The sequence below is a fragment of the Leptodactylus fuscus genome, chromosome 6, assembly GCF_031893055.1.
Source record: "Leptodactylus fuscus isolate aLepFus1 chromosome 6, aLepFus1.hap2, whole genome shotgun sequence".
Classification (NCBI taxonomy): domain Eukaryota; kingdom Metazoa; phylum Chordata; class Amphibia; order Anura; family Leptodactylidae; genus Leptodactylus; species Leptodactylus fuscus.
Genome location: NC_134270.1, coordinates 34,996,359 through 35,140,537, shown reverse-complemented (window position 1 = coordinate 35,140,537; position 144,179 = coordinate 34,996,359). Strand labels below are relative to the sequence as shown.

General features: G+C 42.4%; 3 protein-coding genes across 3 annotated transcripts; all 3 read right to left on the bottom strand.

Annotated features, from left to right (window-relative positions):
• Positions 1-47,733: 47,733 nt before the first annotated feature.
• LOC142209097 (5-hydroxytryptamine receptor 3A-like) lies at positions 47,734-64,901 on the bottom strand. The gene is made up of 8 exons (XM_075278036.1): positions 64,776-64,901; positions 62,294-62,338; positions 60,799-60,908; positions 58,191-58,360; positions 56,308-56,465; positions 55,314-55,518; positions 49,187-49,408; positions 47,734-48,014 (listed from the first exon to the last, which is right to left on the bottom strand). The coding sequence occupies exons 1-8, from the start codon at positions 64,869-64,871 to the stop codon at positions 47,734-47,736; spliced, it is 1,287 nt and encodes a 428-aa protein (XP_075134137.1). The 5' UTR covers positions 64,872-64,901.
• An 18,980-nt stretch (positions 64,902-83,881) lies between these two features.
• Positions 83,882-116,605, bottom strand: LOC142209096 (5-hydroxytryptamine receptor 3A-like). Its single transcript, XM_075278035.1, has 13 exons — positions 116,580-116,605; positions 115,415-115,605; positions 112,389-112,520; positions 103,697-103,854; positions 100,538-100,582; positions 98,689-98,798; positions 94,996-95,165; positions 93,569-93,726; positions 91,211-91,415; positions 89,621-89,827; positions 89,088-89,353; positions 88,754-88,852; positions 83,882-84,019 (listed from the first exon to the last, which is right to left on the bottom strand). The coding sequence occupies exons 1-13, from the start codon at positions 116,603-116,605 to the stop codon at positions 83,882-83,884; spliced, it is 1,905 nt and encodes a 634-aa protein (XP_075134136.1).
• LOC142209095 (5-hydroxytryptamine receptor 3A-like) lies at positions 112,252-139,974 on the bottom strand. Its single transcript, XM_075278034.1, has 8 exons — positions 139,879-139,974; positions 130,164-130,208; positions 127,586-127,695; positions 125,503-125,672; positions 124,129-124,286; positions 119,475-119,679; positions 115,415-115,645; positions 112,252-112,520 (listed from the first exon to the last, which is right to left on the bottom strand). Exons 1-8 carry the CDS (start codon positions 139,972-139,974, stop codon positions 112,252-112,254), a joined length of 1,284 nt encoding a protein of 427 aa, XP_075134135.1.
• Between the last annotated feature and the right edge of the window lie 4,205 nt (positions 139,975-144,179).

Here is a 144,179-nt window from a genome sequence, read left to right as displayed (position 1 = left end):
TTTTGTTTTTTTGTTTTTTTATAATCATAATGTGAAGGTGATGAAAGTATTAACTTTGTTGGCAGATATAAATATATATTTTTCACAATATGTATCAATGCTGACTCGTGTTTCAAATAATAAAAAAAATAAATTTAGCCAGCCAAAATATTCAAGGCAGAAATGTAAAGTTTTACGAATTTCCTCACCACACACAGGAAAAAGGGATTATGAAAAGTTGTTGTTCCACAAAACTAAATACAAACCTTTTTTTTTTTTTTTTTTTTCTTTCTGTCCCCTCCCTAAGCGGTATGCTCTGAATTTTCTCCTCAAACTTCACAAAAACATGGAATATTGTTAGGGGGAAAGGGCAAATATACACAAAGTTGTGATATTTTTGTAATATTTGTTAGTCTTTTTGTCAGTTTTGGGCCTACATATTCTGTATATCTATATATATATATTTTTTTTTGTAATGTGAATCAGACTCTGTGTGTATGTGTGTGCGTATGTGTGTGTACACACGCATGGTCAAGCGCTATCCTGCGTGTTAAATCGTATTGAAAGTCATACAGTATTGTGCTTATTCCGAGACTCTGCTTCTAGCTGGCTTTGGAATGTAAACAGTTTTCCGTACAGAACCCTGACAAACTCTTATTATAGCTGACATTCTAAACTTTTTTTTTTTCCCCCCTCCCCCTCCTTATGACCCAATTCTCACAGTCTGGCTAAGGGGCAGTGTTTTTGCCGTCCCTCTTAACTTTCATATAGAACCAGATATGATGATATATAATTGGAAGCTTTATAGGTCTCTTCCTAGATCCAACTTTTTGAGAAAAACCTTGTTGGAAAAAGAAAAAAATTTGAAAAGTTTTTGAAGTTGACTTGAGAAACTGTTTGCTTCCTTCAGAAACAAATGGCCTCTTTTCATCAAGAAATTATGGTATTTAGTAGAAAAAATAATTGTAATTACAACAAGAATTTGTAAATCGATTGTTTTTTCAATTTTTTTTTTCAAAAATTCTACAATATGATTTTGAATTAAAAAGTTAATACAAATTGAATTTAATCTAATTTTTTCCGAAAATGTATTCTCATTTCTTCTTTTACTTGTATAATAACATTGCACAAAACTACGGAGATGTGTTTTAAGAAAGGGCACTTAGACCTATCGCATTAATACGTGCTTGTCTCCACTTGTATCTCGGAACGCATCATTTGTGCCAAGTTATTAAATAAGTTTTTCCTTTTCTTTCCTTTTTTCTGTAATGCCAGCTGTATTGTCAGAGAAGGCTCCTTTAATTGTTTGTGCCTAAACATTTTTTATGAAAAAGTTGAAAAAAAAAGTTAAAAAATGCAGGAAAACTGTCCAGCTACCAAACATATGTATTAATTAAAAAAAATCTGCTGCAGTTTATCACAATTGTTCTGACTGTAACAGAACAGCATGTTTTGGATGAAAAATCGGGAGTGGCTGTTTCTATTCATATGTAAACTGTTAAGTTTTGCAGGTTCCAGATTTTTTTTTTTTTTCTTAACGGTTCAAAAAGAAAAATTGTTTCCCTTTTGGAAAACAATTCTGAAACCTACAAAAACAACTTTTTGGTATTTCATCCATTATTTCAAGCAATATTCTTTTATAAATGGTTACATTGGCAGAATAAATTCTACTACCAGATTCCAGGATTATGGCTGCTTTTTAGGCTTCACACACATGACTGTAGTGGTTTTTAATACTGATCTGTAATCTGCAACAAAAAAAATTCTGCATTATATCAGTATGTCAACTGCAATCACAGATCTGCAAAAAGTCTTGGCCACCAATGTGGCCAAGAGTAGGACTTCCTTCATAATTTGTTGTCCTTGTATATGGGCCCATAGATATGAACGGGGCTGTACTTTTATCCGCAATTGTGGATAAAAAATTTGGTCATGTGAATGAGGCCTTAGGATGGACAAGGCAAAGAAAAAAAACATAAACCAGTTTTTTTTTTTTTTTTTTTAAGTTAGACTTGTACGGCTGTCTTCTTATGCGAGACCGATGCCGTAGACAGAGAGGAAATTGGTTTATAAACAGGAAGTGTTTCAGAGACTCTCGTGTAACCACAGTGATTGCAAAAGTCATGCTTTTTGTTTTTTTTTCCATCATCACTTGGTTGTGACACAGCCCCTAAGACCCGGTCAGAAGAATATGGGGAACGTCTTGACCTGTGCTTTCATAGACTCCAATGTCCGTGTCCATACAGTCACTCCTGACGCTAATTCCAAAGCAGTCAGTCTGTTCCGTTGTTCTTGTTGTACCTCTCATGTTGTGATTTTTGCATGTGCTTTTGTAAGAGGCCTGGATAAACAGCAAAATTACCTGTTCATATATATGTGTACAAATATTGTAGCATTACGGACCAACAGCCCTAAGGGGACCTAGCAACTTGTGGCTTCCTTTACCTTCCCCAATTTTTTGTAACATTTTATTCTGTTTTTGTTTAGTTTTTACTCCTTTTTGGGTTTTTTGTTTTTGTTTTTTTTCTTCTGCTAGCCTCCATATTGTAACAGCACAAGTGCCAGTTGCAAAGCTGTCAAAAAATTAATAGAAAGAATCAAGAAATTATAAATAATAATAATGCTAATAATATTAAATAAAATGGAATATAGTGTTTATGAATGGATATTAACCATTTTTTTGCCGGTGGGTTTGGCAGTGTGTTGGCAGACCCTCAAGCATCAAAGTGATTAAATGTTAAGTCTACCTCAGCACCCTTTGCCTAAGTTTATTGGGTGCCCACTGGTTACGTTGCCTAAAATACTTTATTTTCTTTCTTTTTCTTTAATTTTTTTTGTTTTTTTTTTGTCTCACTCCCTTTTACGTTTAGTTGATGTATTTTTGTTTTACCAAAACAGAGGCTCATATAAGGTGATAACTATAAATTTAAGGCCTGCTAGTTGCTTTCTAGTAATCTTATATCAAGCTTAGCTGGTGGCGTAGCACAAATGGGACGCGGCTTTCGTTGGACCTAGTCATGCCGGTAACGCTGTACATGTATCATGTTATTGTTGGCTTATATAAGTTTATTAATGTCCTACCCATCTGGTCTTACATGGTGTAAACTTTTGGTTTCTTGTGGCAATCCTTATCCCATGCTTGGCTTTAACGGAAATTTGTAGAAGTGACCTTTACCATAGGAGATGGGTCAGTGGTGACCGTGAGGAACAGAGACGCAACTCTGTCCGATAGATCTTAGCAGTATGGGAATCGCCACAATCTGACAACTGTGTTCCTGCCTTGACAACGACACAGGATTATAACAGTCCTATAGCACTGTGGCCCCACTGTCTACTGTCTTCAGTGGGGTATGTATATATGTTTCACTATAGAGCAACTATGCATGTGTATCAGGTTCTTTTTGGGATTTTTTTTTTTTTTGCGCCCCAAACTATATGCTCTTAGAACTTGGGTTCAGTTTCGATTTTTGTATAATTCCTATGAATGTCCCTTCTTCCCTCTCAGTAGAATATGGTTGCCACTGTGTATAACAAGTAAAAAAAAATGTGTCTTCAGTTTGGCTTGACCGTTCTCGCACTTGTAGATTGGGTCTGAATTTTCGACAAAATGTTTCTGATCCTTCTGATTGTGATCAGGGCAGTCTTGTATGTGTTCTCATGGGGGAGAAGGAAGCTTATGACAAAGGAGGAATAAAGGCTATATCAACTTTTTTTTTTTTTTTTTTTTTTCTTTCCCCCCGGTGTAAATTTTGTAGTGGTTGAGTCTAGCCTTTTTGGCATTATGGTCAACTAAAATTACACTTGGCAAGAATATTCCAAGAAATCTAAGATAACTAGTTGAGAGGAAGCTTTAGTGTCAAAGAGGTCGGAATAGATCACCCAACCTTTGTTGATTTTTTTTTTTTTTTTTTTATTTATTTATTTATTTTTTTTGTGCCAATATAGCCTTTTCGTTTGATACACAAAGTGCATTGACTATGGGAAAATGTGTTTAAGACTTTCTCCATGGGTAATAGATGAGACCTTATTGAGCTTCTGCTTTTGTAAATTTTTGTGTTGCTTTTGTTAACCTATTTGCAAAAGACTTTTTTTCTTTTCTTGTTTTGCTGAGCAGACGCAGTAATCTCCAGAGGGCATAGCTACATTACTGACTCTTTCCCTCTCCGTGCCACTTTCTCTATCCATGCTATGTAGACAAGCATCTCTTCGTAACTACAGTGTTTCTCATTCTATCCTTCGTTTTCTGTTTTATTTTATTTTTTTCCCCTTTGCCGGAGAAAAAAAATTTGAATAAAATGCTGCAGGATTTTTTTTCTCTCTACATTGTCACTAAGTGAAGTTTGTGCCTTGTATAGCAAAGAAAATATTTTTTACATCCTACTAACAGTAAAATAAATTTTTTTGTAGTGAACATTTTTTGTATTTTTATTTATAAGTCTCATAAAAAAAAAACAAAAAATAGCAAATGTTTGGTTGTATACCTTAAATCTGCAGTTAGAATAAAGTTAATTCCATTGTCATATTGATCATTTCAATTGTCTTATTTTTGCGCAAAGTCTGGTTGTCTGATTTGGTTGACGTAATGAATGACTGGTAAAGACTAGAGATAAGCGAATAGTAACATGTTCGAGGTTCGATATAGTTTTTCCCACACTGTCCTGGCTTTTATTCCTACAAGGAAGGAAAATAATTAAATTTCAGTACAATTTATAAAACTTGTAATAATATAAGAGAAGCCTTTTAGGAACCCTAGAGAGATAGTAATTAAAGATGAGCGAACAGTAAAATGTTCAAGGTTCGATATTCGTTTCGAGTAGCCCCTCAATATTCGACTACTCGAATCGAATATCGAACCCTATTATAGTCTATGGGGGGAAAATGCTCGTTTCAGGGGTAGGCAACGACGATCAAATTATACTTACCAAGTCCACAAGTGAGGGTCGGGCTGGATCCTCCGTGCAGTCTTCTCCTTGCAGGGTCCTCGCGGCGTCGTCCGGCTCTTCATTCATTCATACTTGATATAAGTGCAAAAAGACTGACATCCATTAGGTCTTTAGGACACTATAGATATGATATATCCTTTCAGAAAGTATTCTGCGTAGTAGAAGAGACCAAGCCGAATGTGTGAAAGTGTGTTTAAGAGCATGCATGACTATACATATATAGGTCATAAATGCGTGATCGGTATGGATCGGGATCGGCAAAACAAGTGAATGGTGTTGAGATGAACTACCTGGTACTGCTACTTGTATGGATACATCCCACAAACCAAAGGCTACCCTACTGTACCAACAGCAGAGTAGAAAATACCTTCATGATGTTCTTAACATGCATGACCCGAGATCCAGAAGAAGAGAACTCTCCTCTGAGCAAAGACCCCACCTCTCAAGCTATTGGAGACCTGTTTGATACTGACCTTTCCCACCCATATAAATACCTGTTTCTTTAAAACTACATTAGTTCTCATTGAGTGCAGGAAATATTTCACCAACTCTTGTTTTTAGGATCTAATACTCTTTTTGGTGTAAAAATATCAAGTCTTATCATGTTGTCATGATTTGGTTCAAATATGGCCCAATACCGACACAGTGGTGTAACTAGGAATGGCAGGCCCTGTGGTGAACTTTTGACACTGATCCCCCATCCCTGACAGCCCCTTCCAACTCCCCTGAAGACTCCGACTGACCATCCACTCCCCTTCTCCTGCAATCCTGCAAATAGTATTATGCCCCATAGTGGCCCCTGCACACAGTATTATGCCCCATAGTGGCCCCTTAACACAGTGTGATGCCTTATTGTGGACCACCCATGAACCATTATTATACTTCAGAGTCTTTTCAGACCCCAGAGGAGGATATAAACATTAAAAAAAAAAAAAAAAAAGTTATTTAACTCTCCTGGGCTCCGGCGCACTCCTTGCTGATGTTGACAATCTTCAATGATGGAAGAGAGGTCCCTTGAGCTGGGGTTTGCGTTACAAGGCATAAAAATGCAAGCCAGGGCCCACGTGATGTCTAGTAGGCCTGAAGCCTTCGGGAGTCATGAGAAGTAAGGCCAGGGCCCCACGGGATGTAAACGTCGCGTTTTGCGCTGTGGGAAAAATCGCAACGTTGTACAGTGCAAGCAAAGGGGATGGGATTCATGCGATCGCCATGCCCACTTTGTGGAAAAAAAATGCAGTGCGGACACGCTGCGATATGCAAAGCTGTTGCGGCTTTGCAAATCGCAGCATGTCAATTATATCTACGGATACGTCAGTGGCTTTCCCGTAGATATGTTAAGAGAAAGTCCGCAGAGGGAAAACTCTGTGCACTTCTTCTTAAAAGCGCTGCGGAAAGAACCACAATGCGTTCATGCAGCGGTTCTTTCTGCAGGGCTTTAGCGCTGTGATTACGGCTCGTGGGGCCTTAGCCTAATAGTTTTTTTGTTTGTTTTTTTTTTCTTTGTTCCCTCACCTCCCCTGGACCTCCGATCATTATACTCTGGGTCTGAAAAGACTCACCCCCAAGTTCGAGTATAATGATAGCCGTGCTTGTGGGGTTCCTAGGCCCGCGGCTTTACCTGCTGATCCTGGCTCCTGTTCACAGCTGCTTCCACAAAAGGTAGAGTGCAGGCGGCCGTGAGCCAGCCAGGATCGGTAAGTAAATGGGGCCCGTTACCTGCTCAAGTTACTCCAGCAGGTAATGGCCTATTTGAAAAAAAGAAAAAAATCCATAGTGGCTGCCACCGGGCCCCTTAATGTCCCAGGCCCTGTGGCAGCTGCTACCCCGGTAGTTACGCCCCTACAGACAGCAATATATCAAAGCAACATCATTAATATTTTGTACATGTACAGTTCAGTTAAACTTGGTCCCCCATAAGTTCACTAAACTGTGTCCCTGTAGAATAGTGTCGTGTCCAGCATGTCTGACATTTCTGGTTTTCTGGCAGTGATGTCCCATGTGGTTCAGTTGTTCACTTCCCGCAGATATTCTCTAGTTTAGCTATTTTATTTACAGGTGTACTAGAAATACCTTAAGGCAGCGTGTAGTTTAGTATACTGTACTTGCTTGTGCTCGATGTTCTGCAGATCCTACCATTGCTCTTTTCAGCTCACAGATGGACACAGAGCTGAAGGTTTGGGGGTATATCACAGGGCATTGGGTATAATTAGTGAAACCTCTTTTAGAAGACCACCTGAAATTGCTTCATAAAATTGTCTTCTAAGGAAGGATACATTCAAAGATGATGTCCAGTGTATGTAATATATGGTGGACATGCAGAACAATTGAAGGATATCTGAATAAGATGGACCCAATACTAATCTCCACTTATTTGACCAAGCCAAAGCTAGGGCAACCAAATCCCTGCTTCTGAAGTATGCTAGGGTCATGCCAAAGAAATAAATTCCACACCCATGCTCATGTTTTCAGCAGTGTTTACGGAGTTCCATTATGTTCAGCACAACACAGGTTAGTCGATTGCTCAATGAGGAACATCCAGGATCAATAACCGCAATAGAACACTTTGCTCAGTGTAAGAACGATCAACACGGGGACTGCCCAGTTCTCTAGGTTTGCGCTCGACACTCCTGGTAACTGGTTCTCTGGCACAGAACTGATTCACCACACTAGTTTCACAATCAACTTGGCTCTGCAATTTCACCACAAAGACATGTCGGACTGGTAACGACATAGGCATGTTAAATCCTCCATACACAGGTGCTGACTGTATTACATATATGGCAGATACTGGCAGGATCAGTTTCTGAACCAGTCACTGCTGTCAACCCTTCTGCTGCCTTGGTCAGTTATGACTGCTGCATCTAAATATTGGTGGAGCATAGGTGACTCCTTTTGGAATGAAGCTTTATTGGGGGACGAGGGTGTGATCAGTTGGTTTGACAGGCCACTGCCTATTGAAGGTTCCAAGACTTGTCATCAGTAAAGTTAGCGGAGTATGGAATAGAAGAGCAGAAATCTGACAATATACAAGCTAGTGGGGTGAAAAACATCCAACTTGCCCCTTTTTGTGTAAGTATGATGATGACACAAGTAAGAGATTACACTATGTGAAAGCATAAGTTTATTGGATGTAGGCTCTAGTACCTTGTGGAGTTGCCTTCAACCTGGAGAAGATGAGATACTGGTGGGAATGAAGGTTCCATATGGATGTCCCTCCAGACATTTGACTATGGATATTCCAGCTGGGCCTGTACACCCATGACTTGCCATCACAGCTGGTTCCAATAATGCTCAACTGGTGATAAATTTGGTGACCAAGCAGGACAAGGAAGTGTTAGATAAGATAAGATCATCCTTTAATAGTCCCACCATGGAGAAATTCAGTGTGATACAGCATCATGGATAGTACAGTAGTATATAGCAAGACAGAAATACATACAAGCTCATAGCAAATAGAGAGATACTAGGAATCATAGCAACTAAAAAAGGGAAGAAAAAACTTCAGGATCATTTAGTTCTCTGTGCAAAGTGATGTTGATAATACAGCCCGGCCATGGATGGAGGGCATGGGCGGGGGGGGGGGGGGGGGGGCACAGCATACACAGGTGAAGGTATCTTGCTGTCAATGGCAGGACATGTAGTAGTCACCAAGTGGTACACTATCCAAAAGTAGCCTCTGAGAAACTTTTTATAGGGAAGCAGGATATTATATTATGCCCTTTTGTGAAAAGTGGTGAAAGCTGTAGTGAGAAAATATAAAGAGGCTGAAAAAGGCCAATTTCTTTTAGTGTTGCCTCCCTCACAAAAATAAAAATAAAAATCAGTAGTCATATTAATTGTTTCATTATAGCAAGACTAATCCATTTTATAATACATCTGGATATCAAGAAGTGGTTATAAAAAAATAAAGGATGCTCAAAATGTATCTTCCTTATTCGAAGATGTAAGTCATCCTGATTCATTGAGAATCTTCAACATGATCATTAAGATTTTAAGATTATTTACTTATATCTCGCCATTGTATTCCGTAATGCTTTACAAAGATATTGTCAGTCACTGGTCCCAGTAGGGCTCACAATCTAAGTTACCTGTCAGTATGTCTTTGGTGTATGGGAGGAAACCGGAGTACCCGGAGGAAACCTACACAACCACAGGGTGTCCTTGGCTGGATTTGAACCCAGGATCTTAGACTTAAATATTTCCCCTCCAATTATCTGGATTGAGTAAACAATTTTTCTGGAAATAATAAAAAAAAAAAAAACTTTTGTTCCTTGGAAAACTATGTAAACTTATTACAGTCAATCTTAGAACCTACACAGCTATTCAATGTACACTAGGTTCATACTAGTGTTCGGGTTTCCATTCTTCGAGTCTGCTTGTGTACCCAAAAAAATTGAAACCCTATCCACTTAAAAAACAGTTACCAGTGGAGACCCACAGAACCTCTAGACCAAGGATCTCAAACTCAATTTACCCGGGGGACGCTGGAGGTAGAGTCTGGGTGAGGCTTGGCCGCATTAGGATTTCCACAAGCTATGCGCACTGCAGCAAATTTAGCTCTGCCCACTTTTATGTTGACCCGCCCATTCTCACTCATTTTTCATGTGCCCCCACACAGTATAATCCTCCTACAGTCACCCTCACATTGTATGTCCCGACATTATAATGTTCCCTTCCAACTGTCCCACAGTATTAAGTCCCTCTCCTGGTGCTTCAGTTTTAACTGGGGGAAACTAGAGGGGTCATGAAACTGGAGCAGCTGGAGGGGGACATTAACAGTGTGGGGGGGGGCAATAAATTAATGGCAGCTGAAGTGGGACATTAAACTGGGGGCAACTAGAGGGGGGACATTAAACTCGGGCAGCTAGAAGCAGACATTAAACCGTATGGGTAGCTGGAGGGTGACATTAAACTGGGGGCAACTAGAGGCAGACAGGTCCCCCTACAGCTACTCCCATGGTTTAATGCCCCCTCCAGTTGTTCCCAGTTTAAGTGCCCCCCTTCATCTTCCCCCAGTTTCTTCTCACCCCACCATTTCTCCCCCAGTTTCATATCCCCCTTCATCTGCCACATTTTATGTCCCCCCTCCATCTACCCACAGTTTCATGTCCCCCTCCATCTGCCCCCAGTTTCATGTCCCCCTCCATCTGCCCCCAGTTTCATGTACCCCCTTCACCTGCCCCAGTTTCATGTCCCCCCTCCATCTGCCCCCAGTTTCATGCCCCCCATCATCTCTGCCCCCAGTTTCATGTTCCCCTTCCATCTGTGGCCCTAGGATACTGAGAGACATACACACAGACACACACAGAGAGACAGACCCACACTCTCCACCCTGCATCTCATAATCCCTTCCCCTCTCAGTACCTTTAGACGGCACCTCCCTTCATCTTCCGGCCGGCACAGTAAGACACGCCTCACTAGTCATGTGACGTCTGACGTCATACACAGGTCCTTCAGTTACAGTACTACAAGCTTTCCACCGATCACCCATCGCTTTTATCGCTGTTATACGAGCGGGGGGTGATCGGAAGAAAGTTTGTTAAGTAAAACACTAAAGGGACATAGCGGAACATGCAGGGAGCTGCGTGGGGGCCACAAACTATTGTCCTGAGGGCCGCGAGTTTGAGACCCCTGCTCTAGACTATAATGAGAAAAAAGTTCTGTCTATTTTGAGCACAAAGGGGGACAGAGTCCCCAAACGGTCACCCAATGTAGGTGTGACCGCAAGTACATGAGGAGTATCTGATCACTTAGCAGTAGAGCCATTGGGTTAGCTACGTTGTATCTAAATCCAGTACAATGTCTGATTTTTGGCATCTTAATGGTACAAAACTGATAAGATATTACTTGGTCAGTCATTGCTGTTTTGCATTTTATGTATTTTTCCAATTTATTCTCCATTCATGACAAATGAGAGGAAACTATGTCTACTGTAAACGTTAACATCAATTTTGACTTACTGACGGTTCATCATCTTCAATATACCTAAGTGTTTACCCACATCCAACACTTTGCCTCATTTCCTGTTCTTCAATACACTGTATCCCCACAACACGTCGTCATATGGAGCACCAGCACAATACCTTGGGCAGATGCTAAACGGATATCTCAAGCATGAAATATAAGACCCAGGACAGCTCCAACAGATGGGATACTGAAGAGATTTGGTTTAGTGTGTGCTGAAAGGGGCAGCATTTGCTATAGCGGCTGTCCTGCATTGGATGAAATATTGGCCTTCTATTAAAGGGAAGTCACTACACCATGAAATGCAGTCATTTTAATGCATGCCTTACTAGTTAACCCTTTATCAGCCGCATCTCTCTATGCAAGTTACGTAAATAGACCTTAAAAGTAAAGTTTTATTTTCTTAGTTTATTTTGGTCCATTTTGCCTTCAATTCATAAATTGTCACTAATCTGTGATCGGAAATTTTTTTTGCAAGGTACAAAGCGAAAAGTATACTGTAAAATTGTATAAACAAACATTAACAATTGTCTTTTAATACTGATCTGAAACTGGACACCCCCTTTAAATCAAAGGCAATATGTCTGTTTTTACAGGTCCCAGAGATATAAAACATATAGTAATGTATATAAAAAGAATCTAAGGCTTTTGCTGGAGCTTTCTTGTATTATCATGTGTACTGTCTTCAGAACAATAAGCGACCATATTATACATGGTTTCACCAAGGCCACAGGGACAGTCCTCACTCTTAGGACATCTCCTGTATGGCATCTATGTGCCCTAACAGGACTATCTAAAGGGATTTTCCTAATAGTATGGTATAATATAGATCACACACTCCTTTGTTGGTCATCATTGGATTCCCGCAGCACAGGAGATGTAACCTGTTTGTTATGAACCAAATCCGACCCAAATACTCCAAATCGTTCAGTTTTTAATTAAACCAACCAGATACCGATTTGTCTCGCATGAACTAAAAGGGCCACCATCATATGTATTGGGCAGGAAAAATTCAGACGAGACATGTGTCTTTGATTCAGTGTGTTCTTATAGCACTACCTGATATCAGCTGACAGTCTTTGAGCCAATAGACAGTGGTAGATGGACACCTCACATGCTTTTAAATTGTGTAAATGTGTCAGCACAGTGTATGGTTAAACTAGGAGTTTGTATCCACTTCTTACTATCCATTTTTCCATATCCATACATGTCACTTTAACTTTGACGTAACTTTGGCTATGTTTGTCTTGGAGAGCTAGAAATTGGATAGATAGGTTCCTAGAAGCCCTGACAGTGTTCTACACTATGGTGTATAGATAGGTTCCTAGGAGCCCTGACAGTGTTCTACACTATGCTATATAGATAGTGTAGAACACTGTCATGACTCCTAGGAACCTATCTATAAAACATAGTGTATACACTGTCAGGGCTCCTAGGAACCTATCTATAAAACATAGTGTAGAATACTCTCAGGGCTCCTAGGAACCTATCTACAAAACATAGTGTAGAACACTGTCAGGGCTCCTAGGAACCTATCTATAAAACATAATCTAGAACACTGTCAGGGCTCCTAGAAACCTATCTATAAAACATAGTGTAGAACACTGTCATGACTCCTAGGAACCTATCTATAAAACATAGTGTAGAACACTGTCAGGGCTCCTAGGAACCTATCTATAAAACATAGTGTAGAACACTGTCAGGGCTCCTAGGAACCTATCTATAAAACATAGTGTAGAACACTGTCAGGGCTCCTAGGAACCTATCTATAAAACATAGTGTAGAATACTGTCAGGGCTCCTAGGAACCTATCTATAAAACATAGTGTAGAACACTGTCAGGGCTCCTAGGAACCTATCTATAAAACATAGTGTAGAACACTGTCAGGGCCCCTAGGAACCTATCTATAAAACATAGTGTAGAACACTGTCATGACTCCTAGGAACCTATCTATAAAACATAGTGTATACACTGTCAGGGCTCCTAGGAACCTATCTATAAAACATAGTGTAGAATACTCTCAGGGCTCCTAGGAACCTATCTACAAAACATAGTGTAGAACACTGTCAGGGCTCCTAGGAACCTATCTATAAAACATAATCTAGAACACTGTCAGGGCTCCTAGAAACCTATCTATAAAACATAGTGTAGAACACTGTCATGGCTCCTAGGAACCTATCTATAAAACATAGTGTAGAACACTGTCAGGGCTCCTAGGAACCTATCTATAAAACATAGTGTAGAACACTGTCATGGCTCCTAGGTACCTATCTATAAAACATAGTGTAGAACACTGTCAGGGCTCCTAGGACCCTATGTTATATAGATAGGTTCCTAGGAGCCCTGACAGTGTTCTACACTATGTTTTATAGATAGGTTCCTAGAAGCCCTGACAGTATTCTACACTATGTTTTATAGATAGGTTCCTAGGAGCCCTGACAGTATTCTACACTATGTTATATAGATAGGTTCCTAGGAGCCCTGACAGTGTTCTACACTATGTTTTATAGATAGGTTCCTAGGAGCTCTGACAGTGTTCTACACTATGTTTTATAGATAGGTTCCTAGGAGCCCTGACAGTATTCTACACTATGTTTTATAGATAGGTTCCTAGGAGCCCTGACAGTGTTATACACTATGTTTTATAGATAGGTTCCTAGAAGCCCTGACAGTATTCTACACTATGTTTTATAGATAGGTTCCTAGGAGCCCTGACAGTGTTCTACACTATGTTATATAGATAGGTTCCTAGGAGCCCTGACAGTGTTCTACACTATGTTTTATAGATAGGTTCCTAGGAGCCCTGACAGTATTCTACACTATGTTTTATAGATAGGTTCCTAGGAGCCCTGACAGTGTTCTACACTATGTATTATAGATAGGTTCCTAGGAGCCCTGACAGTGTTCTACACTATGTTATATAGATAGGTTCCTAGGAGCCCTGACAGTGTTCTACACTATGTTTTATAGATAGGTTCTCAGGGGCCTTAAGAGTATTCTATATTATGTTTTATGTTAATTTAAGTTGTGTTTCTTATCAAACTTGTTTGACTCAAAACAAAGCAAATTTTAAAAGCTTCGCCCTTCTCTAGTGCTTAGTTACCATTGCTGTGGACATTGGGATAGTAAAATAATTAGAGGCCGATGTGAGCACCTGGTGCAGGGGTTACAAGTGTATTGGAAAAATGTCTCCTGTCCCATTAGGGAAAGAAATGACAGCCGCAGCAAAATGTAAACCAGTCTCCGTCAACCCGATCACTGTGTCAGCAAGGAACCGATCATAGTAATGAAAGGAGTAGTTTGCTATAACAGTATATATTCTCCCTCCTCACTCTGTCCTGTCACATCCATGCCGCTGATACAGCAAGAAAAATAAATAAATACCCCCCTCCCATACACAACAGGAGAATTTCTATTTCCTTCCATTCTGCCTTCAAAAATAAAATCTAATCGATAATGTATATGTACCCCAAAATAATTCCAGTAAGAGAAGAAAACCTTGTGAAAGAGAAGTCTTCATATAGTTAAATCTACAGAAGAAGAAAAAGTTCTGGCTTTTGGAATGCGGTGATACAAAAACAAATGATTTCGATGAATGATGATGAATACGTCCGCATTGCTTCATCATTTGGCCACAATGGTATGTCTTTGATCATGTTAAAGACCCCTACATAACACTATTATTGGTTTGGTAGTAGGTTTGAGTGATCGGGATCCAAAAAGATCAGATCCCGATCGGCGATCGAGCAAATTTCACGATCTGGATCAGCTGGAAAATGAACGGAAATCGGATTTTGAAATCTCAAGATCCGCTCAACCCTAAAAGTGGCTTTTCCCATAGAGAAGCAGTGACTTGGCTTGAGTGATCGGAAAAGATCAGATCCCAATCGTGGATCAAGCAAATTCACGATCGGGATCGGCTGGAAAATGATCGGAAATCGGATTTTAAAATCGATCCTGAAATCTAAAGATTGTCTCAACCCTATTTGGCAGACACTTTGTACCTGATGGACTCCCTTTTCTATGTTATATGTACCCCAACACTGTTACAAAAATCCAATCTATTCCATTAAAAAGGTGCAACACGGTGGCTCAGTGGTTAGCACTGCAGCACTGGAGTCCTGGGTTCAAATCTTGCTAGGAACAACATCTGTAAGGAGTTTGTATGTTCTCCCTGTGTTTTCGTGGATTTCTTCCCATACTACAAATACTGATAGAAAAAAATGTACATTGTGATCCCTATATGGAGCTCACAATCTACATTGAAAAAAAAAAAATCTATTCCACAAAATGTCCTCTAACTGTTAAATTGATGGAAAAATAAAAAGTTATGGTTGTCGAAATGAAGTTATGCGAGGGTTTATTGCGCAAAAGCTGTAAACTGGTAACAAAAATACACAAATTTGTTGTTATTTTAATCGTAGCTACTGTACTTTAATATAAAGGTGACATGTTACAGCATTTATCCAATACTATGTATGGCATAAAATATAAAAATTCTACAAACAATTACGGAATTGTTGTTTTTCCATTCCTCAATAAAGAAAGTTAACAAAAAGTTGATCAATAAGTTATACGAAGCCTAAAATTAAAAAATGTACTGCCTGCAATTTATTCCACTAAACGGTGAACTTCGCCTCCCATTACGACCATATCGATATAAAAATAGACAAAATAATGAGACACAAAAACAAAAAAATGAATGTGGTCCCGAGAGGATTAATGAAGACTAGGCTGGTGTGACCATTGGGCTTGTTTCTTGATGGGAATCCAAATGGGCCACTCCACCTATCCTATATATGTCCTTGCATGTTATTCTTCTTTCTATACTTTTAGCATCTTGTTATTGCACTTCACCCATCTAATCCATACTAAGCTACGCTCCAAGTCTAGCCCCGGATAGTGCATCCAATGTTTTTACAACTGTCTTGGAGTATAAACATAATGTTCACGCCTTTGCAGCTGTTCTCGAATATCTGAGCAGAAAAAGATCTGTCAACAAGCTATCCATGCCATTGGTGTTTATTTTCCATATATGATTCTGTGACACTATTATGTTAACGCCCAAAGAAATAAGAGCAACGTTGACAATACCGGCCATTTATCTTTATATGTATGAGGACCTCCCAACTCTCCCTGATAGATGGTGTGGAGGAAAAGAAGAATTGGGGTTGTTGAATTTCAACGTGTCTAATCCTTTGTCCTCAAAAAAGGTCACCAGGGGCATAGCTATAGGGGGCAGAAGTAGCATTCGCTACTGGGCCCTGGAGCCTCAGGGAGCCCAGAGGCCTCTCTACAACTTTGGTGGCACATGATGAATGGAGGCCCCATTGCATACTTAGTATTGGGGTCCAGAAGCTTTACGTTACACCTCTGGCAGTAACACACCACAATGGGTGCCTGGCATTGGCTTACTACCCACTCCTTATTGAGAATATATGCACGGTCAACTGTACCAAGTGTGCATGTGTATGAGGGAGTTGGGAGCTGTTGGTTCATAGCTATTGAAGGTGTATGGGCTCCTTGATACAATGTTCTTTGCTGATGGATATGAGCTAAAGACCATAACAGTCTTAAACCCATTGCTGACGTTCTCAACATGGAAGTTACATAATCCCCCTGGTCCTTAGTCTTCCTTTTCTTTAGGACATTACTTTTAAGAGACATTCTTTTGTCTTTGTGTAATTTTTTTTTTACCAATGGGGAAATGAATCCCCAGGTCATTGTGTCCTCTTTGGATAGTTATGGTTATGTTAACATTATAACAATGTTAAAGTTCCCTTTGACTAATGAAATTTTTCATCCCAAGAGAAGTCAAGAATCAACAAGACCACCTCATTTTCCTTCTGTGTTGTCCTGATTAGAACCCATTAGCTATTTCAGGTAGAGTGTTCATAGATGTGAGTGAGATCAGAGTCTTTCACCAAGGATGTGTGAGAGGTTTTGCCACTGGATGGCCATGAAAGAAAAATGTTTTGAAGGGCTAAGAAGGTCGTGATGGGGGGATGACCTGCTAATGTTTGAAAAGCTTTTGTCATGGAGTCCAGGGGTTTGTATCTATGCTTGCTCTCTGACCCAGATATAATCTTCTGGATGGGAAGGGCTCTCCTTGCAGAGAAGTTTTCAAAGCAAAACAAAGCCTCAGTGGCCTTCATTATGCTGTATTTAGACAGCATGGAATACAGAGGGGGTTGGGCACAGCCTAGTCTTCCAAACCCAACGTGGAACAGGAAACCTTTTCCATGAAGTGTATTTGCTTTATATTGAACTTATCAAGAATTTTTAGGATTTGCTGTCTAGACCAGCTTATACCATGTATTATACATCTACCATAAAAGATCCCAACCAATCAAATCAACTTTAATTTACTAAGTATGGTTCATCAGCTTGCAAAATATGCTTATGGAGTCATGTACAGAAACATGTATGCAATATTATCATTGTGTAAACCAACGCATGAAGAACCGGTAGCTTCTAGTAGCTGAGGATAAACATGAGCTTTGAAGACAAGTTATTGACTTGCATGAGCGATCGAGGACTGCTGTGAAAAGTAGCTCAAAAAACTGCCAATAGTGGAACAATGGGAGGTTAGAGGAACACATCATCATCATAGGGGTCCAGTCACTGTAGCTAGGGCTCTTGTTTGTTAGTTTTTCCCACACTGTCCTGGCTTTTATTCCTACAAGGAAGGAAAATAATGAAATTTCAGTACAATATATAAAACTTGTAATAATATAAGAGAAGCCTTTGAGGAACCCTAGAGAGATAGTAATGCTTGGGACTTTGCAAGATTTTCATCTTAACTATGCAATTTCAATATTTAATCAACATACTTTGTTTCAATGTTTAGAAGGTCCTTAGTGCTCTCGGAACAACTAGCTGTAGTGGGCCCCACCACTAAATTTTTGGCCACTGCCACTTGAAGACACTGGAAGTGATGTCCACACTCAGGTGAGATGTCGCCTGTTCCGTCAGTGGCAAAACAGCCAATCTCTGGGACACTCTACTATACACCAGGAATAACAAAGTCAACACTGAGACAGCAGCTTCTCACTTTGCTACATGGACTAGTTCCAAGTATTCACCAGGAATAGGTCACATATTCTACTATATCATCTCGATCATAATTTTAACTCTAGCACTGACCCACCGGGAACCATATGCTCTATTTTTCCAAGGAACAACTTTGTCCCAAACAATAACTCTACTATTGACCATCAGGCTCAATATCAAATAAGTCCACAGCTCATCATCTTCATACTACAAAACAAACATGGTATCAAAGGAACATAACACGCATCAAAGCCATAGTGTGTTCCCTATATAAAGACCATGTAAACAAGTGTACTCCTAAACCACAAAGGATAACATCAAAACACAAAGAAAAAAAAAGGGGAGGAGTACTCAAAATATCATTAGGCTAAAAGGATACACATTTTATTGATAAATATAAGATAGCCACATATAAGAGTGAAGGACAAGTACCATCAGACAACGGGTGTCTGAACTCAAGGCAATTACATAGACATAAAACAAGTATGTAAATTTGAAAGGTAAGTGTATCTAGAAAAATTACATAAAGGTAAGTATGGCAAAGGTACCTAGAGTGACTGCAGACAATGTACACAGCACTATGACTGATAGTCCTATATATCTATAAGAGCACATGGGAAGATTGTGATGGTACACATAGTAACTATTAGAGATGAGCGAACAGTAAAATGTATTGATATTTGTGTCGAGTAGCCCCTCAATATTCGACTACTGTAATCGAATATCAAATCCTATTATAGTCTATGGGGGAAAAATGCTCGTTTCAGGGATAGGCAACATTCGATCAAATAGAACTTACCAAGTCCACGAGTGAGGGTCGAGCTGGATTCTCCGAGAAGTCTTCTCCATGCAGCGTCCCCGCGGCGTCTTCCGGCTCTGAATTCACTCTGCCAGGCATCGGGCCTGGGCAGAGCTGACTGCGCATGTCTGCACTACAAGAAAATGGCCGCTTACAGTCAAAGTGGCCATTTTCTTGTAGCACGGGCATGCGCAGTTGGCTCTGCCCAGGCCCGATGCCTGGCAGAGTGAATTCTGAGCCAGAAGACGCCGCAGGGACTCTGTGCGGAGAAGACTTCTAAAGGTAGGAGAATAACCAGCATTGATTGGCCGACTGTATAGCATTCGGCCAATCAACGCTGGTTCTGCATCAAATTTTTCCATTCGAATAGCGAGTAGTACTCGATCGAGTACGAGTATTTCGAATATCGTAGTATTCAATCAAATACCTACTCAATCGAATACTACTCAATCGAATACTACTCGCTCATCTCTAGTAACTATCCAAACACATAGAGGCCCTAGTGGGCATAAACTGCATCACACACCTGATACATTCGTTATATAGTGTTCTAGATGCAGAGTAAATAGACCTCTGGGCTCAGAGTCAGCATATGTGCACACAGCAAAAATGAACAAATACAGATCGCATAGTGCTCAATAAATAAATAACATAGCCATATTGTAAGTGTAGGTATAGTAGCGTTAAGAGACCAGATGTACCCATGTGCTCTTATAGATGTAGAACTTTTGGTCATAGTGCTGTGTATATTGTCTGCAGTCACTCTAGGTATCTTTACCATACTTACCTTTATGTAATTTTTCTAGATACACTTACCTTTCAAATTTACATACCTGTTTTTATGTCTCTGTAATTGCCTTGAGTTCAGGCACCCTTTGTCTGATGGTACTTGTCCTTCACTGTTATATGTCGCTATCTTATATTTATCAATAACATTTGTATCCTTTTAACCTAATGATATTTTGAGTACTCCTCCCCTTTTTTTCTTTGTGTTTTCATCTTCATACCAGTGCAATTGGACATGCAAAACTCCTATCCTGTTTCTCAATGACTGTTTGTTGTAACATCATCCAAATCAGACAATATTCCAAAAATGAGACATGCCAGAAGCCAGAATGGTGATGCTGATGGGTGGGGTGGCTGCAACTGCGAGGGTTGCTCTGATGACGTTATCTTATATATATATATATATATATATATATATATATATATATATATATATACAGTGGGGCAAAAAGTATTTAGTCAGTCACCAATAGTGCAAGTTCCACCACTTAAAAAGATGAGAGGCGTCTGTAATTTACATCATAGGTAGACCTGAACTATGAGAGACAAAATGAGAAAACAAATCCAGAAAATCACATTGTCTGATTTTGTAAGAATTTATTTGCAAATTATGGTGGAAAATAAGTATTTGGTCAGTAACAAAATTTCATCTCAATACTTTGTTATATATCCTTTGTTGGCAATGACAGAGGTCAAACGTTTTCTGTAAGTCTTCACAAGGTTGGCACACACTGTTGTTGGTATGTTGGCCCATTCCTCCATGCAGATCTCCTCTAGAGCAGTGATGTTTTGGGGATGTCGCTTGGCAACACGGACTTTCAACTCCCTCCAAAGGTTTTCTATAGGGTTGAGATCTGGAGACTGGCTAGGCCACTCCAGGACCTTGAAATGCTTCTTACAAAGCCACTCCTTCGTTGTCCTGGCGGTGTGCTTTGGATCATTGTCATGTTGAAAGACCCAGCCACGTTTCATCTTCAATGCCCTTGCTGATGGAAGGAGGTTTGCACTCAAAATCTCACGATACATGGCCCCATTCATTCTTTCATGTACCGGATCAGTCGTCCTGGCCCCTTTGCAGAGAAACAGCCCCAAAGCATGATGTTTCCACCCCCATGCTTTACAGTAGGTATGGTGTTTGATGGATGCAACTCAGTATTCTTTTTCCTTCAAACACGTAAAGTGGTGTTTCTACCAAACAGTTCCAGTTTGGTTTCATCAGACCATAGGACATTCTCCCAATACTCTTCTGGATCATCCAAATGCTCTCTAGCAAACTTCAGACAGGCCCGGACATGTACTGGCTTAAGCAGTGGGACACGCCTGGCACTGCAGGATCTGAGTCCCTGGCGGCGTAGTGTGTTACTGATGGTAGGCTTTGTTACATTGGTCCCAGCTCTCTGCAGTTTATTCACTAGGTCCCCCCGCGTTGTTCTGGGATTTTTGCTCAACGTTCTTGTGATCATTTTGACCCCACGGGGTGAGATTTTGCGTGGAGCCCCAGAATGAGGGAGATTATCAGTGGTCTTGTATGTCTTCCATTTTCTAATTATTGCTCCCACAGTTGATTTCTTCAATCCAAGCTGGTTGCTTATTGCAGATTCAGTCTTCCCAGCCTGGTGCAGGGCTACAATTTTGTTTCTGGTGTCCTTTGACACCTCTTTGGTCTTCACCATAGTGGAATTTGGAGTCTGACTGTTTGAGGGTGTGCACAGGTGTCTTTTTATAGTGATAACAAGTTTAAACAGGTGCCATTACTACAGGTAATGAGTGGAGGAAAGAGGAGACTCTTAAAGAAGAAGTTACAGGTCTGTGAGAGCCAGAAATCTTGATTGCTTGTAGGTGACCAAATACTTATTTTCCACCATAATTTGCAAATAAATTCTTACAAAATCAGACAATGTGATTTTCTGGATTTGTTTTCTCATTTTGTCTCTCATAGTTGAGGTCTACCTATGATGTAAATTACAGACGCCTCTCATCTTTTTAAGTGGTGGAACTTGCACTATTGGTGACTGACTAAATACTTTTTTGCCTCACTGTATATATATAAATGAGTTTCTGTCTGTCTGTTTGTTCTCTATGTGCGACCAAACGCCTGGACCGAACTTCACCAAATTTGGTACACAGATACTTCAGGTGTCCAGGAAGGTTTTAGACCAGGTCTCAACTCTCTCAGATATACTGTTGCTGAGATACAGTATTCCCAAAAGAATGACCTGCATTAGCCAATGCAAACTTGCAAGTCTTTCACTCATATTACAACTGCCATAAACACGGTCACTCCACATGTACACAGCATTACTCCAAGTGTATCCAGTACTGATATCCAATCATCAAAGGATTAGATACACAGCTCAGCACACAGTTTCACACGTCGGAGGATTAAATACACAGCTCAGCACACAGTTTCACACGTCGGAGGATTAAATACACAGCTCAGCACACAGTATCACACGTCAGAGGATTAGATACACAGCTCAGCCTACAGCCATAGCCAGGGAGAGGTAAGTAACACAGGTAAGTTTTTTTATGTTTGTATCCTCCCCTGGCTCGCCGATCATTACACTCTGGGGTCTTTTCAGATCCCAGAGTATAATAATTGTTCATGGGTGGTCTACTATGGGGCATAATAGTTAGTGCAGCAATGCGGTTTGTGCAGGGGATGAATGGTCGGTGAGGGATAGGGGGCTGGGAGGGTCCCATGTCAAATGTTCTCCTTGGGGCCCCACCATTCCAAGTTACGCCATGGGTCCTTGTATTGAGAACTTGTTGCTGGACTTGATAAAAGCAACTTACACACAATCCCCTTTGCAAGTCAACAGAAATTTCATAAATTTTGTAAAAATTTGGAAATGTTATCTTTGCCGCATCTTGGCTCGAAGGAGATGAATCGTTTTGCATTAAGATACTGAATTTACATCTCCATGAAGAGAATTGACATTTAAGACTCTATTCTACAGAACAGTGTAAAATGCCAATTGAAACCCACAGCCATTGACTATTGGAAGGCAACGAAGACTTAGAAGATGGGGGGCACATTTTCGAGGATACGCACTGTTGCTTTTGTTGCTTGATACTTAGCTTTACAGTCAATATGGCTGCTTTATTTCAGCTGCGATATTGTAATTATTTTCTTGCTGGACTCCAGGAAGGCTTCATTTCTGAACGTGTAAAGCCCCCCAGGGAAACTGCATGAACAACTATTCCATTCACAGACAACTTGTTCATTTAGACCTGAGTACGAGCACTTCGGCCCCCCGCTGTGTTAATTATGCTGTAGTTCCAGCTGATTGCAGTACACTAAGTTTAGGGCTTCCGCTATTTATTTACTGACTACATTAAGCAGAGCCTCCCGTGCTCTCATCTGCCTTAGACACACTTCATGATATTTAAGTGTGTGAACAGGGGGTTACCCTACCAGCCCCTTTACCCGAAGCAAAGAGCCATTTCTCCTTATCTTTCCTCGAAGCGGATCTGTCGTAGACTTAGCTCACACAAGGCATTGGATAGTAATTGTGCAAAATTATCTGCACAGATCTAGCAAACTTTAACTTGACACTTAACGCGTTAACCACTCTGTGGCACAGAAAAATCTGCGGTTTGTACTACATTTTTTGAGTCAAAGCCAAAAGTGGATTCAATAGAAGTGCGAAGTGTAAAGGAACACTTATAATTACTATATTTGCTTTTCCGCAATGTGTAGCCTCAGCCTAAATCAACTTTTTCAATGGCTTTTGCTGTGTTATATGGTAACAGATCACGTTGAAGCTCATGTAAAGATGAACTCTGCTCGATCTCTAGATAAAGGTGATTGGATCCCTGCATATACAAGATGAGAGCTACACCCTGATCCATTGTCAATCATGGTTGAAGGCTCTAGTGTCATATAACCCCTTGGACCAATTTGGACGGAAGCTACCATCTTTGTAAGGCTGTATTCATACCTGCGGTGGATTCTTCGTAAGAGACTCCACTGCAGAAACTACTTAAAATGAGACTTAGGGGCAACACGGTGGCTCAGTGCCTTGCAGTGCTGGAGTCCTGGGTTCGACTCCCGCCAGGAACAACATCTGCATCTTTGTATGCTCTCCCCATGTTTGCGTGGATTTCCTCCCATTCTACAAAGACATACTGATAGGAAAAAATGTACATTATAGTCCCTATATCGGGCTCACAATCTACATTAAAAAAAGGGACTTAGAAGGACTTTTCTCTCCACAAGTTTCAGTACAAAACCAGCGGAAATCTATATATATATATATAGATATAAATTATTATAGTTTATGAGGTCTGCAGGGTTTCCCCCATCTAAGGCTGGTCTTACATGGCCGTAATGTAAGTCTGCAATTGAGGGTTTACAATTGCGGACACATTATATTCAATGCGGCTTCTTACACCACCGGATATTTTATCCATGGTGTGGCCGGGCCGCAACCGTGGTCTGCAATTTATAGAACATGTCCGTGTAAGACCAGCCTAACTATAATGGGGTCCATGTGCTTGCCGTGCACTGCCCGCACAAATAATTCATGCGGGTAGTACGCTGCAAGCACACAGACCCCATTATAGTCTATGGAGTCCATGAGCTTTAACTGCACAGAGCTCCTCCTAAACACTCTCCTCCTGCTACTCGTGGACTTGGTGACTCTCCTTTAGTCGAATAGTGGTTTCCCCTGAAACAAGCATTTTTTCCCATAGACTATAATGGGGTTCAATATTCCATCGAGTAGTCCAATATTTAGGCTCTACTCGAAACAAATATCGAATCTCGAATATTTCACTACTTGCTCATCTCTATTCATTACATGAATTTTCATTTGTCAGCACCACAACATGTATTACCAATGAAGGATGGAAGGCTGAGGTCAAACCAGTGTTGGGTGACCATTCATGGATTCCGTCCCTCCATGCAAACAGGACTTTTCTCTCTGTCGATTTCGGGGGGAAACTGGGCGGAAACCTATTACAGTCTATGGGGTACACAGGTTTCCGAAGGTAACTTTTTAAGCAGATAGGCTTTCTGTTTTTCGGGTTCCCAAGTGTACCTGAACAATGGAAACCCGAACATTAGTGTGGACCTTACGAGGGGTCTGAATGAAGAACAATCATTCCTTCCAAACCCTGATATTGGTGGCTTTAGAAGACCATCTAGCATATATGGGGTCCTCTGATGGCAGATGTCAGAGAAAATATAGATCAGATAGTTGCATTTTCTTTTGTTCTTGGGGAAATAAGCTGCGGCCAGAAGTTTTTTGCAGCTGCTTACTCCTCTTTTCTGCTCAGCCAAGCGTGCAAGTGTACGGGGGAATCGGGTGAGATAGCTGTTAGCCAAGCCAATGTAGCGTACAGCCAACAGCTGTCATATGTGCATGGCCAGCTATAGCTGCAATACTGTATGCTGCCTGTGGACAGGAATGGCGCTGTTTCAGGTCTTTTTCTCTAAGGTTTCTTGCACACTTTTGGATGTGCAATCTGAGAGTCTTCCAGTGTTCTGTTCTTATATAAGGTCTATGCAGATCCGCACAGACGCAAGGACCTGGAAGCCCCGCAAGACACTCAGGTTGCAAAATGGCTAAAATGGACAAAGTATCAAAAATGCAAGATGAGAATTTTAGTTCAATGTATAAAGCAGACGGAATCGTAACCAGAGGCGAATTCTAGGTCAATGTAGTATTTGTCAATACGTCGAACAGAATACTAGGTTTAGTCTTGGTGCCTACTTTACTAGCATGCTCGGTTCCTGATCGGAGAAGGGTTAATGTGTACCACCCCTGCTTTGCCAACAGAACACCCAATGTCAAAAGAAAAAAGAAATACAACAGTGTATAGATAAAAATATACATAGCCCTCCTTCTTCACCCCAGCGCTGCCCTCCCACAGAGCTTGGCATTATATTAAAACATAGTTTAACGCTTCATATTAAGTGGCACTAATTAAGCTGTGATGAGATTGGTGTAATTAAGTTTCCTCCAGATTATGGTCTGATGCTGGATCATCCTCACTTTGTGCTGCTCCACGTCAGCAGAACGGGACCTTCTCAATGCTGCCTAATTGCAGCCCTGGCAGCGGTTCAGCTCATGTTGCTGCTTGGTGTGAGTTGGCAAAGAGTTAGACAGTTAAAGTGGCACGTGTGAGTTAACAGGATTCTGATATCGCACTGTGGAGCTCTTATTTCACCCACACCCCCTGAAAATAAACATCATGAGCTTTACAATAATGCCGAACAATGAGACTGTATATTTCTAGCCTCCAAATGAGGGCCTTTAAATTGTGCTTATTTTCTGTTGGCGCTGTTGGTTCCTCATGGATAGAAAAGAACAGTGGCTGTAATAGACCCAGAAAGGGTAAGGACAAAGACGCTCCGAGCTGGGGTGTTGGAGATTGGTAGCAAAGGAGATTTCTTTTTGGATTGATATGGGAGAGATACATGGACAGAAATAGATAGAAATAATGCCTGGATATCAGAGATGTCTATATAGTAGAGATATAATAGAGACTGAGATAAACTGGGTAAACATCAGATACATAGATAGATAGATAGATAGATAGATAGATAGATAGATAGATAGATAGATAGATAGATAAATAGATAGATAGATAGATAGATAGATAGATAGATAGATAGATAGATAGATAGGAGATAGATAGATAGATAGATAGATAGATAGGAGATAGATAGATAGATAGATAGATAGATATAGAAAGATTGATTGATAGATAGATAGATAGATAGATAGATAGATAGAAAGAAAGATAGATGATAGATAGATAGATAGATAGATAGATAGATAGATAGATAGATAGATAGGAGATAGATAGATAGACAGAAGATAGATAGATAGATAGATAGATATGAGATAGATAGATAGATAGATAGATAGATAGATAGACAGAAGATAGATAGATAGATAGATAGATAGATAGACAGAAGATAGATAGATAGATAGATAGATAGATAGATAGATAGATAGATAGATACAGTCCTATGAAAAAGTTTGGGCACCCCTATTAATCTTAATCATTTTTAGTTCTAAATATTTTGGTGTTTGCAACAGCCATTTCAGTTTGATATATCTAATAACTGATGGACACAGTAATATTTCAGGATTGAAATGAGGTTTATTGTACTAACAGAAAATGCGCAATATGCATTAAACCAAAATTTGACCGGTGCAAAAATATGGGCACCTCAACAGAAAAGTGACATTAATATTTAGTACATCCTCCTTTTGCAAAGATAACAGCCTCTAGTCGCTTCATGTAGCTTTTAATCAGTTCCTGGATCCTGGATGAAGGTATTTTGGACCATTTCTTTCTACAAAACAATTCAAGTTCAGTTAAGTTTGATGGTCGCCGAACATGGACAGCCCGCTCTCAAATGATCTGAAAACAAAGATTGTTCAACATAGTTGTTCAGCGGAAGGATACAAAACGTTGTCTCAGAGATTTAACCTGTCAGTTTCCACTGTGAGGAACATAGTAAGGAAATGGAAGACCACAGGGACAGTTCTTGTTAAGCCCAGAAGTGGCAGGCCAAGAAAAATATCAGAAAGGCAGAGAAGAAGAATGGTGAGAACAGTCAAGGACAATCCACAGACCACCTCCAAAGAGCTGCAGCATCATCTTGCTGCAGATGGTGTCACTGTGCATCGGTCAACAATACAGCGCACTTTGCACAAATAGAAGCTGTATGGGAGAGTGATGAGAAAGAAGCCGTTTCTGCACGTACGCCACAAATAGAGTTTCCTGAGGTATGAAAAAGCACATTTGGACAAGGCAGCTTCATTTTGGAAACAAAAATTGAGTTGTTTGGTTATAAAAAAAGGCGTTATGCATGGCGTCCAAAAAGAAACAGCATTCCAAGAAAAACACATGCTACCCACTGTAAAATTTGGTGGAGGTTCCATCATGCTTTGGGGCTGTGTGGCCAATGCCGGCATCGGGAATCTTGTTAAAGTTGAGGGTCGCATGGATTCCACTCAGTATCAGCAGATTCTTGAGAATAATGTTCAAGAATCAGTGACGAAGTTGAAGTTACGCCGGGGATGGATATTTCAGCAAGACAATGATCCAAAACACCGCTCCAAATCCTCAGGCATTCATGCAGAGGAACAATTACAATGTTCTGGAATGGCCATCCCAGTCCCCAGACCTGAATATCATTGAACATCTGTGGGATGATTTGAAGCGGGCTGTCCATGCTCGGCGACCATCTAACTTAACTGAACTTGAATTGTTTGTCCAAAATACCTTTATCCAGGATCCAGGAACTGATTAAAAGCTACAGGAAGCGACTAGAGGCTGTTATCTTTGCAAAAGGAGGATCTACTAAATAGTAATGTCACTTTTCTGTTGAGGTGCCCATACTTTTGCACGGGTCAAATTTTGGTTTAATGCATATTGCACATTTTCTGTTAGTACAATAAACCTCATTTCAATCCTGAAATATTACTGTGTCCATCAGTTATTAGATATAGCAAACTGAAATGGCTGTTGCAAATACCAAAATATTTAGAACTAAAAATGATTAAGATTAATAGGGGTGCCCAAACTTTTTCATAGGACTGTAGATATAAGATAGATAGATAGATAGATAGATAGATAGGAGATAGATAGATAGATAGATAGATAGGAGATAGATAGATAGATAGATAGATAGATAGATAGAAAGATAGATGATAGATAGATAGATAGATAGATAGATAGATAGATAGGAGATAGATAGATAGATAGATAGATAGATAGATAGATGATAGATAGATAGATAGATAGATAGATAGATAGATAGATATGAGATAGATACATAGATAGACAGAAGATAGATAGATAGATAGATAGATAGATAGATAGATAGATAGGAGATAGATAGATAGATAGATAGATAGATAGATAGATATGAGATAGATAGATAGATAGATAGGAGATAGATAGATAGATAGATAGATAGATAGATAGATAGATAGGAGATAGATAGGTAGATAGATAGATAGATAGATAGATAGGAGATAGATAGATAGATAGATAGGAGATAGATAGATAGATAGATAAAGATAGATAGAAAGATAGATGATAGATAGATAGATAGATAGATAGATAGATAGATAGATAGATAGGAGATAGATAGATAGATAGATAGATAGATAGATAGAAGATAGATAGATAGATAGATAGATAGATAGATAGATAGGAGATAGATAGATAGATAGATAGATAGATAGATAGATAGATAGGAGATAGAAAGGAGATAGATAGATAGATAGATAGATAGATAGATAGATAGATAGGAGATAGATAGATAGATAGATAGATAGATATGAGATAGATAGATAGATAGATAGATAGATAGATAGGAGATAGAAAGGAGATAGATAGATAGATAGATAGATAGATAGATAGATAGATAGATAGATAGGAGATAGATACATAATACATAGACAATATGGGATAGATAATAAGTAGAAATTAGATAGATATGAGGTGATGATGTAGGATAGATACAGTAGATAAATAGATTGCTTTGACAATGCTAATGTGTTTCTAGTACTTCAAAAATTTCCTTTGAAGTAGATGTAGATAGATAAATAGATAGATAGACAGATAGATAATAGATAAATAGATAGATAGATATTAGATAACTGTTATTGTTATGTAATGCGGCACTAAAGGGACATTTTTAATGTATTAAGCAAGGGTATAACAAGTAATGATGGGACTCCACTCCACCATAACTACCACAGCATGTCCAGTATATCCACAGAAACGCCACTGGTTTCCCCGGAGTGGCCTTAGCCTAAAGGGATTTTCCCATCTCTTTGTTTCAGAAGTTTGCCCACTGTGTCTTCTTCTCACTTCTTGTATCCCCCCCCCCCCCAGCTTGCTGAAGGGGAAACTATGAAGTATCACAATACTTATGCATGTCAGATAATATGCAGATGCTTGTAGAGAAGAGCTCAGTGTTATATGTGTGTTTACATAGAGAGATAACAGAGATAGCAAGCTTTATCAGCAAAATGCAATTAGCTGAACTGATTGTCCTGCCAGCAGAGCACTGAGTGATGTCAATTGTCCTATCTCACAGGTCCATGGTTATAGAAATGAAATGGGGGGAATAAGTTCACATAGCAGGCACAGTACAGGATAACACACACAGTGATGTCACAGTACAGGATAATACACACAGTGATGTCACAGTACAGGATAATACACACAGTGATGTCACAGTACAGGGATAATACACTCAGTGATGTCACAGTACAGAGATAATACACACAGTGATGTCACAGTACAGGGATAATACACACAGTGACGTCACAGTACAGGGATAATACACACAGTGATGTCACAGTACAGGATAATACACACAGTGATGTCACAGTACAGGGATAATACACACAGTGACATCACAGTACAGGGATAATACACACAGTGACGTCACAGTACAGGGATAATACACACAGTGATGTCACAGTACAGGATAATACACACAGTGATGTCACAGTACAGGGATAATACACACAGTGATGTCACAGTACAGAGATAATACACACAGTGATGTCACAGTACAGGATAATACACATAGTGATGTCACAGTACAGGGATAATACACACAGTGATGTCACAGTACAGGGATAATACACACAGTGATGTCACAGTACAGGGATAATACACACAGTGATGTCACAGTACAGGGATAATACACACAATGAGGTCACAGTACAGGTATAATACACACAGTGATGTCACAGTACAGAGATAATACACACAGTGATGTCACAGTACAGGATAATACACACAGTGAGGTCACAGTACAGGTATAATACACACAGTGATGTCACAGTACAGGGATAATACACACAGTGATGTCACAGTACAGAGATAATACACACAGTGATGTCACAGTACAGGGATAATACACACAGTGATGTCACAGTACAGGATAATACACACAGTGATGTCACAGTACAGGGATAATACACACAGTGACATCACAGTACAGGGATAATACACACAGTGACGTCACAGTACAGGGATAATACACACAGTGATGTCACAGTACAGGATAATACACACAGTGATGTCACAGTACAGGGATAATATACACAGTGATGTCACAGTACAGAGATAATACACACAGTGATGTCACAGTACAGGATAATACACACAGTGATGTCACAGTACAGGGATAATACACACAGTGATGTCACAGTACAGGGATAATACACACAGTGATGTCACAGTACAGGGATAATACACACAGTGATGTCACAGTACAGGGATAATACACACAATGAGGTCACAGTACAGGTATAATACACACAGTGATGTCACAGTACAGAGATAATACACACAGTGATGTCACAGTACAGGATAATACACACAGTGAGGTCACAGTACAGGTATAATACACACAGTGATGTCACAGTACAGGGATAATACACACAGTGATGTCACAGTACAGAGATAATACACACAGTGATGTCACAGTACAGGGATAATACACACAGTGATGTCACAGTACAGGGATAATACACAGTGATGTCACAGCATAGAAATAATATAGACAGTGATGTCACAGTACAGAGATAATACACAGAGTGATGTGACAGTACAGGGATAATACACACAGTGATGTCCCAGTACAGGAATAATATACACAGGGATGTCACAGTACAGATAATGCACACAGTGATGTCACAGTACAGGGTTAATACACACAGTGATGCCACAGTATAGAGATAATACACACAGTGATGTCACAGTACAAAGATAATACACACAGTGATGCCACAGTATAGAGATAATACACACAGTGATGTCACAGTACAGAGATAATACACACAGTGATGTCACAGTACAAAGATAATACACACAGTGATGTCACAGTACAGAGATAATACGCACAGTGATGTCACAGTACAGGAATAATATACACAGTGATGTCACAGTACAGGGATAATACACACAGTGATGTCACAGTACAGGAATAATATACACAGTGATGTCACAGTACAGGGATAATACACACAGTGATGTCACAGTACAGGAATAATACACACAGTGATGCCACAGTATAGAGATAATACACACAGTGATGTCACAGTACAGAGATAATACACACAGTGATGTCACAGTACAGGGATAATACACACAGTGATGTCACAGTACAGGGATAATACACACAGTGATGTCACAGTACAGGGATAATACACACAATGAGGTCACAGTACAGGTATAATACACACAGTGATGTCACAGTACAGAGATAATACACACAGTGATGTCACAGTACAGGATAATACACACAGTGAGGTCACAGTACAGGTATAATACACACAGTGATGTCACAGTACAGGGATAATACACACAGTGATGTCACAGTACAGAGATAATACACACAGTGATGTCACAGTACAGGGATAATACACACAGTGATGTCACAGTACAGGGATAATACACAGTGATGTCACAGCATAGAAATAATATAGACAGTGATGTCACAGTACAGAGATAATACACAGAGTGATGTGACAGTACAGGGATAATACACACAGTGATGTCCCAGTACAGGAATAATATACACAGGGATGTCACAGTACAGATAATTCACACAGTGATGTCACAGTACAGGGTTAATACACACAGTGATGCCACAGTATAGAGATAATACACACAGTGATGTCACAGTACAAAGATAATACACACAGTGATGCCACAGTATAGAGATAATACACACAGTGATGTCACAGTACAGAGATAATACACACAGTGATGTCACAGTACAAAGATAATACACACAGTGATGTCACAGTACAGAGATAATACGCACAGTGATGTCACAGTACAGGAATAATATACACAGTGATGTCACAGTACAGGGATAATACACACAGTGATGTCACAGTACAGGAATAATATACACAGTGATGTCACAGTACAGGGATAATACACACAGTGATGTCACAGTACAGGAATAATACACACAGTGATGCCACAGTATAGAGATAATACACACAGTGATGTCACAGTACAGAGATAATACACACAGTGATGTCACAGTACAGGGATAATACACACAGTGATGCCACAGTATAGAGATAATACACACAGTGATGTCACAGTACAGGGATAATACACACAGTGATGTCACAGTACAGGGATAATACACACAGTGATGTCACAGTACAGAGATAATACACACAGTGATGTCACAGTACAGAGATAATACACACAGTGATGTCACAGTACAGAGATAATACGCACAGTGATGTCACAGTACAGGAATAATATACACAGTGATGTCACAGTACAGGGATAATACACACAGTGATGTCACAGTACAGAGATAATACACACAGTGATGTCACAGTACAGGGATAATACACACAGTGATGTCACAGTACAGGGATAATACACACAGTGATGTCACAGTACAGGGATAATACACACAGTGATGTCACAGTACAGGGATAATACACACAGTGATGTCACAGTACAGGGATAATACACACAGTGATGTCACAGTACAGGGATAATATACAGAATGATATTACAGTACAGAGATAATACTCACTATGACATAATAGCACAGGGATAATGCCCACATAAAAAGATTACTGTGTATACTATGATTTCACAGAATATAAAGACAGTAATTGTAGTGATGTCATATGCAGATATTATTATGTCCCAGTAGATTAATGGATGTACATTCAGATTTCCACATCCCTTTCCATTATATATAGTTAGCAGTTATTGCACCATAAATCTCATTGGAAATGTGGCCCCTTGTTGTGGGCACTATGGCAGCGACCATATTTACTACCCTCGTTAGGTCCATAGTGTAAGGGCTCAGTAGGACTAGGACTCTGTGGAGAGCATTACCACGCACATTTACTTAGTAGGAAACAATATTATTTGGATACGATTACATTTTGGGTAACACTAATCATTTTCAACCCCAGTCTTAGTATCCCCTGCACCAGCTGAGGGTTCACCTCATTTATGTGGAGAGACACGACTGTCATAAATCAGGCACACCTTCCCCTGGACCATATGCATACCTCCCAACCGTCCCGATTTCCGCGGGACAGTCACGATTTGGGTGACATGTCCCGCGGTCCCGGTTGGAGGGAGGTATGTCCCGATTTCAACTCAGATCTGCATCCAGAGGACGCAGATCTGAGTTTAACACATATGCGGCTGAAGCAAGGAGCTGACACAGGTCAGCTCCTCGCTTCGCCGCTGCCCGCCTCTCTCCCTGACACACGCGGCTGAAGCTGCTCGCGTGCTCGCTTCGCCGCTGCGTCTCTCTTTCGCTGACACATGCGGCTGAAGCGAGGAGCTGACCTGTGTCAGCTCCTCGCTTCGCTGCTGCCGCCGGCTCCTGGCTTGTAGACACGATGTACAAGCCAGGAGCCGGCGGCAGCGGCGAAGCGAGGAGCTGACACAGGTCAGCTCCTCGCTTCAGCCGCATGTGTCAGCGAGAGAGGCGGGCAGAGAGCGGCGAGGGAGCAGAGGAGAAGGTAAGTTTATTGTGGAGGTGGAACGTGAATCTGGGGGCAGATGAAGGAGAGGACGGCATGACACTGGGGACAGAGATGGAGAGGACATGAATCTGGGGACAGAGATGGAGGGACAGGAATCTGGGGGCAGAGATGGGGGACATATTTTTGACATATTTTGACATATTACGAGCACTCGGCATACCCTATCTCTGTGAGTTGTGTTTGTCATATATTTTATGGGATCTCACCAATGGGGGATTCACCAAGACCAGGCTACTGTGCACTGTCGGAGGTTTAGCCTGATTTGTGGAGAGACCCCATCATAAATCAGAAGATTCCTCTGGCAGACTATGCACCCAACTAACATATAGGTCGGTTAGATTTCAGGCATCAACAGAAAACTAGAGTAAATGATAATGACTCTGATGTTGATGATGACGCACCCAAAGCATGCCCTCGTGTGCCCCCTTTTCAGAAAGTGGTGAGGACAGAGAAAAAGAGTTCTCCTGAATGCTGGCGGAATTGTCTGTTGGGCCCTAAGAGTAAGTTCACACGTAGTTTTTTGGATCAGAAACTGAGGTGGACTCCGCCTCAGGTTCCGATCCAAAAACCAGGTTGCCGCGACTGAAAGCCAGTGCACTGCATTGAGATCCAGCTGCACGCTCTGCTCCAGATTGGGCCCAATGAATGGGCCTAGTCGGGAGTGTCTTCAGGCCGAACCGCGCGGTGACTCGGCCTGAAGAATGAGCACCGGCTACCGGAAAAAGCTCCTGAGCGGCTCCCATTGATTTCAAAGGGAGCCCTCTTTTTGGTCAGGATTTTGAGGCGAATACGGCCTCAAAATCCTGACCAAAAACCTCTATGTGAACTTACCCTACGGGTCCATAACAGCACAACCCCTTTAATCCAAAAATGACAAAAAAAAAAAAACAACACAAACCAAAATGCTTTTTTATTATCCAACTGCACAGGCGTCGGAGGTGATGCAGGAGGAAGACGACAGAGAAGGGGAGGATCCAGCCGAAGATAGAGGCGGCGCAGGATCGTGTTCTCGAACTGCAGTGGGGTCGCCCCCATCGCATTTTCAGCGTTGGGACCTGCCCCATCGCTGTGAGAGAACTAATTTGCATACTGGGAAAAACAGTATTTCTAAGGAATGGTGCGGCGGAGATCACATCTAAAGGTAAGAGACAAATAGCCTTTCTAAAGGCTTTTCTGACGTCTTATCCACAAAAAAAGAGGTTTTAATGGTAGAATCCCTTTAAGAGCAAACAGGTGATGTTACGACTGAGTGGTCTCTGAATATCTACCTTATATACAAACTAAAGGACTAAAGGAAAGAGCAGCTAATTAAAGAATCAGATAAGCGAATAACATCCATATCCACCTGACCATCAGGTTGAGTGAAGACATCACCATCTTGACCACATTGCTAAGAATTTCTGGCGCGTTCTCCTGCACAAGCTTAAAAGTTCTTCGAAGTGAGAGATCTGGTGCACTTTGGCCTCCCATTCTTGCACCGAAGGAGTGAATGTCTGCAGCCAGTGTACAGGTATAATCAAATTTGTTGCTTCAAGCAAGTGAGTGATTAATGGGTCATGGTCAGAGGTTTTTAATGTTTTGACGGTGGTGCAAGAAAGATCATGGTTGGAGTCAACACGAAATCCGGGGAGAACAACAGTCTAATTTGGTTTTCAACATGAGACCAGGAAGAGGAGAGTGATGGGCAGTTCCACCAGACATGAAGATAAGTTCCTGGGCTGTTATGGTAGCACCAACAAATATTGTCCTGGGTTAGCTTCTTGTGGTACAGCCAATACGGAGTCTGGAGAGCAATTTATAATGATTCTCTTGGAGGCGTATGTAGGTGGAAAAGTCATGTGAATAGGGAAGAGTGGATCGAACTTCCTTTGGGGATAACATGATGGCTTAGTGATCACTACCTTGTCAATGAACTGGTGGAGATGAGAGGTCCATCTCAATAGACTACTGTTTGCGTGTAGAAGTGTTTCAAATGGGAGCAAATGACCGTCCTTTCCCAGATAGTGGACAGACAATGTCTCAGGTGATGTTTGTGTAGAAAGTTTGGCTTGAGGGTAGGAAGGAGGGACAGTATGTCCTCTAAAGTCAAAGGTCTCCATTCAGGTATAAGTCTCTCAGTTGTAGCTTGTCTAGATGGGCCACAGTGAGCAATATGTGACTTGTTTTAGGTCTATGAGATGTGGCATTAGGCTAGCAGGAACGGGGATGGAAAGGGTGCCAATTCTTCCGAGAGCTCTCTCCACACAACACCTAAAAATAGGGTCTAGAAGCAAAAATTTGGACTCAGGCAAGTGAGGTGCCCACAGGGCTGTTTGAGGCAAAACTGATAACAGATCTCTCAGTAAAGTAGTTGAGGGAGTAAGTATGGTGTAATGGGTAAGCTTCAACCACCAACCCAGTTGAACAGCTTTGTAGTACTTGGAAACGTCAGGGAGACCTAGGCCTCCTACTTCCCTATGTTTTGTCAATGGCTTCCAGGCTAATCGTGGGGTTCTTTTCCTCCATACAAGTGAATACAATATAATACAGACACTCTTAAAGAAAGCAGAAGGCAAGTGTATCGGAAGCATGGTTATGCAGTACAGCAATTTAGTACATAAATTTGCAAGAGATTCTTGTGTTCGAACCAGGATGGGAGTAACTTATTATTAAAGCTTTACAATCTTCAAAAGCCGTTGCTCCGCTGATGCTGACAATTTTTTCTATAGTTCCCACCATTCCTGAGCAATCATTTCTGTTAGTTGCCGCGCCCAATTTGCCATTAAAGGAGTTGTGCCATTAAGGACACTTATCCCTATGCACAGGACAGGAGATAAGTGTCAGATCACGGTAGGTCCAGCCACAAGGTCCCCTAGCAAACAGGAGAACAGGGAACCACAAACCTCCTAAAACCTTCTTGTGAATGTAATTCCAGTGCATTTGGGTGACCAGGGATCTATTAATGTTATAGGGCTTTGGGCGCTTCCAGAGATTGCAGTTCCTGCAGCTCTGTGGATGGTGATAAGTGTTCTTAATGGCACAACCCCTTTAAGCATTCTACTGTCAGGTGGGCAGTCTCAACCAAGGCCCACCCACCTGACATTAGAGAGCTTGACTGACAGATTGTGTGCTGAAACTGATAGTACCAATTGCTCAGGAATGGTGAGAGAAAAATTCCAACTGTAGCAGAATCAGGGAAGGGTATAAAGATATGGAGTTGGCGGTGTGGTTGAAGGCTCATAGTATTGTGTTTCAGGGGGCGCTATTGTACCTAGAACCTCAAACTGTGCCAGAATAAGCGGAGAAGCCTTTTGAAGGATGCCAAGAACTGGAGGTGGTGAAATGTCCTCTATAAATGTAAATACACCCATGTAGAGGTTCATACAGCAAATCTGCAAAACAACTCATTACCAGATTTCTGAAATCTCATTCACTTAGTATAGAATTTTTCCATGGGGAAATTGAAATGTGCAGCATGTCACTAGTTCTTTTAGATTTTCATTGTGGATTGCATCTCAAAGTGTACAACCTGCGGTAAACAATTGGCTGACATGAGGATTCAAAATCTGTAAGCAAAATGCACAAGGAAGACCCCGTTATATTCATAGTCTGAAGACGAGCCGTCCCTCTCCTGACGTGTCTGTTCTAATAAATACTATGTATTCACCATCATATCACAATTCTGGACTCCTTATAACTGGACAATAAATGGACACTTGGTCCTTACCAGTGAGCGGAAATGTTGAGGTATAGTCTAAAGCCTCGTTCACATTTGCGTTGGTATTCTGTCCGGGGGAGTCCGTATGAGGATCCCCACGATTGGAATACCGAACGCAACTGCAAGCGCTGTGGCAGTGAAAGTACACGGATCCCATTGACTATAATGGGGTCCATGTGCTTGCTGCCAGATCTCTACAGGGATCATACGGACAGGAAATTAGTTCACAATCAACTTTCCTCTCCGCAGGATTTGAGCGGGCAACGCACGGCAAGCACACGGACCCCATTATAGTCTATGGGGCCCATGTGCTTTTACTGTCCACCGCTTGCAGTTGCGTTCGGTATTCCATTGGAGGGTCCTCATGTGAACGGAATACTGAACGCAGATGTCAGGGTCAGGGTATTGAATCCGTGGTGCCAGTACCAGACTTTGTACGGATAGACTTCTTCGATAAGGAGAATAGCAACTCACAAATTTCTATGTTAAAATTTCAGTGGAACAGCAGAATGTAGCCATAGGAGAAGATATGCCCCCGAATTGTTATTTCATGGGTAATACAAGTATTTACTAAAGCAGACATGTCAGGAGGGGTGACAAATAGAGATGAGCGAGTACTGTTTGGATCAGCCGATCCGAACAGCACGTTCCATAGAAATGAATGGATGCACCTGGTACTTCCGCTTTGATGGCGGCCGGCCGCTTAACCCCCCATGTGCCGGCTACGTCCATTCATTTCTATGCGAGGGTGCTGTTCAGATTGGCTGATCCGAACAGTACTCGCTCATCTCTAGTGACAAATCAACAGGAGTGGAGAATATAAAGGAAACTTTTAGGTTGGGTTCACGCTTGCGCTCGTTGCGAGCAGGACTTTTTTTCTCAGCATTTTTGGGGCAGAAATCATGCGAAAAAACTGCCTTTTTAAGCGGATTAGGTTTTGTTTGTGGGGTCCTCAAGTGGACCTCATGAACGGAAACCCAAACTCAGGTGTGAATCTAGTGATACGTGCACATCTGCATTGGAGTCTTTGAATGCAAACTCCGTCCAAAAACTGAAACCGTCAGACAAAGAAAATCCGACTTGCAGGACTTTTTTGTCCGGTGGTCTCAATTTTAACGAATGAATATTTGACTGATCCTATTCTAGCTGATGGGTTCCATTTGGCTTCGTATGTGACCTCTGTTGTGGTCCGTCTCGCCGTTATTCTAGCATCAACCGGGATCTCACGCTGCAGCATTTTAACCATTTGGGTGAACTCTGCTACATCTGTACTTCTCCCCTCTGCTAACTCCTCTTCTAACCTTGGCTCAAAAGAACGTGATACAACAGCGCCAACTTTTCCGCAACGTACGGCCTCAGCCCATAGAGCGCCACATTTATCCATGTAGTTTCACCAGTTTACTGGAAGTCAGCATTAAAGAATAGCCCCCTATTTCTGAATTTCCGGTGTCACAGTTTCCTATGATGAATATTGCGCTTGCTACAATGACGGAGAGGCTGGCCCACCATGTGAGCTCGGCGTGTGTGCCCGTATTAATTGAATCTCCCCTAGTATTCTATAAAATTAGTCGTTAATTGCTTTTAATTATTGCAAGCAAAATTCAGAGATGAAGTGTCAGTAGAGCGCAGTTCAGATGTAGCAGAGGTCTGTAACAAGTCACATTGCCGGTATTTGGTAGAAGGGGCTTTGTCTATTCCAGGTCCATAGTTACTTATAATATAAAAGAACTTTAATACTGTACAGGGAGTCCAGAGATAGGATCACATGAATCGAGCCATGTTTTCTCCTTGTGAATTGCCGCCTCTGTTGTCAAGATGAAGGCATTTTTGTTAATATGCTTGCAACGCTGGAATCCTTGGTTCGAATCTAGTTTGCATGTTCTTCCCGTGTTTGTGTGAGCTTCCTCCCATACTATGTAGACATACTGATAGAGAATTTAGATTTTTCGCCCTATATGGGACAGTGACTGACAATGACTATATAGTCCTGCAGAATATAATGGTGCTATATAAGTAAGAGAAATAAATATGCAAATGAGAAATTTGGAGCAGCGGTAACATTGCTATTACTCCATAGAGAATGTATGACAACGCCCTTATTGTTCCAAAGTCCTCTTTGTATATGGCCAGAAACATTGCTATCTTGGCACCAAATTACAAGGGGAAAACACTGTTTGATTCAGGTGACACTAACCTATCTATCTGCAGGGCTGGGGTGATATGCTGGTTCTGGTGACACTAACCTATCTATCTGCAGGGCTGGTGTGATATGCTGGTTCTGGTGACACTAACCTATCTATCTGCAGGACTGGGGTGATATACTGGGGTCTAGTGACACTCACCTATCTATCTGCAGGGCTGGGGTGATATATTGGGGTCTGGTGACACTAACCTATCTATCTGTAGGGCTGGGTTTATATGCTGGTTCTGGTGACACTAACCTATCTATCTGCTGGGCTGGGTTGATATGCTGGGTTCTGGTGACTCCCTTTAACACCTTGAAGATCCCTTCATCTTCCATTGTCTGGGTGGTAAATTCTCACAGGTTCTCTCTTCTCTCCAGCGGTTGTGACACTACAACTCCCAGCAAACCGAACATTGTGATCCCCCTATCTAATTATACGAGTAACGAGATGATAAGCATGGATGATTAACCCCATCCTTCCCAGATCACAGCTATAAATCACTCCACACCCTCCAGAATGTCATTTATCATTTGTTGTGCGGGCTAATAATAATAAAACTAGCAATGTGTCCCCTGTTCATGTATGTTACCAAGGGACGGTCACCGAGAACAACGATGTATTACAGGTTAGTCAGCCCTTTTAACCTATGTAATGCAGAAGAATGTTAACAAAATGTGTCCTGATGTCGTGCAGACTGGTGTTAGTAAGACCTTTGCTTCCATTACGTCTCTCGCAGACTGATACTTGTTGAAGGACCTGTTGGGCATATTGATTGCTGGAAGATGTGTTATGTGAGAAGATTTTATTGGTAGAGGAGAAGCTCCCAGGGGAGGCTGCCAGTGCCTGCAACTGGAGAACACTACTGACATCTAGTGGCCTCCACTCAATCTGCAGCCTGGTGCCTTCAGGATCTACATGGAGGTGACCTGAAACCAGGACTAGCAAACAGCAAACTGATTTAACCATTGCTGGACTTACTGCCAGTGAGGCTGATACTGTTATTTCACTCTTCCTTCATTTTAGTCACCATCTGTCTGGCGGTAGCAGACAGTCCTGCAGAAAATGAGCTCTTATTCAGGCCATTAACCAGTGGATACCCTAGAAATACTTGCCATGCTGGGTCTTGTAGTACATGTCACAGGATCATAATGTACGTATAATGTGCACTTCTAAGTCCTATGAGTGTAGCTATTGTGGGTGCAGAGCTAGTAATCACTAATGGGGTTGAGATTTCAGGATCCTTTTTAAAATCTGATTTTCGATCATTTTCCAGCCGATCCCGATAATGAAATTTGCTCGATCGCCGATCGGGATCCGATCTTTCCCGACCCTAGCCCTGGAGCCTCAGGGGGCCCACAGACCTTTCTACAATATAAGAAGATACCAATGGAAGTAGTATAGGTTTTGCAGAATTTTCAAGCTGCACATTCCTTGATTTTTTTTTCTCAATAGGAAAGTTCCCTATTAACTTACACGAAGCATTTGGATGAAATTATACATGTTATACAATATTCATTTCATGCTGATAATAGGAACAGTATATGGCATGACTTGTGTTCTCCTAGATAATCTCCCCTATTCCTTTACAGGATCATTCTAATTCACCTTATATATGATATATCTATCTATATCTATATATCTAATTAACTTTATATATGATATATCACATAGCCATTCCCAGGAGCACAAAATACCATTGTGGATTGTAGGTACTAAACAATATTTCACTTGAAATTTTTTCAGAATTTTTCAAGTTTGTGTACTTTTAGTATACAATAGATACTATACTATATGGGAAGAGCGGATAAGAACGTGTGCCGTGGGTTCAGGGCTGAATGCTAGTAAGTGCCTGTATTCCCCATGCAATACTGTAACCATTCTGGAGTATATTTCCCTAGATCTCTGTGTTGTGCTGTTCACTACTATTGGTGCTAGATATATTGGGTCACTCTTGTCCCTGCACGGTGTAGCCCTGTCAACATTGATTGTCCAGGGACACACTCCTTACTGGTAACACCCTGTTGTCAATATATTCATGCATTTCCAGGAGGAATAACAGAGGAAGCATACTATGCATATCTATAAGAAAACATGCTCCAGAATTGCTAAGTTTATATTCACCTAATTTCCATCCATTGCTCTCATCTGTCATAGGATCAGAACAACAGACTGAAAAAATTAATAGAAAGATTGATGCAAATGGAGCACATTCTGTCTCTACCCATCAGCATTTCTGCTTCTCCTACTATGTTTCACACTGCGGCTCTCTATGGTTAGATTGGCTGCACAAAAATCACTGTATATTGATCAATTAGAATAGAATCATTGAAAACTAGAAGTTACTCCATCTAATATATTGATTATTCTCTGCAGATGTAGCCATCTTTAACATGACCAACAAGAAATTAAGTAAGCCGTTGTAAAGAAAATTTTAGGCTAAGGCCCCAAGTTGTGGAAAAGCTAAGCTTAAGCCAGTAGTGGATTTAAAGGGATTCTATCATTAGATCCCCTCTTCTACAAAGACCACGTCAGAATATCCTTAAGAAAGATTATTCTTCTCCTACCTGTTATTCTTTGTTTTTTAAATGCAGATTGTGAGCCCCACATAAAGTTCACAATGTACATTTTTTTCCCTATCACTATGTCTTTTTTGGAATATGGGATGGAAATCCATGCAAACACAGGGAGAACATACAAACACCTTGCAGATGTTTTTTTGCCCTTGGCGGGATTTGAACACCAGGACCCAGCGCTGCAAGGCTGCAGTGCTAACCACTGAGCCACATGTGGCCCCTCCTACCTGTTATTCTGATCTGCACCGCCATTGCTGAGAGAGAAATTTCTTATTTCTTCCTTATGCAATTGAGTCTTGAGAAAGTACGGGGGGCGTCCCCTGTGCTCCCCAATGACTCTCCAGTGACAGCTCTGTCTTGTTCCGCCGTCACATCATCAAACACGTCATCAGCCAGCATAGCCGATTGTGCATGTTTCTGTTCGGCCATTTTCCTGTGGCCAAACGGACATGCGCAGTCGGATCTGCTGTCTGTGATGTGACGCGGTGGTGGAACAAGACAGAGCCATCGTTGAAGAATCTTTGGGGACGCCCCCTGTACTTTCTCAGCACAGGGGGAATGCCCCCTGTGCTTTCTGAAGACTCATTTACATAAGGAAGGAATACGAAATTTCTCAGGAACGGCGGCGCGGATCAGAATAATACATTTAGGAGAAGAATAGCCTTTCTAAAGCCTATTCCTACGTGATCTTTGTAGAAAAAGAGATTCTAATGATAGAATCCCTTTAACAGGAGAGAGAAGTATAAAAGATTCCCTTATATATATCCCATTCTTCTTCAAGTGTTTCTTGGCTTTGGCTCAAAAAACTACAACAAACTCTACAACAAAAAGAGCATTTTCCGCAACGTGGAGCTTTAATTTAGAAGCAAGTAAATTTGCATATTCCTATACTATTAGCTAATCTACTAACAATTTAATGAACCCCACTCCAAATGGATGATCTATATAAGCCCGTACGTAACACGCTAACACCTGGGGCCTATCGCTTACCACTTTGTTAAAAGTTCTGTATATTTGTTTAAGCGTTTTTCGCCTTTGCGTTCACAAGTTCTAAGAATTACTGGTGTATTGGTAAAGGATAAAACTTCCTCGAGCTTGTTTTTATCATGAAGCTTATAAATCTAGCCACGAGCGCTGTTCCTTTTCCTGGTTTATGTACATTTATATGGTGTATACAGAATAAGACGGCGTAGATCAATCTACCTATTGGATTTGTCCAGCGAGGCGTTTGATGTTACATGAACGTAACCGATTGGAGAGGTTGTTAATTGCCCATTGTGCTGATCAGCTCTGTAACTCAATTGATTTAACAGGGATCAATGGGCTGATTTACTGTCTTACTAACTCCCGGTCTGGACACCTCATCAATAGATGGTTACTTAGGGATGATCAGCACATTAAGTGAAGAACAGATGCTAAACATCACCTCTCCGCACCTGCTCGCAACTCTTTCAGCACCGGTATACAGTCGCTAAAATATTCCTCCCCACCTCGTGTGCTACTGGGTCCAATTATTTTACTTCCTATGAAACTGGTAGACGTGAAGGATATCCCCTGAAGTTTTATACCAGACATAATGGGGGATTATATTAAGACCAGGATTTAGTCTTAATCTAGACCTCACCGGCGTCACATGCAGTAGAGTTGTACATTTTCCTAATAACTGTGTTGCGTCTCAGATCGACTGAGCTCCAGAAACTCCGGTCTATGCCAGCGAACAGCTGGTGTAGATTTCAGCTATTATTTGTGCCAGTTTTCTAGCGTAAATGGTAATAAATTTGTCAGCCATGGAGGCTCATCCAGTCCTCTTTTTAGAAAAGTGTTGCGATCGCTGGCAAAAAACAAGTTTTCAGCACATTTGTGACTTTTTGATACCAGAAAATTGACATGGTAGGATTTCTCACCCCCTTTCCTCCAAATATAGTCGACTGCTCTCTATGGCATTCTGTTAGTTTATTCTTACAGTAGGGGGTATTATTTCTCCGAGCAGAGATGGCCAACTGGTAGAGAGAGTAGAGATGAGCAAACACTGTTCGGATCAGCTGATCCGAACAGCACGCTCCCATAGAAATGAATGGAAGCACCTGTGACGCCGGCCGGCCGCCGGCAAAGTAATCGTCACAGGTGCTTCCATTCATTTCTATGGGAGCGTGCTGTTCGGATCAGCTGAACCGAACAGTGTTCGCTCATCTCTAATAGAGAGTCATATTGGCCATACAATGTGTATAAATGAGCTCTCCTCCAGAAAGAAGAAAGCTGTGTCGTCTCTGTTTCCACCTGTCTATTGGAGGAGAGCAAATTTACATTCATTCTTAGCAGTCATATATAAAAGGTGTAGCAGAATTTAAATGGGTTTCTGTCCCCAACAGTGGTGATCTATCTACAGGATAGACTATGAACCTTCGATTGTTGTAGGTCCAGCCCCCAGACTCTGCAGCGATCAATTGATCTGGCTGACACCACTGTGGACGGGGCTGGAAGAAGCTCTTCTCCTATTAAAATAATAGGCCAAAGTTATCTAGAGTTACCACTATGCAATGGACAGGGCTATAGGGCCGCATCTATCTCCATCCCACTAACCAGTGTGGGGTCACGTTATAGGATCCCCACTGATCTGCTACTGTTAGCCTATAGGATACATCAATAGTCTAAAAAACTCTGTTGACACCCCCCATTCCCATGATTAGTGGGGTCCCAGCAGTCCCTGTACTTGGCCCCAACTGATCTGACACTTACTGTATATAAAGACACATGCTTTCTCTTTATGAAAAACTGGCATTTTAGGAGGATGTCTCTGTGATGCGGACAGGCACTTTTGCAGAAGCGTACAGTACCTATATTCCTTTATAGGGATATTTATGTCCCCCCTCCAAATTAAGTGGGACCAGAGACTTCTGTGGGTTTTCTAAGCCAGGTTTGTTTCCACAAATTCCTGCACATTTGGGTGTGTCGCCAACTATGGCTGGAGCCCTTTTCTAATACGAAGTTACTTGTGCAAGTGAAAATGTGCCAAAATTCTATAAAATAACTGTTGACTAGAAATATTAAGTGTAATATGATGACATTTGAGTAGATGTGTTCAATATCTCCATGCTCATGACCCCAGAGGTACCAGACTTTCTAAAATTAAAAGAGGTGAACATGTAAGTCACAGTTTGATGTGTATATTTGCATCATGGAGTTATAATACAGCCCTGTCCAACTGATGACATGTAAGGGGTTTCACAGAGGTATTGTCACCCCATCACAAGCCCCCTACCCTCAGTGTTCACATGGGTTATTGATAGGTTACAATAGAACCTCTCCCCCCCACGCCCCCCGTTCATCGTCAGCCTCTCCCCTCTGCCAATTTCTTCACTGGTTACCCATTGCTCAGCAAATAGAGTTCAAGTTACTAACGCTGACATACAAAGCCATCCACAACCTGTCCCCTCCATATATCTCTGACCTAATCTCCCGCTACCTGCCCACACGTAACCTCAGATCCTCCAATGACCTCCTACTCCGCTCTGCTCACATCCGCTCCTCACACAACCGTCTCCAAGATTTCTCCCGTGCATCCCCCATACTCTGGAACCCCTTACCACGACACATAAGGGCTCGTTCACATCTGCGCCCGGTCTCCGTAGTTCAGGTTTCCGTCTCCTGCCTAAAACAGAGGCAGGAGACGGAAACCTGCAGGAGTCTCTCTCACCCATTCATTTGAATGGGTGAGAGAGATGTCTGGCGGTGAGCGTTTTAGGCTCTCCGCCGCGAAACCGGGTTTTATAATCCGGACACAGAGTCGGACATGCACTACTCTGTGTCCGGATAAAAAAATCCGGTTTCGCGGCGGAGAGCCTAAAACGCTCACCGCCGCTCACGGCCGGACCCGGTCTGTGGTTTCCGTCTTCTGGCATGCAGAAGACGGAAACCATAGAACGGAGACCGTGAACGCAGGTGTGAACCTAGCGTCAGACTGACCCCCACAATCACAGACTTCAAGAAGGCCCTGAAGACTCACCTATTCAGGAAGGCCTACAACCCCCAATAACACTACTGTCACCACACCAGCACCTGAATAGTCTCTGCCCTCACCTTCTGTCTTTATCCTTCTTCCCTCAGAGACTAAGGCCTTGCAGGCAGGGCCCTCCATCCCACTGTGCCAGTTGTCCATAGCTAGTATTGTATTTGGTTTGGAAATTTTGTGTACTGTATGTAAACCCTCAAATGTATATGAAATTAATATAATAATGTAAAGCACCATGGATTTAATTGTGATCTATAAATAAACAATGTAATAATAATAATAATAATAATAACAATAATAAAATTAATAATAATAATAATAATGATATAATATTAATAACAATAATTTGGTCTTCATGGCCCTAAATATGCTGGTCTTTAAGGGGTTAGACGTCAAGTCTGATTTAATTTCCTAGCTTCCTTCTTGTCTACACTTATGAATATTCTTCTTATTGTTAATGCGGCTTCATCTACAATATGAGCTTTAGTTCTGGGCAGCAGTTCAAAGTCAGGGCACCCTGGAGCTAGAACAGGTACAAATAAGAGGCAGGGGCAAACTTGGTTACAAGAAAAAAATTTAATAAAAAACAAACACTCAAAAAAACAGAGGATACAAAATTAACCTGTATAAATATATTAAAAAAGTATAGTAAATATGTATTCCATGTGAAGATTTCTAACAGATAAATAGGTGCCCCCTATATCTGGAGACAAAAAGGTTCAGTGGTCAGTCTCCAAAAATGACAAGGCTTCTTTATCCTAAGAATCTATGAAATGGTCACATCTCTGGAGCAGGTCAAAGGAGACGACTTCAAAAAAGGCTTCAATGGTTTGTCCCACTATAGACACTTAGTGTATCCCCCATGGAGATGGAATAAGTGTCTACCATGGGAAAACTCCTTTAATGCTTAAGAAAATTTCATTTTAATTTTTCATTTATCCTACTTGTATAGCGCCATCATATTCCTCAGCACTTTATAGACATTGTCAGTCACTGTCCCATATAGGGCTCACAATCTAAATTCCCTATCAGTATGTCTTTGGAGTGTGGGAGGAAACAGGAGTACCTGGAAGAAACCCCACACAAACACGGGAAGACCATACAAACTCCTTGCAGACGTTGTCCTAGGCAGGAGTCGAACCTATAACTCCAGCTATAAAATTGTGATGTGATCCAGTCTGATCACCATGTTTACTGGTTAAGAAGATAACTGTCTAGACCAAAGGCACACAACTGTCACACTATATATAATGAGGAGAGCGAAATAAATGCGAAAGAGGAATGTGTCCAAAACATAAGCAACTTGTAGCCACTCCATGTGGATGTTCTGGTCCTTGGTGCACTTCAGATGAAGCCGGATATGTGTGACCTCTTGCCCAATGTGGTTAAGAACCTCCAAGTATTTTTCGTGCACCTTTTTTAGATGAGCTGGCACATAACATTCACTTTCCTTTTCTTCCTTATAGTCATGGGTCGTCTCTGCAGACATAGAAATGCAAACATGACTTTAAGATCTAGTGTATTTTATGTCCAACCAGAGAAAAATGTTCAGTCTTGGAAACATTTATAGACATGCACATCCTGGTGGACGTTATAGGTGGGTGAGGAGGCGAGATATTGGGCAGAACATCCTAGGAACCATTGGCAGAGCCTACACTAATCACAATGTCAATGGAACCCTCCATCCTTGGAAATCATCTCAAGCTTAGCTTCATTGAAGTTATTGGGACTGAGCTGCGATACCATACACCAACTGTAGACAGGTGGTTTTAGGAAGAAAGCAGCCATGGATCGAGGCATACATATCCTAAACCAATAGAACAAGACCTATAATCTCATTAACCCTTTATTTGAAAGGCAAATAAAGGAGGCCATGGTGAAAACTGGAACGGAAAGGGTTAGTGCCTGTCAGCAGAACTTGTGTAAATGTTAGTGAAGATTTTTTTTTCTTTTTCTTAAAAATATTAAGAGAAAATACATAATTTTTGTCACTGCTCCCCTTCTTTCCTCTGTCTTTGTTCTCTTGTTTTTAGAGCGATCGGGATTGGGAAAGATCGGATGCCGATCAGCGATTGAGCAAATTTCACAGATCGCGATCGGGATTGGCTGGAAAATGATTGAAAATCAGATTTTAAAAATGATCCTGAAATCTCAAGATCGGCTTAACCCTACTCCATAAACATAAAGTAACTAGGGTTGAGCGATCGAGATTGGGAAAGATCGGATCCCGATCGAGCAAATTTCATGATCGCGATCTGCTGGAAAATTATTGAAAATTAGATTTTAAAAACAATCCTGACATCTCAAGATCGGCTCGACCCTACTTGTTTTGATTGGAAGGAGGAGGGGGAAAAAATCTGATTTTCTATAGGGTCCTATGATTTCTAAGTACGTCCCTGCCCATGTAGTTTTTTTTTCTCGCAAAAATATTCAGGTAGTGCAGGTCCTTTTATAAATATAATCCTGGTTATTATCAATCAATATGTCTAATGGAGGGCAGGACTGTCTTGCAATTCCTTAATCCACACAGTGCCTATGAGTATAAGGTACCCATCTTTCACTTGGTAGTGTAGCATCCATAGTCTGCCTCTATGGTTGGCGCTCCCTCTCCAATATAGCTGCATAACAACAGATTTTACTTTAACACTCACCACTGCTGACAGTTTCATTACGGAAACAAGTTCCAGAATTAGATGCATCAGATTGTCCTCGGTCCTTTATGGAGATAAAAACTGTCATCTTCTCTAGGACTAATGTTTTTAACCACTTGGGAACCTCAGGGCTGAGATTCTGCTGATGAAATGATCGGACTATCAGGATGCTTTCTGTTAGACTTATCAGAAGCAGAAGCATACACAGCGCAAAGTATATACCTAAGAAGAAAGGGCAGAGAAAGAATCACATCATGCCAAAGTAAGGAGACAACATGTTACCTATATAGTATAGCAATAGTCATGTTCATATTTCTCATATTTTTATATTGTATTACTAGAAATACGCACACTTTTATACTTTCATTGATCAATGCAATGAATCGAACCTTAAAGGGCTGGCCCACAAACATGTGTAACCTACAGAATCATATGTATATATATAATGTCTGTCTATCTGTCTGTCTGTTCTTTATGCGCGACCAAACAACTGGACCGATCTTCACCGAATTCGGCACATAGATACATTAGGTGTCCAGGAAGGTTTTAAACCATGCCTCAACTCTCTCAGACACATTGTTCTTGAGATACAGTATTCCCAAAACATTGACCTGTATTAGCCAATACAAACCTGCAAGTCTTTCACTCATATTCCAACTGCCATACACATGATCACGCCACATGCACACAGCAATACTCCAGGTGTTTCCAACACTGATATGCAAATAGAGATACACACATCAGAGGATTAGATACACAGCTCAGCACACAGTATCACACATCAGAGGAATAGATACACAGCACAGAATAACCATCACACATCAGAAGATTAGATATTGGTACACAGTATCACACATTAGAGTATTAGATACACATATCAGCATACAGTATTACACATCAAAAGAATAGATGCACAGCTGAACATAAACCATCAGACAACAGGAGATTAGATACACAGCTCAGTACACAGTATGACAAATCAGAGAATTAGAGGCACAGCTCTATGTCTATGTCTATGTGTAGAGTCCCATCCCTAACAGACCAAGAAGCAGCACACACCAACACACATCAGATGATTAGAAACAAAGCTCAGTACACACCAACACACATCAGAGGAATAGGTACACAGCTCAGCATAAACCTTCACACATCAGAAGATTAGATACACAGCTCAGCACACAGTATCACACATCAGAAGCATAGATGCACAGCTGAGCATAAACTATCACATATCAGGAGATTAGATACACAGCTCAGCACACAGTATCACACATCAGAGAATTAGATAAACAGCTCAGCCTACATAAACACACATCATAGGATTAGATCACAGCTCAGCACACATTAACACACATCAGAGGAGTAGATACACAGCTCAGCACACACCAACACACATCAGAGGATTAGGAACACAGCTCAGCACACACCAACACACATCAGATGGTTAGAAACACAGCTCAGCACACACCAACAGACATCAGAGGATTAGAAAAACATCTCAGCATACACCAACACACATCAGAAGATTAGATACACAGCTTAGCACAGTATTACACATCAGATGATTAGATACACAACTCATCACACACTATCACACATTAGATAATTAGATACACAACTCAGCACACACTATCACACATCAGGGGATTAGATACACGGCTCAGCACACACCATGACACATCAGTGCTTTACTCCAAGTTTCCATAACAACCCAGCCATTTTTCTTCACTGCTGTAGGTCAGATTTAAAGGGGTAGGGAGCTGTTGAAGACTCTGTTACACAAGTTCACATGCACATGGTTTTATCCCAGGTATCCATAACAACTTATCACAGGTTTTTCACTGATTTCCAAACTGAGATACACATGATCACATGACGCTTATGGACCAATGGAAATTCGCAGGGTCTTCAGTCTTCACATACACACAGCTTTACACCAGGTTTCCATAGCCATTAACTTATTCTTATGAGGCCTCTACACAAACAAAAAAATGAAATATACCCGTGCGAAGCTGGATCCTTCTATTATGTGATAACTGCAAAATTGTTGGGGTTTGAATGCCTGGAACCTCACAGATCCCAACATCTAATGCATACAAATTTTTCTGAGTTTCTTATTTGCCTACTTGTTTACTAGTAGAGATGAGCGAGTAGTACTTGATCGAGTAGGTATTCGATCGAATACTAAGGTATTCGAAATACTCGTACTGGATCGAGTACTACTAGCTGTTCGAAGTTAAGATTTGATGCAGAACCAGCGTTGATTGGCAGAATTCTATACATTGCCAATCAACGCTGGTTCTTCTCTTACCTTTAGAAGTCTTCTCCCTGTGCAGCGTCCCCGCGTCCTCTTCCGGCTCTGAATTCACTCTGCCAGGCATCGGGCCTGGGCAGAGTCGACTGCGCATGTCCGCTTGTAGTGCGGGCATGCGCAGTCGGCTCTGCCCAGGCCCGATGCCTGGAAGAGTGAATTCAGAGGCGGAAGGGGACGCGGGAACTAGCAGAGTGAATTCAAGGTTGGAAGAGGACGCGGGGACGCTGCGCAGGGAGAAGAATCCAGCCCGACCCTCACTTATGGACTTGGTAAGTAGAATTTGATCGAATGTTGCCTACCCCTGAAACGAGTATTTCCCCCCATAGACTATAATGGGGTTCGAAACCCGTTCGAACAGTCGTACAGTGAGCGGCTGTTCAAATCGGATTTCGAACCCCGAACATTTTAGTGTTCGCTCATCTCTATTTACTAGTGTAAAAGGAGTATTTCAGTAACAGCGACAGCTTGCTGATTGGTGAGGGCCTAACTGCTGGGAACCCCACTGATCATGAGAAATGGGGTGTTTTAAACCTTAAGTTGAACTGAGGTGGTGTGATCTCCACTCTGCACCCTCCAATGTACAGAACTCCGCAACCCCTGATGCAACCCCATTGAAATTTCCGATCACTCCCTCTATTCAATTTGATGCGCAAAACCCTCCAGTTCTTTTGATCAATAGGAAAGCCATAGGTTGGGCTATTAATCACCAATAATCAATTTAGAAAAAAATTACAAAATTAGAAAAAAACAGGAAGCGTGGACATATATCAACTGATCAATCAACCCAAGAGTAAACACTCATGTTGCCTGCTTGCATTGTTTATGCTAGCTGTAACATCACACATCGGAATTTGAGGTGGACATCCCCCTGAGATTCCTCTTCATTTTCCGCTCCCCTGGCTCCACAAGGCAAAATGCTTTAGCAGAGCTGTGGGTTTCCATTGCTGATTAAGCCCAGATGACTGGACCTAAAAAGCAGGTGGACATGAGAAGCAGGATGTCTTGAGCCTTGGACTCTTGCAATCCATCGAAAGTTGGAGAAGGACACAAATTTTTTATCCCATTACACACAATCAGAGTGGAATCTGTCTCTGGTTTTGGGGTGGATTCCACCTTAAAATCAGCGGCCTATGAACACAGCCATATAGTATGTTCACACTCTGGAAATGGAATAAGTAATTGAGGCAGATCCCTGCCTAAAATTTCTCTTCCGTTTTCGCCCCTCTGGCTGTCCATCCCTGATTATTAGGTGCAGATGAATAAGACTAATCGGTGGTCACCACTTTGAAGTTCCACCACACGGACATACCCTTATAATTCTGTTTCATTTAGATCTATTGTATCTATGATTGGTCAACCTTAGATTTTGTACCCAATATACACTAGTAAATGGTTGATGGTTTTATGGCTTTTCAAAATTCCAGAATTTTTGGCAATTTCTTCTCGTTCTCCTCATACTTTATGTGTCTGTACATAAAAATCATGTTCTTTTCTATTTAGCAATATTCCGTTCACTCCATAATTTACTCTTGTTTTCCTCATTGCATTTTGATTGTTTTATTACCAGAAAGATACTGATATATTTTGCTGCTCATCATTTTTATTCCTCCAGACAGCTTAATAATTTCATGCATAATTGTATTGTCTGACTGCTCGCTACTCAAACAATATTTAAAGTTGAAAAACGGAGGAAAGAGGGATCAATATATGGAGGGATTTTTGTATGGAAATAAAATGACATGGATACATTACAAATAAAAGTCAAATTTACATATATGTACAATCAAATTTATTGTCACGAGACCTAGTTCAGGTTTTGTTACAATTTAAGGAGGACATAAATTCTGAAATTTCTAGTGGAAATAACAGAGAAATGGCAGAGCATAAAGTATTAGAGATGGACGAACCTCTCGAGATATTTTACGACTGGTATTTGTAAGGTTCAGACAAGGCCCTAGACCAGACCTGGGCAATGTACGGCCCGGGACCACATCCGGCCCTCTGACTGCCTCTATCTGGCCTGCATAGCTAGTGGAAGGTTTTTGAAGGACCTATGATGATGTCATCACAGCCTATCACCAGGATAGTCTATGACTTATTAGTGGGCAGAGCCACACGGGACTGTGTGCTTGCTGCAAGCTGCCGGAACTAGGGGCAGATGTAGGGGGGAAGTTAAACTGAATGCACATGTAGGGGGGACATTAAACTACTAAGGGGCAAATGGAGGGTGACATTAAACTGGGGCAGCTGGAGGAGGATATTAAACCATGGGGGGTAGCTGGAGGGGGACATGTCTGCCTCTAGTTGCCCCCAGTTTAATGTCCCCTCTAGTTTCTGCTGATTTATACTGGGGCACCAGGAGAGGGACTTAATACTGTGGGACATTTGGAGGGAAACGTTATAATGTGTGTGTGTGGGGGGGGGGGGTATAATGTTAGGGTGACTGTAGGAGGATTTTACTTTGTGGGGCACATGGGAAAATGATTGAGAATGGGTGGAGTCAGCAGGGAAGTGGGTGGAGCTAAATTTGCGGTGACTCGCATGGCCCTCTAGAACCGTTACTATTTCTCATGTGGCCCCATGGGAAAATTAATTGCCCACCCCTGCCCTAGACACTAGGGGATAGGGCCTACGAGGCTGGGATGAGGATTAGGAAACAAAGGGGTTAAATAAATCAGGAGTTAGAGTGGGAAAATAAAGGGAGGGGTCAGAGGTGGGATAAAGAGGTGCAGTGGTGTGTTTAGGGTGAGTTGGATAAGTTTACAGGCAGGAGTGGCCCACTCTGTTTTTATGGCAGTTAGTGGAGTATTTCAGGGAGTAGTGGGGTGAGAGGCTTAGCGGTCAGTTGGAGGATCTCATCAGTGGTATGGGGATCCTGGTGTGGAGTGTGAAGGCCTTGTTGGGCTAGGGTCCATTGGGGATCAGGCTTCACATCACTTAAGTTAAAGGTTTACAGAGGTGGTATTTTGTGCCGGGGTAGTTTGGCGGTGGCGTCTCTCACCATTGTTGTTCTGGTATGTTATATTACACTAAAAGAATGGTTAAAGTTGAGGTATTTAATATATTGTTGGGTACAGTAATTTATATATATTTATAGGCTGCCTGCTTTATGGCAGTTTATTTATCTGTTATTTATGTTACTGTTGTTGTTTATAAAGTTTCAATCCAACAAGGAGTCCTGGTCTTTCTTGGGGATAGGGTAAGGTTTTCAGGGAACGGTAAGAGGGGTTTCCTTGGAATATGGTAAGTGAGTACGGACTGGAACTATATTCCTCCTCTCTGAGTCAAGATATTTTTTGGCCCCGGGGGAAATGTGACAGCATCATAATAAATAGTTATGCTCACCTTACCTCACCTCTCCTGGGCTCCCTTGCGACCAGCCTACTGGCCAGGTCTTCACCTTGGCCTGTGGGTCGTAAGTCAGGCAGCTGAGGACGTCAAAAGTGAGCCAGGAGAGGTGAGTAGAACTGTTAATACTGTTGTCGTACCTCTGAGGCCACCAGTTATTATACACTTTGGTCTGGGACTGATGTAGATAACCAATCACAGCACTACTTGTGATTGACACCTATCTCTGTATGTACAATTATACAAGGGAGGCTATAACTGAATAGGATCGCCCACTGGACTCCTACGCCTGGAATAAGAGCTCTAAATGAATAAATTACTATCATATCAAATATTTCTCCAAAATTCCAAAACTTCTCAAAAAAGAAAAAAGGTCAGATGAACAATGTGACAGGTTCCCTTTAATTCGAGTGTGATACCAGCTTCGTGGTTAATGCATTTATGTGTATGGGGCTTGGGTCTCACCTATTAAGGGCGCTCCGGTTGCAGGTAAGGTATCTGAGACAATGATGAGGAAGACGGAGTAACCCAGAAGAAGAGTGATCTTGAAGGATATCCTCTCTCCACTCTCTGGTGGTATATAGAAACCAATAATATCCATTATCATGAGTAGAATACTGGGGAGAATCAGATTGACGATGTAGAAGAGAGGTCTTCTCCTGAGAGCAACCTTTGGTGAACAAACATAGGAAAGAGAAGATGAAAGGTGTCAGGTGTAATGTGATCTGTGCAATATTAAAATTATTCAGGTTCTTCTATGACATAGAACAAACAAGGACATTACATTGAAATAGAACACTATGACCTGTCAAAAGCTTTATATAGGAGTTTCTTAAAGGGGTTTTCCACGTTAATACAAATATAGAAGAAGGGATTCTGTGGAGGGTTGGCTTTGGCACAAAAGGGGCATGATTACTGAATGCGGGCACTGCGAAGGGATGGGAATGATGGGAAATTTTTAACAAGTCTTCAGCCCAGATGGGGAAGTAAAAGTAGATGTGGGAAATGTCAGTGCTGCTAAAATGTACAGATTGGATGTGTCTGCTGGTTGTGAGATGTTTCAAAGGTGGGCCCAAGTTGTGGTTTTGCACAGGACTCGTGAACCTTTAGTTACACCCCTCAGATCAACTAGAACCTTGGTGTCTTCAAACCCAGAGAGGTGGAAGATCAATGAGAGGTGAGTTCCAGTATGTTATGTTAAGTTCCAACTTTTTTTGACCTCTATTGAAGCTGTGGGAGACCACATAATACAAGGTAAAATAAAAACCTTTATGATCATCACATACCCCGATAGGGCTTATGGAATAAGGTTGTGCCAATGGATAAAATCTTAAAATACAGCTTACTTTTCCAATAGGGCACCACCACCCTTTATTTGTAATATACATAGCTTCTATGATTCCTACTAGTAGGATATTAGGTCATCTTTGAAGATCTTCTATCCTCAACAGCAACTTACATAGAATGTGATTTGTCCAAACTTGAGGTTGTGATCAGTAGTGACTTGGTAGCTCTGCACGACATTGATGAGATCCCATTCTCCATCGTTCTCAGAAAGGTCATCAGGCAAAGTCATGTCCTTTGGTGTTCCCCAAAAAGATATGTTTATATCCCGAGCTAAAAGATATATCAAAGATGTCAACCATCTCCACATACAGTATACAGATCATGCAATGGGACATTATAACATATTGGTGGGGCAACTGCAATGATTTCAGAAGTGGGCCCCCCATCACCACCACCTAGAAATACCTGATCTGCACAAATTATAATGCGCCCTCAATGGACCCCTTATAGTATAATGCCCCTTAGTGGCTCTCACACAGTATAATGGATCCTTAGTGGTCCCAAAGAATATTCCCCTTATAATGTCCCCCTCCAGGTTGTGCCCACAAATTCATGTCCCAACATGCTCCTGGCTACCCCCACTTTGTCACTCTCCACAAGTTGTCCCCACAATGTCATGTCCTCACCCCAGGTTTCCCCCACAGTATCATGTTCTCCCACACTGACACCCCCCTCAGGTTGCCCTCATAGTATCATGTCCTCACCCCAGGTTGCCCCCACAGTATTATGTCCCCCACCCCCCAGGTGGCCCCCATAGCGTCATACCAAGACCCCTCCCTCGTACCATGTCCTCACCCCTTGTTGCTCACATAGTATATTGTCCTCCCATACTGACTTCAATTGCCCCCACAGTGTCATGTCCTCACCCCAGGTTGGCCCCACAGTATCATATTCCCCCACACACGAGGTTACCTCCATAATGTCATGCCCCCCTGTTGCCCCCACAGTTTCATGTCCCCCCACCTCCCCCAGGTGGCCCACACAATTTCATGTCATCCCCCCCAGGTGGTTTCCACAGTTTCATGTTTCCTACTGTATATATCAAAAGAAAAAAAAAACCTTATTACTCACCTTTCCCTGTTCCCCCATTCACTCCTCTTTCTGGTCCCAGAGTCTTTAACAAGTCACAGGTATGATATATGTGACATCTACATTGCTCCTTCTGCTCCCAGTACACTGGGCGCAAAGACAGCGACCGGGTGGTGAAGCGGATTGACCTCATCAGCGTTCAGAAGACGCCAATGAGTTGGGGTAGTTCAGATAAACTGCCCTGGACAGCAGGACAGCAAATGTAGGACTTTCCCGCTGTCCAAAGGGGTCCCCACTGCCATAGGGCCTGGTGCAGGTGCACTGTTTGCCCTATAGTTGAAGAGCCCTGATGCTGTGTGAGTTAACTCTTTGGGTAAATTTACCTGTTATTACGATCTAGTACTAATACATTTGGATAAAAGGGTTACATATACAGATATAAACTTCATTTCGGGTCAGAATTGCTCAAATCTGCATTCAAATTTGATTCAATCAGAGTGAGTTCATTACTGGGGTTGAGCCTATCTTGAAATTTCAGGATCGTTTTTAAAATCCGATTTCTGATCATTTTCCATTCGATCCCGATCCCAATTCCGATCCCAATGCAAATCAATGGGATTTTTTAAAATTATCAAAGATTGAATTTTAAAAATGATCCTATTCACTACACAGCATGGAGTCCAAAAATTGTTTCACTGTATAGCATTCGGCAAATCAACGCTGGTTCTGCAGCAGGCTCATCCTTGCTAGTCGGGAGAGCTGGCAGCTTGCGGTTACGAGGGAGCTGACTTTTTCTCATAGGAATGCATTGACTAGCGTTGAATACTACTCGCTCATCTCTACTCTTAACCAGTCAATGGGAGTTGTAAGCTTATTGGAAACTTTTGGGAAATTGAGAATTAATTTGATATATGATGAATCAATTTGCTCATCTCAAATTATATAATAAAATACAGCTAGTCTTACTTGAATGAAGCCAGCTTCTGAATGAGAGGGAACAGTTCAGGAAATCGAATGGGAAGTAGTAGATATCAAGATTGCAGGATGTCATTATGTGAAGGGGATTGTTCTTGAATATTCTGCCCTTATTGTTCACATATACATAAGGGATAGTTGAAGACTCTCGGGTGCCCACACTGGAAAGAGAGAACAGAGTTAACTATTGTTGGAGAATACAATAACTGATCATTGTAATAGTATAATATATATATATATATATATATATATATATATATATATATATCATACCTTCCTTACCTTTTCTCTTGACTGGTCATATCCAATAACGTGAAAAAAAAAAACCTAGGGGCACTTCCTCATGAAATATCTAATAGATCAGGTACATACTGGTAAAAGGCTACTTACCTGATCCAGTCCAATATCAGGCTTTGTAACAAAGACAAGAACTGATCACAGCTCTGACGGAAAATCAGGTGCTAATCCTCATGTAACCTCCCAGCTGCCAAGTCCAGACTGGGACCAAAATATATTGATCCTGTTAACATTCAAAATAAAATCTAAAAAAAAGTGTAAATCTTTGCCTGTTCTGTCTTCTGCGCCATCATCCGGTCGCACACTTATATTTCTGACCATTGGTTCTTCTGACTACTCTTTTGGATTCCGACTCTGTACCTCACTGCTGGACTGGTTCCAACCCCTTGGCTAGCTGACCTCCCATTTGTTGTTGTTCAGCTTGACTGCATTCTGTCTTATCACTTTTATCATAGGAAGGGACTGTCACCCAGTTGTCCCCTACCGCCTAGGTTGGGTGAGGCAAATAGGCAGGGACTGGGGACAGGTTCAGCTTAGGGCTCACTGTCTTGTCGTTCCCTTCCTTCCAGGTTTTACCAGCAGCTACTGGGGAATTGCTCCCCTTACAAAATGCTTTCTAAGTATCACAAGATGACCAGCTTTTCAAAAAAACATGATTTCATGATATTCTGTCACAAGATATCTATGCTATCGGTGTCAATGTGGGATCACTAAGATATTGTATTTTACAGTATTTCATGAGGAATTGGAGCTCTTTCTTACCCACATCTTAGCTAAGGTAAGGGTTGACACATTTGTAGAGTTGTGTGCACTGAATGCTTATACCAGCTTGTCTGAGTGTAGTATTATAGTAACAACTAAACACAAGGATTTCAGTTCTAACTAATTGACTTTCACAGCTTGAGAATTTCTCTTACATCGTAGGATAAACAGTGAACATATTGGGGCTCAGATTGTACGGATTTATTTATTGTACTATTACAAAACTGTATAATGGCTTATTTCTTAATATATCTGTATACTGGTGAAACCTGTTTTTTATGTACACATATTTGTGAATCAAAAAATCATAAAATTAATGGGGCTGTCCAACCCTTTGGAGATTTTTTTGCAAAAACATTCAATATTGAAAAATAGCAAAATGGGTAATACACCATACTGATTCCCTAACACCATTGTGGGTCTCCAACCCGTCTCTGTATCATGGTCTCCAGTGATGATGTTCTGACTGTTCCAGTATACAATTAGCTGCAGCAGTGATCTCAGCGGTGTCCTCTGTAGTCAGTGATTGGCTGCAGTGGTCACATGTCCATGTTGAAATGTTATCTCTGGAGGCCAAGATTCAGACCTCAGCAAGGGATCAGGGAATATTAAAAATATTCAACCATTTGTTTTCTGCAGCCTACCTGCATTCTCCTACCGTGCAGGCTGCTCAGTGATGTTCAGTGTGAAATACATATGGCGATTTGCCTGACAGCTCAGACCATAGTCCTTGTTTCGGATCTCCCTCCTGAGAACATAGGGTGCGGTTGTAGATCAGATAGCTCATGTGATAGATTTCATGCTCAACAATACTGAGCAGTCTGCAGTATATGGGGACACTTGCAGAATGTTAAATAAAACCAATTTAAAAACCACACCTATGTGTTGTGACCTAGCACTGCAACTCTGCTCCATTGAAGTGAAGGATAGAGCTGCAGTGCCATATACAACCTGTAGACAGGGGTGGCGCTATTTATGAAAGACAGCAGCTAGGTTCCTATGATCCTGAAAACCCCTCTAATTGTACCTTTTTTGCCTCTGCATGTAGTACCAAGGACAAGGTACATAAGATAAGATAATTAGGGTTGAGCTGATCTTGAGATTTTAGGATCATTTTTAAAATCCGATTTTAGATCATTTTCCAGCCGATCGCGATCGTGAAATTTGCTTGATTGCCAATCAGGATCCGATCTTTTCTGATCCCAATCACTCAACCCTAATGTTAGAAAAGCATTGTGGGAAATAACCTCCAACCTCGATCCTGCCGGAAAAGATCGGGTTTGGAATTCCGATCGCGATCGTGAAATTTACTTGATCGGAATCCGATCCTGATCGCTCAACCCTAAAGATAATCCTTTAATAGACCCACCATGTGTGTTACAGCACCCTGGATAATACAGTAATAATACAGTAATAATACAGTAATATAATACAAGAAAGAACATATACAAGCTCATAGCAGATAGAAAGATACTAGGAGTCTTAACAACTAAGAAAAAAAGAAAGACAAATAAAAAGATTTATACTTCCTTAGACTTACATTTCTTCAATCACGATATCGGGAAGCCATATTGAATTTGTAGGTAGGTAGATGTAAGTGATGTTATCAAACTGGGTGGGATCCCATATAAGAAAATCATCAACCCATGACTGAAAGAGGTCAAAACCAAAAAAGCAAATAGATACGATCACTATGGTACAATTTTATTAGATGTATTAATGCTTTAACCATTTATATATTATATTTTACTTTTATATAGACATATAGTGCTTTATATATGGGATTCACGTTTTTTATCAGCTTCCCACTTTGTCCAACAACAATAACACGACCACTGTGGCCTGAAGGGTGCAAATCGGCAAACAGTCACAAATTTTGATGCAAAGACATCATTATTATTATTATATAATATGTAGAGATGAGCGAACAGTGAAATGTTCGAAGTTCGATTCGAGTAGCCGCTCAATACTCAACTATTTGATTGAACATTAAACCCCATTGTAGTCTATGGGGAATAAATACTCATTTAGGGGGAAACCGATATTCGACTCAGGAGGGTCACCAAATCCACTATGACACCCCAGGAAATGATGCCAACACCCTGGAATGCAACTGGGACAGCAGGGGAAGCATGTCTGGGGGCATCTAACATGCTCAAGTCACTGTATTATGTCGGGATCCCTGTCAGCTTGCAATATGCGGGAGCTGACTTTTTCCCATAGGAATGCATTGACCAGAGTTGATTGGCCGAATGCCATACAGAGTACAGCATTTGGCCAATCAACGCTGGTTCTGCCGGAGGCTCGTTTGTGAGGAGGCGGAGTCTAAGATCGGACCAGAATGGAGACTGCTGTGGACCGATCTAAGACTCCGCCTCCTACAGCAGAACCAGCGTTGATTGGCCGAATGCTGTACTCTGTATGGCATTCAGCCAATCAACGCAGGTCAATGCATTCCTATGGGAAAAAGTCAGCTCACGCATATCTCAAACTGACAGCATCCCGACCAGATAGAGCCCCAAAGAGCTGTGTGAGTAACATTCCCCCCTAAATAAAGGTAATCCCTAGCTAATCCTGCCTCTAGATCTATCCATGTCTCACAATCACATACTTCACAGTCTCATATGACCCGGATAGTAAATCCACTATTCGTATAAATTGGAGGTCACCTGATTTAGCCAGCCAATTACTTTTTCCAATTTTTTTTCGATGCCTCCGTTGTCATAGTTCCTGTCCCACTTCCCCTGCACAGTTGTTGGTGCAAAAAAAGCTCCAGGGAAGGTGGGAGGGGAATCACCTGGTGTTCGACTCGAATAGAACATCTCGAATAGCCTGATATCTGATCCAACATGTACTAGATTGAACGCTATTCACTCATCTCTAATAATATGTAATTTTTTTGGTGTAAAAATGATAACTTCCTCCCAGTATTTTTTAGGGTGTTTTTTGCACAGTCTATGGACCCATGGACCCACTATCTACGTAACATTATAAAGGGGTTACTTATATAATGAACTGAAATAAAGTGGCCTTACCTGGTTGTACCAGATATAACTTTTGACATTTTGGTTTTTCTCATCCTGGTAAGAAAAAAATATTTTTAAAAAAGTTATTAATCTCTTCCCAAAATCCACCGCAAATATTTTGTATTTAAATATGGCACCCGCTCAAAAGCTGAGCTGATGTCATAGCCACCAGTTCTGTCAGTGACAATCTCTAAGCTCAGGCATTTAAACCCTAAGGGCCCGTGCACACGATGTAACGCGGTGTTGATTCTGACACGTAAACTCAGCGCTTTAAAACAGGATCCCATTGACTTCAATGGGTTCCGTTTAACGCGAGTAACACATTTAAATCAATGGTTTAAAAAGCAAAGTTCAAAAAGGAAATCACTCTACCTGGGTTGTTAACCAGATGGTATCCAATGTGTTGCGGGCTGCACGGAACCTCCGACCGTCAGGTGGTAATCAAGTATGAAGAAAACAGTACAAAAAATCCAGCACGCCCAAAAATTTGAAAAATAAAAAATAACTTTTATTTCAAATCATTAAAACGAACAAAGCTCCATAGAGCATGGATCCAGGATAAAATCAACCGCCTACGCGTTTCGAGACCGATATCATGGTCTCTTAATCATGGTACAGGTTTAAAAAGCCTCCCATTGATTTCAATGTGTAGCGCGCGTAAGACGGAAACCATTGAAGTCAATGGGATTCTGTTTTGAAGCGTTGATTCTGACACGAGTTTACATGTCAGAATCAACACCGCGTTACGTCGTCGTTAAATGTCGGATGTAATTATGAGCATTTCAGGGTTTGTTTTAATTTCACTTTGTAGAACCAAATGGCTTCTGTGCAGCGAAATTGTGCAAACCATTCAGTTACTACGGCAATCGACTGTCTTCTGAGGTTACCGCTCGTGGGGACTACTATTGTATTGTAATCCAAGGTATAAGCAATCTAGAGAGTGCACCTTTAAGGCCCTTGAAGGGCTAAAAGAACGTAAAATGTTTTGTTAAAAAATATAAAAGTTCACGAAAAATATTTATCCCATTTGGTTAAAAAAACCATCAAAGGTCAAATTGCTATTATTTTGTTGTTTTTGCTCCAAAAAATTTAAATATAAAGTGATCAAAGTGATATTTACCCCAAAATGGTACCAATAAAAAATCCTGCAGAAATAAAGAGTCCTCACATCCCTCTATAGGGCATTGGTGTGGAGAAAAGCTACTGAGTCCCAGTTCAGATCTGCATTCAGTATTCCATTCACGGGTGTCCGCTTGGGAAACGGAAACATTTCCGCATTAAAAAATGGTTAGCTAAGAAACCACATGGACCCCATGCATAGAGAAAAGTGGTACTTTCGTGAGGACACCGACTGGAAACCACACGGACCCCATTATAGTCTATGGGGTCCATGTAGTTTCTTAGCTAAACACTTTTTAATGTGTATAGGTTTTCATTCAGGCGAACGCCAAACAGAATACCGAATGCAGATGGGAACCGGACCTAAGAGCATCTCGCACTCACTCAAGAAGACCTGCCATGTCCATGCACAAGCAGACCATTGATTTGAATGGTCATTGAGTATCGGGGTTACTGCCTGATCCCGGGACATAGTAGTCTGTAACCCCAAGAGTTAGGGCACCGTCACCCAATGTATGACTATATGGATATCATCATATTCTTTCCTCCAAACATGAGGAAGACTAGCCATATATCCCTTTAAGAGTAGCTACGTTTAGTTGGTGATATAAGAATATTTCAATAGACACCGTGGAAACTGAAAACCCTGACAGTCTGAAATCTAGATCAACTTTTTTTTTCTTTTTTTTCAGTAAATGATTCAATCTGCCAAATGTTTTCTGTATTAAAATTCATAGATTCTTATTTTCCTTTCCTATTGAGACGAGCAGTGTGAAGAGTAATTTGCAAAACAAATGATTGTTTCCTAGATTTTAGATACACTTGTGTATAGCTGTTTTTATCAAATAGTTAACATATCATGACTCGGAAATGATAAATGAGCGATTTTTCTATTTAAATGGTTGTTTCTCTGGATAAGTTTCCAACAGTTTGATATAAGATAAGTCAATGTTCCAGATTTAAGGGGCTCCGCTCTTCGTACAACCCCTACTGGTTAGAAGGGCCCCTTGACAATGAGCTGGTAACAACAGACTATCTTGTGGGAAACCTGGAAATAAGGATAACATTTCACTGCAGTGCCCCCACAGGTGAAATAAAGTATTACACAATGTCCACTAAAGTCAATGGACTGTTTGTATAATAAGACAGATACTCCACTGAATCGGAGACACTCTATATAGTCGTTCTTGTCTTTGGCCAAGAGATGAGGGTCTTAAACAGAGGATCCATACTCAGAATTCCCAAGCAAGGCATAGAACAAAGGACAACCCCTTTAAATAAGCTGTCATGTAGATTTTTTTTCCCAATACATATATCAAGTTAAAATCATTTTCATGAACAGAACATACTAAAAAAAAACCCCAAAACTTACCACTCCAAGAATTGCATATATGGCTATCTCTATATATACTGTGGTGGTTTTTCTCCAGTTTTGCACCGGCCGCACTCCTTTGTGATATCCGTCCATCAAGTAGTCTGAAAGTTCCACTAAAGATGTCTTATTGGGTTTCAATCCATGAGATTCTGGTTCAAGAAAGAAGATGTCACTCGTCTGTTATCTGGATGCTTGTATGGGCGGCAATAAGATAATCTGTGAGATCCTTTAAAGGGGTTGAGCCATAATGGAGACATATCCCCTATCCACAGTACAGGAGAGAAGTGTCTGATCATTGGGGTTCCCCAGTAATCAGGATGATAGGGCACCAAACATCCCTCTAAAGTCTTACTTGAGTGACCTGTGCTCCACTCACTGCTATGGGGTTGCTATGACTGAAGTATCTGGCATTGCTTGTAGCCCCATAGCAGTGAAGCGAGAATGGGTCACACAAGCGCACTGGCCTTCCATTCACAAGGAAGATATAGTATAGTATAGTAATATTGTATATGGACACTGCACAGTACCACTCCTCTAATCCTGTGTACTGTATATGGACACTGCCCAGTACCACTCCTCTAATCCTGTATACTGTATATGGACACTGCACAGTACCACTCCTCTAATCCTGTATACGGTCACTGCACAGTACCACTCCTCTAATCCCATATACGGGCACTGCACAGTACCACTCCTCTAATCCTATATACGGGCACTGCACAGTACCACCCCTCTAAAACCAATGTTACTAGTGCAGTAACATTGGTTTGTGTACTCCAATAAAGCGGAAACTTTGATTCTGTTACCTCTTTGGGTAAGTGTCAGATCCACCACAGACCCATAGTCTTCATACCACCTAAGGCCCAAGGTAGTGTTAATCTGCCCTTCAGCTAAGTACTGCCCCAACTGCTGCAGAACATCTTAATATACACAACAGATACTGCAGACCTTTCTTAAGAAAAGGATAATAGTATTATATATAAATCTGCAAGGGCTGAATCTACAGTGAAAATCTGCAACAGGAATCGATATTCGGCAGATTTAATAATCTACACTGCAGGTTACAATCTCATCTACCAGGGAGGTCGGCCGACTAATCAAGATCTGATAATAGTCTGAGTGTGAAGACTAGCGGTGTGACACCACACTGACAGAGCTGATCTCTCCATACCAAACCTACAGAGCAGGTACTGTGCCACCCGTTGTTGTTGCCAAGGTGAGAGACTGGTAGCCAGTCTCCTGTATAGTCAGGGAAAAGTGTTCCTATGTTTAAGTCAGTTCTCAGCCGAGAAGGTGTTTGCTTTTTTGTTATTTGTGCCTTTGCAAAGGCAGTGTATGCACTACAAGTGAATAAAGCCTGAACTTATGTGCAACCCAGTGTCTGTGTCCCTGTTTCCTGCACTGCTACCGAGCATCTACCTAAGCAAATCCCCACTATATATATATATATATATATATATATATATATATATATATATATATATATTAGTAACCAGAGGTAAGAAAGTAACTTATTCTAATTTAAAAAAGAAGCAGAATAAAATAAATAACATTTAATAAACTTAATGGTAACAAAAAGAAATAAAAGTTAAAAAAAAAAAAAAAAATGTAAAAGCCTAAATCATTGCTACACTCACCTGTAGCGGAGAGCACAAGCAGGATCAGCACAGTCACCATAGCGGCCGTTCCCTCCGATGTAGGATCTGATCTATCATTCATCACCCAATACCTGCTGATCCGGCTTGGTATTCACACAAGGCTTCTTAATGCTATTTTTGCTTAATCCCTTCCTTCCAGATGTTCTTTGCAGTTATTGTTCCAGATTTCGCTTGAATATGCAGTTTTTTCTTGAATCTATACCTACAGCTGATATATTCTTCTCACCTTCACATAAATTTACTAATTCTATTTCATCTCAGTCTGGCTCACGTACTGTCTATTGCACTTTGTTTTATGGTCTCCCTATATATACTGTATATATGTTCATCTATCCTTGTAGCCGCTCCTCTATGACAAGCAGTGAGATACCTCTGGAAGAGTAGATGTGGTATCATATAGCTCCTCCCTCTTGTTTATTACTAATGATACGTTTGTTCCATAGTAAACGCTTGGTGATTAGATTTTTTTTTCAAGTTCATTGATGTATTTCATACTTTTAGATGTTCACTCCTCCCGGTTGACCTTAGTTGCCCTGAAAGTTCATCACTGTGACCAGTCACATGTTTGTGCAGAAGTGTAACGTTTCTGGGCCCTAATACAAAATCTATAATGGGGTCCCAACTTACCATGTGCTTTTTATAATAGCAGAGAGTTCTTTGGGCCCCTCAGGCTCTGTGGCCCAGTAGTGACTGCCACCATTGCATCCACTATAGCTGTGTCCCTGTAGACCATATCAGGCTGTCATCTCTGAAGGACAATATACAAAAAGTAGTGGAGGACTAGGAAGCATTTGAAGGAGATCAGTAAACGGGAGTGCCACCATATGTCCTGAGGCTGCTTAGACCAACCACATAAGTCACTGGTTCCTTATCAGTGACCAACTGAGGCCATTGATTACTCTCAGTGGTAAAAAGGAACCTAAGCGAAGAGACGGAAAGGGCACCAGCGGTAGACATCGGAGTGCTGGGCACTAGTGGTAGACATCAGAGTGCTGGGCACCAGTGGTAGACATCGGAGTGCTGGGGGCACAGCGAAGAGATGGAAAGGGCACTAGTGGTAGACATCAGAGTGCTGGGCACCAGTGGTTGACTTTGGAATGCTGGGCACCAGTGGTAGACATCAGAGTGCTGGGCACCAGTGGTCGACATTGGAGTGCTGGGCACCAGTGGTAGACATCAGAGTACTGGGCACTAGAGATGAGCGAACAGTGTTCTATCGAACTCATGTTCGATCGGATATTAGGCTGTTCGGCATGTTCGAATCGAATCGAACACCGCGTGGTAAAGTGCGCCATTACTCGATTCCCCTCCCACCTTCCCTGGCGCCTTTTTTGCTCCAATAACAGCGCAGGGTAGGTGGGACAGGAACTACGACACCGGTGACGTTGAAAAAAGTAGGCAAAACCCATTGGCTGCCGAATACATGTGACCTCTAATTTAAAAGAACAGCGCCGCCCAGGTTCGCGTCATTCTGAGCTTGCAATTCACCCAGGACGGAGGTTTCCGTCCAGCTAGCTAGGGCTTAGATTCTGGGTAGGCAGGGACAGGCTAGGATAGGAAGGAGAAGACAACCAACAGCTCTTGTAAGAGCTAAATTCCAGGGAGAAGCTTGTCAGTGTAACGTGGCACTGACGGGCTCAATCGCCGCAACCCAGCTTTCCCAGGATCCTGAATGGAATACACTGTCAGTGTATTCCCGTATACCCGATATATACCCCGATACCCGTTCCAACGGTGTGCCCCCCCACCTTCACCCCAGAAATACCCTGCAAGTCCCCTAGCAATAGAATTGGGGCTATATACACCCACAATTTTTACTACTGGTATACAGTGCCATTGTCTGACTGGGAATTCAAAGAATATATTGGGGTTATAAATACCCTCATTTCTTGCTACTGCCATATAGTGCCAGTGTCTGACTGGTAATTCAAAGAATATATTGGGGTTACGTGCACCCACAATTTTTACTACTGGTATACAGTGCCATTGTCTGACTGGGAATTCAAAGAATATATTGGGAATACAAATACCCTCATTTCTTGCTACTGCCATATAGTGCCAGTGTCTGACTGGGAATTCAAAGAATATATTGGGGTTACGTGCACCCACAATTTTTACTACTGGTATACAGTGCCATTGTCTGACTGGGAATTCAAAGAATATATTGGGAATACAAATACCCTCATTTCTTGCTACTGCCATATAGTGCCAGTTTCTGACTGGTAATTCAAAGAATATATTGGGGTTACGTGCACCCACAATTTTTACTACTGGTATACAGTGCCATTGTCTGACTGGGAATTCAAAGAATATATTGGGAATACAAATACCCTCATTTCTTGCTACTGCCATATAGTGCCAGTGTCTGACTGGGAATTCAAAGAATATATTGGGGTTACGTGCACCCACAATTTTTACTACTGGTATACAGTGCCATTGTCTGACTGGGAATTCAAAGAATATATTGGGAATACAAATACCCTCATTTCTTGCTACTGCCATATAGTGCCAGTGTCTGACTGGTAATTCAAAGAATATATTGGGGTTACGTGCACCCACAATTTTTACTACTGGTATACAGTGCCATTGTCTGACTGGGAATTCAAAGAGTATATTGGGAATACAAATACCCTCATTTCTTGCTACTGCCATATAGTGCCAGTTTCTGACTGGTAATTCAAAGAATATATTGGGGTTACGTGCACCCACAATTTTTACTACTGGTATACAGTGCCATTGTCTGACTGGGAATTCAAAGAATATATTGGGGTTATAAATACCCTCATTTCTTGCTACTGCCATATAGTGCCAGTTTCTGACTGGTAATTCAAAGAATATATTGGGGTTACGTGCACCCACAATTTTTACTACTGGTATACAGTGCCATTGTTTGACTGGGAATTCAAAGAGTATATTGGGAATACAAATACCCTCATTTCTTGCTACTGCCATATAGTGCCAGTTTCTGACTGGTAATTCAAAGAATATATTGGGGTTACGTGCACCCACAATTTTTACTACTGGTATACAGTGCCATTGTCTGACTGGGAATTCAAAGAATATATTGGGGTTATAAATACCCTCATTTCTTGCTACTGCCATATAGTGCCAGTTTCTGACTGGTAATTCAAAGAATATATTGGGGTTACGTGCACCCACAATTTTTACTACTGGTATACAGTGCCATTGTTTGACTGGGAATTCAAAGAGTATATTGGGAATACAAATACCCTCATTTCTTGCTACTGCCATATAGTGCCAGTTTCTGACTGGTAATTCAAAGAATATATTGGGGTTACGTGCACCCACAATTTTTACTACTGGTATACAGTGCCATTGTCTGACTGGGAATTCAAAGAGTATATTGGGAATACAAATACCCTCATTTCTTGCTACTGCCATATAGTGCCAGTTTCTGACTGGTAATTCAAAGAATATATTGGGGTTACGTGCACCCACAATTTTTACTACTGGTATACAGTGCCATTGTCTGACTGGGAATTCAAAGAATATATTGGGGTTATAAATACCCTCATTTCTTGCTACTGCCATATAGTGCCAGTTTCTGACTGGTAATTCAAAGAATATATTGGGGTTACGTGCACCCACAATTTTTACTACTGGTATACAGTGCCATTGTCTGACTGGGAATTCAAAGAGTATATTGGGAATACAAATACCCTCATTTCTTGCTACTGCCATATAGTGCCAGTTTCTGACTGGGAATTCAAAGAATATATTGGGGTTACGTGCACCCACAATTTTTACTACTGGTATACAGTGCCATTGTCTGACTGGGAATTCAAAGAATATATTGGGGTTATAAATACCCTCATTTCTTGCTACTGCCATATAGTGCCAGTTTCTGACTGGTAATTCAAAGAATATATTGGGGTTACGTGCACCCACAATTTTTACTACTGGTATACAGTGCCATTGTCTGACTGGGAATTCAAAGAGTATATTGGGAATACAAATACCCTCATTTCTTGCTACTGCCATATAGTGCCAGTTTCTGACTGGTAATTCAAAGAATATATTGGGGTTACGTGCACCCACAATTTTTACTACTGGTATACAGTGCCATTGTCTGACTGGGAATTCAAAGAATATATTGGGGTTATAAATACCCTCATTTCTTGCTACTGCCATATAGTGCCAGTTTCTGACTGGTAATTCAAAGAATATATTGGGGTTACGTGCACCCACAATTTTTACTACTGGTATACAGTGCCATTGTCTGACTGGGAATTCAAAGAGTATATTGGGAATACAAATACCCTCATTTCTTGCTACTGCCATATAGTGCCAGTTTCTGACTGGGAATTCAAAGAATATATTGGGGTTACGTGCACCCACAATTTTTACTACTGGTATACAGTGCCATTGTCTGACTGGGAATTCAAAGAATATATTGGGGTTATAAATACCCTCATTTCTTGCTACTGCCATATAGTGCCAGTTTCTGACTGGTAATTCAAAGAATATATTGGGGTTACGTGCACCCACAATTTTTACTACTGGTATACAGTGCCATTGTCTGACTGGGAATTCAAAGAGTATATTGGGAATACAAATACCCTCATTTCTTGCTACTGCCATATAGTGCCAGTTTCTGACTGGGAATTCAAAGAATATATTGGGGTTACGTGCACCCACAATTTTTACTACTGGTATACAGTGCCATTGTCTGACTGGGAATTCAAAGAATATATTGGGGTTATAAATACCCTCATTTCTTGCTACTGCCATATAGTGCCAGTTTCTGACTGGTAATTCAAAGAATATATTGGGGTTACGTGCACCCACAATTTTTACTACTGGTATACAGTGCCATTGTCTGACTGGGAATTCAAAGAGTATATTGGGAATACAAATACCCTCATTTCTTGCTACTGCCATATAGTGCCAGTTTCTGACTGGGAATTCAAAGAATATATTGGGGTTACGTGCACCCACAATTTTTACTACTGGTATACAGTGCCATTGTCTGACTGGGAATTCAAAGAATATATTGGGGTTATAAATACCCTCATTTCTTGCTACTGCCATATAGTGCCAGTTTCTGACTGGTAATTCAAAGAATATATTGGGGTTACGTGCACCCACAATTTTTACTACTGGTATACAGTGCCATTGTCTGACTGGGAATTCAAAGAGTATATTGGGAATACAAATACCCTCATTTCTTGCTACTGCCATATAGTGCCAGTTTCTGACTGGGAATTCAAAGAATATATTGGGGTTACGTGCACCCACAATTTTTACTACTGGTATACAGTGCCATTGTCTGACTGGGAATTCAAAGAATATATTGGGGTTATAAATACCCTCATTTCTTGCTACTGCCATATAGTGCCAGTTTCTGACTGGTAATTCAAAGAATATATTGGGGTTACGTGCACCCACAATTTTTACTACTGGTATACAGTGCCATTGTCTGACTGGGAATTCAAAGAGTATATTGGGAATACAAATACCCTCATTTCTTGCTACTGCCATATAGTGCCAGTTTCTGACTGGGAATTCAAAGAATATATTGGGGTTACGTGCACCCACAATTTTTACTACTGGTATACAGTGCCATTGTCTGACTGGGAATTCAAAGAATATATTGGGGTTATAAATACCCTCATTTCTTGCTACTGCCATATAGTGCCAGTTTCTGACTGGTAATTCAAAGAATATATTGGGGTTACGTGCACCCACAATTTTTACTACTGGTATACAGTGCCATTGTCTGACTGGGAATTCAAAGAGTATATTGGGAATACAAATACCCTCATTTCTTGCTACTGCCATATAGTGCCAGTTTCTGACTGGGAATTCAAAGAATATATTGGGGTTACGTGCACCCACAATTTTTACTACTGGTATACAGTGCCATTGTCTGACTGGGAATTCAAAGAATATATTGGGGTTATAAATACCCTCATTTCTTGCTACTGCCATATAGTGCCAGTTTCTGACTGGTAATTCAAAGAATATATTGGGGTTACGTGCACCCACAATTTTTACTACTGGTATACAGTGCCATTGTCTGACTGGGAATTCAAAGAGTATATTGGGAATACAAATACCCTCATTTCTTGCTACTGCCATATAGTGCCAGTTTCTGACTGGGAATTCAAAGAATATATTGGGGTTACGTGCACCCACAATTTTTACTACTGGTATACAGTGCCATTGTCTGACTGGGAATTCAAAGAATATATTGGGGTTATAAATACCCTCATTTCTTGCTACTGCCATATAGTGCCAGTTTCTGACTGGTAATTCAAAGAATATATTGGGGTTACGTGCACCCACAATTTTTACTACTGGTATACAGTGCCATTGTCTGACTGGGAATTCAAAGAGTATATTGGGAATACAAATACCCTCATTTCTTGCTACTGCCATATAGTGCCAGTTTCTGACTGGGAATTCAAAGAATATATTGGGGTTACGTGCACCCACAATTTTTACTACTGGTATACAGTGCCATTGTCTGACTGGGAATTCAAAGAATATATTGGGGTTATAAATACCCTCATTTCTTGCTACTGCCATATAGTGCCAGTTTCTGACTGGTAATTCAAAGAATATATTGGGGTTACGTGCACCCACAATTTTTACTACTGGTATACAGTGCCATTGTCTGACTGGGAATTCAAAGAGTATATTGGGAATACAAATACCCTCATTTCTTGCTACTGCCATATAGTGCCAGTTTCTGACTGGGAATTCAAAGAATATATTGGGGTTACGTGCACCCACAATTTTTACTACTGGTATACAGTGCCATTGTCTGACTGGGAATTTAAAGAGTATATTGGGAATACAAATACCCTCATTTCTTGCTACTGCCATATAGTGCCAGTGTCTGACTGGGAATTCAAAGAATATATTGGGGTTACGTGCACCCACAATTTTTACTACTGGTATACAGTGCCAATTTCTAACTAGGAATTCAAAATGCGCAAGGCTCCCGGAAAGGGACGTGGACGAGGCCGTGGGCGAGGTCGGGGGAATGGTTCTGGGGAGCAAGGTAGCAGTGAAGCCACAGGGCGTCCCGTGCCTACTCCTGTGGGGCAGCAAGCATTGCGCCACTCCACAGTGCCAGGGTTGCTTGCCACATTAACTAAACTGCAGGGTACAAACCTTAGTAGGCCCGAGAACCAGGAACAGGTCTTGCAATGGCTGTCAGAGAACGCTTACAGCACATTGTCCAGCAGCCAGTCAGACTCTGCCTCCTCTCCTCCTATTACCCAACAGTCTTGTCTTCCTTCCTCCCAAAATTCCGAAGCTTTACAGAACAATAACCCAAACTGTCCCTGCTCCCCAGAGCTGTTCTCCGCTCCTTTCATTGTCCTTCAACCTGCCTCTCCACGTCACGATTCCACGAACCTAACAGAGGAGCATCTGTGTCCAGATGCTCAAACACTAGAGTCTCCTCCATCTCCGTTCGATTTGGTGGTGGATGACCAGCAACCCACCCTCATCGACGATGATGTGACGCAGTTGCCGTCAGGGCATCCAGTTGACCGGCGCATTGTGCGGGAGGAGGAGATGAGACAGGAGTTGGAAGAGGAAGTGGTGGATGATGAGGACACTGACCCGACCTGGACAGGGGGGATGTCAAGCGGGGAAAGTAGTGTGGATGTTGAGGCAGGTGCAGCACCAAAAAGGGTAGCTAGAGGCAGAGGCAGAGGTCAGCAGCTTAGGCGAAGCCAGGCCACACCCGGAATCTCCCAAGATGTTCCAGTTCGTACCCAGCCCCGAAAAACTCCCACCTCGAGGGCACGTTTCTCGAAGGTGTGGAGTTTTTTCAAGGAATGCGCCGAGGACAGATATAGTGTTGTCTGCACAATTTGCCTCTCGAAATTGATTAGGGGCTCTGAGAAGAGCAACCTGTCCACCACTTCAATGCGCCGTCATTTGGAATCCAAGCACTGGAATCAGTGGCAGGCAGCAACGGCAGGACAAAGGCCGCCTGCCGTTCACGCCACTGCCACTGCCTCTGCCACTGCCTCTGCCTCTGCCACTGCCACTGCTGACTGTGCTGGCGATGCACTCCAGAGGACGAGCCAGGACACCACTTCATCTGCCTCCGCCACTTTGTTGACTTCTACCTCATCCTCCCCTGGTCCTGTCTTATCTCCTTCTCCTGCACCATCAAAGGCACCATCAGGCGTTTCTTTACAACAACCCACCATCTCTCAGACATTGGAGCGGCGGCAGAAATACACTGCTAACCACCCACACGCGCAAGCCTTGAACGCCAACATCGCTAAACTGCTGGCCCAGGAGATGTTGGCGTTCCGGCTTGTTGAAACTCCCGCCTTCCTGGACCTGATGGCAACTGCGGCACCTCGCTATGCCGTCCCTAGCCGTCACTACTTCTCCCGGTGTGCCGTCCCCGCCTTGCACCAGCACGTGTCACTCAACATCAGGCGGGCCCTTAGTTCCGCGCTTTGCACAAAGGTCCACTTGACCACCGACGCGTGGACAAGTGCATGCGGACAGGGACGCTACATTTCACTGACGGCACACTGGGTGAATGTAGTTGAGGCTGGGACTGCTTCCCAAACTGGCCCGGTGTACCTCGTCTCCCCGCCTAACATTCCTGGCAGGGACACGAGAAGAACACCCCCCTCCTCCTCCTCCTCTACCGCCTCCTCCTCCGCCACCGCCTCCTCCTCCGCCACCGCCTCCTCCTCCGCTGTTAGATTGACCCCAGCTACGAGTTGGAAACGTTGCAGCACTGGCGTTGGTAGACGTCAGCAGGCTGTGCTGAAGCTGATCAGCTTGGGGGACAGACAGCACACTGCCTCCGAGGTGAGGGATGCCCTCCTCGATGAGACGGCAATATGGTTTGAGCCGCTGCACCTGGGCCCAGGCATGGTCGTTTGTGATAACGGCCGGAACCTGGTAGCAGCTCTGGAGCTTGCCGGACTCCAACATGTTCCATGCCTGGCCCACGTCTTCAACCTAGTGGTGCAACGTTTCCTAAAGAGCTACCCCAATGTTCCAGAGCTACTGGTGAAAGTGCGGCGCATGTGCGCCCACTTTCGCAAGTCGACAGTAGCCGCTGCTAGCTTAAAATCTCTCCAGCAACGCCTGCATGTGCCACAACACCGGCTTTTGTGCGACGTCCCCACACGCTGGAACTCAACGTTTCAGATGTTGAATAGAGTGGTTGAGCAGCAGAGACCTTTGATGGAATACCAGCTACAAAACCCTAGGGTGCCACAAAGTCAGCTGCCTCAGTTTCACATCCATGAGTGGCCATGGATGAGAGACCTTTGTGACATCCTACGGGTCTTTGAGGAGTCCACAAGGAGGGTGAGCTCTGAGGATGCGATGGTGAGCCTTACAATCCCGCTCTTGTGTGTTCTGCGAGAATCCCTGATTGACATCAGGGATAACTCAGATCACACAGAGGAGTTAGGGATAGCATCCGATCCGTCACAGCTGGAGAGTAGGTCCACACATCTGTCCGCTTCACTGCGTTTAATGGAGGAGGAGGAGGAGGAGGAGGAGGAGGAAGAAGAGTTGTCCGATGATGTGATGGTGATACAGGAGGCTTCCGGGCAACTTCGAATCGTCCCATTGTTGCAGCGCGGATGGGTAGACATGGAGGATGAGGAGGAAATGGAGATTGAACTTTCCGGTGGGGCCAGAGGAGTCATGCCAACTAACACTGTGGCAGACATGGCTGAGTTCATGTTGGGGTGCTTTACAACCGACAAGCGTATTGTCAAAATCATGGAGGACAACCAGTACTGGATCTTTGCTATCCTTGACCCCCGGTATAAAAACAACATCTCGTCTTTTATTCCGGTAGAGGGGAGGGCCAATCGCATCAATGCTTGCCACAGGCAATTGGTGCAGAATATGATGGAGATGTTTCCAGCATGTGACGTTGGCGGCAGGGAGGGCAGTTCCTCCAGTAGGCAACCAAGTTCTCACCGGTCCACACAAACGAGGGGCACACTGTCTAAGGTCTGGGACACCTTGATGGCACCCCCTCGCCAAAGTGCCGCCACGGAGGGTCCTAGTGTCACCAGGCGTGAGAAGTATAGGCGCATGTTGCGGGAATACCTTTCCGACCACAGCCCTGTCCTCTCCGACCCCTCTGCGCCCTACACGTATTGGGTGTCGAAGTTGGACCTGTGGCTTGAACTTGCCCTATATGCCTTGGAGGTGCTGTCCTGTCCTGCCGCCAGCGTCCTATCTGAGAGGGTGTTCAGTGCAGCCGGTGGCATCATCACTGACAAGCGCACCCGTCTGTCAGCTGAGAGTGCCGACCGGCTCACTTTGATAAAAATGAACCACCACTGGATAGAGCCTTCATTTTTGTGCCCACCTGTGTAAAGCACCCCAACATGAAACTCCATGTCTGTACTCAACCTCTCCAATTCCTCCGCATCCTCATACTCATCCACCATAAGCGTTGCACAATTCTGCTAATACTAGGCTCCCTCCAACATGATTTCCCCCAACTCTGCTGGTTAGAGGCTCCCTCCACCCTGATTTCCACCAACTCTGCTGGTTAGAGGCTCCCTCCACCCTGCTTTCCCACAACTCTGCTGGTTAGAGGCTCCTTCCACCATGAATTTGCCAAAACTGGGCTGTTTAGAGGCTCCCTCCACCATGAATTGGTCCAAACTGGGCTGGTTAGAGGCTCCCTCCACCATTAATTGGTCCAAACTGGGCTGGTTAGAGGCTCCCTCCACCATGAATTTGCCCAAACTGGGCTGTTTAGAGGCTCCCTCCACCATGAATTTGCCCAAACTGGGCTGTTTAGAGGCTCCCTCCACCATGAATTGGTCCAAACTGGGTTTTTTAGAGGCTCCCTCCACCATGAATTGGTCCAAACTGGGCTGGTTAGAGGCTCCCTCCACCATGAATTGATCCAAACTGGGGTGGTTAGAGGCTCCCTCCACCATTAATTGGTCCAAACTGGGCTGGTTAGAGGCTCCCTCCACCATTAATTGGTCCAAACTGGGCTGGTTAGAGGCTCCCTCCACCATTAATTGGTCCAAACTGGGCTGGTTAGAGGCTCCCTCCACCATGAATTTGCCCAAACTGGGCTGTTTAGAGGCTCCCTCCACCATGAATTTGCCCAAACTGGGCTGGTTAGAGGCTCCCTCCACCATGAATTGGTCCAAACTGGGGTTTTTAGAGGCTCCCTCCACCATGAATTGGTCCAAACTTGGCTGTTTAGAGGCTCCCTCCACCATTAATTGGTCCAAACTGGGCTGGTTAGAGGCTCCCTCCACCATGAATTGGTCCAAACTGGGTTTTTTAGAGGCTCCCTCCACCATGAATTTGCCCAAACTGGGCTGTTTAGAGGCTCCCTCCACCATGAATTTGCCCAAACTGGGCTGGTTAGAGGCTCCCTCCACCATGAATTGGTCCAAACTGGGGTTTTTAGAGGCTCCCTCCACCATGAATTGGTCCAAACTTGGCTGTTTAGAGGCTCCCTCCACCATGAATTGGTCCAAACTGGGGTGGTTAGAGGCTCCCTCCACCATTAATTGGTCCAAACTGGGCTGGTTAGAGGCTCCCTCCACCATTAATTGGTCCAAACTGGGCTGGTTAGAGGCTCCCTCCACCATGAATTGGTCCAAACTGGGTTTTTTAGAGGCTCCCTCCACCATGAATTTGCCCAAACTGGGCTGTTTAGAGGCTCCCTCCACCATGAATTGGTCCAAACTGGGCTGGTTAGAGGCTCCCTCCACCATGAATTTCCCAAAACTTGGCTGTTTAGAGGCTCCCTCCACCATTAATTGGTCCAAACTGGGCTGGTTAGAGGCTCCCTCCACCATGAATTGGTCCAAACTGGGGTTTTTAGAGGCTCCCTCCACCATGAATTGGTCCAAACTTGGCTGTTTAGAGGCTCCCTCCACCATGAATTGGTCCAAACTGGGGTGGTTAGAGGCTCCCTCCACCATTAATTGGTCCAAACTGGGCTGGTTAGAGGCTCCCTCCACCATTAATTGGTCCAAACTGGGCTGGTTAGAGGCTCCCTCCACCATGAATTTGCCCAAACTGGGCTGTTTAGAGGCTCCCTCCACCATGAATTTGCCCAAACTGGGCTGGTTAGAGGCTCCCTCCACCATGAATTGGTCCAAACGGGTTTTTAGAGGCTCCCTTCACCATGAATTGGTCCAAACTTGGCTGTTTAGAGGCTCCCTCCACCATGAATTAGTCCAAACTGGGTTTTTTAGAGGCTCCCTCCACCATGAATTTGCCCAAACTGGGCTGTTTAGAGGCTCCCTCCACCATGAATTTGCCCAAACTGGGCTGGTTAGAGGCTCCCTCCACCATGAATTGGTCCAAACTGGGGTTTTTAGAGGCTCCCTCCACCATGAATTGGTCCAAACTTGGCTGTTTAGAGGCTCCCTCCACCATGAATTGGTCCAAACTGGGGTGGTTAGAGGCTCCCTCCACCATTAATTGGTCCAAACTGGGCTGGTTAGAGGCTCCCTCCACCATTAATTGGTCCAAACTGGGCTGGTTAGAGGCTCCCTCCACCATGAATTGGTCCAAACTGGGTTTTTTAGAGGCTCCCTCCACCATGAATTTGCCCAAACTGGGCTGTTTAGAGGCTCCCTCCACCATGAATTGGTCCAAACTGGGCTGGTTAGAGGCTCCCTCCACCATGAATTTCCCAAAACTTGGCTGTTTAGAGGCTCCCTCCACCATTAATTGGTCCAAACTGGGCTGGTTAGAGGCTCCCTCCACCATGAATTGGTCCAAACTGGGGTTTTTAGAGGCTCCCTCCACCATGAATTGGTCCAAACTTGGCTGTTTAGAGGCTCCCTCCACCATGAATTGGTCCAAACTGGGGTGGTTAGAGGCTCCCTCCACCATTAATTGGTCCAAACTGGGCTGGTTAGAGGCTCCCTCCACCATTAATTGGTCCAAACTGGGCTGGTTAGAGGCTCCCTCCACCATGAATTTGCCCAAACTGGGCTGTTTAGAGGCTCCCTCCACCATGAATTTGCCCAAACTGGGCTGGTTAGAGGCTCCCTCCACCATGAATTGGTCCAAACGGGTTTTTAGAGGCTCCCTTCACCATGAATTGGTCCAAACTTGGCTGTTTAGAGGCTCCCTCCACCATGAATTGGTCCAAACTGGGGTGGTTAGAGGCTCCCTCCACCATGAATTGGTCCAAACTGGGTTTTTTAGAGGCTCCCTCCACCATGAATTTGCCCAAACTGGGCTGTTTAGAGGCTCCCTCCACCATGAATTGGTCCAAACTGGGTTTTTTAGAGGCTCCCTCCACCATGAATTTGCCCAAACTGGGCTGTTTAGAGGCTCCCTCCACCATGAATTGGTCCAAACTGGGGTGGTTAGAGGCTCCCTCCACCATTAATTGGTCCAAACTGGGCTGGTTAGAGGCTCCCTCCACCATTAATTGGTCCAAACTGGGCTGGTTAGAGGCTCCCTCCACCATGAATTTGCCCAAACTGGGCTGGTTAGAGGCTCCCTCCACCATGAATTGGTCCAAACTGGGTTTTTTAGAGGCTCCCTCCACCATGAATTTGCCCAAACTGGGCTGTTTAGAGGCTCCCTCCACCATGAATTGGTCCAAACTGGGTTTTTAGAGGCTCCCTCCACCATGAATTGGTCCAAACTGGGCTGGTTAGAGGCTCCCTCCACCATGAATTGGTCCAAACTGGGGTGGTTAGAGGCTCCCTCCACCATTAATTGGTCCAAACTGGGCTGGTTAGAGGCTCCCTCCACCATGAATTGGTCCAAACTGGGCTGGTTAGAGGCTCCCTCCACCATTAATTGGTCCAAACTGGGCTGGTTAGAGGCTCCCTCCACCATGAATTTGCCCAAACTGGGCTGTTTAGAGGCTCCCTCCACCATGAATTTGCCCAAACTGGGCTGGTTAGAGGCTCCCTCCACCATGAATTGGTCCAAACTGGGGTTTTTAGAGGCTCCCTCCACCATGAATTGGTCCAAACTTGGCTGTTTAGAGGCTCCCTCCACCATTAATTGGTCCAAACTGGGCTGGTTAGAGGCTCCCTCCACCATGAATTGGTCCAAACTGGGTTTTTTAGAGGCTCCATCCACCATGAATTTGCCCAAACTGGGCTGTTTAGAGGCTCCCTCCACCATGAATTGGTCCAAACTGGGGTGGTTAGAGGCTCCCTCCACCATTAATTGGTCCGAACTGGGCTGGTTAGAGGCTCCCTCCACCATTAATTGGTCCAAACTGGGCTGGTTAGAGGCTCCCTCCACCATGAATTGGTCCAAACTGGGGTTTTTAGAGGCTCCCTCCACCATGAATTGGTCCAAACTTGGCTGTTTAGAGGCTCCCTCCACCATTAATTGGTCCAAACTGGGCTGGTTAGAGGCTCCCTCCACCATGAATTGGTCCAAACTGGGTTTTTTAGAGGCTCCCTCCACCATGAATTTGCCCAAACTGGGCTGTTTAGAGGCTCCCTCCACCATGAATTGGTCCAAACTGGGGTGGTTAGAGGCTCCCTCCACCATTAATTGGTCCAAACTGGGCTGGTTAGAGGCTCCCTCCACCATTAATTGGTCCAAACTGGGCTGGTTAGAGGCTCCCTCCACCATGAATTGGTCCAAACTGGGGTTTTTAGAGGCTCCCTCCACCATGAATTGGTCCAAACTTGGCTGTTTAGAGGCTCCCTCCACCATTAATTGGTCCAAACTGGGCTGGTTAGAGGCTCCCTCCACCATGAATTGGTCCAAACTGGGTTTTTTAGAGGCTCCCTCCACCATGAATTTGCCCAAACTGGGCTGTTTAGAGGCTCCCTCCACCATGAATTGGTCCAAACTGGGTTTTTTAGAGGCTCCCTCCACCATGAATTGGTCCAAACTGGGCTGGTTAGAGGCTCCCTCCACCATGAATTGGTCCAAACTGGGGTGGTTAGAGGCTCCCTCCACCATTAATTGGTCCAAACTGGGCTGGTTAGAGGCTCCCTCCACCATTAATTGGTCCAAACTGGGCTGGTTAGAGGCTCCCTCCACCATGAATTTGCCCAAACTGGGCTGTTTAGAGGCTCCCTCCACCATGAATTGGTCCAAACTGGGCTGGTTAGAGGCTCCCTCCACCATTAATTGGTCCAAACTGGGCTGGTTAGAGGCTCCCTCCACCATTAATTGGTCCAAACTGGGCTGGTTAGAGGCTCCCTCCACCATGAATTTGCCCAAACTGGGCTGTTTAGAGGCTCCCTCCACCATGAATTTGCCCAAACTGGGCTGGTTAGAGGCTCCCTCCACCATGAATTGGTCCAAACTGGGGTTTTTAGAGGCTCCCTCCACCATGAATTGGTCCAAACTTGGCTGTTTAGAGGCTCCCTCCACCATTAATTGGTCCAAACTGGGCTGGTTAGAGGCTCCCTCCACCATGAATTGGTCCAAACTGGGTTTTTTAGAGGCTCCCTCCACCATGAATTTGCCCAAACTGGGCTGTTTAGAGGCTCCCTCCACCATGAATTGGTCCAAACTGGGGTGGTTAGAGGCTCCCTCCACCATTAATTGGTCCAAACTGGGCTGGTTAGAGGCTCCCTCCACCATTAATTGGTCCAAACTGGGCTGGTTAGAGGCTCCCTCCACCATGAATTTGCCCAAACTGGGCTGGTTAGAGGCTCCCTCCACCATGAATTGGTCCAAACTGGGTTTTTTAGAGGCTCCCTCCACCATGAATTTGCCCAAACTGGGCTGGTTAGAGGCTCCCTCCACCATGAATTGGTCCAAACTGGGGTTTTTAGAGGCTCCCTCCACCATGAATTTGCCCAAACTGGGCTGTTTAGAGGCTCCCTCCACCATGAATTGGTCCAAACTGGGTTTTTTAGAGGCTCCCTCCACCATGAATTGGTCCAAACTGGGCTGGTTAGAGGCTCCCTCCACCATGAATTGGTCCAAACTGGGGTGGTTAGAGGCTCCCTCCACCATTAATTGGTCCAAACTGGGCTGGTTAGAGGCTCCCTCCACCATTAATTGGTCCAAACTGGGCTGGTTAGAGGCTCCCTCCACCATGAATTTGCCCAAACTGGGCTGTTTAGAGGCTCCCTCCACCATGAATTTGCCCAAACTGGGCTGGTTAGAGGCTCCCTCCACCATGAATTGGTCCAAACTGGGGTTTTTAGAGGCTCCCTCCACCATGAATTGGTCCAAACTTGGCTGTTTAGAGGCTCCCTCCACCATGAATTGGTCCAAACTGGGGTTTTTAGAGGCTCCCTCCACCATGAATTGGTCCAAACTGGGTTTTTTAGAGGCTCCCTCCACCATGAATTTGCCCAAACTGGGCTGTTTAGAGGCTCCCTCCACCATGAATTGGTCCAAACTGGGGTGGTTAGAGGCTCCCTCCACCATGAATTGGTCCAAACTGGGGTGGTTAGAGGCTCCCTCCACCATTAATTGGTCCAAACTGGGCTGGTTAGAGGCTCCCTCCACCATTAATTGGTCCAAACTGGGCTGGTTAGAGGCTCCCTCCACCATGAATTTGCCCAAACTGGGCTGGTTAGAGGCTCCCTCCACCATGAATTGGTCCAAACTGGGTTTTTTAGAGGCTCCCTCCACCATGAATTTGCCCAAACTGGGCTGGTTAGAGGCTCCCTCCACCATGAATTGGTCCAAACTGGGGTTTTTAGAGGCTCCCTCCACCATGAATTTGCCCAAACTCTGCTGGTTAGAGGCTCAATCCACCCTGATTTTCAAAACAAATGTTGGTGCCAACCTCAACTTACTACAAGGGCCAAATTCACTGCTGGTGACAAGCTCTCCTCACTGCAAGTGCCAAATACACATGTTTCAAGGTGTTTTCCTACTGTCAGAGAGGTGGTATTGAGTGTGTAAAGTGTGTAGTTGTTAGGCTGTGATGTTGGGGTAATAGAGGGTCTTTGGTGTGTTAGATGCCCCCAGACATGCTTCCCCTGCTGTCCCAGTGTCATTCCAGAGGTGTTGGCATCATTTCCTGGGGTGTCATAGTGGACTTGGTGACCCTCCAGACACGGATTTGGGTTTCCCCCTTAACGAGTATCTGTTCCCCATAGACTATAATGGGGTTCGAAACCCGTTCGAACACACGAACATTGAGCGGCTGTTCGAATCGAATTTCGAACCTCGAACATTTTAGTGTTCGCTCATCTCTACTGGGCACCAGTGCTGGGCACCAGTGGTAGACCAACCACATAAGTCACTGGTTCCTTATCAGTGACCAACTGAGGCCATTGATTACTCTCAGTGGTCAGATGTACCTAAGGGTTTACAGCGAAGAGACGGAAAGGGCACCAGTGGTAGACATCAGAGTGCTGGGCACCAGTGGTCGACATCAGAGTGCTGGGCACCAGTGGTCGACATCAGAGTGCTGGGCACCAGTGGTAGACATCGGAGTGCTGGGCACCAGTGGTAGACATCGGAGTGCTGGGCACCAGTGGTCGACATCGGAGTGCTGGGCACCAGTGGTCGACATCAGAGTGCTGGGCACCAGTGGTAGACATCGGAGTGCTGGGGGCAGGTGATTATGCTCTTTGGAGCAATGAGGATCTTAACTTTGCTCCAGACAGGTTTGCAGTAACACCCTGGTTGCTCCAAAGAGCTAATCTGCATCTTGACAAAAAAAGCAGTATGTCAGCAATGGAGGTACCAATTTACAAGGAGATAGCACAATTTGATTCTAACCTATCTCCAGGGCTGGGTTGATATTCTGGGTTCTGGGGACAGACAATGTTTTACAGGCTACTGTCTATGTACATGTACTGCAGCTTGTCAGTCACTGCAGAGAGGGGCGAGGGGAGGAGGAGGAGAGCACTTCCCTCTTAAATACACTAGACCCATTAACTATGTGTGCATTTTTCCGTTTCAGCGCCCCTAGTAGCTAAATGGTACAATATTTTTAGTACCAGTACAGACCTGTTACCAGTGGCATAACTACCACAGTAGCAGTGGTAGCAGCAGCCACAGGGCCCAACACCTTAGGGGGCCTGGGCCCCCTCACTAGTTAATATGCCAAAAAAATAAATAAACAATAAATTTTACTTTTTGAGGTGTCAGGTTCCGGGCAGTGGAGAGTTTCAGTGTGCGTCCTGACAGTGGGGGAGGGGCGGAGACATTGTACAGGAAGAAGAGAGAGCCGGGGGATGGAGTGAGCAGCGCTGAGGACTTATGAAGAGTGAGTGCAGACTGGTGAGTTTAACCCATGTGTGCAGGGCAGGCTGTCAGTATGGAGGGGGGGCCCATGTCAAAGGTTCGCCATGGGCCCCTGCCATTCCTAGTTATGCCACTTCCTGTGACTGTAATATATTGCCCTTACATAGGGCAGCATGCAAGTTGACAAATCCACTCTAAATACTAAAGTTTTCAGACAGTCAGAAAATGATACTTGAATGTTGGTCGTGAAGCCATACAGCTCTATATCAGCACTGGCCAGGATGGAATTAGGTGCTCAAGTTTATTTCAGATACAAATGCAGGACTTGGCAATCGGTCTGTTAGGTCTGATATTCAGGCACTAGTAGACTGTGAAATGCTTCCATTGATGTCCGCTCCTGTCTTTGCAGTGTGAATTGGAGCAAGCAGATAACACTGAGGCTTTCCTGATTGTATATGACGGTGTTAAAGTATATGCAGAGACGGATTTTTACCTATTAAACCTATGCTGTTCGGTATGTTTTAATATCTCTTTACATTATTTTATTTTTTTCATCTACATCTACAGAAATAATCACAATACACCAGCACTTCGTATTATGGGGGGCAATTTTCAGCTTGTACTTTGTACACCAGAGGCAGCAGCAATCTCATTAGTTATCAGTGGGTAGGGTTACAATGAATGTTAATACCTCTATTACCAAGCTGGAGACAGATCATAGTTAATGGGGATTGTTCCCCTTCCCTTCCAATCTGCCTACAATACTTTCCCATGGGAAGTAAAAGTCACATAATTTCTAACTAGTCTGGACTACATAAAGGCAGTTCCAAACACACAATTGGTACTTTTGGATATGACTGCCATTATGTATATCTGGGCTGGAGATATAGGTGCCGTTACCTGTCAGAAAGGGGGGTCTGTGAGGAGCGCCCCTCCTGACAGTAGAGTCCATAGCACTGTACTGTGAGAGGGGGCCTTCCTTGCCACCGATGGTGAGAACCCCCCCTCCCCCCCCAGTACTAGTCTATGGACGAGTACTGTCAGGAGGAGGGGGGAGGTGTTCCTCACTGCTCAGCGTCATTGTTGGGCAGTAAGGAATGCCCCCTCTGACAGTACAGCGCTACTGTCTGGGTGGGTATTACTCACAGACTATCAAAAACGCCCTTCTGACACTGAAGAGCTAATGGTAATGGCACCAGGGGCACATAAAGGGAAAGCCGTCAGTGCACTGAATTCAGTGCACTGTTGACTTTCTAGCCGTATATAACACCGCATGTGCCCGAGGACAGCAAAGGTCCTCTTTAATATGCAACTGTATTTCCTAGCAGTATATCAACTCTAGAGCATCTCTTCCTATAGCTCTGTATTACAATGTGTATCTGTTACTTCAGTTACTAGTGCAGGAACACACTTCTATTGTTACTTCTTATCTGAGTGATTTTGATTTTACTCTATATACAAGCAGATAAGATTCCAAGAAGTCTATGGAGAGGGGAGGAGGAGGAGGAAAGATACAGAGATATGGGGCCATCTACAGCATTTAATAAATCACTTCTGTCAAGAAAAGGCTGTATAGTCGTTCTTTATAACTGCTGTGTCTATAGTGCAGATATCTCTCTGCTTTCAGGACTTCTCCTCTTCCTTCCCAACCCCTCTCCATAGATGTATAGTGTACAGATCACTGGCAGATAGAGGCATATAAGTGAAGAAACGAGCACTTTTCTTTAGTACATTACTAAGATTGTTCCCTTCTCTTGAGCTATGGATAATATATAAAATCATACCTACATGACTTTGGATCTAAGTGATACAATTGTAACACATGGACATTATGGAGTTAACCAGACTTTAATTTTTGCATATATTTTATCCTGTACTTGACAATTGTACATCGATATCATAATCCAGCACACAGAAAAAGCAAAAATAACAAAGTATAAAATAGGACACATGGAAAGAGCCGAGATTTGCATTTTTATATAGAGTCCTGTCGGAGCAGAATAAAAGAAATAAATGCAAAATTGATGGGATGCAAATGACGCTTTAAAGGTAGAGTATATTGAAATTTCATCTGTCATGCTATGTGATCTAGGAGAAATCATTATATATGCATTGTTGGACTGATCATCCAGAGTGACTTTGAACATTTACAACCTCAATTTTATATGTTAAGGTTTATTTTATAATTAAAATTGCAATTGAAAAAAGGAATTCAGAAAAATCCTTGCGATACCTGACTAATGTTAGCAGTGGGCAGCACGGTGACACAGAGGTTAGTAGGCCCCAATGTCATATCTACAACAGGCCCCTCGTACTGTACCATGTGACATTCATAATGGGATCTTCTCTTCTTGGTATCTGGACCCCTCAAGCACCAGGGTCCTCCTATTTCCTTTGCCACCACTATGGCTCTACGAAGAGCTCGATGTGGGGCAGGTGATGATGCGGTAGGAGCACTTATTGGAAATTTTACTAAATAATGGCAGTATAAGTGGGTATGGCCAGAATGGAAAGGCACACAAATCTTCTGAGAGCTACAGTTGCCAATGGCACAATGCACAAAGACAGTTGTGGTTCTCTTAAGCAGTGGTTCTCTCAGAGTTTTTATCTGCTACAGGAGCAATGATGTGGAACAAGTATACCAGTGCCTCCATAAGGCCTGCAAAATAGTGTCAGGGTCTACTTCTCAGCTCTCATTTTTTTGGCAATGGGTTATCTAAGCTATGTGCCAAAAGAGCTATGCTTAGCTCCCTCATATCTCAGCTGCGGGCACAACAAGATGTTCCAGTTCATGAAATGCAGGGCTGCAGCCCAACAAAAGTTTATAACCAACTTACTTTTTAATAAGAAATCTGTTCCTTACATAACTCTCACTTATATGCCACTAGAGTTATGCAAGAAATCCCTGTGTAGCTCCCCACCATAGCATGACAGACTGGATTTCCCCAGGGCCAAACTGGTTGAGTCCAGCTCAGAGGTGTAGCTAGTAGGGGGGCAGAGGGGGTGGCCGCACCGGGCTCACTGACTTTGTGGGGCCCACTCCGGGGATGCCATTAATACTTTACTTTTAACTAGATTGGTGTCTACAGACACAGATCTAGTTAAAACCCAACATTGTCTTGTAAAGCGCAAGCTGCTTCAGGCCTGCAATTTACAAGACACTGAGAGCAGACAAAACACGTCTGCTCTTGGCTCGGGCCGGCGTGATGACATCATCATGACTCCTGCATCATGACGCAGAGGTCCTATGCGTTGACCCTGTGCCTAGACAAGGAGGCAGCAGCAGCTCTATTCATGCACATTTATGGGTGTTTTACTAGTATATGAAATTGTTAGGAGGGGGAATATAAGGGAGGATTCATTAGAGGGCATTAGTACAATGGATGGATCATAGTACAATGGCTGGCACTGCTACACTGGAGATTTAGCAGAGCTGAGTGTGCGCTGAACCCTGCTGCACACTCAGCTCTGCTGCATCGGACTGCTACATCGCACACTGCTACTTCGGCCAGCACTGCTACATCGGGCTGTGCACTCAGCTTGGCTACTCCGGAGATGCAGCCGAGCAGAGTGCACGCCCAGCACTGCTACATCGGAGATGAAGCAGAGCTGGCTGTTCGCTGAGATCGACTACTCCGGAGTAGCCAAGCTGAGTGCACGGCCCGATGTAGCAGTGCTGGCCGATGTAGCAGTGTCCGATGTAGCAGAGCTGAGTGTGCATCAGGGTTCAGCTGAACCTGCTGCACACTCAGCTCTGCTGCATCGGACACTGCTACATCGGCCAGCACTGCTACATCGGCCGTGCGATCAGCTCGACTACTACTATATACAAAACAATATAAAAACATATATACACAGCAGTCTAAACCTCAATTTGGGCACCACAACCACCAAGGAGAAACAGGCTATATACACAGATATAAACCATACAACCTCCCTCACATACCAGTAATTACAATGAGAATGTGAGCCCCATACAACATAGTTTATATTAGTGAAAAGTTAACACAAGGGGCTCACAATCTACATTAAAAACAAAATTAATAATAATATATTGAGGTCTATGACCAGTCACTCATTTGTTGGGGATTAAACTCAAGAGATTCAAAACACTACTAAAAAATTACATACGCCAACCCTAAAACAATGCGAAACCTAAATGATAGATGTAGCAAAAACAATTTCATAATTTACCCCAGATATGTCCATCCTTATCTCAAATTTGGTTAAGAAATCCAATTTCTCATGAAGCAAATTACAATATTGTGACAAGTTAGTAAAACCATTGTGCATCTACACGTAGCCACAAATAGCATATCATCTTGTGACATAATATTGTGGAATCATGTTGCCTTGAAAAGCTGCTCATCATGTGACTTATATCCAGCCAAGAGAAGAGGGAAAGAAGGACATATCTCCATTTATGATGCTACATGACAAATTCACTTATAAGAAATCTGTCTGTAGCTTGTCATGAAACTTACATAAGATCTTCCTAATGCATAGAAATGTATAGCTGCCATCATACCCTGGCCCATATGACTGCCAAGATAATAGTAAAGATGATCACTATAGAAATATAGGCTCGGAAGAGACACATGTCAAGAACTTGTGCGACCAGCAGCCATTCATTGGTGATTTCCCCTTCACAGGTGTTCTTTATATGCTGCCTGATCAGAGTGATCTCCTTCAGCATACTGGACATCAGCTTCACGTTGTCCTTTGTTGCAGAAGCTTCTACAGATGTTCCTTTGATGCCCTCAGAATCATTATTGTTACAGTTAGGGAGGTCCACTGTGAAAATAATAATGGTTAAATGGAGTAACTCTTTGTTGTGTTGAGAAGAATGGTGGCCCCCTTGTTTGAGCTCTTCCAAAAAGATCTAAGGTCTCAGCAATGGAGGAACTTTTAACCACTCTAAAGCCAAGAGCTCATTACAACCGTACAACTACAGACTTAAATTTAGGAGATAATAAGTTGAAAGTGGACATATGATATTATAATACCTAATTATTAAATTTCAGCCTATTCTGAATGGTTTGATAGCGTTAAAAGTCTTACCATTTTCTATTTGCTGGGAGCATTTTGAGGTGTAAGCCTGTACTACATCTTTCATGAAGAACAAGACAGGAATTTTTTCCAGGACCAAAGTTTTTACCCATCGTGGAATTTGTAGATGGAAATTCTGCTGGCGGACCATCCGGACTATAAAGATACTTTCCATCATGCCAATCACGAGTAGTGCCAAGCACATTGCAAAGTAAACACCTGACATGATAAAAATTAGCAGGTTAGACAATAAAACAAGACTGGCTGTGTACATAGTATGTATTAGAATAAATAAGTTCCTCCAAGTTATTTTATGTGGCCTGCATGGCCTCTCACTTTCTCTGGAGGAAGACTTCCTTAACCAGGACTTGGCAAGGAGGCAGTGCCAGCAGAGGGAGCGACGCTAACTGGTAAGGGTTACCTCTTCTGTCTTTCCGCAGTAGACCTTAAAGGAGTTGTCCCATCACAAGGATCCTATCTATACCTCTTGTTAATGTGGATGTAAGACTTTTCCTAAATACACTGCTTCAGAAAAACTGCTTTGTTTGTCCACTATCTTACTTTATTCAATTCATTGTTGACACAGCCCTGACTTAGCTGCTCATGAGTCAAGTGATGTATCTGCTGCTCTCAGAGGGAAGGAGGGGCTAAGTGCACGGGATCGAGCCTGTGTTTCTAGCTATTCCTGTGTCTACACCATGTGACCTAGCTTCCTGCTATCAGATAGGGGAGAGGAGCTGCTTTCATTTGTGAACTCGTCTTCTGGTCTCCCAGTTATCAGGCTAGCTAATTCAATTCATTATGGCAGAGACAGGCAGTCTCTGTATGTAACACAGAATGGAGTTGCTGCTGCCTGTACTTCATAGTCCAATATTGTGTATATAGTGTTTAAGGACCTTTGATGACATCACAGGCCCTTCAGCTGCCCCATAGGATCATGCTATGCGGTGGGCAGAGGTACACACTAATTTGGGGGCGGAGCTAAATGACAGGGTGCATGTGATACCCCGCCCACCAAATGATGCAAGAAACCAGGAAGAAAGAAGATTTTACAGCAGTGAAGACTGGTGAGTATGCGACGTGGGAATACCCCTTTAAGCAGGTGGCTGAACCATGTATCCTAAATCTGTTTGGGCTCTGTTCTGTCCATCATTGACAGGATCTGTTTTTCTGTTTTCCAGATCCTCAGACAGACCACAGGAGTGGAGATAAAGGCACAAATGTGAATGTAGTGAAAGAGGAGATTGGGTTGGCTGCCTCAATGAACAAGGGTTTTATACTTGATCCAGGGTTTTATATTGACTGCCAGATTGGAGTTGGGAAAAAATTTTTTCGCCTGAAATGGAGCAAATAGCATGAGCCTCATGGGTTCCTCTACCTTCTATCAACACTGTAGGGTTATAGATTGGACTGATGTCTTTATCCAACCTCATCTACTATGTAACTATGTAAGACCTGGTTGTCGCAGGGGCTGGGACAACCAAGGAGGACTATAGCTAGGTTTGATCAGAGACAAGTACACAACTATGCACAACTTATACGAACTATTTGCCAAAATTAAAGAATTTTTTCAAACTTTTCTTTTTTTCTTCTTCCTCTTACCAATTAATGGTGTCCCAACCGCAGGTAAAGTATCTGAAATAATGAGGAGGAACACAGAGTAACCCAGAAGAAGAGTGATCTTGAATGATATCCTCTCTCCACTCTCCGGAGGCAGATAGAATCCAGCAACATCCATAATCATGAGGAACATACTGGGCAAAATCAGAGTCATAACGTAGAAGAGAGGTTTCCTTTGGATGACTATCTATCATAACACAAAGAAGATAAAGAGGAAACACAATGGAAATGAAATGAGAAATCCTGTCACCTTGAATATATAATCCTCAGGTTATAGAGCAGGAGGAGCTAAGCAGCATTGTGTGGGAGTTGCTGGTCTCCTCCTGAACCAGACAGGGGACTTCCAGTTTTTGGCCTAGCAGCGGGTCGGAGCCTATTAAGGAAAGCTCTGGCTCCGGACCGCTGCTGGCTATTCAATTGTACTTGTGTCCTGGTAGTAAGCGTTCCTCCTGCCCTGTTTGCCTGTGCTCTGACCCTCTTGCCTTGACCTCTGACCCTGCTTTTGCCTCGTGATTTTTGTACTGTTTCTGCTCCTGTTTATGACCCCAGCTTGTCTTTAGACCTCTGCTTCCTGAATACCGATTTTGTACTGCTCCACTGCTCCTATTAGTGACTGGGCCTGCCTGACGTTCCCTTTGGATTTCCCACTGTACTGCGTTGCCCTCTTGTTGATGACCTGGACCTACAATTTGACTCTCTGTTGCCACCTGCTGACCACCCGCCACAGCCTTCTGGATCCTTGGATCTGCACCGCTATCTGAAACACCTGCTGGTAAGAGATCTCAGTGTTTGATTTACTGTGATTTGTGGTGCTCTGTGTGTTTGGTATTTCCTGACCCATGCCACTCCACCTGGCAGTGCCGCAAAGTCCATCTCCACCATCTGGGGCTCTGGTGAACACCATTGTGGGGTTGGAGTTGGTGCAGCCCAGGGGGTGTTGGACACTCAACGCCATATTAACCATTTTGATCAGTGTATCTAGTACTGGTTCTCACTTTGACTCAGAACTGTATATGCTATCCTAACATAATCTATTGTTAAGAAAGGTCATCACTATCAGAATGGCTGGCATCCCCACCAATGCGCTGCTTCAAGGCTAGGTTCAGACAACAGAATTTGTAGAGGAACTTGAGATGGTCTTCTGCTCAAGATTACTCTCCAAATTCCAGCCCTATAGATCCTGCAACAGAAACCTGAAATAAAACTTTGCAGTTTTGTTCGTTTACTAGCCCTAGAAATAATGGGGATGATTAATGTGAGCCTCGAAGATTGCTACAGAATACCAGGAAAGATTGAGCTTGACACTTCTATTTCCAATGTCATGAAAAAAAAAGAAGCATCTGTTGCTGCCTCCCATTGAGAACAATAGGAGATGAGAGAGGTTACTATAGGAGATAGGTTACTAATCCAATTTGAAGCTGATTTTTAAGTGTTTTCTGCCTCAAAATCAGCTACAAAATAAGCAATGTAAAACAAGCCTAAGAGGTTGGGGTGATCATATGGGTCCCAAGTATCTCATCACAGATCCAGTGGCACCATGTCCTAAATTTGGCACATCTAACACATACTACAGTGAGGTTGTGACTTTTTTATTGCAAATTAGCTCAAAAAGCCAGAAAATATTTTGCCGTTTTTTGTCCTCAGAATTCTGAAGTGCAGGGATTGATGAATTCTCCACCAGGTTAAATTTAGAATTAGTAAATTTGCCCCAGTGTCCTAATGTTGGAACCTCCGGTTTTCCATTGTACTCTGTGTTTGAACCTAATAGAAATTGATCAATTGTCCTGCAGCGCCACCAAAGGGGAAACGATGCACTACAGGTTGCTTATTCAAATCAATATCCATTTAATGCATAAATTCCTTGTACAGGAACATAGAAGTCCCAAATGAAAGACTCATCTTTATCCGCTCAGAAGCCACACAGCCCCTTTAGCACATAGTTGACCTAAGAAAAAATTGCCATCATTATGGTCACTCTCAGTTCGAATTAAAAGGGTTTTCCTATGAAAGACATGTATGCCATATCCTCAGTATATTCCATTAGTGTCTGATAGATGCAAGTCACACCTCGGGTTCTGTCCCCCGGCTTCACCTCACCCGGACCCTTGCTGACATTGAGATCCAGACTGTTCTTGGTGGTTGACCTTAATAGAAACAGCTGAGCTTTTGTCCATAGAAGTCAATGGGAGTTACAGAAACAACATCAAAGACCATGTGGATTTACTGTAGATCTGTCCTAAATGCCTTTTTTGCGCCATCTCCTTTAATACATAACTATTGTCAACTGTTTATCCTTTAATACCTTAAAGTCTACAATAGAGAAATCTTAAATTAACTTACGGTAAACTCGATCTCACCAAGATTTTTGACACGATCCTGAATAATGGTGAACGTAGAAATCAAGTTGATGAGATCCCACTCTCCATCATTCATGTAACTGGTATGGAAATCATTTATTCGATCTGTATGTTCCATTACTGTTATATTTATCTCCTGAGCTGCAAGTAGAAAAGAGTATTATAGACCTGTATACGACATTTCATCAAACTATAGTGAGTCTGTGTAACGTCTGCTTAAAGGGATTCTACCATTAAAACACATTTTTTTCTTGTTAACATGTAGGAATAGCCTTAAGAAAGGCTATTCTTCTCCTACCTTTAGATGTCTTCTCTGTGCCGCCGTTCCGTAGAAATCCTGATTTTCTTTGGTATGCAAATGAGTTCTCTCGCAGCACTGGAGGCGGTCCCCAGTGCTCAAACAGCACTGGGGGCGTCCCCAATGGTACAAGAGAAATCTCCAGCGACGCCTCCATCTTCTTCAGGAACGTCCTCTTCACGCGTCTTCTTCCGGTGCAGGCGGTCAAACTTGTAGGCATTGGGCAGAGCCAACTGCACATGCCCACGGCCACAAGAAAAATGGCTGCTTACTCAGTAAGTAATTGTGCTCCGTAAGGGTAACATTTGATATTCCATACAATGTACTGGCAAGCAGTAAATATGATAGAATTGGAGAAAAATTGTTTTTGTGCAACTTTCTTAGGGGGCATTAACACTTACACCCGTCCCGTCCTATTCTCCTGGAAAACTGGACAGGGGATGGCTTGCCGGCAGTCAGTTTTAAAATCCATTCATTTGTGGCCTCCGTATACTGACCTCAAGCAAGCCATCCCCTATCCAGTTTCCCCGGGAAATAGGACGGAGACCTGGCGGGTGGGCATGGGCGTGAGTGTGAATGCCCCCTCAAGGCGCTTTGTTTTTACAGCATTCACTGTGCAGCCAAAATGTCATGTCACTTGTGTTCTATGAATTTGTATGATTCCATGGATGCATAGAGCAGCCTGCAATAGAAGTAAATGCCAGACAAGCCTGGGATCCTTCTATAGGCTATCAGCTGTCATGGAAATGGATCACAAGCCCTGGATTTCATTCCAGGGACCAGCGATCCTCCCCAAAATGGCGGCATCCATGATTTTCTGTATAACTCATGTTAAAATAAATATATTGGGCCCTGGCACCTCTGACCCACCCTGTTATTCAATCTGCTCTGCCCACTTTCAAGTGTCGAGCAAGGGGCAGAATGGGGGATGTGGCACTTCTTTGGTATCAGATTAGCACCCATCTATGCGAATGGAGTCGTTGGGTTGATACATTTGACCCAATGGGTTATAAAATAATACAAGAAAAATTAATCGTGAAGATAAGAATGAAACCAGTTAGTGGTCAATTCTTGGTCATGGTCAAGTCCATTTAGAAGGATATCTTACATACCTGTGTGAAGCCAACTAGAAAAGGAGATTGAACACCTTTGTGTATCAAATGGGAAGTAGTAAATGTTCAGACTGCAGGTAGTTGTAATAATTAGCGGCTTGGTGTTAATGACTCTCCCAGTATATTGCAAATGGACATAAGGAGCTTCTGGAGACCTTGTAGCTTCCACACTAAGACAAAGATATTAAGTAATGATTACAGACGGCCTTACCTACCCTGTTTCCCCGAAAATAAGTCATCCTCCGAAAGTAAGACATAGCAGTGGTTTTGTTGAATTGCCTAATATAAGGCACTCCCCGAAAGTAAGACATCCCCAATAATAATAATCTTTCTGCACAAAGATTGTATGAAGAAAAACATTGCAGCCGGTTGAACACTGTGCGCGATGTTCCGTGTACACAGGTATGCCGGCTGCTGATGCCGCTGCGATACGTAGATGAGCTGGGAGATGCCCGCTGTGCATACACTAAGCATCGTATGTGGAGGGGAATCCACTCTCCCAGCTCATCCCACAGCAGATGGAACAATGGATACAACGTACGGTATCGCAGCAGCCGGCTTTCCTATGCACACGTAGCACCGCACACAGCGTTCAGCCGGCTGCAATGTTTTTCTTCATACAGTCTTTACACAGCAAGCACATCTCAGTATAGCACAGTGGTGGCAACAGCACACAAAAATAAAATGTCATCCCCTGAAAATAAGACATAGCATATCTTTAGGACCAAAATTTAATATAAGACAATGTCTTATTTTCGGGGAAACACAGTATCACTTTGTACACAAGGCTTGATACCACATATAGATCAAAAATAGACAGTAAAACACTAGGCACAAGGGAAGCCTGTTCTATTGGAGGAAGGGGGTGATAACTGTTCTTTTTATACACAGTTATCATCTTGAAGGGGTTGAGCGGATCTTGAGATTTCAGGATCGTTTTTATAATCCGAATTTCTAATAATTTTCCATCCGAACCAGATCCCAATTCTGATCCTAATGCAAGTCAATGGGATTTTTTAATGATCGAAAATCGAACTCTAAAAACAATCCTATTCACTACACAGCGTGGAAGCGTTCAATTATTGTACTCCACGCTGTGTAGTGATTAAAAAATCTGCTGGCTACTTAGTCCCCCCTGCTGTCCGGTTACCTACACAGAACCGCTGCTGCCTCCCCTCCCGATGTGTACGCCGATTCCCGGAGCTCCTGGTTGTTGTTCTCTGTCTGTTTCTCTTCTCTCTCATTCAGACGTCGGCAGAGCGACGTATGCGCCCCGCCTCCCTGTTGAATCACTCATGTCTCCGTGCCCTGTACCCGCCCACACTCTTCTAAGCCACAACGAGCCCTGCCTACTCCCAGCATCAGTAACACTAGCCTAGGAAGGCGGGGGCATGCATGGCGCTCTCCCGACGTGTGAATGAGAGAGGAGAGGACAGAGAACAATGGCACGGAGCTCTGGCGCTCTGTGCAAGTAACTAGGGTTGAGCGATCGGGATCAGAATTCCGTTCCCGATCTTTTTTAGGCAGGATCGGAACCCGATCGCAATCGTGAAATTTACTTGATTGCCGATCGGGATCCAATCTTTTCTGATCCCAATAGCTCAATCCTACTCGCACTTTTTAAATTGATGACCTATGCTCAGCATGAAAGATCAGTATGGGTCTGATGTTCAGTACACCTGCTGATCAGCATTTTAAAAGCGTTTTGGCTCAAAAGAGTGACATGACCTCTTTGCTGTTTACATTACACTCCACCTAATTGATAGAGGCCGCACAATGTAATTGCAGTCTAGTTCCATAGATATGAATGGGACAAGTGCTATAACAGTGTGTGATTTAAAGAGTTAAGGGGTCACAGCACTCACAAAAACGCAACAGCCCCTTCTAACAGTTGGGCACTGGGAGACTGCTGTCACTCCTGATCTTTTATCACTAAGAAAGAATTGGACACCCCCTTTAAATGTGACCAATCAGCTCTCCGTGGCAGGTCAGTTTTAAGACTTACTTCTATTTCTTATAAAATAATAATTCTAGATTATCTTTTTTTTTTTTTTTTTTTTTAAATTGTTTATTTATGAAAATTTGTAACAATAAAGAAACACAACATGTCTACCAAGCCAGAGGAGATCACAAAGAACAGTACAATAGAAAATGATGAAATTACAAATGGTAAACTAGGTAGAAACAAAAAGAAAAAGGGGAGACAGGGAAGACAAACACAAACCAGACAAGACAAGGCTGGGGAAAGGGAGGGAGAAAAAACCAGAAGTTCTAGATTATCTTTACTTACATCTCTGCTGTTCCGCAGTTGCACATCCTTGGAAATACATAAATAAATTGACCACTGGGAGTTACCTATACCTTTATATTCAGACACTATCTGTAAGTTTTGACAATATCAGACAGTGTAGGGGCACACTTTATCGAGAAAGGGAATAATAATAACCAGTGGTATGGAATGGAATGGCACAAGACAGAGTTCGATTAAAAAAAAAAAATCTGCTCCAGGCTGCCATGGGGATTGCAGGCATTTACAGGGGTGTAACTTGAGTGGGTGCAGAGGGTGCAATCACACCGAGGCCCATGAGCCTAAAGTGGCCCATAAGCACTGGCATCAGTATTGGGATTGCAGCTTCCATCTGGCCCATAAACCAAGGACACCCACAGATTACCCTAACCACACTAAGGTGGATTAAACTTCTTAGGGCTCGTTCACATCTGCGCCCGGTCTCCGTTCTGCAGGTTTCTGTTTCCTGCACAAAACAGAGGCAGGAGATGGAAACCTGCAGGACTCTTTCTCACCTATTCATTTGAATGGGTGAAAAAGCTGTCCGGCCGTGAGCGCCGGTGAGCGTTTTATGTTCTCCACTGCGAAACCGTTTTTTTTTTTTTTTTTTCCGGACGCAGAGTCGGACATGCAGTACTCTGTGTCCGGATTTAAAAAACCGTTTTCGCGGCGGAGAGCATAAAACGCTCACCGCCGCTCACAGCCGGATCCGGTCTGTGGTTTCCGTCTTCTTGCATGCAGAAGACGGAAAGCACAGAACGGAGTGCCAAACACAGGTGTGAACCTAGTGTTAGCATCCGTAATCATCCCTATCAAGAATTCGCTGTAGGGATGAGGTAGACTTTAGATCTTAGACCACAAGACTTTAGTTACACCACTGGGTATTTACTAAAACTGGCAGCTCCCCTGAATGATAAATTTGGTGCATCTTTACATTTTGTACCAGAATTTTGATGTCCCTTCTTCATAGATGAAACACATTTGACGAGGTACAACAGGTATAATGGCACACGAAGAGCAGCCTGAATCTTTTACTGAAGCCATGCACATATGGACGGGGCCATTTCCTGTAGATATGTCTGTGCCCCTTTTGGACATCCCCAAGCCCCCTTTTTGTGCAGTCATGCCCCTTTTCAGACATGACTTGCACATAAAGTGCCGAAGTCACATATAAAGAGACAACTAGCTTGGGAGATTTACCATCTCTTCTGGGAGTTCAGGAGGTTATCCCTTTTTTCAGGAACTAGGAGAGTTGGCATATATGCCCTTGCCGAATCTTCATCTATGCGACATCCTATTTCCTGTCTAACCTCATGTCAAAAATAGCAAAAACTATGAATGCGATACAAAGCATGTACACCGATTTTATTATTACCGATGTCCAATATCCCTTGGATGATACTTACAATTCCAAGACAATTATATCTGGAGTCCATATATCCTGGTAAGGAATACTAATTTGTGTTACATTGTCAAAATCCTTTGGGTCCCATGTGAGAAATTCATCTGTCCAAGACTGAAAAAATAAGCAAAAAAGAAATAAGGACAAAAGGGAAAATGATTAAACCTAACCAACCGTTTTTTTTAACCAGACACAAAGTCGGACATACAGTACTTTGTGTCTGGTTAAAAGAAAAAACGGTTTCGCCGCGGAGAGCACAAAACGATCCCCGGCACTCACAGCCGGACACTGTCTGTCGGGTTTCCATCTTCTGTCGGCAGAAGACCGAAATCCGTCAGATGGAGATGGGGCGCAGATGTGAACGAGCCTGAACTGCGATTCTTGCTCAAGAATGGTGGGGGCTAGAGAGAAAATTCCAATTGTGTTGGAATCAGTGAAGCAGCGACTATAAACAGGTGATAAGTACTTAAATAGGAGGAGGTGGTGAAAAGTCCTCTTGGTAACCTATTGATGTTGTTCTCAGAGCTCCTCTATTCACTCCAAGTACTTGACATTGGCACAAACATATGCCTCAATATCATGCCTCTACTTCAGTTTTCTGATGTAGAAGAAATTGTAAATTTCTACCAGTGTCAAATTAAACTTTGCTATACCTGTCATTTTAAAGGGAGTCTGTCACCAGACCCCAGCATATCAATCTAGCTGGATACATAGGTTAGGGTTATCTGAATCAAACTGCGTTTTTTTCCCAGGGGCATAACTACTGGGGCAGCTGTGGTAATGGCTGCCACAGGGCCCGGGACATTAGGGGGCCCGACGGCAGCAGCTACCGCTGCAGATTTTATTTATTTTTTTGAATAGGCCGTTACCTGCTAGAGTAACTCAGAGAGCTAGGAGAGGCGAGGGAACATAAAAAAAATGCTGTTACTTACCTCTCCTGGCTCTGGAAGGCTTCAGGCCTACTTAGTCACATCACAGACGTCATGTGGGCCAGAGCTTGCGTCCTTATGCGTCATGATGCAAGCCCCAGCTCAAGTGACATCTCTTCCATCATTGAAGATGATTTGCAGGCTATGAGTAAGGGACATATGTGTCTCGAAACGCGTAAGCTCCATCATGATCATGTGTCCTGAACGGGTGATGTAATATCCCTTTTTTTACCTTTTGATATGAAGTAAAGGTTATGTTTTATTTACTTGTGGCATGCTGGAATATTTTTTGCACATCATTGAAGATGGCCAACATCAGTGGGGAGTGCACCGGAGCCTAGGAGAGGTAAGTAATATTGTCTTTTTATGTTTGTATCTTCCCCTGGGTCTCCGTATTATATATATATATATATATATATATATATATATATATATATATATATATATATATGGGGCATAATAGTACATGCAAGAATGCCGGGGGAGGGGTGTGCTCGGTTGGTCGGGGTCTTCGGGTGGGGCGGGACCATGTCAAAAGCTCGCCATGGGGCCCCACCATTCATAGTTACACCACTGGTTTTTCCCTAGTGAATTGGTGCCTCCTTGGCTGAGCTATCCCCTTTTTTGATATTATCAAGTGCAACCTTTGGAACAATGAGGTTGTTGCTACAGCTCCAGAAAAGTCAATGACAGCACTTCCATTACTCCCCAAAGCTGATTTGAACATTGACAAAAAAAGACGATAGGGTAGACTTTGTACTTGGGCCCAGTTGCATGAACTTATGCCACTACTGAAAAGACTCCGAGCCACCCCCCCCCCCCTTCTTAGGCTTTTGTAATAGGTATCTGTATGAATGAGATTCTAGGTAGTAGATGGTGCTTTTTCTAAAGAAAGTATCTTATTAAGCATGAGCTCAATCTCACCGTTTTAAGCCACGTGTAACTTCTTAATAGTTGATTCTTTTCATCCTGAGATTGAAAAAGAGAATAAACAAAGAACTAAAATAACATATATAGAGTCATAAAAAACACAAATACTTCGGCATTACCATATCACTAATTCACTTAAAGGGAACCACGTCATGGCTTATACTGCTGAGGTTTACAGTACTAAACCGGGCAACTTAGTGCCCTCACTTCATCAGTTCAATGCCCATGTACTTGGAGCCACCAGACATAAATAAGGGACTGAGACAGGGACAAATTAAAAGTGGTCACTGAAGGTCCATCAGAGCTCTATTTGGGCTAACATTGGGGACAATCATGTGTAACTAGAGTCTATTTCTCATGAGATGATTCACAAATTGTCCTTTGGCATAATGGCAATAAATCTCTTTCTGAATGAATTATTCTTAAAGGGTTTGTCCCATAAAATTAAATCTGTAGGACCTTTGTCCTGCTTCACATTCAACCTGGCTGAGTGTGTGCGATTGATGGTGGTCAGCACTCCCATTCATTGAGTGCTGTACTTCAACTATCTCTGGTGCTCTCACTAAAGTGAATGGAAGTGTCAAGTGGGTGGTCCTTTGCTGAAGCAGGCACCATAGGACCTCCCACTTGACACTAGAGAGTATAATTAGCATATTGGGGGCTGAAACGAATGGAAATGATTGATCAGAAATGGTTGGGGTTAGAGAAAAATCAAATTGCACCAGAATCATTTAAGAAGTGCCTATTGAAGGATACAAAGTGATGGATTTTATAGAGATGGTACTGGTCCCCTTTAATTCCATGTTTAAATATAAACTTGTTGCTCAAACATAGAAGTTTCATTTATAGTACTGCTAAATAGTTATTTTAGGGAAATATCTCTAGAATATACAGTATATAGGACAGCTAGACGAAATGCCCTACTTATAGTATTGTATATAGTTCCTTTCTATCGTATTAGCCGTAGCCAATGTGAACACATTACCGGATTGTACATCCACTCCACAGACTCTATTAGGTTTGTAGGACTGATCTGTTTTGCAAAAGAAATTATGAACAGTGAACCTGAAAAGGACACGTGTCTTTATTTGTATATCTTTTAGATTTGAATATTGTCCACAATGTTCTACTAGACTTATCAAATTGATGGTTTCAGAGAAATTTCCTGTAGCTTTGCATATTATTTCAAGATTCAGGGCCATTTGTTTGATACACTACCTATGGCTTGAAAAAAATATCAAAATGTGACATGTATGGCAATCCATATTAGGTATCAGTGATGGAAAGAAGAAGACAGTTTAAAGAAAATATCTTATAAGAAGGTGGTAGAAGCTTTGTTATTGGTTACTAGAAGAAGGGAGGTAGAAGTTAGAGGAAGAGGCTACAGCAGGGGTTAATAGAAGAAGCCATTGTTAGAGTTATGGTAGGAGTAAGTGTAAGTTGTGGTAGGAGTTAGTATAAATTATGGTTGGAGTTAGTATATGTTATAGTAGGAGGAAGTGTACGTTATAGTAGGAGTTAGTATAAATTATGGTAGGAGTTAGTATAAGTTATGGTAGGAGTTAGTATAAATTATGGTTGGAGTTAGTGTAAATTATGGTAGGAAGAAGTATACGTTATAGTAGGAGTTAGTATAAGTTATAGTAGGAGTTAGTAAAGGTTATAGTAGGAGTTAGTATAAGTTATAGTAGGAGTTAGTAAAGGTTATAGTAGGAGTTAGTATAAATTATGGTTGGAGTTAGTAAAAGTTATAGTAGGAGTTAGTATAAATTATGGTTGGAGTTAGTGTAAATTATGGTAGGAGGAAGTATATGTTATAGTAGGAGTTAGTATAAATTATGGTTGGAGTTAGTATAAGTTATGGTAGGAGTTAGTATAAGTTATAGTAGGAGTTAGTATAATTTATGGAAGGAGTTAGTATAATTTATGGTAGGAGTTAGTATAATTTATGGAAGGAGTTAGTATAAGTTATAGTAGGAGTTAGTATAATTTATGGTAGGAGCTAGTATAAGTTATGGTAGGAGCTAGTGTAAGTTATAGTAGGAGTTAGTATAAGTTGTGGTAGGAGTTAGTAAAAAATTCCATTATAAGAATTAGAGGAAGAGGTTACGATATGAGTTAGAAGAAACTATGGTAGATGTTCGTAGAAAATATGTCAGATATTAGTAGAAGAAGATATGGTAGGAGCTATTACAAAAGGGTATGGTAAGAATTAGTAGAAGACGCTATAGTAGGCGTTAGTAGAGGAGCTATGGTAGAAGTTAGTACAAAAATGTATGGCAAGAATTAATAGAATAAGCTATGGTAGTGGTAGAAGTAAAAGAATAAGCTATGGTAAGAGTTAGTAGATGAAGATATGGTGGGAGTTAGTACTTAAATGTATGGTAAAAATTAGTAGAAGAAGCTATGGTAGTAAAAGGAGTAGACCGTGCTTCCTCAGCCCCTTTCATTAAATGAATATGAGCCATGGAAGCAGGGCTGTAAAATAGGACAGGAAGAGAGCCTGTTCTATATTTTGCAGTCTTACATGACCCTGTAATTCCCATAGAGATATACTTTCCCATAGAATTGAATTGGTCAGTGTGTTATCAGGGAAAAATATAGATAGCACACTTATCTCGGCCACGGTCGTCTACAAGAAGCCTTAGTAGAAGAAGCCATCTAGGATGTTGTAGAAGAAACTATTAGGTTAAGTTCACACAGAGATTTTTGGTCAGGATTTTGAGGCTGTATCCGCCTCAAAATCCTGACCAAAAAGACGGCTCCTATTGAAATCAATGGGAGCCGCTCAGGTCTTTTTTCCAGGAGCTGTTTCTTCCAGCTCCTAGAAAAAAGAAGCAAGATGCTCATTCTTCAGGTGGAGTCGCCTCGCGATTCAGCCTGAAGACACTCCCTCCTCCGGACTAGGTCCATTCATTGGGCCTAATCTGGAGCGGAGTGCACAGCTGGATGCCGGTGCAGTGCACTGGCTTTCAGTTGCGGCTTCCCGGTTTTTGGTCTGGAACCTGAGGTGGCCTCCTGTACGAACTTACCCTTATAGGGGTTAACAAAAGAAGCTATGCTAAACATTCTTAGAAGAAACCATGAATGGTTGTAGTTAGGTCATTTGTTAAAGGCAATGATAGAGGGAACATAAGGAAATGAATAGCTTACCACACCCAGAATGGCATATATAACCATGTCTATGTACACAACAACCTCATCTCTCCAATTATGGACTGGTCTCATTCCCTTGTTATATCCCTCAGTCAAGTGATCGTGAAGTCTCAGAAGAGTTGGTTTACGGGTCTTTGAATTATTAGTATCTTGAGCTTTAAAACAAAATGAAGAATGAAATCAGATCAGTAAAACATTTCTGACACTGTATGCCTGATCTAATCACTAATTTATCAAAGATGCATTATTGATTCCTACATCACATATGCTTCGGCCTAGACCACCCAACACATTTTTTATACTAATAATTTTTATTTAAAATGCTATTTTACTTTGTACTCTTATAAATATTTTTTTGACTTTTTTGGGGAATTTAATTGGTTTACCCTGCTGGATTTTCATTTTTGACTCCCCGCCTTCCATACCCCATAACTTTTTTATTTTCCAATTCACAGACCCATATGGGAGCTTAATGTTAATGGCACAAATTATTCTTAATACTGGTACCATTTATTATTCTCTACAATGTACTGGGAAGCTGGAATGAAATTCAGAATGGGGTGGAAGTGGAGAAAAAGTGCATTTGTGCAAATTCCTTATGGACTTCATTTTTATGGCCTCCACTCTGCAGCCAAAATGACACGTCACCTGTATTCTGTGTTTCCGGATGATTCCAAGATTAACAAATTTATATAGTTTTATTTACATTTTAACCCCTTTATAAAAATCTAAAACTTTGCAAAAAAAAAAAATTATTTTTTAAAGTCACCATAGTCTGACACCCGGAACTTTTTTATATTTCCATGTGTGTATGTGATTTTTATCAGAAACAAAGCAGTGAAAAAAATGGTTTTGCACTTTTGATTTTGCAAACCGGGCGTTTTTGGACACAGGGATACCTAATGTGTAATTTGTAACTTTAATATGCATCCTAGGGAAAGGGGGGTGATTTACATTTTTAGTTCTTTTTTTAATATATTTTTTTGACTTTATTCTTGTTTTTAATAGACCCCTTAGAGGTCTTGAATCCTAGGAGGTCTGATCACTAATGCATGCATTACAATGCTAATGCATTGCAAAATATCAACATTTGGACACAGCTTGCCATACAAATATATGGGTCCATTCACACGGAGTAACGTGCCATGTGATGTGGCACGTATACGGCGTGTGAGACTTTGCGCGCCGTATACGCTCCCATTAATTTCAATGGGAGCCAGGATCGTATATGCAAAATCACGGCCACAAAATAATGCGGCTTATACGATCCAGGCTACCATTGAAATCAATGGGAGCTTTTACGGCGCTCAAAATCTCACACGTCGTATACGTGCCAGGTCACATGGCACGTTACTCCGTGTGAATGCACCCTAAGGGAGACAAGTCTGGGAGCTTTCAATAGGCTCCTGGTTGTCATAGTAATTGGACAACAGCCCTGGATCTCCTCCCATTTTTCCAGCGGCCCAGGACATTCCATTAACATGAGCTCCCAGGCCTGTCTGTCCTTATCTGTCTGTTATTTTGCAATGCATTGAAATACATTGCCATTGTAAGTCATTGCATTAATGATCAGACACCCTGGGGTTTAAGACCCCTTGGGGGTCTAATAAGTGCAATAAAAAAAATATAAAAAAATATTAAAAATTGAAATCGCCCCAATTTCCCTAGAACACATATAAAAGGACATCAGTACTATGAAACACATACATATTAGATATCCCTGTGTCCAAAATGGTCTATGAACATCTAAAAATATTTTTCCCTTACGGTGAACTCCGTAGATGGAAAAAAAATCACAGTCGAACCGCTGTTTTTTCACCATTTTGCATTGGATAAAATTTTTTTTTAAAGTAATTAAAGCAGTAGACATTCCCCAAAATGGTACAGCAAAAAAGTACACCTGGCTCACAAAAAAAAAGACGCCCCATGTATCAAAATATGGTGACTTTTAGAAACTTTTTTTTTTTTTTTTGCAAAGTCGCACTTTTTCTCCAATTCTCCAATTTAGCTTCCTTATACAGTACCATCACTTTCAAAAAAAAAAAAAAAGAAAAGAAAAAAAAAACAGAACTACCATGTCCATGTTATAGGTTCTTGCCTTGCCCACGGCAACATAATAATAAGGGTCACCTATATAAATATTACTGTAACAAAAAGGAAAAACTATTTAAACATTTTTTTTATTATTTTATTTAAAAAACATGAAAAACTGTCCAAAACATAACAGATTTCTCCTCCTTTCTTATTCACACTTTCTATAGCCATATTAAAATAAAGAATAAAACATAGAGAAATAAAAACAACATACAAATAATGGTTATCTACCCCCTCCTTCCCAATGACGCTGTATGTGGTGTTTTTTTTTATCTCTATATGTTATGTATCTGGATCTAGTTTTTTAGACACTGGGCACCAGTATGCGGACTTTGATGGCACTATTCAGTAAGTGTTATATGGATACGTCATGCTGTCTACAGTCTACATGTAGTATAATACCATGTAGTCCAATAGTTCCTCCATTTCTACTGAGGATCATACTTCAGAGTCTCTTGTGTACCTGAAATAACTGGAACCATCTCATGGTATTTACCACCAATAATTCCAGATTATTTCACTTACAGATGGAGCAAAGTTTAACTTGGCATATAAAGCATGGCATAACTGTGGCATGTCAAGTTAAACCTAGTTAATCTGTATTAATATGACCACCCACCATGTAAACATCAAAATACAGTATATTCTGTGCTAGTATAACCTATAATTGGAGTAATATACAGTCTGGTGCGTATGTGACTTTGATATCTCAGCGTATGGACTTCACTTTCCAATTTTTGCATGCATATAATACAACAATCTCCTAACTCACCTGTGCAAATAATAAGGAAACAGAGGACAATGGTGATGAACAGACTCCAGGTATGCGCCATTCTTGCTTCTGATCTTAGAAGTGTTGATCCAGAGTAAGTCATCGCTACTTGAGATCTTGGAAGGCTGTGGTTTTCTTCTCCACTTGACTATGCCTTATGGCTATTCCTGCATATCTACTAAGGTTATACCTTCTTCATCTCCCCTTCCACCTTGTCTACTCTCTTTCTGCACTGTCTTCCATATATATATAAGGCAGATCTGAAGGGAACTCCTCTCTGTTTTAGGTCACCAATAATGCTACAAATAGAGAAGGCCTAACCCCCCTCCCTTCTACGCATTAGGGAAATCTTGTCCCTTTGCTAATAATGATTTCTCACAAACATATAACAAAATGAAAACTTGTGGATAAGAATGCCATGAGATTCCAGATCCCTGGTGATATACCTTTATGGGTTTTTTTTTTTTTGTCTGTTACTAGTTTTATATTTCCCCCCTTAAAATCTAAAATATTATTTAAATGTATAAATCTTTTTTACTATTTTATTAGCACCCCTAGGAGGCTTGAACCCATAATCCTTTGATTGCAGATCCCATACACTGCAATATAACTGTATGGCAGTCTATGGGACTTTCACTATATAGCTATTGAGGCTGGCCATAGACACAAAGGTGTTAGAACAACTGACCCTTGTTGGTGTTGGGTGTCCTATAGTGGAAAAATAAGTAAGAAACCGTTGTCTCTTCATCCCTGAGCTAGAAGGAGAAAGTGAGATTGTTCTTATTTATTTGTTTTCCTACCTGTATTGTCAGTCACTGTCCCATATAGGACTCATAATCCACATTCCGTATCAGGATGTCTTTGGAGTGTGGGAGGAAACCGGAGTACCCGGAGGAAGCCCACACAAACACAGGGAGAACATGCAAACTCCTTGCAGATGTTGTCCTTGGCACAGTGAGAGTAAGGACACTGGGCTAGAGCGCTGGTTAGACTGACCTTCAGCCTGCGCAGAAACAATGTGTTGCTCTACAGAACATTACAGACATCTTGGAGGATTGTGAGAGTTCAGCACTCTAAGTGGAAGATTGCAGATGTTGTCCTTGGCAGGATTTGAACGCAGGACTCCAGCACTGCGCAGCTGCAGTGCTAACCACTAAGACACCGTATTGCCCCCTGCCCAGCTGCAACATTTGTGGGCAAATGTACTGTAGGATAACATATAGATAACATAACTTGTATGCCTCAACACAACACAATAGTATCTCATCTTATATCCAGGCTGGAAATGGCCTAATATAATACTACAGCTTCAGTCAAATGAAAAATTTTCAGCACTATCCTTTCACTGTAATATTGTAATCACTTACATGCATTACATTCGGTATTTTTTATTTTTTATTTTTTTGCCATAGTTTATTTTTGTTCATTAATAAAATACAGAGTGACTAAATCTAAATTTCATCAATATTTGGTGTGACCTCTACCCTTTGGAGGAGGAGCCCTGGAAGTGATAATAAGGCCTGATCTCAACATCATCCAGTCTGTCTGGGATTACATGAAGAGACAGAAGGATTGGAGCGAGTCTGCATCCTCAGAAGATCTGTGCTTAGTTCTCCAAGATGTTTGGAACAATCTCCCTGCCGAGTTCCTTCAAAAACTGTCTGCAAGTACCGAGCAGAATTGGGAGGCAAAAGGGCAAAGCTCACCTCAGATATTGATGCGACTTAGATTTCTCTCTTGGTCATTTAAATCAGTTTGCTAATTAGCAAAAACAACTATTATCACTTGTACATCTGAAAGCATTCTTACTTTGTTCCATTTGTTTCCACCCCTGGCTAATACTTTTGCACATTACTGTATATTATAGCTCTTTTCTTGACTGTATTACACGTTCCATTAGGTTTGGAGGGAAAATCTATTTTTCTAAAGAAATTATGCAGCTCCAAAACCATATGCTTTTTTCTATATATTTTGTATTTGAATAATGTCTATCAGGCTGTGCAGAATATTTGTGGTCGGTTCTAAGTGGTTTATCAGAGGGAGACATTTCTTGTAGCTTTGAATATTATTTCAGGATTCAGATTTGATAATGTAATGTGTCAGGAGGGCCATTTGGTTAAGTGATGTTGTAATGGTTTGAATAAAATGTCAAAATGTAAAACTTTAACCTACATAGTCATCAACAATGAGAGGAAGAAAAATAACTTGCTATAGGTTAGTAAGAAATATTATTGTAGGCGTAAGTAGAATAAGCTATGGTAAGAGTACAATAAACTATGGTAGGTGTAGGTAGAAGAAACAATGGTAGAAGTTGGTAGATAGTGCTGCGGTAGGAGTTAGTAGAACAAGTTATGGTAGAATTGCAGTAAACTATAGAAGGTCCTAGTAGAAGAAGCTACGATAGAAGCAGTGGCCTAACTACCGGGGTAGCTGCGGTAGCGGCTGCCACAGGGCCCGGGACATTAGTGGGCCTGGGTGGACCCTAATGTGTGTGTGTGTTTTTTTTAATAGGCCGTTACCTGCTGGAGTAACACCAACAGATAAGGGGCCCTATTTACTTACCGATCCTCGGTCCTGCTCACAGCCACCGGCACTTCCCCTTCTGCAGGCAGCTGTGTGCAGGAACAAGGATTGGAAAGTTAGGCTGCAGGCCTGCGAACCCCACAACCACTTTTCAGACCCTGGAGTTTAATGATTGTTGGGCCAGGGGAGGTGAGACAACATTAAAAACAGTGTTACTTATCTCTCCTGGGCTCCGGCAGGCTTCGGGCCTTTTTGGTGACATAACAGACATCACGTGACCCAGGCTGGCATCATTATGTATCATTGAAGATGGATGAAATCAGTGGGGTGTGCGCTGGAGCCAGGGAGAGGTAAGTGACAGTGTTGGTCTCCGACATCTCCGATCATTATACTCTGGGGTCTGAAAAGACCCCAGAGTATAATAATTGTTCATGAGTGTCCACAGTGGAGCATAATACTGTGTGCAGGAGGCACTATAGGGCATAATACTGTGTGCAGGGGTCACTATGGAGCATAATACTGTGTGCAGGGGCCACTATGGGGCATACTACGGTGTGCAGGGGCCACTATGGGGCATAATACTGTGTTCAGGGGCCACTATGGGGCATACTATGGTGTGCAGGGGCCACTATGGGGCATAATACTGTGTGCAGGGGCCACTATGGAGCATAATACTGTGTGCAGGGGTCACTATGGGGCATAATACTGTATGCAGGGGCCATTATAGGGAATAATACTGTGTGCACGGGCCACTATGGGGCATAATACTGTGTGCAGGGGGTCACTATGGGGCATAATACTGTGTGCAGGGGCCACTATGGGGCATAATACTGTGTGCAGGGGTCACTATGGGGCATAATACTGTGTTCAGGGGCCACTATGGGGGATAATACTGTGTGCAGGGGCCATTATAGGGCATAATACTGTGTGCAGGGGCCATTATGGGGCATAATACTGTGTCAGGAAAGTGGTTGGTGCGGAAAGGAAGGGTCAGGGGACTGGTGGCACCGCATCTTAAATGTTTGCCTTGGGTCCCTGCCATTTCTAGTTACGTGACTAGATAGAAGTCAGTAGAGAAAACTATGGTAGGAGTTAGAAGAATAAGCTACAGTAGGTCTTAGAAGAAGCTATGGTAGGGTAGGAGTCAGTAGAATAAAGTATGGTAGGACAAGTACTGAGAATGCTAGTAAATTAATAACCTTTCCACACTCAGAATATCACATATAACCATATCTAGGTGCTCTAGTGTGACTTTTCTCCAGCTGTGCACTAGACCTAACCCCATTCTTTCATTAAGTTGTAATAAAGCCTTATAAAAGTTGCTTCAAAACAAAGAAATGCAAAAATTTGGTAGTGTGAACACTGACCATATAGATACATTTATTCTGTTTCAAGGTGTTCAAGGTGTTTGTATGGCCAGCTGCAGTGGATCTATATCCATATTACCTTTGGTACCTATTAGATGACTGTATATACATGTTGGTATTAGTAGTAGTCTTGCATATTGGTGCTGAGTGTGTATTAGAACCAACTTATCAAGTACAGATGTAATAAACCTGATTTGGTCATTTGACACAATTCGTTGTGGTGTTAAGAGATGATGCCTATGATTTTATAGTAAATGTAACTAAAAGTGAACTAAGGAAAGTATTTGACCAGATGTAAATTTGGACACTTACCAATGTAATATTAATCCCAATTTTTAAACACACAAAAATACAGTAACTGTGTTGATAAAATAAGTGTCTGAGACAAATAACAACATATATGTCTATTTTTGAAATACACGTACATTTATTTTACCTATACACAGTGTTCACATTCTGTATCTACGGAGTCTATAGCGATGAGATGGAACGTGAAAAGACGTTTCTCAAATTGTACAAACATTGTAGACTTTTGATACACTAGGTAACAAAAATGTATCCATATCAGACTGCAGATAATGGCAGGATATAGGACATTGCCTAAATATGTATAGTATACATTAGTATTTTAATGTGTCGTTTTTTTTAAAGGGAACCTGTCACCAGGAAAGTGAGTGCACTCTATATCTCATGTTATATAGCAGGAGACGATGAGCAGGATGATGGGACATGATTTAATATGTCTTATCATTTATTCACGGGAATCTCTGCTCTTTCTTTGCTATGAAGTCAAGAGGGCGGTCCTATCACTGATTGACAGCCTACCGTCTATGACTGTACATACACAGATAGATGTCCGCCACCGATAGCCCCACCTCCTTGACTTTATAGCAAAAAAAGTAGAGATTTCGATGGAGAAATGGCAAGTAATACTAAATCTTTGCCCATGATACTATATATCAAACTGCTCAGCTCCTCCTGCTCTATAACAAGCTGTCTGCAGATCATTCTGCAGATCATACTACAGTTTCCTATTGATAGGCTCAGATTAGTTTGGTTTAACTTACCAAAATGATCATCCACCAAAGCCATGACCTTTAGAAATAACACCGTCATCTAGAAATCCAGATATACTCTGTACTATATCTCATAAAGGAGAACCTCGAAATGGACCCTCCATGTATATTATATACAGTCTTGTCTATACACCCACTATATGAAACACAAAACCTCACCTAACCCAATGGAGCAAACAATAAGGAGAGCGTTGAATAAGCTCCAGGTATTTTCTGTAACATTCTTTCTGCTGATCTTAGATGTGTAGATCCAGAATACGTTGTCACCACGTCAGACCTATACGAAACTGTGCCCTATGGCCCTATATACCGTACATCTACAAAGGTTATATCCACTTCAACTTCACTTCCACCTTATCTCCTCTCTTTCTGCATTGTCACCCATATATAAGGCAGATCTGTAGGGAACTCCTCTCTCCTTCATGCTACAGATGGAATAGGCCTATGTCTCCTCCTCCACCAGTCAGGAAGGTCTTGGCCATTTGCTAATGAACTGTCACACATATAACAAAATGGATACAATGTTTTATTCTTAGTCTAAGTAAATCCATGGTGATACATACTTTATATCTGTTACTATTTATACTATTTATGCCTTAATTCTTAGTACATACAATGTCATGTAAATGTACAAGTTACGGTAAAGACATCAGAAGACGTCTCAATGTATGAATGGGGTAGGGACATTCAGGAAACCTTTGCATCGGACCCACCAATGTGTTAAAGCTGCCCAAACTTTGTCCAAATAGCTGCCATGGAAATTGCATAGATAAGTAAAATTAAAATATACATTCGAAAGAGGAATGTGTCAATGATATAGCCGACATGAAGCCAGTCATTGGAAGTAAACTGATCACCATTCTTCTTCAGTTCCTCTCGGATTGACACGACTTCTTTTAGAATTCTGAAAAGGACTTCGGAGTCCTGTGTGGCGGACAATTGCCTGTCATAATTCTTTATATTTTCATCATTGTAGTTTGTCAGCATCTCTGCATGTAGAAAATAACCAAAAGGTTATTATTAGAGATGAGCAAACACTAAAATGTCCAAGGTTCGAAATACAATTCGAACAGCCACACACTGTGCGACTGTTCGAACGGATTTAGAACCCTATTATAGTCTATGGGGGGAAATGCTTGTTTCAGGGGTATGCAAAATTCGATAACATTATACTTACCAAGTCCATGAGTGACGGTCGGGCTGTATTCTCCTTGAAGTCTTCTCCCGGCGCAGTGTCCCCGCATCTTCTTCTGGCTGGAATTCACTCTGCCTAGGCATCAGGGCCTAGGCAGAGCCGACTGCGCATGCGCGGTCGGCTCTGCCCGGCCCAACGCCTGAGCAGAGCCGACTGTGCATGCGAGGGCATGCCCGCGCATGCGCAGTCGGCTCTGCCTAGGCCGGATGCCTAGGCAGAGTGAATTCCAGCCGGAAGACGCCGCGGGGACACTGCACGGAGAAGACTTCTAAAGGTAGGAGAAGAACCAGTGTTGAATGGCAGAATGTATAGCATTCTGCCAATCAACGCTGGTTCTGCATCGTACCTTAAACTTCGAACAGCTAGTAGTGTTCGATCCAGTACGAGTATTTCGAGTACCGTAGTATTCGATCGAACACCTACTCGATCGAACACTACTCGCTCATCTCTACTTATTATGAATATAATATAGTGATTAATAATTCCTAAGCGGACCTTTGATGGATTTTGACTACTTCTACTATTGCATAGTGAATATATCTTTCTTGTGTGAAAGTGCAACCTTGGTGTTGAGAAAATCAGCTTTGGATCTGTACATAAATGAACTGTTTGGTACACCCATGGCTTGCCAAAGCACCCGTATTTGTCAGTGGTTGTCACCTAGCTCCATCCACTGGCATTAAAATTGAAAGGTCCCAATGTGCGTTAACTACAAGTGAGAAAATGGCGTTTCTAGTCATACCTGGAGCGACAAAGAACTCAGTTGCATACAGGTTAAAAGATGACTTTCTCGGAACAAGACCCCAAAAAGTAGTGATGTAACTAGCAGGCCTACATCTACATGGTTTAAAAGAGATTTTAGTAGTTGTAGACTCTTTTTAACATAAAACTGTAGAAAACTAAAGTTAGCCCACCATATACTATTCTAAGGAGGGAAATATCTTAGGAAACTTGTCTTCTCGACTACACAGTCCGAGCTGTTATAAAGAAGGAGCTGCCAAGTGGACAGAAGAGATATGGTGGTGGTAGACTTTTTTAACATGGTAAGGGCTCGTTCACACGCTGTAATAAATGCACGGCCGCAAACTAGCGCGGCGCATACGATCCCCCCTCCCATTGAAATGAATGGGAGCGTGTACGGCACGCAAAGGGTCACGCGGCGTACACGTGCCACATCACGCAGCACGTTACACCGTGTGAACGAGCCCTAATGGAGGTTTTCCAATAGAAAACCAAAATTATCCCACCATATACTAGGGGGGAATCACTTGTCTTGTTGATGGATTGTATAGTATTGTGGGAAAAGAGTCAGTAGAACTTATGCTAATTTACAATTCTGATCATTCTAGGCTTAGGAGTGGGTGGTATTATCCATGGTGTGGTGGGCTGCTATCTCTGTATGCAGAGGTATATAGGGAAGGCCGAGAGTCACTGATAGATTCAACTACTGGAATTTCCAAACAGAGAATCTCTATATCTATATGCCTCCTTTTTTCTTTTCCAAATGGTATAAAAAACTCAATTTCTCATAACTACCACCTTGTCTTAAATAGGTCAAGAGTTAATATGTAAAGAACGACATAGTAGATGACTTGTGTTCTTCTCTCATGAAGCACTGAAGTACTAATATAACCTGACACTTCATGTGTTAACAACAATGAGACATGGAGTCCCAGATTTAGTAATAGTTAAATAGTGTTGACTTACTTTGAGCCATAACCTTGATGTATTTTGGAAAAATTTGGTGCCTTTATGCCATGTTCCCTTTTTTCTGAGAATCTACATATCTAGCAAGTAGCGATGGGCGAAACTCCCAAGATTGTCTTAATTTTGGGTTTGGGTGACTCTGGTCCCTGATTCATATTGAGTTGAACAAGTTCTGAAAAGACCCCAGTGTATAATAATTTACCACAATGCATTACACCATGGCCAATTTAGTTGATCCAAGACGAGTCCAAAATTATTTGATTTAGTTTTTTTTGTGGATATTTGGATCTACCCTGGTTCATGGTGAGGCAGTGTGGCCATCTTTACTAGCAAGTAGAGATGAGCGAACACTAAAATGTTCGGGGTTCGAAATCCGATTCGAACAGCCGCACACTGTTCGACTGTTCGAACGGGTTTCGAACCCCATTATAGTCTATGGGGGGAAATGCTCATTTCAGGGGTAGACAACATTCGATCAAATTCTACTTACCAAGTCCATGAGTGAGGGTCGGGCTGGATTCTTCTCCCTGCGCAGCGTCCCCGCGTCCTCTTCCGGCCTTGAATTCACTCTGCTAGGCATCGGGCCTGGGCAGAGTGAATTCAGAGCCGGAAGACGCCGCGGGGAAGCTGCGCAGGGAGAAGACTTCGAAAGGTAAGAGAAGAACCAGCGTTGATTGGCAATGTATAGCATTCTGCCAATCAACGCTGGTTCTGCATCGAATCTTAACTTCGAACAGCTAGTAGTACTCGATTGAGTACGAGTATTTCGAATACCGTAGAATTCGATCGAATACCTACTCAATCAAGTACTACTCACTCATCTCTACTAGCAAGTCTAGACATCAAAATTTTAGCTCAAACTAGATCTTTGGTGCAAGTTAATTGTGACAAAGATGGTCCGGTGAGCACTAGGAAACCATAGTATCCTCTAGTTCTGTAATATACATGCCATGTTGATTTTACCGTCAGTCTATTACGTACCAGTGCTGCTGCTATCTTTTTGTTCTGATGTATATGATCCATCCTTGGATGATGTGATAAAGTGATCCTTATCCTTTAAGCAGAGCCACGTACTCATCTTCTCAAAGGCGAGTGTTTGTAGCCACTTAGGAACTGCTCGGTGAAAATTCTGTTCATGAACTATTCGGGTTATGAAAATGCTCTCCATCACACTGAACACAAGTATTACCATGCACATAACAAAGTATGAACCTATAGGAAATGAACAAACAGAAAATAATGACTAATGGCGATGTAAAATATAATCTGTGTAATCAGAATTATGTGGAATCCCACAGTGTCACGCACCAGAAAAAAAATACCCTGATGAATAATTACAAAAATCAGATAATTTCAGATACGCTATATATTAATTTGTTATCATAATAGCTATTTATGTATGGAGATGAGCAAACCAAATTCAAGCTCAGTACAAAGTTTAATTTAAGTGAAATTATGACTATAGTTTCTGTATCTCTTAAACAATGGAAAGATACGATGGGACATCCTTCACCATCTTGAAAATCGTCAGTGGCTGTGGGGGGCCACTGTGGCCTGTAACATTATGATGTCCTCAGCCCCATGTGAATGCAGTAGCCCAATCACAGACTTCAGCAATCCCCCAGCCAGAGCTACTGAAGTCATTCAGAACACTGGAATAGGCCTGAAGAAGATAGGGGGGTCTCACCTGACATCAAAATGGAGTCCAGGATAAGTGAGTATTATACGCTGACATCTAAAAAGGTATGTGGCTCACATACTGCCACAAAGGGAATACCTGCCTAACAGGGGTCCATCCAAGAATACCTCTACATGACACATCTACTGGATTATCTAAGAAGACCCTTTTATTCCTAACTATTGATAATTGTATGCCTGATGAAGGGTTTAAAGACACATTGACTACATCTGCATTAATTATATCTTAATAATATTATAAAGGTGAAAGTATGTGTGTTTGGATGTTTGTGTGTTTGGATGTTTGCATGTTTGGATGTTTGTTCCTCAATCACGCAAAGATGCCTTCACCGATTTGCGTGAAATTTTCACAAAACATAGTTCCTAGGCAGGATTGAACGATAGGCTACTTTTCGTTCCACTCACGCATATACATTTTGCCCAGGACACCCCCAAACCCCTAACTCACAGCATGAGCTCTACAATCCCACACATTTTTGACCACTCACACAAGCCACACACTCCCTATTGGCCTCTCAAGCCTAGCCCCTAACCCCACACTACAACATGTCAATACACTTGCCCACTTACACCCTCACCTTCATCTCCGTCCAGGGGGAAACCTCTTCAACGCTCTGGATCAGCCATCTTACGCTCCCCGACTCCGCCCACTACTTGCTCTTGCTACGCGCATGCACATCTTCCCCCTCTATACAACGTCTTTCTGCACGCCACCATTTTGTGGACACTGTACGCACAAAATCCTCTGCAGGCCGACACACTCCTCAACGCTGGTGGGAGCCTTCCCGCACCTCCCCAGCCCTCCACGGCTAACACATGGCCTTCCCTGGTCTCCACCACCCCTTCGGCCCCAGGACACTGCCTACCCGCCCTTCCACAGGCCCTCCAGGGCAAGGAGACTGGTAAGTCGCCATTCCGCCAGCGGCTACGCACTTCTCTCCTCACAGCTCCGCAGTATCGTTCTAACACTTCACTGCCTCTGCAGGCCGACACACTCCCCGACGCTGCTGGGAGCCTTCACCCACCTCCACAAGCCCTCCACGGCAAGGACACTGCCTTAACAACCCTCCTCAGGCCCTCCACGCCAAGGACACCTTGAAAAATCACAAATCTTTGTAAACAGACAATTAAGGACAGACACTAACAGTAAAGGACACTACAAGATGTCCCATTTACAATAATGCAAATTGTAACAGACACAGCTAGGCCTGCGCTGACGCTGTGTCGCACAAACCAGGAACCCTGCCGCGGACCACATCACAGGTACTAGGGGTGGAAGGGGGCACCTTCCTGGGGTGCCAAAGGGCCACGGGGTAGGTGGAAGGAGTGACCACAAGGTGAAGCGGGTAGGGAGAACGGGGGGTGGCGGCTGCCAGGAAGGAGAGGAGGTAAACAGTTCCAGCGGGCCGCACGGGGTAGGTAACAGGGCCCGGAGTAGGTAACACGGAAGAAGGGGGCATGCTGTTAGGGGGGGAAGTCGCCACGTTCCTGGGTCGCAAAGGGGCACGGGGTAGCTGGAAGGAGTGACCACAAGGGGAAGCGGGTAGGGAGAAAGGGGGGTGGCGGGCGCCAGTAAGGAGAGGAGGTAAACAGTTTAAGAGGGCCGCAAGGTTCGCACAGAGGGTCCATGGACCCTCGGAGGTAGGAAGGCCCCCCTGCGGACACAACAAAAAGGAACAAGCCTGCGCTCCCAGCCAGGTGCGTCACGCAGACAGTCAAGGTTCCGCGGACGAAGTCGCGGGTAAAAGCTAGTACATATATATAATACACATACACACATATACACATATAATACACAATATTGCTTTAATAAAGACTAGAGATGAGCGAGTAGTACTCGATCGAGTAGGTACTCTCATACTCAGTCGAATACTACGGGGCAAACACAGTAAAAATTTGATTCCCCTCCCATCTTCCCGTCTCCTGTCCTACACCTGTTATAAACTAGGTGTATACTTGCTGTACAGTACGCTTGTATACATCTAACATACAGAGGATTTTGGACTCTATATACCTTGCCCATCTCCTGTTATATACCTGTTTTAAGCTCAGTATATACAGTACTTCTAACACACAGAGGTATTTAGGCGCTATAGTTTGGGAGGGCTCACCCCAAGGGCCTGAAAAGTAATTTTTGCATGGCTCAGCTTAAGGGCCTCTAACTTAATTTGGAAGGGCTCACCTCAATGGCCACAAAAGTAATTTTTGGAGGTCTCACCACATCACATACACAATGACAGTTAAGGGTGGGTGCTGTTTGATTTCCCCCCCTTGCCTTTGCCATCTGTGGTTGCCATGGGCAATGTGATTTAAAGGGGTGCATGCTAATGTTTCTTTAGCTTAAAATTTGTCTTTCTGTCCTTACTAATGTAGAGGAAAGAAGGTTTCCAAGTATTTTTCCAATTTCCATAGAGGTTATATTGAGTTTGGAGTGTCTAGTTGATAGGCTGTGATAGTGGCGTAATACTGGGACTTGGACATGTTAGATGCCCCAGACATGGTTCCCCTGCTGTCCCAGTTGCATTCCAGAAGTGTTGGCATCATTTCCTGAAGTGTCATTGTGGACTTGTTGACTCCAATTGGTCAAATTTTGTTTTCCCTGAAACGAGCATTTTTTTCCCATAGACTATAATGGGATTGGATATTCGATCAAATAGTCGAATATTGAGGTCTACTCGAATCCAATTTCGAATAGTCGAATATTTCACTACTTGCTCATCTCTAATAAAGACTTAAGCATTACATATTGGAGTACAGTTCAACTCTTTTTAACCAGAATATAAGTGACTTATGAGTGGCAAACCCTCAAAATTTCGACTTCCCCATAACTAAAAATTTTTGGAGAATTTTTGTTACAAACTGGTTTGCTCATCTCTTCTTACCTCACCTTTCTTTAGTTTATTGATGCAAGAGTACAGGGTGGGCCAGAAGTATGGATACAACCAGATATGGATACACCCAAGTACTCCATGAAGATCCAGGATGTGGGGCACCATGAGCACATATTTTAGTGGGTGACTGTCATTGCTCCATGTCACAAACATGTCAATAATTTGATAATGAATAAAGCTAAATTAAAAACGAGCACACCATTGTATGTCTTGTGCAATTCTCCATGTGTTTGATGTGTCACATGACCCCCTTCCCGTTGAAAAAGTAAAGTTGAATCCAAAATGGTCGGCATGGGGGTCACCCGGCCTCAAATGTTTCCCCCCTCCCATGTACTAACATGCCACAAACAGTAAGGTGTTATCAGCAACCACTTCCATTTTATCTGGGTGTATCCATACTTATGGCCCACCCTGTACATTTAGGTTCAGTAAATTATAAAAATCAGCTTCACCTATTAGGGGGGTTCCAAAGGGAGGACAGTTCTCGGACACAACTAGGAGGAAGACGGAATATCCTAGGAGAAGGGTGACCTTGAAAGATGTTCTCTCTCCACTTTCCGGAGGTATGTAAAATCCAACAATATTCATGATCATTAGCAACATACTCGGCAAGATCAGATTCACAATGTAAAACAAAGGTTTTCTCTTTATTACAATCTGAAAATGAACAAAGGAAAATTCCAAAAATCACATATTTGTACTAGACTGCTCAAAATAAATTTCATTCTACTAAAGGAAAGACAACTAAAACTTAGTTGGCGTTTTTGACCTCTTTAGCACTAGACCAATTTTTGATTTTGCGTTTCCATATTTCCCTCCCCGCCTCCCAGAAGCCATAACTTTTATTTTTCGGTACACATAGCCATATTAAGACTTGTTTTTGTGGGACAAATTGTAACATAAACATTCTGATAGGCGCTGAGTAAAATTTGTGGGGAATGTTGACGTAGATAAAGATCTGTAAATGGGTAAATCCTCAGTCTGTCGGAGTAGATGAGGGAGGGACTCTTTATATCAGGGGTGCTCAACCATTTTTAGTAAAGGTCCACCATTAGGTGAAAATCTGAGCTTAACAGTAGCTGAGCATGTCCGGTATGTACAGTAATGGGGAGATGATAAGATGCATCTGACTATAATAGATACACACCTTAGATAAGACAAGAAAATTAGGAAAAAAATATTTGACATATTTAACCTTTCCTGATGGTCAAATAAAGTAAAGGAGTTGATGTCACTAACTAGTGAAAGGGCACTAAGATTGCATGGCATTATACTGTATGGGGGGCACTAATGTGGCATTATACTGTGTGCAAGGCAATAACATGGCATTATACTGTGTGCGAGGCAATAACATGGCATTATACTGTGTGCGAGGCAATAACATGGCATTATACTGCGTGCGAGGCAATAACATGGCATTATACTGCGTGCGAGGCAATAACATGGCATTATACTGCGTGCGAGGCAATAACATGGCATTATACTGCGTGCGAGGCAATAACATGGCATTATACTGCGTGCGAGGCAATAACATGGCATTATACTGCGTGCGAGGCAATAACATGGCATTATACTGCGTGCGAGGCAATAACATGGCATTATACTGCGTGCGAGGCAATAACATGGTATTATACTGTGTGCGAGGCAATAACATGGCATTATACTGTGTGCGAGGCAATAACATGGCATTATACTGCGTGCGAGGCAATAACATGGCATTATACTGCGTGCGAGGCAATAACATGGCATTATACTGCGTGCGAGGCAATAACATGGCATTATACTGCGTGCGAGGCAATAACATGGCATTATACTGCGTGCGAGGCAATAACATGGCATTATACTGCGTGCGAGGCAATAACATGGCATTATACTGCGTGCGAGGCAATAACATGGCATTATACTGCGTGCGAGGCAATAACATGGCATTATACTGCGTGCGAGGCAATAACATGGCATTATACTGCGTGCGAGGCAATAACATGGTATTATACTGTGTGCGAGGCAATAACATGGCATTATACTGTGTGCGAGGCAATAACATGGCATTATACTGCGTGCGAGGCAATAACATGGCATTATACTGCGTGCGAGGCAATAACATGGCATTATACTGCGTGCGAGGCAATAACATGGCATTATACTGCGTGCGAGGCAATAACATGGCATTATACTGCGTGCGAGGCAATAACATGGCATTATACTGCGTGCGAGGCAATAACATGGCATTATACTGCATGCGAGGCAATAACATGGCATTATACTGCGTGCAAGGCAATAACATGGCATTATACTGCGTGCGAGGCAATAACATGGAATTATACTGCGTGCGAGGCAATAACATGGCATTATACTGCGTGCGAGGCAATAACATGGCATTATACTGCGTGCGAGGCAATAACATGGCATTATACTGCGTGCGAGGCAATAACATGGCATTATACTGCGTGCGAGGCAATAACATGGTATTATACTGTGTGCGAGGCAATAACATGGCATTATACTGTGTGCGAGGCAATAACATGGCATTATACTGCGTGCGAGGCAATAACATGGCATTATACTGCGTGCGAGGCAATAACATGGCATTATACTGCGTGCGAGGCAATAACATGGCATTATACTGCGTGCGAGGCAATAACATGGAATTATACTGCGTGCGAGGCAATAACATGGCATTATACTGCGTGCGAGGCAATAACATGGCATTATACTGCGTGCGAGGCAATAACATGGCATTATACTGCGTGCGAGGCAATAACATGGCATTATACTGCGTGCGAGGCAATAACATGGCATTATACTGCGTGCGAGGCAATAACATGGCATTATACTGCGTGCGAGGCAATAACATGGCATTATACTGCGTGCGAGGCAATAACATGGCATTATACTGCGTGCGAGGCAATAACATGGCATTATACTGTGTGCGAGGCAATAACATGGCATTATACTGCGTGCGAGGCAATAACATGGCATTATACTGTGTGCGAGGCAATAACATGGCATTACTCTGTGTGCAAGGCAATAACATGGCATTATTCTGTGTGCAAGGCAATAACATGGCATTATACTGTGTGCGAGGCAATAACATGTCATTATACTGTGTGCAAGGCAATAACATGATACTGACTTAACATTATACTGTGTGAGGGCACTAACATAGTATTATACTGTGTGGGGGCACTAATGTGGCATTATCTTGTGTGGGGGCACTAATGTGGCATTATCTTGTGTGGGGGCACTAATGTGGCATTATCCTGTGTGGGGGCACTAATGTGGCATTGTACCATGGGGGGGGGGCACTGAGGAAGTTTATAATGTGTGAGGAACATTAAGGAGCATTATAATGAATGGGGAGCACAATTGGGATATTATGCACTTACACATTTCAAGCGAAGCTTAGTCATAGTGTGAATAAGGCTGAAGACACCAACCCATTATAACACCCAAAATGATATACACCAATGAAATCACATGGTAAACATCAAACAGGTGAACACACCGCACATACAAAATATAATTCTCCTTTATTGCCTCCAACACAGTGTAATGCTCTTGAGAGCCCAGACAAAATCAGAACACTGCTCCTCGTAGGCTGTAGGGACCATTGCAGATCCATGCTGATGCTATTGGAATATATCATGGCTTAAGAGGACACTGTCATGAAGAAAGGAAGAAAGACCCATCAGGCCAGGGACCGGGGAAGCTGGCGGTCTGGGTTCGGACTGCGATCTGCCTATTGAGTATTCCTGCTTTATAGGATAGTGACCTCCAGCAGGCCACAAATGTGCATGTGTCTGCACAAACGGTTAGAAACCGACTCCATGAAGATGGTATGAGGGCCCGATGTCCACAGATGGGGGTTGTGCTCACAGCCCAACACCGTGCAAGACGCTTGGTATTTGCCACAGAACACCAGGATTGGCAACTTCAGCACTGGCGCCCTGTGCTCTTCATAGATGAAAGCAGGTTCACACTGAACACATGTGACAGATGTGACAGAGTCTGGAGACACTGTGGAGAGCGATCTGCTGCCTGCAACATCCTTCAGCATGACCAGTTTGGCAGTGGGTCAGTAATGGTGTGGGGTGGCATTTCTTTGGAGGGCCGCACAACCCTCCCTGTGCTCTCCAGAGGTAGCCTGAATGCCATTAGGTACCGAGATGAGATCCTCAGACCCCTTGTGAGACCATATTCTGGTGCGGTTGGCCCTAGGTTCCTCCTAATGCAGGACATTGCCAAACCTCATGTGGCTGGAGTGCGTCAGCGGTTCCTGCAAGATGAAGGCATTGAAGCTATGGACTGGCCCGCCCATTCCCCAGACCTGAATCCGATTGAGCACATCTGGGACATCATGTCTCGCTCCATCCACCAACGTCATGTTGCACCACAGACTGTCCAGGAGTTGGCAAATGCTTTAGTCCAGGTCTGGGAGGAGATCCGTCAGGAGAACATCCGCAACCTCATCAGGAGCTGCCCAGGCATTGTAGGGAGGTCATACAGGCACGTGGAGGCCACACACACTACTGAGCCTCATTCTGACATGTTTTAAGGATATTACATCAAAGTTGGATCAGCCTGTAGAGTGTTTTTCCACATTAATTTTTGGGGGGACGCCAAATCCAGGCCTCCATTGGTTAATAAATTTGATTTCCATTGATGATTTTTGTGTGATTTTCTTGTCATCACATTCGACTTTTGTACAGAACAAAGTATTCAATGAGAAGATTTCATTCCTTCAGATCTAGGATGTGTTGAGTGTTCCCTTTATTTTTTTTAGCAGTGTATATACAGTATATATACGCTCTGCCTCTATTGCCTCCATAACCACACACTGATTTGCAGAACAGACCTTATAAGTCATTTATAATGTTGTAATGATAAAACTCAAAATGCCCTCATATGACTATGCAGATGGGAAAAATAAAAAGTTATGGCTCCCAGAATGCAGGCACAAAGTAATGGGGTAAAGTGATTATGTTTTTAGGTTTTTACCCATAAAAAAAAAGACTAAAGCTTCCTATAGTCGTTGTTAATGCAGATAGTTATGACAACAAAACAAAAAATCTTGCTATTATTTAACAAAGAAAAACATTCACTTACATAAAACACAACCTCTGAAAAGCTTAGATCTTCGTAGCGGAGTAGTCTGGACTTGGGGACCACCTTCACAATACTCCACTGGCCGTCACTTACAAATACATTGGTAAAACTGTTGGCTTTACTTCCACGTTCTCGAAAAAATACACTAATATCATCCTCTGAGAATATAAAAGTTGAAAGGGTTAATATTCTGTTCAAAGCTAAAACTTGGGGAATATTTATATTATGTCAACTTCATTGTATTTCCACCCCACATTTTTAAAAAGCTGTTTTATGGGTGGAAGAAAACTCTTTAGGACCACCAATTGGAGAAAGTCAAGGGCTGACCCTTTGAATCGTTTTATAACATGACCTGAGATAAGACCCCAACCAGAATCTTCTATATCATCTATGTCATCTGCAGACAGCTAGCCAACCATTAACCTGCTCTGCAGATGCATGTTACAAGGTTTGACTTGATGTAGATACCTCCAATAGGTGGCGCTGAAGAGGCAGTTTTCCCTCCTCCTGGATGACAGCTAATTTGCATAATGTTTTCCTTAGGGAGCTTTCCCTGGCCTATAAGGGTGCTTTCACACACATCAGAGTTTTTTGTAAAAATTTCAGGAGCTGAAAATCTCTTCCATTCATCTGAATTCTGAATGAGGTTGTTTAAAGGGATCCTATTATTCGATCACTTTTTTTTCTCCCTAACACGTCAGAATAGCCTTAAGAAAGGCTATTTGTCTCCTACCTTTCTTTGTCTTCTCCGAGCCGCCGTTCGCCTAAAATCCCGTTTTTTCTCAATATGCAAATGAGTTCTTTCGCAGCACTGGGGGCATCCCCAATGCTGCCAGAGAACTCTCCAGCACTGCCTCCATCTTCTTCTGGAACGAGGTCTTCACTGCGTCTTCTTCTAACTTCTAGGCCTCGGGCCTAGGGCAAGCCGACTGCACATGCCCCCCCCACCACAATAAAATGGCCGTTTACAATACTATGTAAGCGGCCATTTTTCTTGTGGCCGCGAGCATGCGCAGTCGGCTTTGCCCTAGGCCCAAGGCCTAGAAGTTAGAAGCCGGCCTAGAAAAAAGAAGCGGGCTGTCCTTTCTTCAGGTGCATTCTGCTTGTTACGGCGGTAGCAACCTCCAGAGTCAGCCCATTCATTTGAGCCTGCTCCGGAGGGGGAAGCAGCGACTGTAGGTGGGTTTTGACCCAAGAGTGACGTGGCTCCCCGCGTCACTCTCAGTGCCAAAATCCGACCTTACGCTCCCCATGTGAACTAACTCTAAGACTCCTTATACTAAGTGGCAGTCTCCACAAGGATAAACCATACCATCCTAGACCTCTGATCCTTTATTCAACAGTCAACTTTTTGTAGAAATAGGAAAAACATACTTGTGTGAATCCAGCTAGTGAATGTTAGAGAGCAGTTGTGTTGATCAAATGGAAAATAATAGATGTTGAAGTTGCAGGTAGATTTTATTTGGAAGGGCTTATTATTATCAATCATGCCCTTAGAATCAACATAGACATAAGAGTCTTCTTGAGCTTTTCCAGCACTGACTCTAGAAAATAAAAAAAAAGTTAGTTGCTGTTTTCACTGTCAAAGCCGATTGACTTGAATCTGTCATATAACCAATAACTAATACTGTATGTTCCATTATAAGGTTGTAAATTAAGATTTATCAGTTTAGGTTTGTTTGTACTTCTTATGGTCACTAGGCATGAATAAGTTAAGTATTAGAGATTGTAGCCCAAAACTCTAGATTATAGGGTATACTCGAGTATAAGCCGATTTTTTAAGCACAGTTTTTGTGCTGAAAAAGCCCCCTTCGGCTTATACTCGAGTCAAGCAAAAAAAAAAATAAAAAATCAGTCCTCAAGCTCAGGGAAGGGAGGGAAGGGGCAGACAGACCAAAACACCCCCTCTCCTTCCCTAGCACCCAGCAATTACTGCACCCAAAAACCATTTTAATTTTTGAAATTTATACTCGAGTCAATAAGTTTTCCCAGTTTTTTGTGGTAAAATTAGGGGCCTCAGCTTATATTCGGGTCGGCTTATACTCGAGTGTATACGGTAATTATTCTTAGATATTACAATCTAAAGAACTGTACTTACAGATCTATTTAATAATCTATTTATACCCAGGAATGTGAATACACCTAGTGGACATCTGCTAAATTTAGATAAAATAAAAGGATTTTCCAAAGGATTAGTAGTCAATTGAAGATCCAAGGGGGTTCAACACCCAGGATCCCCAGGGATCAGCTGATTGAAGCAGCATTGGCACTTCTGCTTCACAGATCATGTGTAGAGATGAGCGAGTAGTATTCGATCGAGTAGGTATTTGATCAAATACTACGGTATTCGAAATACTCGTACTCGATCGAGTACCACTCGCTATTCGAATGGAAAAGTTCGATGCAGAACCAGCATTGATTGGCCGAATGCTATACAGTCGGCCAATCAACGCTGGTTCTTCTCCTACCTTTAGAAGTCTTCTCCGTGCAGCTTCCCCGCGGCATCTTCCGGCTCTGAATTCACTCTGCCAGGCATCGGGCCTGGGCAGAGCCGACTGCGCATGTCCACTTGTAGTGCCGCGGGGACGCTGCACGGAGAAGACTTCTCGGAGGATCCAGCCTGACCCTCACTCGTGGACTTGGTAAGTATAATTTGATCGAACGTTGCCTACCCCTGAAACGAGCATTTTCCCCCCATAGACTATAATAGGGTTCGATATTCGATTCGAGTAGTCGAATATTGAGGGGCTACTCGAAACGAATATCGAACCTCGAACATTTTACTGTTCACTCATCTCTAATCATGTGACCTCATGCTCATAAGCCCTATGGCCAGATACAGTTCAGTCCCATTCAAGTTAAAGTGAGCCCCCCCCCCCCCGACCTGCACAAATTATAATGAAACTCAGTTGCCTGCACATAGTATAATGCCCCTTAGTGGCTCCATACAATATAATGACTCTCAGTGGCCCAGGACAGAAAGAATGACAGAATGTGCCAATTGCTTTACGTCCTGCTGCAAGTTTAGCCCCACCCACTTTCTCGTTATTTATTTTTGTGCCTCTACACATGTTCCCAGATTATAATGTCCCCTCTAGTAGTCCTCACAGCAAAATTTACTTGGCTCCATACTTGGCTGCAGATCAACTGAGCTTCATGGCTTATGAAAGGGGTAGACAATTATCTTGTGTTACTGCAGACATGGGGTAGGGGGTTAGGAGGCTGCTCCGCCCAGTGGTCTTACAGCCAGATACAAGACATTGAGGACCGGGATACGACTGAGCTCCTAAGACATAGAGAGATTACTTGAATGTATTTATTTGGATCAAAGTTTGGATAAAAGGGAAGAATATTTTATTTTTTGTTCATTCCCTGTGTTCATTGTTATAGGTATAATATTAATCGAGAATTCATCGTAAATATGTAGTAATAATGAAAACTTATTAGGTATACTTACAATTCAATAACCATTATATCGGGTACCCATACCCAATCTGTAGGGATTGAAATTTTTGTGATATTATCAAATTTTTCTGGATCCCAAGTAAGAAACTCGTCAGTCCAGCACTTTATGTGTAAGAGAGGAAAAAACAATAAATGTGTCTTTAGACGTATTATAACAATATATAAAAAACTAAAAGCATATTTATCATATTCCATATGTTTCCATAATCATATACAATCCCATGCAATCCTTGATCCCTTACAATAGTTTCACACTAGCGTTACTAATGCTTGTTGCTCTCATTCGTCATAGGATCAGAGCAACGGACATGATGTGACTGATGCAGATGGAGCCCCCACGTCTGTTCCGTCTACATTCAACCTCATATACTGTATAAACCCTCATATATACTGATAATGTCTGTTGCTCTGATCTTATGACAGATGAGCGCAATGGACGATCATAATGGTAGTCTATATCTTAGGCTCTTTACACATTTCCATCCCGCCTTCTGTTCATTTCTTATAATGGTCTCTTTTGGGTTATCGCCAAGATTAATGTATTTTTTATGGTTGTTTTTTTTTTTTTTTAGAGAATGTCTTTTAACTTTGAAAGTCATTAGCATTCCCCACAAGAGACGTTTTTAGCTATTCAAAATTCGTCTCTCTTCTTCAGTGGTCACTACACTTTAATATCACTTATGGTTTATCTGAGAGTGATTACGCTAAATAGCGGTAATTAAATTCAGGTGGTTTCGAGGAACTTTCACCACCTCTAATTACACCAGTTTTTTGTATGATGCAATAGGCTTCTCTTCACTGATTCTCGCACTGTTGGAATTTTTTTCTCTAGCCCCCACCATTCCTGAGCAATACAGTTACTTAGTTGCCTGATACGCTAATTAGGTTATTTACTGTCAAGTGGGTGGTCTCAGAGAGGAGTAGGCAATGGGCATGGTTCATAGCTGGTACTGTCCAATCAGAGGCAGACAGTGCCAGAGCTCAGAATCACGCCCCCTTGTGTACCTTTGCCCAAGCCCACACACTTGACACATATAGTCTAATTACTATATCAGCCAAAAAATGTATCTACATGGAATTACTCAGAAATAGTGGGAGACAGATAATAACTTCCAAGTGATCCAGTATCAGTGTGGCGGTGCCTATTATAATATGTAAAACACTGGAGTGGGTGGTCAAAGCCACATCCTTCCAGAAAGTGTCCTAAGGTGGGAGACTGGTTTAGGTCCATATCGAACATTGATCTGTGCCTTTGTTTTATTTTATGTGTGCCAATTGGTTGTGCAGCAGGTGGTATCCCTTTGGCCATACACTTGCTACAAGTTGACACATTGTAGTCACATTAGGTTGGAAAGGGTCTTGTATATATTAAAAAATGGCCATAAAGAGCTGATCAGTAGTGGTCGAATCCAGCCCCCAGACTGATCAGCTGTACGGGGTCACTTCCAGCTTTCATCCTGTACACAATACCTGTACAAGCAGAAAGCTCTGAGCTATACAGTGGATGGAGATTTCAGCTTCCTTCCTGCATCGTGTGCAGGATGGGCAATGGAAGCTGCTCCATGCAGCTGATCGGTCCAGAGGCTGGGTGTTAGCCCTAAACCAATCAAGTACAAGGATAGACCACTGTTTTTCCTAATTACATCCTGGAAAACAGATTTGCATATATTTCCTATAATCCCCCAGTGGAGCGAAAATGGCTTGTAAGTAGGGCTGAGCCGATATTGTGATTTCAGGATCGATTTCAAAATCCAATTTCCGATCATCTTCTAGTCGATCCCGATTGTGATCGTGAAATTTGCTCGATTGCCGATCGGGATCCGATCTTTTCCGATCCCGATCCTCAAGGTCACTTGAGGGTTGAGTTGATCTCCATCTTCGATCCCACTGGAAAAGATCGGGTCGGAATTCTGATCGCGAATATGAAATTTACTCGATCGCTGATCAGAATCCAATCTTTTCCAATCCCGATCGCTCAACCCCACTGGTAAGTCTCCATACGCCTGTAAAGGTTCACACTCCTTAAGGAGTGTTATTATCCCCTGACCCTGGTCGACAGTCTCTCACCCTGCCAAACTAGTATCCCTATACTGTGCTTATGAGATCCAATAGATTGAAACAGCGCTGTCCACAGCTGGGAATATGTTCCTTTTGGAATAGAAATACTAGTTTGGCAATAATCCTCGCATCTTATTATTAGGCTTATTGAAAAAGTCATGCCTGATATTAAGAGGGCTGTCCTAAAAGGCAGCGAACAGAGGCACTGTTTTTCCTAATTACATCCTGGATTTCCGATAACCAACTGCTGTTTTTTCCTAATAAATAAAGGGGTAAATTTTCTCCTTTCTGAAAGTGGAAGTCTGCGTATCATAAATATTCTCACTCCAGCTCACCAGAGGGCAGGGGTCATAAACTTATGATGCAACAGCCATAAAAAGAAATCAGATATGAGATCAAAGGTGTTTATCCCTTGCATGTGTACTGAGGGTGACCTGTGGGGCTCCTTGGCTTCTGGGCTGGTTGCAGCTGCATCCACTGTGAACCCTATTGCTACACCAGTGACACTTTACCTGTTCATACCAGATGTAAGTTGAGAATACTTGATTTTTCTCATCCTGATAGCATGATGAAGATATACGGAGATAAATTGCAAAAAAGAAATGAAAAGTGTTACATTATATGCAAAGACGAAACTGCACATACACAATTAACCCCTTCAGGCTGGGAGTACGCAGCAGTAAAGCCATAAAAATGTATACATTATAGAGTGTGTATGTATATATATATATATATATATATATATATATATATATATATATATACATATACATAGAGAGAGAGAGGAAGAGAGAGAGTATATATAAACATATAGATATACTAGCTGGTACCCGCGACTTCGTCTGCGGTGATTGTAGCAGTGGGTATATACAGGCGCGGGTAAGGTTTTCGTAGTGTGTATAAGGGATGGGATATGAAATGTAACTGTGTATCTTGTTTTTGCTGTAATTCAGAGAATACGTGAGACTTTTGTGTTGAAGTTAATTTGTATTTCAGCTGCTATACGGTGTTCTGAGAAACTGTACATAGTGTCTTTGGGACAGAGGTATTTCAAGTTAATATAAGATAATAAGATAATCCTTTAATAGTCCCACAATGGGGAAATTTCAGTGATACAGTTTCATAGATGGTACAGTAGTATATAACAAGAGAGAAACACATACAAGCTCATGGCAGATAGAGAAATCCTAGGAATCATAGCAACTAAAAAGGAAAGAAACACAGACACACTGCAGGATCATTTAGTTCTCTGTGTGGAGTGTTGTTAATAATAATACAGCCCGACCGTGGTTGGAGGACATGAGGAGGGGTCACAGCATGTGGATATAACAAGCAGAAAACATTTTTGCAGAGGTGGGGGACATAGGCAGCTATCATGATAACATGTGGCAGTTCCTTTGGTAGGTGGTGAGATCTCCTGCTCACAGCTGATAGTTTGGTATCTTGTATCAGCGCTATTGTCCATTAACCACAAAAAATGCCCCAAATGTCCTTCATCACAGCCCTCCTCCGTTCTTCTTACCACTGTTTTCTACTGCCCAGAGAGGTCTGAAGCCATCCAGGTATACATGGTGCTGCTCTCTTGCCAAGCTTCCATAGCTCCTGGGGTAGGTGGGTGATGGTAGGTTCCCAGGTTGTAACAGAGTCCCACGTGTCCACAGTAATAGAAAGAAATACCAGTCAGCTGTAGCATCTTCACACACCAGCAATAGACTCCAAAAATCATCTCCTTGAAGGAATAAGTCCGCATTTCCATGTAGGTTTCTCCTCCCTGCCGCATGGTGAGCCATGCTGTCCTAGCTGGGGGGATGGTGACAGGCACATGTGGAAACCAGCTGAACCAGGTCTTGTCGTTGTCCATGCTTTACAATAGAAACAAAATACTCCACAGGGTCTTCCATTCGATTTATAGTTGCTAATTCATAGTGCTAGATTGCTTAGTTACACAATTCTTGAAGATACAGAGGAAAAGAGTGAGAAAGGAAAGATAGAGATTGCTCCCAGCTTGGAGCCCTGTATCGAGGCAGCCACTAAGGGCGCCAGGAAGTCGATATACGACATTGTATGCTTTGTTATTTTCCACCAGTACATGTAAGTTTTGGGCACAGGATACTCTTGAGCAAGCAACATAAGGTTGTCCATGTGAGTAGCCTGATGTGGCCAAATGTATCCCTGCTACTTCCAGCGTTTGTCCTTGGGATTTATTAATGGTCATTGTAAAAGCCAACTAAAGGGGAAATTGTAGTCTTTTGAATTGAAATGGGAAATGATTTGGTAGAATTGGAATGCGTGGGGTTAACACACTGTCACCTGTAGCTGCTCCTGTAAGAATAGTGGCTTCAATGATATTTATTCCTAGTTGTGTGACACGTAGCTTCGTGCCATTGCACAATCGGGGTGCATCCAGATTACGCATGAGTAGAACAGTGACGCCAATCTTCATTTCTAGTTTATGTGAAGGGATGCCGGGTAATTCTAAGGTGGGCATATACACAGAAAAAATCCCTATTAAAATTTAACTTTTAATAAATTCCAATAAAACGAAAATCCCCTTAATTAAAATTAATAACTGGTAGTACCAGAAGACCATTAGAGTTCAAAATATAAAGAAGGGATCCTTTAGGGGTGCATAGTATGTGGGACTCCTTTAAGTAACGGGGCCAACCCTCATGGTCCCGTGAACTGCGGTTCTTACCGCACATCTACTATGCGATAACGCTATAACATACCTCCTGATGAACAACTAGGGAAACGCGTCGAGGTTAACAAACTATTCTAGTGGGAAATACTAAGTGAGGGTCCATTGTTTGGCAGCTTAGTCCTTGGGGATTGACGGGACGGGGGTGTAACAGCCATTGACAGAGGACCTAACTCGCTAACCTTTAACTCGTGTATATATCTTCTATATTGCTATGTAGAAACACAGAATCTGGAACGTCAGGAGACATCATTAGGGTTACCTGATAGAAACATAGTGGCAGTGCACCTAGTATATGGACAGTGGTGACTACATGAAATAGAGTGAGGGTTGAGTCCCACATACTATGCACCCCTAAAGGAGCCCTTTATATCTTGAACTCTAATGGTCTTCTGGCACTACCAGTTATTAATTTTAATGAAGGGGATTTTCGTTTTATTGGAATTTATTAAAAGTTAAATTTTAATAGGGATTTTTTTTCTGTGTATATGGCTATTAGTTTACTCCCTATACCCTGTGTATTATTGTAATTCTAAGGTGGGCAGTAAGGTAGATTGGTGACATTATTATCGACCGTTACGTGTTCGTGGTGTATTGAAAGGGTAAATTGGAGTATACAGGCCAGAAGTAGTCCCAATGCAAACATGCTATCGGAACTTACCAGTGTCGTTGGCGTGGAGACCTAGGGAAGGTGGATGGATCATGAAGACGAAACAGCAGTGAGGTGAGAGTGCCGTCGGGGAGTGTGGCGGGCTGGAGTGAATAGTTCAGGTGCTGCAGCCTACGGTGGAGGCGCAAAATGGTGGCGTGCTGGAAACATGTTCTGTAGTCAGCTAAGATGCGCATGCTCCTGGCAACACAGTGGAGTGGCTAGGTGGGCGGTGTCGCGGATCGTCAGAGCGGTGGGGGTCGGCAAACATGGCTGCTCCGGAGGGTTAAAGAGGTAGCCTCCTGGAGTATCGTTAAGGTGGGGGTGAAAGTGGTAAAGTATATGTAAATGTGATTGTGTGGGGTTAGGGGCTAGGCTGTAGAGGGTAATATGAATTGTGTGGCTTGCTATGGTCCAAAGTGTGTGAGATTGCAGAGATGGTGATGTGAGTTTGGGTTTTGTGGGGGTCCTGGAAAAAACGTATGTGCGCTATTGTGACGAAAAGTAGCTTATTGCGCAATCCTGTGTAGTAACTATGTTTGTGGAAAATTTCAGCCAAATCGGTGGAGCGGGTTTTGCATGATTGAGGAACAAACATCCAAACATGCAAACACACAAACCCACAAACATCCAAACTCACAAACTTTCACCTTTATAATATTAATAGGATATAACTGAAGACAATGTTAGATGCCGCCAAATGCATGCCTATACATTATCACAGTATTTTGTAGTATGTTTCGGATGCATGCCATATATACAGTTATTCCTTCAAAAATGGTCAAATATGGTAAGCTTAGCCTAGTTGATAGATGGATCACCATGATATATAATATAAGGCTTTATTCAGACCAAGTTGTTTACATCTGTTTTTTACATCCATTTAAAGGATGCCAAAAAAGGACGCAAACAGATGCAAACGGATAGTGATCTGTTTACATAGACATCAATGTAAATCCTATTAATATTATAAAGGTGAACGTTTGTGAGTTTGGATGTTTGTGGGTTTGTGTGTTTGGATGTTTGGATGTTTGTTCCTCAATCACGCAAAACCCGCTCAACCGATTTGGCTGAAATTTTCCACAAACATAGTTACTACACTCGATTGCGCAATAGGCTACTTTTCATCACAATAGCGCACATACGTTTTTCCCACGACCCCCACAAAACTCAAACTCACACAAGCCACAAAATTCATATTACCCTCTACAGCAGATGTCAGCAACCCCTGGCACATGTGCCAAGAGTGGCACTCCTGCCATATTTCACTGGCACACCAGCAGCACAGGACCTGCAAGAGTTAAATGAAGTCCGAGGTCCCTTCAGTGCTCTGCTAGAGCTGAGGCATAAGGACACTTCCCTTTGAGAGCGGTGCAGGAAACCCAGGGGGTGGAGCTTAATCGCTCAGGTCTGTGCCTGCTATAGTGGTCTGCATCCTGCAAAGATTCCCCAAGGAGGAGAGGAAGCTGCTAGCAAAGTGAAACTGAAAAACACACAGGTACATAGGATTACTATTCTCATTAATGTCAGGCATTTGGGGTTATTAGTTTAGTCTTAGTAACTCCATGTGCCTCACATTAATAGGAATAAACCCCATCATGTCCCTCATATTAACCCCTGTGTGCATTATATTAATAGGAATAAACCCCATCATGTCCCTCATATTAACCCCTGTGTGCCTCATATAATAACAAATCATACAATGTCATATATCCAAGTATATTCACTTGTAATACCTGTGTCCCAAAGTCACTATGTACAGTTTCTCAGAACACCGTATAGCAGCTGAAATACAAATTAACTTCAACACAAAAGTCTCACGTATTCTCAGAATTAAGCAAAAACAAGATACACAGTTACATTTCATATCCCATACCTTATACACACTACGAAAACCTTACCCGTGCCTGTTTACCCACTTCTACAATCACCGCAGACGAAGTCGCGGGTACCAGCTAGTTTACCATACTTCTGTGTCCATCCCCCCCCCCCAAAAAAAAAAAAACGGACAGAAACGGATGTTTTGTTTTTTTTTCTTTTGACATTGCTGTCTATTTAAACGGATGACAATCCATCTGCGTCCTTTTTTTGCATCGTTGTTTTTGCATACTTTACTCAGATGTGCTATATGTGAATAGAGCCTTACACATGCAGTAAAGGATGGTATTTTCAATGGCTTTTGTGTGAGTTGCCACACTGTAGCAAGTTATCTCATTCCATTTAATGATGGCTACACTTCTATCTTTAATCCATCTATTCATCTAATTCTATCTATCTATCTATCTATCTATCTATCTATCTATCTATCTATCTATCTATCTATCTTCTATCTCTATCTATCTATCTATCTATCTATCTATCTATCTATCTCCTATCTATATATCTATCTATCTCCTATCTATCTATCTATCTATCTATCTATCTATCTATCTATCTATCTATCTATCTATCTATCCAGTGGCGTAACTACCGTGGTAGCAGCAGTAGCAGCTGCCACAGGGCCCGGGCCATTAGGGGGCCCGGTGACAGCCGCTACCGCTGCGGTTTTTTTCAATAGGCAGTTACGGGCCCTATTCACTTGCCGATCCTGGCTGGGCCGGGATCGGTAAGTGACACCGCGGGCCCCACAAAGGCTATCATTATACTCGGGGGTCTTTGCAGACCCCCGAGTATAATGACCGGCGGATCGGGAGAGGTAAGGGAACATAACAAACAGTGTTACTTACCTCTCCGCGATCCTGCCAGGCCTCCGTCCTACTGTTGTCTGACGTCTCTGACGTCACATGAACCCGGCATGCTTCCCGGGTCATGTGATGTCCGACGTCATTAACGAAGGACGCGAGCACAGGAAGACAGCACAGCACAGGAGCCGAGGAACAGGTAAGAAGCAACAGTGGTTTGTTTTTTTTTAATGTTTTTATTCCCCGGGTCTCCGATTATTATACTCTGGGGTCTGAAAAGACCCCAGAGTATAATAATTGTTTATGGGTGTCCACAGAGGGACATAATACTGTGTGCAGGGGCCACTATTGGGGTTAATAGTGTGTGCAGGGGCCACTATTGGGGTTAATAGTGTGTGCAGGGGCCACTATTGGGGTTAATAGTGTGTGCAGGGGCCACTATTGGGGTTAATAGTGTGTGCAGGGGCCACTATTGGGGTTAATACTGTGTGCAAGGGACACTATTGGGGTTAATACTGTGTGCAAGGGCCACTATTGGGGTTAATACTGTGTGCAAGGGCCACTATTGGGGTTAACACTGTGTGCAAGGGCCACTATTGGGGTTAATACTGTGTGCAAGGGCCACTATTGGGGTTAATACTGTATGCAAGGTACACTATTGGGGTTAATACTGTATGCAAGGTACACTATTGGGGTTAATACTGTGTACAGGGGCCACTATTGGGGTTAATACTGTGTGCAAGGGACACTATTGGGGTTAATACTGTGTGCAGGGGCCACTATTGGGGTTAATACTGTGTGCAGGGTCCACTATTGGGATTAATACTGTGTGCAAGGGACACTATTGGGGTTAATACTGTGTGCAGGGGCCACTATTGGGGTTAATACTGTGTGCAAGGGACACTATTGGGGTTAATACTGTGTGCAAGGGACACTATTGGGGTTAATACTGTGTGCAGGGGCCACTATTGGGGTTAATACTGTGTGCAAGGGACACTATTGGGGTTAATACTGTGTGCAGGGGCCACTATTGGGGTTAATACTGTGTGCAAGGGACACTATTGGGGTTAATACTGTGTGCAGGGACCACTATTGGGGTTAATACTGTGTGCAGGGGCCACTATTGGGGTTAATACTGTGTGCAGGGGCCACTATTGGGGTTAATACTGTGTGCAAGGGACACTATTGGGGTTAATACTGTGTGCAAAGGACACTATTGGGGTTAATACTGTGTGCAAGGGACACTATTGGGGTTAATACTGTGTGCAAAGGACACTATTGGGGTTAATACTGTGTGCAGGGACCACTATTGGGGTTAATACTGTGTGCAGGGGCCACTATTGGGGTTAATACTGTGTGCAGGGGCCACTATTGGGGTTAATACTGTGTGCAAGGGACACTATTGGGGTTAATACTGTGTGCAAAGGACACTATTGGGGTTAATACTGTGTGCAAGGGACACTATTGGGGTTAATACTGTGTGCAAAGGACACTATTGGGGTTAATACTGTGTGCAAGGGACACTATTGGGGTTAATACTGTGTGCAGGGGACACTATTGGGGTTAATACTGTGTGCAGGGGACACTGTTGGGGTTAATACTGTGTGCAGGGGACACTATTGGGGTTAATAGTGTGTGCAGGGGACACTATTGGGGTTAATAGTGTGTGCAGGCGACACTATTGGGGTTAATACTGTGTGCAGGGGCAAGTAAGGGACATAATAGAGTGCGGAGGAGGCGGTCGGTCGAGGTCTTCAGCGTCAGTTGGGATGGGGGGGGGGGGGGGCCCATGTCAAAAGTTCGCCACGGGGCCCCGCCATTCCTAGTTATGCCACTCTATCTATCTATCTATCTATCTATCTATCTATCTATCTATCTATCTCCTATCTATCTATCTATCTATCTATCGCCTATCTATCTATCTATCTATCTATCTATCTAATCTGTCTATCTATCTATCTGTCTATCTACCATATCTATCTGATCTATCTATCATATCTATCTATCTATCTAATCTATCTATCATATCTATCTATCATATATATCGATCGATCTATCTATCATATCTATCTATCTATCTATCTATCTATCATATCTATCTAATCTATCTATCTATCATATCTATCTATCTATCTATCTATCATATCTATCTATCTATCATATCTATCTAATCTATCTATCATATCTATCTATCTATCTATCTATCATATCTATCGATCTATCTATCTATCATATCTATCTATCTATCTATCATATCTATCTATCTATCTATCTATCTATCTATCTAATCTATCTATCATATCTATCTATCATATCTATCTAATCTATCTATTATATCTATCTATCATATCTATCTATCTATCTATCTATCTATCTATCTATCATATCTATCTAATCTATCATATCTATCTATCATATCTAATCTATCTATCATATCTATCTATCTATCATATCTATCGATCGATCTATCTATCATATCTATCTATCATATCTATCTATCTATCTATCTATCTATCTATCTATCTATCTAATCTATCTATCATATCTATCTATCATATCTATCTAATCTATCTATCATATCTATCTATCTATCTATCTATCTATCATATCTATCTATCATATATATCGATCGATCTATCTATCATATCTATCTATCTATCTATCTATCATATCTATCTAATCTATCTATCTATCATATCTATCTATCTATCTATCTATCATATCTATCTATCTATCATATCTATCTAATCTATCTATCATATCTATCTATCATATCTATCGATCTATCTATCTATCATATCTATCTATCTATCTATCATATCTATCTATCTATCTATCTATCTAATCTATCTATCATATCTATCTATCATATCTATCTAATCTATCTATCATATCTATCTATCATATCTATCTATCTATCTATCTATCTATCATATCTATCTAATCTATCATATCTATCTATCATATCTAATCTATCTATCATATCTATCTATCTATCATATCTATCGATCGATCTATCTATCATATCTATCTATCATATCTATCTATCTATCTATCTATCTATCTATCTATCTATCTAATCTATCTATCATATCTATCTATCATATCTATCTAATCTATCTATCATATCTATCTATCTATCTATCTATCTACCTATCATATCTATCTATCTATCTATCTATCTATCTATCTATCTATCTATCTATCTATCATATCTATCTAATCTATCTATCATATCTATCTATCTAATCTATCTATCATATCTATCTATCTATCTATCTATCTATCTATCTCCTATCTATCTATCTATCTATCTATCATATCTATAATCTATCTATCATATCTATCTATCATATCTATCTAATCTATCTATCATATCTATCTATCTATCTATTTATCTATCTATCTATCTACCTATCATATCTATCTATCTATCTATCATATCTATCTAATCTATCTATCATATCTATCTATCTAATCTATCTATCATATCTATCTATCTATCTATCTATCTATCTCCTATCTATCTATCTATCTATCTATCATATCTATCGATCTATCTATCTATCTATCATATCTAATCTATCTATCATATCTATCTATCTATCTATCTATCTATCTATCTATCTATCTATCTATCTCATATCTATCTATCTATCTATCTATCTAATCTATCTATCTATCTATCTATCTATCTATCTATCTATCTATCTCCTATCTATCTATCTATCTATCTATCTATACAATATGTCCTAGTTAGCGCCTATATCCATAAGACGTCTAGTCCGTCAGTGATCTATGTTTTAAGCGTCTCTGGAAACTCATTTCCTCGCCGTGCACTCACCCATGGTATCTAATGGGTGTAAAATGAAGTGTCTTTTGCTATGCAAACACTTGGCTGCGGCATTGGTATAATCATGTTCTTTTTTTCTACATTTGTTTCATAACATTTGATTAAAAACAAATTAGTCGCCGAGCTATAAATTGGGTTTGCATGATTTGCTATTGTGGCTTTCCTCCTGCAAGGAATGATAATAAGGTTTCCTGTAATTTCAGATCTATTTCTCTATGTTATTGTAACACTTGGCAAGCTGACCCTTACAAATACATGCATGACCCCACAAATGATTATTCCGGGAGATCCCAGTACAAACATTTGGAGATAAAAGCAGGCGAAAGTAACAATGAATTAAACTTACCACTTCTAGGATGGCGTATATATTGATATCTATGTATACATTTATGGCCTTTCTCCAGTTTAGCACAGGTCTCACCCCCTTGTTGTACCCATTCATCAAGTGGTCTACAAGTTGTACATTGGGTGGTTTAAGAGTTGAGATATTTCCTTGGGCTGTAAAATGTTATAAGATATTAAAGAGGAATACCTCTTCTATATATGACACCGATACTGATCTGTCAGGTGAACGTACCTGTGCGGGATGTGATAACATATAGAATCCATATACTGTGTAAGGTCCATATGGTGTTCATTTCTTCTGTTGGTGCTTCTTGTTGAGTTAGTGTGAGTCCAGTATCTGCTCAAGTTTAGTCGTTCTGTAAAATCTGTTATATATAGCTACTGTAATGGGAATTTCCAGCACCTAAAGTGCGTAGCGTGTCTCGTGCCCTTCCCTGCTCACCATTAGCACTCCTTCCATCCAGACTCTCAACAGATTCTCATTAGGTTGTTTGCTACATTAATGTCAGGGCTGAGTTTGCAAATGAAAGTACTTAATGTTATAATGGAGATGTAATATCGCCTTGTTACCAGTAGAGAGGATGTCTGTTTTGTATGTTTTTCGTAGACGGATCTACTCTTTGTCAAAAAAGTGCAAATTCTGCGCCCAATGTGAAAACCAATGAGTAAAGACAAAATTTGAACTGGGAAATGTTTATTGAAACCTTATAGATACATCATTTATTTATTTTTACTTTCCACATTGCGGAAACACAGCTTTTTTTGTTGCAGATTTTGATGTGGTTTTTGGATACAAACGGAATGGGATATACCATATTTTTCGGACTATAAGACGCACTTTTTTCCCCAAAAATCTTTGGGGAAAAGAAGGGTGCGTCTTATAATCCGAATGTGGCCGCCTGGCATCCGCTGTAATAGAGAGGCAGATGCCGGCGAGGGATAGATGCCGGCACAGGTGCCGGGACCTAAGACATCGCTACGCTCCTCTGCCCGGCATGAAGTTTCATGCAGGGCAGAGGAGCGTAGCGATGTCCCATCAATCCCTTGCCGGCATCCGCCTCTCTATTACAGCGGATGCCGGGTCTGTATTGGCGGCCCCTTCTCCCCCGGGGCCTGTAAAGTTGCAGGCCAGCTCCTGCGCAGCGATATCGCAGGAGCCGACCTGTTCAGGTGACAGCCGGGAGCCTAATGAAGGCTCCCAGGCCTGTCACTGCTATATTAGTATTGCGGCTGGTCTCTATGACCAGCCTTTAATAGTAATATACAGAATGTCCCATAGACGGCAATACAGTTGTATTGCCGTCTATGGGACTTGCAATCAAGTGACTGCAGGTTCAAGCCCCCAGGGAGGAATAAGGCTGCATTCACACGGAGTAAACGCTGGCGTTTTTTGTGTGTTTTTTGCACATAGCGCCGCGTTTACGCCGCGTAGCGTCGCGTTAACGCGGCGTATACGCGGCGTTAACGCGACGCTACGCGGCGTAAACGCGGCGCTATGTGCAAAAAACACACAAAAAACGCCAGCGTTTACTCCGTGTGAATGCAGCCTTATATAGTAAAAAAAAAAAAAAAAAAGCTTTAAAAATATATAATAAAAAAATGAAATAAATGTTCTAAATCACCTCCTTTCCCTAGAATATATATAACAATAGAAAATCATATGTCAAACACATACACATTAGGTATCCCAGTGTCCAAAAATGCCCGGTCTACTAATAGTTTTCCTGTACAGTGAACGTCAAAATCAAAAGTGCTAAACCGCCGGGTTTTTTTTCAATACAAGGTGATCTAAGCAATAGACATTCCCCAAAATGGTATAACTAAAAAGTACATCTGGCCCCGCAAAAAAACCCCACTCTATGCGTCCCCGTACAGCTGCAGGGTCACCTGTCAATGTGGCCTTGCAGCTGTTGCAAAACTACAACTCCCATATATTAAATATTCTACAATTTTTTGCTTCAAATTTTTTTTCCCCTAGTTTACTCCTCTAAAACCTAGGTGCGTCTTATAGGCCGAAAAATATGTTATATAGGAAGTTCTTATACCTCTGCCTTCTGCTCAATCCACTCCTGGCTTTGGCTCAAACAACCACGACAAACGCTGCAACAAAAAAAGCTCAGTTTCCGCAATGTGGAAATCTATCATCAAATACAAAATCCTAAATCCTAAAATCCTCTGCGTATGACCAATTTGGCATTTCCTTTTTTTAATCCATGCACCCATTCAAAATATATGGCCCCTGGAAAGTCATACTGTATGTAAATATAATGCACAGTAGGACCATGGAGTCCCAGAGAGGACATCTCTGACTTCCCAATTTCTGCATGCATAGCACTCAATGAGCAATGTGTTTGGAACTATCAGAGTTGCCATGATGCAACTTTCTATACAAGCCAGCAATCATACAACCCTTCCAGGGTTTGGACCTGCAGGTGCTGATGGGCCCTAGAGGAGTCAGAAAAGTTGTGCGGTTCATGTTAGGAGGCTGTATTTCAAAACACCATTTACAAAATTGGTCTGATCTTGAACCAGGAAAAATAGCTCAACCTTGAAGTGGATAAGCTTTACAAAGGTTCATAAATCCCTACACGTTGTGAAAATCAGTATATTGCCATACAATCATACACATAGCCTAGTTCATTTGTTGTTACCCCGAATATGTATAGTAGTCACAAATGCAGTAGTTACTTTCATTGTCATGGAGGCACTCTACCAACAATAGTAACCAATAGAGATGAGCGAACAGTAAAATGTTCGATATTCGATATCCGTTTCGAGTAGCCCCTCAATATTCGACTACTCGAATCGAATATCAAATCCTATTATACTCTATGGGGGAAAAATGCTCGTTTCAGGGGTAGGCAACATTCGATCAAATTGAACTTACCAAGTCCACGGGTGAGGGTCAGGCTGGATTCTCTGAGAAGTCTTCTCTGTGCAGCAACCCCGCGGCGTCTTCCGGCTCTGAATTCACTCTGCCAGGCATCGGGCCTGGGCAGAGCCGACTGCGCATGCCCGCACTACAAGAGAATGGCCGCTTACAGTCAAAGTGGCCATTTTCTTGTAGAGCGGGCATGCGCAGTCGGCTCTGCCCAGGCCTGATGCCTGGCCGGAAGACGCCGCGGGGACGCTGCGCGGAGAAGACTTCTAAAGGTAGGAGAAGAATCAGCGTTGATTGGCCGACTGTATAGCATTTGGCCAATCAATGCTGGTTCTGCATCATTTTTTTCCATTCGAATAGCGAGTAGTATTCGATCGAGTACGAGTATTTCGAATACCATAGTATTCGATCAAATACCTACTCGATCGAATACTACTTGCTCATCTCTAGTAACCAATAAGCCCTCTTATTATGGCACATTGGCCAGTGCTGTGGGGAGAGGTGGGAAAAATGAAGATTGTCTTAACTATTAAAAACCGTGCCAGCCTTATGCTGAATGTGCCCCATAACCGTACCATGCAGTATAGAATAATTGCCTTGCCAGTAGAAACCATTGATGTTCATTTGAATATTGACCCAGGGACTTAGTCAATCGGGATCAATGCATTTTCTTTCACCTTATAACATATTGATCCTTGCCATTTAAGAGTGATTTTTGATCCACTCCCCTTCTTACCTCTACCTTTCTTGTCCTTTCCTACCTTTCCTCTTGGATGAACGTGTCCAGGTAAAATATGTATGACTAGCTTTTCAAAATAATATGATTTTGCAATATTCTGTTAAAAGAGTATGGCGAGTGAGGCCCAGAGCAGGCAATAGGGTGCACATTTGGTGGGTATTTTATTATTTTTATTATTATTATTTATTTATATAGCACCATTAATTCCATGGTGCTTTACATTTGGGGGTTACATACAATACACAGAATATACAGGTAGATATAATACTAACAATGACCGACTGGCACAGTGGGGTAGAGGGCCCTGCCCGCGAGGGCTTACAGTCTATGTGGGAAGGGGGGTAGAGACAGAAGGAGAGGGGGGAGACTGTACAGATGTCAGTGTGGTGATAGTGTTATTGGGGGTTGTAGGCCTTCCTGAATAGGTGAGTCTTCAGGGCCTTCTTGAAGCCTGTGATTGTGGGGGTCAGTCTTATGTGTCTTGGTAAGGAGTTCCAGAGTATGGGGGATGCATGGGAGAAATCTTGGAGACGGTTGTGTGAGGAGCGGATGTAAGCAGAGTAGGAGGTCATTGGAGGATCTGAGGTGACGTGTGGGCAGATAGTGGGAGATTAGGTCAGAGATATATGGAGGGGACAGGTTGTGGATGGCTTTGAATGTTAACGTCAGTAGTTTGAACTCA

Excerpts from the sequence above, each read along its gene's own strand:
- LOC142209097 (XM_075278036.1), bottom strand. The coding sequence starts at position 64,871 with ATGGACGGATATCACAAAGGAGTGCGGCCGGTGCAAAACTGGAGAAAA. Across the intron at positions 62,339-64,775 it reads TATATGCAATTCTTGGAGTG|GATGAGAAAAACCAAAATGT; the intron begins GTAAGTTTTGGG and ends TTTTCTTACCAG. Across the intron at positions 55,519-56,307 it reads TTGGACAAATCACATTCTAT|GTTGCTCTCAGGAGAAGACC; the intron begins GTAAGTTGCTGT and ends TGTTCACCAAAG.
- LOC142209096 (XM_075278035.1), bottom strand. The coding sequence starts at position 116,605 with ATGTGTGGGATTGTAGAGCTCATGCT. Across the intron at positions 103,855-112,388 it reads AGAGGAACTGAAGAAGAATG|CTCAAGATACTAATAATTCA; the intron begins GTGATCAGTTTA and ends TTTGTTTTAAAG. Across the intron at positions 100,583-103,696 it reads TATATGCCATTCTGGGTGTG|GATGAAAAGAATCAACTATT; the intron begins GTAAGCTATTCA and ends TTTCAATCTCAG.
- LOC142209095 (XM_075278034.1), bottom strand. The coding sequence starts at position 139,974 with ATGAATGGGTACAACAAGGGGGTGAGACCTGTGCTAAACTGGAGAAAG. Across the intron at positions 127,696-130,163 it reads CTTACATCTGGTATGAACAG|TGCTGGACTGACGAGTTTCT; the intron begins GTAAAGTGTCAC and ends TTACACATAAAG. Across the intron at positions 124,287-125,502 it reads CACTAGCTGGATTCACACAA|AGGATGATATTAGTGTATTT; the intron begins GTATGTTTTTCC and ends TTATATTCTCAG.